General features: G+C 49.5%; 1 protein-coding gene across 1 annotated transcript; it reads right to left on the reverse strand.

Moving 5' to 3' along the window:
* Positions 1–4859: 4859 nt before the first annotated feature.
* On the reverse strand, positions 4860–76382 carry LOC129716130 (protein Wnt-6-like). Its single transcript, XM_055666011.1, is given in 6 exon segments — positions 4860–5174; positions 5176–5291; positions 5294–5312; positions 39993–40001; positions 50620–50921; positions 76149–76382. Coding segments are annotated over 6 exon segments (960 nt in total). The 5' UTR covers positions 76348–76382.
* Between the last annotated feature and the right edge of the window lie 28618 nt (positions 76383–105000).

Consider the following 105000-nt stretch of genomic DNA (forward strand, 5'->3'; position numbering starts at 1 on the left):
CAAGCGCAGGCTTGGCGATCGCATCGCCCAACACCTCCGCTCGGTCCGCATTAACCAACCTGACCTCCCGGTTCCTCAACACTTCAACTCCCCCCCCCATTCCCAATCCGACCTCTCTGTCCTGGGCCTCCTCCATGGCCAGAGTGAGCACCACCGCAAATTGGAGGAGCAGCGCCTCATATTCCGCTTGGGCAGTCTGCACCCTAGTGGCATTAGCATTGAATTCTCCCATTTTCCAGTAGCCCTTGCTGTCTCCACTCTCCCTCAGCCCTCGGGCTCCTCCTCTTCCATTTTCCTTTCTTCTCCCCACCCCCCCCCCCCATCCCCCCTCCCCCTACATCAGTCTGAAGAAGGGTTTCGGCCTGAAACGTTGCCTATTTCCTTCGCTCCATAGATGCTGCCGCACCCGCTGAGTTTCTCCAGCACTTTTGTCTACCTTCAATAATCTTACAGATGTGTATGCAAAATATAATTCCACTGTAATAATGAACCACTGGGTGTTCGATTTCGGGAATGCATGGGGCTAGGAGGTCTGATGGGTCGAATGGCCTTCTTCTGCACTGAAGATAGACACAAGATGCTGGAGTAACTCAGCAGGACAGGTAGCATCTCTGGAGAGAAGGAACGGAGTGATGTTTTGGGGTGGGACCCTTCTTCAGTCTGAAGCCCCCGCTGAGTTACTCCAGCATCTTGTGCCTATCTCTGGGCTGTCTCTGTCGGGGCTGAAGGATGGGAACAGCTCCATCCAAGGCTGCAAGAAGTTGCCACAGGGAATTGTGGACGCAGCCCAGGCCATCACACAATCCAACCTCCCCTTTCCGTTGACTCCATCTACACCTCACGCTGCCTCAGGCAAGGCCAGCAGCATCATCGAGGACCAGTCTCACCCCGGCCACTCCCTCTCCTCCCCTCTCCCATCGGGCAAGAGGCACAGAAGTGTGAAAACGAACGCACACCACCTCCAGATTCAGGGACAGTTTCTTCCCGGCTGTTATCAGGCAACTGAACCGTCCTACCAGCATCTAGAGAGCAGTGCTGAACTACTTCAAAGAGCTGAACTACTATCTACCTCATTGGTGACCTTCGGACTATCTGTGTATAAATTATGCCCCTGTCCCACTTAGGAAACCTGAACGGAAACCTCTGGAGACTTTGCGTCCCACCCAAGGTTTCCGTGTGGTTCCCGGAGGTTGCAGGTAGTTGCCGGAGGTTGCAGGCAGTGGAAGCAGGTAGGGAGACTGACAAAAAACCTCCGGGAACTGCATGGAAACCTTGGGTGGGGCACAAACATAAAACCATAGATACATAGAAAATAGGTGCAAATTCGAGCCTGCACCGCCATTCAATATGATCACATGGCTGATCATCCAACTCAGTATCCCGTACCTGCCGTCTCTCCATACCCCTCTGATCCCTTTAGCCACAAGGGTCACATCTATCTCCCTCTTAAATATAGCCAATGAACTGTGGCTTCAACTACCTTCTGTGGCAGAGAATTCCACAGATTCACCACTCTCTGTGTGAAAAATGTTTTTCTCATCTCGTACCTAAAGGATTTCCCCCTTATCCTTAAACTGTGTGACCCCTTGTCCTGGACTTCCCCAACATCGGGAACAATCTTCCTGCATCTAGCCTGTCCAACCCCTTAAGAATTTTGTAAGATTCTACAAGATCCCCCCCCCCCCCCCCTCAATCTTCTAAATTCTAGCGTTCATTCATGTTGCATTCAATTCCCTCATCCAGATCATTAATAACCATATAACAATTACAGCACGGAAACAGGCCATCTCGACCCTTCTAGTCCTTGCCGAACACATAATCTCCCCTAGTCCCATATACCTGCGCTCAGACCATAACCCTCCATTCCCTTCCCATCCATATAACTATCCAATTTATTTTTAAATGATAAAAACGAACCTGCCTCCACCACCTTCACTGGAAGCTCATTCCACACAGCTACCACTCTCTGAGTAAAGAAGTTCCCCCTCATGTTACCCCTAAACTTCAGTCCCTTAATTCTCATGTCATGTCCCCTTGTTTGAATCTTCCGTACTCTCAGTGGGAAAAGCTTTTCCACGTCAACTCTGTCTATCCCTCTCATCATTTTAAAAACCTCTATCAAGTCCCCCCTTAACCTTCTGCGCTCCAAAGAATAAAGCCCTAACTTGTTCAACCTTTCTCTGTAACTTAGTTGCTGAAACCCAGGCAACATTCTAGTAAATCTTCTAGTATATCATTGTAAATAGCTGGGGTCCCAGCACTGAGCCTTGCTCCAGAGTCTCCAGAGGTTTCCGTTCAGGTTTCCTAAAAGTGGGAGAGGGGCATTATTAGGAATGTTGCTGGCTTTATCTTGCACGAAACGTTACCCCCTTTGAGAGGGACCGCGCGGACTCCAGGGGCGGAGTGCGGGACATCCGGGAAACGTTGAGCAGCGCGGAGCGTTGAATTGATACACAATAAGGATTGTAACATGGTTGTACAGCAGTTTATTAGTATATCGGTGTGTGTTGGAGTATGGCGCTTGTCTCTGTTTTTATTTATTTCGTGCTGTGAATATCCTTGTAAATAATTGATTAAATAATTTTTGGTAAGAAAAAAAGGCTAATCCCTTATCTAGTATCTGTACACTTGTGGACGGCCCGATTAACCATATAACCATATAACCATATAACAATTACAGCACGGAAACAGGCCATCTCGGCCCTACAAGTCCATGCCGAACAACTTTTTTTTTTTTTCCCCTTAGCCCCACCTGCCTGCACTCATACCATAACCCTCCATTCCCTTCTCATCCATATGCCTATCCAATTTATTTTTAAATGATACCAATGAACCTGCCTCCACCACTTCCACTGGGAGCTCATTCCACACCGCTACCACTCTCTGCGTAAAGAAGTTCCCCCTCATATTACCCCTAAACTTCTGTCCCTTAATTCTGAAGTCATGTCCTCTTGTTTGAATCTTCCCTATTCTCAAAGGGAAAAGCTTGTCCACGTCAACTCTGACTATCCCTCTCATCATTTTAAAGACCTCTATCAGGTCCCCTTAACTCGTAATTGTAATCGTGTATCGTCTTTTCTGCGCTCCAGAGAATAAAGACCTAACTTATTCAACCTATCTCTGTAACTCGTAATTGTAATCCTGTCTTTCCGCTGACTGGATAAAGCACGCATCCTTCTGCTTCATAACTCGCTGAAGAATTGTTCTTTTTCCGCTTTTCGCTGTACCTCGGTTACACGGGACACTAGACTAAATGGGGCCATTGCACCATCCGCTGCTTCATGTCAAGAATGCAAGGGGCTAGGAGATCTGATGGGCCGAATGGCCCTTGCTCTGTGCTGTCATAAAGTCAGATGGTCGAAAGGGTTAGGTGTTGAATGAGGCCATTCAGCCCATCACGTCTACTCTCTATCTAACTCTCTCCCTCCTAACCCCATTCCCCTGCCTTCTCCCCCTTAACCTCTGACACCCGTACTAATCAAGGTCAGATTTGGGTGGGGGGGTTACAAGATGGGAGGGGGTTTGTGGGCAGTGTTCAACCCTCCCCCCCTACCCCATCCCCCGCTCCCCTCCCACTTTGATCTCCCCCAAGCTCCCGTTCGATGTGATCTTGGCTGATCATCCACAATCAGTACCCCGTTCCTGCCTTCTCCCCATATCAAGCAACATTGGGACAGGTACATAGATAGGACAGGTTTGGAGGGACATGGGCCAAACGCGGGCAGGTGGGACTAGTGTGGAGGGGACATGTTGGCCCGGTAAGGGCAGGTTGGGCCGAAGGGCCTGTTCCAACGCTGTGTAACTCATTGACTGTATGATAAGCATTTGGATATGGATGGGTAGGGGTGACGTGCAGGTAGAGGGGATGAGTTCAACTTGGCATCATGTACGGCACGGATAATAGACAGCCGACGATAGGTGCAGGAGTAGGCCATTCGGCCCTTCGATGTGATCGTGGCTGATCATCCGAAATCAGTACCCCCGTTCCTGCCTTCTCCTCACACCCCTTGATTCCGTTAGCGGGTACGTCGGAGCGCGGGGACGTCTCTTAGCGACTCGTAACGCTAACGGCAGGTACTCGGGAAGACTCGCTAACGGCAAGAACGGCAAGAACGGCAAGCACGGGAAGACTCGTGAAGATTCTTTCAACATGTTGCCGATTATTTCAAAAAATTCAAAACCGGCCGAGACTAAAAATCGGTGATTTTTTAGGCGAAGCCGGTTGCGATGCGATGCTAGTTGAAGGTGGTTGCAGGTGGTTGCCGGAGGTTGCAGGTGGTTGCAGGTGGTTGCCGGAGGTTGCAGGTGGTTGCCGGAGGTTGCCGGAGGTTGCAGGTGGTTGCCGGAGGTTGCAGGTGGTTGCCGGAGGTTGCAGGTGGTTGCCGGAGGTTGCAGGTGGTTGCCGGTGGTTGCCCGGAGGTGGTTGCAGGTGCAGGGTTGCCGGAGGTTGCAGGTGGTTGCCGGTGGGTTGCCGGAGGTTGCAGGTGGTTGCTGGAGGTTGCAGGTAGTGGAAGGCAAGACTAGCATCGCAACCGGCTTCGACTAAAAAACGACCGATTTTTTAAACGGCAACCTATTTCTAGTCGCGGCCGGTTTTGAATTTTTTGAAATAATCGCCGGAACATAGAAGAAGCGGAAACCACTTTCGACCGTTGGGGAGACTGACGAAAACCTCCGGGAACCGCACGGAAACTTTGGGTGGGGCACAAAGTCTCCAGAGGTTTCCTAAGTGGGACAGGGGCATGAAAAGTCTCTCTTTGAAACCATCCAGTGAATTGGCCTCCGCTGCCTTCTGCGGCAGAGAACGATTGCACCCTCCCACCTCCACCCCCCCACCTCTCCGCCCCCGCAGTCCCCGGTCACAAGCAGAGGCTGAGGTGATTGCGGACGGTGCATTTCTTGCACTGCACCACGCAGCACCAGTGGAAGCGGACCAGGCAGTTCCCCTGGAGGACCACCGTCTGGTCCCGGGGCCCGCGGCCACAGCACAGCAGGTCGCAGCCGCTCAGGTCCAGCGCCGTGCTGTTGCACGCCCGGCCCCTCGTGCCCGGCGAGCCCGTCTTGCGGTTGGCCAGGCAGAAGTCGGGCGAGTTGGCGCTGTAGACCAGGTCCAGCCGGTCGGGGGTCTTGATGTTCTGCCCCATGGGGATCAGGGTCTTGCCGTCGTTGCCCCCCCATCACCTTGAAGGCCCCGTTGAAGCGGTCCAGCAGCCTGTTGCCCACCTCCCGCAGGCTGGGCATCTTCTTCCAGCACGTACGCAGGTTGCACGATCCCGACAGGCCGTGGCATTACACTCTGTCCTCAGGTAATTCTTCAGAGGAGAGGGGAGGAGAGGGGAGGGAGAGGGGAGAGGAGGGGACGGGAGAGGATAGGGGAGAGAGGAGGGGAGGAGGAGGGAGGGGAGGAGAGGGGAGGGGGGAGGGGAGGGGAGAGGAGGGGAGGGGAGGGAGAGGGGAGTGAGGTGAGGGGAGGGGAGTGGAGGAGGGCAGGAGAGGGGAGAGGAGAGGGGAGGGGAGAGGGGAGGGGAGATGGGAGGGAGGTGGAGGGGAGGAGAGAGGAGAGGAGGGGGTGGAGGGGAGGGGAGGAGGGGGAGGGAGAGGGGAGGGGAGGGGGAGTGGGGGGAGAGGGGAGTGGAGGGGAGAGGGGAGGGGAGGGGAGGGCAGAGGGAGGAGAGGAGAGGGCAGGAGAGGAGGAGGAGAGGGGGGTGGGGAGTGAGGGGAAGGGAAGAGGAGAGGGGAGTGAGGGGAGGGGGAGGGGTGGAGGGAGAGAGGGGAGGGGAGGGGAGAGGGGAGGAGAGGGGAGGGGAGGGGAGAGGGGAGGAGAGGGGAGGGAGATGGAGAGGGGAGGGGAGTGGGGGGGGAGGGGAGGCGAGGGTAGGGAGTGGTGGGGAGGGGAAGGGAGGAGAAGGGAGGGTAGGTAGTGGAGGGGTGGGGAGGGGAGCGGAGGGGAGGGGAGTGAGGGGAGGAGAGTAGAGGGGAGGGGAGAGGGGGGGGAGAAGAGGGGACGTGGAGAGGAGGAGAGGGGGAGGAGAGGAGGGGGTGAGGAGGAGGGGAGAGGGAGGGGAGAGGGGGAGAGGGGGAGAGGAGAGGACGAGGGGGAGGAGAGGGCAGGAGGGGAGGGGACCGGGGAGGGGCAGGAGAGGAGGGAGGAGAGGGAAGGAGAGGGGAGGGTGACGGGTGGAGAGGAAGGGGTGAGGGAGAAGGGAGCAGGGGGAGGAGAGGACGGAGGGAGGGGGGGGGGGGGGGGTGGAGAAAGAAAGAAGAATGAGGGGAAAAAGAGAGGACTGAATGGATTGTCAAGATAGAACCAGACTGAGTGAAGCATTCTTTCTAAACGCTACAGGCAAATGTCAAGAAACCTCACCTAGGTTACATACTGTACTGTAACAAACCCATGATTTATGCAGTTAGCTCGCTGGCAGAAAGGTTCTAACACAAAATTTGTTAAATTGGCCTCGTTTGATTAAAGTTCATGGGTCTCCTGGGTTCCCCAAGCACCAGCTAGCTCCCGGTGCGAGAGGGAGACAGAGGGGTTTGCTCTTGAAGATAGACACAAGAGTCTGGAGTAACTCAGCGGGACAGGCAGCATCTCCGGAGAAAGGCTATAGACGATAGACAATAGGTGCAGGAGTAGGCCATTCAGCCCTTCGAGCCTGCACCCCCATTCAATATGATCATGGCTGATCATCCAACTCAGTATCCTGTACCTGCCTTCTCTCCATACACCCTGATCCCTTTAGCCACAAGGGCCACATCTAACTCCCTCTTAAATACAGCCAATGAACTGTGGCCTCAACTACCTTCTGTGGCAGAGAATTCCACAGATTCACCTGCCTGCATTCCTGCCTTCTCCCCATATCCCCTGACTCCGCTATCTTTAAGAGCCCGATCTAGCTCTCTCTTGAAAGCATCCAGAGAACCGGCCTCCACCGCCCTCTGAGGCAGAGAATTCCACAGACTCACAACTCTCTGTGTGAAAAAGATTTTCCTCGTCTCCGTTCCGAATGGCCTACCCCCTTATTCTTAAACTGTGTGTGTGGCCCTGGTTCTGGACTCCCCCCAACATCGGGAACATGTTTCCTGTCCCTCTAGCGTGTCCAAACCTTTAATAATCTCATATCTCAATAAAATATCCTCTCATCCTACTAAATTCCAGAGTGGACAAGCCCACAGCCGCTCCATTCTCTCAGCGTATGACAGTCCCGCCGTCCCGGGAATTAACCTGGTGACGTTTCGGGTCGAGACCCCCCTCTCAGGCTTTGAGAGTCGGGGGTGGGGGGGAAAGGAATGAGAGAGATAGGATGGTGATGTGGACCAAATGAATGAAAGATATGCCCCAAAATAGTCTACTTCCGATGGCTTGGGGCGATGGCTGCCCTGAGACAGTCTGTTTGTCCCATTCACATTCATTTTGGTATTTATTTAGTTTATTAAAAGTTTTTTGTTTAATGTACTGGTTTGTTATTTGTGGGGTTTGTTCCTGTTAGCCACAACTGGGGGGGGGGGAGGGGATCGGGGGGGGGGAAACGTTTTTTCACGTCCTTACCTTCTCGGAGATAGAAGAAACATAGAAACATAGAAATTAGGTGCAGGAGTAGAGGGCATTCGGCCCTTCGAGCCGTGCACCGCCATTCAATATGATCATGGCTGATCATCCAACTCAGTATCCCGTACCTGCCTTCTCTCCATACCCCCTGATCCCTTAGCCACAAGGGCCACATCTAACTCCCTCTTAAATATAGCCAATGAACGGTGACCTCAACTACCCTCTGTGGCAGAGAGTTCCACAGATTCACCACTCTCTGTGTGAAAAAAGTTCTCCTCATCTCGGTTTTAAAGGATTTCCCCCTTATCCTTAAGCTGTGACCCCTTGTCCTGGACTTCCCAACATCGGGAACAATCTTCCTGCATCTAGCCTGTCCAACCCCTTAAGAATTTTGGTAAGTTTCTATAAGATCCCCTCTCAATCTCCTAAATTATAGAGAGATAAACCAATCTATCCAGTTTTTCTTATCGAACGGATCAATTTTTCGGATCACAATTCTCTGCGGCTCTCTGCGGCCTACGTCGGACGATGGAGCTGGGAGGCCTCCTCGGACTGTCTGGGAAGGCCCCACCGGGGCCTGCGGACTTAACACCGGAGCGGATCCTTTGCCTGAGGATCGCTCCCACCGCGGCCAGCACGGATTTACCATCAAGGACTCGCTCCGTCTCGGGGTGAAGGCCGTAGTCGGGGAAACTCCAACGTCGCGGAGCTAATGGAAGGTTCGAGCGGCAACCGGCGCGGGGGTGGAGGCGACTGAACATCCACCCCCCCCCCCCCCATGTTGGCTTTTCATAGCAAAAGGATTTGAGTATAGGAGCAGGGAGGTTCTACTGCAGTTGTACAGGGTCTTGGTGAGACCACACCTGGCGTATTGCGTACAGTTTTTGTCTCCAAATCTGAGGAAGGACATTATTGCCATAGAGGGACCATGCAGAGAAGGTTCACCAGACTGATTCCTCGGATGTCAGGACTGTCTTATGAAGAAAGACTGGATAGACTTGGTTTATACTCTCTAGAATTTAGGAGATTGAGAGGGGATCTTATAGAAACTTACAAAATTCTTAAGGGGTTGGACAGGCTAGATGCAGGAAGATTGTTCCCGATGTTGGGGAAGTCCAGGACAAGGGGGTCACAGCTTAAGGATAAGGGGGAAATCATTTTAAAACCGAGATGAGGAGAACTTTTTTCACACAGAGAGTGGTGAATCTCTGGAACTCTCTGCCACAGAGGGTAGTTGAGGGCACAGTTCATTGGCTATATTTAAGAGGGAGTTAGATGTGGCCCTTGTGGCTAAAGGGGATAAGGGGGTATGGAGAGAAGGCAGGTACGGGGATACTGAGTTGGATGATCAGCCATGATCATATTGAATGGCGGTGCAGGCTCGAAGGGCCGAATGGCCTACTCCTGCACCTAATTTCTATGTTTCTATGTCTATGTAATGCGGGAGCTGATCAGCCGCGACGTGGTAGAGCCCAGGACTCAACGTCAGGAGAGATCGTCCCTGTCCAGGCTGGAGGCCCACCGCCGGCATCGAAACATAGAAAACACAAGAAATTAGGTGCAGGACGTAGGCCATTCGGCCCTTCGAACCTGCACCGGAGTCAATATGATCGTGATGGATATCAAACTCAGGGAGGCTGGTCCATACCCTCTGATCCCCACGACACAGGAAGCAGACGAAACTAAGGGAAGGGACTGAATTTTAAATTTCGCCTTCCATTGCACACAGTGAGGAATGTGGAGGGGTAACTGTGGTGGATGTTGATGCATTGTTAAAATGTGTCTTTGAAGTGATCTTTGCTTTTAATTGTATGGACTGACCTGGCCAGTTTGAAATTCCTCGTATATATGTTGCGAAACATACTTGGCGAATAAAGATTTGATCCTGATTATGAAGTCTCTCGGTGGTAAGGAAGGCAGGCCGGCCATTGTTAGCTGTGGGCTTGGTGAAAACCAGGTACATACAACGAAAACTGAACAAGATGGCTTTGAAGCCGGCATGAGGGCTTGGGTATTAGGGTAGGGATGGAGAGGGAGGGGATGCTAGGGTTCCTTGTAGTTTGAGAAATCAATATTCCATATTAATGAGCATTCCTCCTCATTAAGTTCTTAGATTAAAAATCAAAGGGAGATGCAACTTCTTTAGTGAGCAGTTCCACACCCTCCCACACCCCCTACCCCCCTCCCCCACCCCCTCCCCCACTGTTCATCGTTCAGGCAGCAGCTTCAACCCAGCTGAATTAATATAGATTTCTCCAACTTCGAGTAACCCTTTGCAACCCCCTATCCCTCTCTCCATCCCTCCACCACCCATGTGGCACCAGCTTCTCGTTCCCACCTAGCAAACAGCCAACAATGGCCCGTTTCCTTTATCATTGTTATTTCTTGCACGTCTTTCATTCAATTGCACCATATGTCCCGACATCACCGTCTACATCTATCATTTCCCTCTCCCCCTAACTCTCAGTTTGAAGAAGGGTCTCGACCCGAACCGTCACCCGTTCCTTCTCTCCGGAGATGCCGCCTGTCTCCCGCTAAGTTACTCCAGCATTTTGTGTCCCTCCCCACGTATGAATATTGACATCTCCAGCTTCAAGTCACCCTTGCTTTCCCCCCTTCTCTCCGTCCCTCCCCCACCCTAGTTCTCCGACCAGTCTGACTGTCCTCTTGATTAAATTTTATCTCTGTATGCTTCGTTGTTCACCTTCCCCTTGCTAAAGGGCTGTCCACTTGCAAGCGATTGCAGGCATTTGGCGCGACCCAAAACGGAAGCGGACAAGTTCGTGCTAAGTACGCGCAAAGTTTGCGCTAAATTCTCGCGTGACCTACTTTGCGTAATACTCTCCAATCAGCTGGGCAGGAGGCAGGTGACGTCATCGGCGTCGGGCGGTGACGTCATCGCGCAACGCCACGCGCTAGGCGTACGCTGTCAAGACGCTGCGTACGCTGTCGAGACGCCGCGGAATTTTCGGACAGTGCGGGATTTTCGGAGCCAATGTCGGGACCAGCCCCGCACAACTACATACGCCTCCGCGCTTGGAAGTGGGACCGGCCCCGCGCGGCCCGTATGCCACAAGCGACCACGTTTGGTCGCGGCAGACGCGTGCAATCGCATGCGAGTGGGACAGGCCCTTTACAATGATCTATTCTACATTTTCCTTGATCCTTGTCCTCTTTGATCTCTTGTTTTCACACCTTGCAAACTCCGTACAGACAGCGCCCGTAGTCAGGATCAAATCTGGATCTCCGGCGCCGAAAGGCAGCAACTCTACCGCTGCGCGCACACAATGTGTGTCTTCCTTGCGATTCATCTTTCTTCCCGAATCTTGGGAAGAGGACTCTCTGACTGACAGCCACCTCTTTTAAGTTGAGGCCTGTGGTCACCCCCTCTTCTCCCCTTCTCCCCTCTCCAATCGGGAAAACGAAGCACACACACCGCCAGATCAGAGACAAGTTTCTTCCCAGCTGTTATCAGGCAACCGAACCATCCTACCAAACCAGAGAGCGGTCCTGACGCGACTGTCTTGGTTGACCCCGGACTATCTCTGATCGGACTTTGCTGGCGTTACCTTGCGGCGCTAAAACGTTATCCCCCTTATCATGTATCTATACACTGTAAAAGGATCGACCGTACGATACGATACGATCGACTATACGACAGAATTTATTGGTCCCAGGAGAGAAATTGACACAAAAATACAACACACATTAAACACGTAATATGTATTGTCATTACCTGACTGGATTAGCACGCAACAAAAGCTTTTCACAGTACCTCGGTACACGTCTATAGGACTGTGGTCTGCGGAGCTTCTAGCCGTGGGCGGGGCGTGGACTTATGCCCCTGTCCCAACTTAGGGAACCTGAACGGAAACCTCTGGAGACTTTGCGCCCCACCCAAGGTTTCTGTGCGGTTCCTGGAGGTTGCAGGTGGTTGCTGGAGGTTGCAGGTAGTGGAAGCAGGTAGCGAGACTGACAAAAACCACCGGGAACCGCACGGAAACCTTGGCTGAACTTTGTTGCCTTCAGGGCCTGTCCCACGAGCATGCGACTCCATGCGGCAAGCGCGACCAATCCAGAAGTGGGGACCACGCGGAGGTTGAGTGAGTGACATGAAGTGCGAGCGAAGTTCCGCGGAAGTTTGTGCGTGACGTACGGTGGTGACAGAGGCTATATATGAGGGCCCGGCAGGCCGTTTGCCAAGCGGAATTTGTTATACACGGTCAGTTTTCGGAAGCCTCCGCGCGATGTCGGGACCAGCTACGCACAACTCCATACGGGCTTTGGCGATCCAAGTGGGAGCACGCCCGCGAGGCGTACGGCTCAAGCGACCACGTTAGGTCATTTTTGCGTGCCGTATCCACACAGTGAAGAATGCTGTGGTCTGAATGTCTGTGTTAAATTCTATTGGGTATGTTGGTATCTTTTAGTGTGTTACTAATGCTGGCAACCCTTCATTTCACTGCACCTTCGGGTACATTGTGACGAATAAAGTGCCAACACAGACTTTGAAACAATAAACTAAATTCAAACAAAACTATACAGAACGTTGTGGGCTAAAGATCCTGGCTTCCCTGTGCATGTACTGTGAATATGTTGCTATCTTCCATGTATACCAACAGTTGAACCGTCTAACCAACCTTCCACGAGAGGAAACCTTGTCAAAGGCTTATATGAAGAAACTTAAAGACTGGACAGACTCGGCTTTACCTCGCTAGAATTTTAGATTGAGGGGGATCTTATAGAAACTTCAAGAAAATTCTTAAGGGGTTGGACAGGCTAGAGCAGGAAGAGTGTTCCCGATAATTGGGGAAAGTCCAGGACAAGGGTGCACAGTTTTAAGGATAAGGGGGGAAATCTTTTAGGGGGCCCACACTGAAGTCGGCGCCAAACATTCTACACACAGAGACGTGGTGAATCTGTGGAACTCTCTGCCAACGAAGGTAGTTGAGGCCACAGTTCAGTTGGCTATATTTAAGACGGGAGTTAGATTTTGGTTTCCTTAATGACACCACAAATACTACGGGTTAAAACATAGAAAATTTATACACTAACATAGAAAAAAGGTGAGGGTAGGCCATTCAGCCCTTGGAGCCTACAGTTGTGGCACTTGTGGCTCAAAAGGATTCAGTACTTCTTTTACTAGGGGGAGAAGGTAGGTACGGGATACAGAGTGGATGATCAGCACATGATCAATATTGAATGGCGAATACCGCAGGCTCGAAGGGTGGTGGAATGGCCTACTCCTGCACCTATTTTCTATGTTTCAATGTTTCTATCCTGTCAATGCTGGCCTTTTTCTGCCTTCAACGCTCATTTCCAATTCATCATCATCATCATCATCGGTGGCCACTCGAAACGAGTGGACTGTCCTCTCCCCTCCATAGGGCCGTCTTCTTGTGGGTCTGCAGATGCCTGTAGAGGCCGATCCGCAATCCACACACGCCTTGGTGCAACGTGGGCAGTGGAGACTGACGGTGGTCGGTAGTTGTCGAGCCCCCTTCACTCTCTCTCCCCACGGTGCTGTCTAGGGAGGCGTGTGTTGGACATGCGGGTGACATGCCCGTTGGTGCTGGTGTTATTGTGGTGGTGAATGACGCTGCTGGTCATGTTTGGTTTCCTCCAAAAACGATGATGGTGGCGCGCTTGTCCTCCCAGCTGACCCTCAGACTCTTTAGTAAAGGGCCTGTCCCACCAGCCGCGTGCGATTGCATGCGTCTGGCGCGGCCAAACGTGGTCGCTTGAGGCGTGAGGTCCCACTTCGATCGGCGGCGGGCGTATGGAGTTGTGCGGGGCACGGTCCCGACATCGCGCGGGGCTCCGAAAATCCCGCACTGTCCGAAAATTTCGCGCGCCAACGGTCTGTCGGCCCGCAGGCGCATTGAGGGCGTACGCAGCATCTTGACGGCGTTCGCCTAGCGCGTGGCGTTGCGTGATGACGTCACCGTGTGACGCCCAAATTCAGTCGGCCCGCCTCCTGCCCCAGCTGATGGTGAGTATTATGTCGGGGACCATAGAAACATAGACAATAGGTGCAGGCGTAGAGGCCATTCGGCCCTTCGAGCCTGCACCGCCAATTCAATATGATCATGGCTGATCATCCAACTCAGTATCCCATACTGCCTTCTCTCCATACCCTCTGATCCCTTTAGCCACAAGGGCCACATCTAACTCCCTCTTAAATATAGCCAATGAACTGTGGCCTCGACTACCCTCTGTGGCAGAGAGTTCCAGAGATTCACCACTCTCTGTGTGAAAAAAGTTCTTCTCATCTCGGTTTTAAAGGATTTCTCCCTTATCCTTAAGCTGTGACCCTTTGTCCTGGACTTCCCCAACATCGGGAACAATCTTCCTGCATCTAGCCTGTCCAACCCCTTAAGAATTTTGTAAGTTTCTATAAGATCTCCCCTCTCAATCTCCTAAATTCTAGAGAGTATAAACCAAGTCTATCCAGGCTTTCTTCATAAGACAGTACTGACATCCCCAGGAATCAGTCTGGTGAACCTTCTCTGCACTCCCTCTATGGCAATAATGTCCTTCCTCAGATTTGGAGACCAAAACTGTACGCAATAATCCAGGTGTGGTCTCACCAAGAACCCTGTACACAACTGCAGTAGAACCTCCTGCTCCTATACTCAAATCTTTTGCTATGACCAGCCCTGCGACAACGCCCCATCCTCCGCGTGTTGGAAGTGGGACCAGGCCCCGCGAGGCCGTACGCCTCAAGCCACCACGTTTGGTCGCGCTAGACGCATGCAGTCGCATGCTGTGGGACAGGCCTTAAGGATCTTTGATGGTATTGTCCCAGGGCTCTCAGGGAGGTGCCTGCTGTAGGTGGGTCCATGGACTTGTGCCCCATTATAACAGGGTGGAGAGGACACCGGGCTCTGTAGACACAGCAGTTTTGTTTGACCTGCATTAGGGCTGTATCCTGCTCTGCCACACCCGTTAAGTATCATTCTAAAAAATGCACCGTAAAAAAACAGTAATTGTATCTTATTCCACCACTGCCTCCAGCAACACATTCCAAGTTCACACCACCTCTAAGCTGGGTGTCCTAACTGGTTTATTATTGTAAACGTGTACGAGAGAGAGTTAAAAAAGAACTTAGCGTTGCGTGCTATCCAGGCTGATCGTACCGTACTGGAGTGAGTACATCAGCGGTGCTAAAGAGGAAATAAACAGAGTGAAAAAGAACAAGAGCAGCGCGCAGCGCGGCCCGGGAAACAGGCCCTTCGGCCCAACCTGCCCAGACAAGACAAACATGTCCCATCAGTTACTAGACCCACTGCCTGCGCCTTGGCCCACATCCCTCCACCAACAACTGTCCTAAAAGAAATTCCATGTACCTGCCTAAAATATTTCTTCAACAATTACGATGATATTATTGTGTGGAAAATCTTTTTTTCACCCCCCCCCACAGAGAGTTGTGAGTCTGTGGATATTCCCCTCTCTGTCCGAGGGCGGTGGAGGCCGGATACACTGGGGGAAGGGAAGGGGGGGGGGGGGGGGGGGGGGACAATTTTAAATTTTAGGAAGCCAATTAGCCTCCAACCCTGTACGTCTTTGGAGTGTGGGAGGAAACCGGAGCACCCGGAGAAAAACCCACGCAGGTTCACGGGGTTTTGAACGTACAAACTCGCGCAAACCGCACCCAGTGGTCAGGATCGAACCCGGTCTAGGCAGTGACCTGCCGCTGCTGTCCCAAACGCGATGGGCCGAATGGCCTAATTCTTAAATTAGTAAATTGCAAAATTTCCAACTTTGACCACGCTTGGGCATGGTCGACGAGTAGTTTGCTCGCATGCCCAAAGGCACAGCACGCGGCGCAGCCTGGGTTCGATCCTGACTTGGGTACGGTCTGTGTGGAGTTTGCATGCTCTTTCCCGTGACTGTGTGAAATTTTCTAGGGGGCACTGGTTTCCTCACACATCCCATGGATGTGTGGGCTTGTAGACTAATCGGCCCCCTGTAAATTGCCGCTGGTCTGTCGGGAGTGGGTGAGATCGTGGGACAACATAGAACCAGCGTGAGCGGGTGATCGATGGTCGGCATGGACTCAATGGGCCGAAGGGCCTGTTTCCATGCTGTATTTCTAAACTAGTGATGGGTGCATGGAACAAGCTGCCTGAGGAGGTAGTTGAGGCAGGGACTATCAGTAGTCAGTAGACAACAGGTGCAGGAGTAGGCCATTCGGCCCTTCGAGCCTGCACCGCCATTCAATATGATCATGGCTGATCCTCCAACTCAGTATCCTGTACCTGCCTTCTCTCCATACCCCCTGATCCCTTTAGCCACAAGGGCACATCTAACTCCCTCTTAAATATAGCCAAATGAACTGTGGCCTCAACTACCTTCTGTGGCAGAGAGTTCCACAGATTCACCACTCTCTGTGTGAAAAATGTTTTCCTCATCTCGGTCCTAAAAGATTTCCCCCTTATCCTTAAACCGTGACCCCTTGTTCTGGACTTCCCAACATCGGGAACAATCTTCCTGCATCTAGCCTGTCCAACCCCTTAAGAATTTTGTACGTTTCTATAAGAAATCCCCTTTCAATTCAGCGAGTACAAGCCGAGTCTATCCAGTCTTTCTCATATGAAAGTCCTGACATCCCAGGAATCAGTATAGGGGCAACGCTTAAGCAATGGGACTTAAGCCAGAAGTTTTTTGGCCTTGAGTCAAGAATGTTTGCATTCTTTACACTTTGACGAATTACCCAGACCCTGCCTATGTTTTAAGTTGCAGATTCCAGGTATATTCTACAGAAAACATTGTCTTTAATAGAAGCTCGGGAAAAGGAAATGGGTTTTTTCCAGTGCAGGCTAACACAGAGAGCATCGAACCGAGCCAATTGACATCCCGCTACGGGGGCGCAGCGATAGAGTTGCTGCCTTACAGCGACAGAGACCGGGGTTCGATTCCTGACTACGGGCGCTTGTCTGTACGGGAGTTTGTACGTTTCCCCCCGTGACCTAAGTGGGGGGGGGTTTTCTCCGAGATCTTCCGTTTTCCTCCTGCTGCGGAGATATGATTCATATGATCAATGGGCTGATCATCCAACTCAGTATGCCAGTACCTGCCTTCTCTCCATGACCCTTGATCCCCCTTAGCCACAAGGGCCGCATTGAATGGCGGTGTGACTCGAAGGGACGATACGGCCTACTCCTGCACCTATTTTTCTATGTTTCTATGTTTCTAATAGACAAAGACCAATAGAAAATAGGTGCAGGGAGGAGGCCATTCGGCACTTCGAGCAAGCCCGCCATTCAATCGACATAGACATTGGAGCAATTAGGGACAGGATGAGGCCATTCGGACATTCGAGCCAGCCACCGCCATTCACTAGACAATTAGACAATAGACAATAGGGCAGGAGGGGGCCATTCTATGTTTCTATGTTTCTATCTCCCCCCTCCCCTAGGAAACACAAGCATGTTAAGGGGAGAGCAGAACACGTACAACACCGGTTAGGGACAAGCGCCGTAGTAAGGACTCGAACGGGGGGTCTCTTGCCGCTGTGAGGCGGCAAACGCTAAGCGGAGCCACCGTGGACCGCCGTTCAAGATTTGGTTTGACCAATCAAACTTATTGTCATCTTGCAAAGCAACAGCTTGTGCAGCACAGGGAAATACCGGAGCATCGCAGGTGAAAACTGAACAAATCTTCAAAACATGATTAAACAGGGAACTTTGTATGGATCATGTATGGCGGCAATGGGCCCTTGCAGGCGAAGGGCCTGTTCCTGCGCTGCGCGGTTCCGTGGAAGGAATGAGAAAAACGCAGGCGGCGGCAGCAGGCAAACCATTCTGCTATGCTCATCAAGATTTTTCGCCGAATATAAATGATGTTCCACCTGAGTCGGCGTGTAGCAGTCACACATCCACACAGCCTCAGGATGTGGCAGGCTGCACCTCATTCCGTCAGACGGTTCAAAAGCATGCAACTAATCACGCGTGTCTGCGTTTGGTGCTGCCTTGCGCGTAGATGGATGTAATTTTATCTTGTAATAACACTATAATCTGCCGCGCTCAATCGCGGCCAATTAACCTGTGTTGTCCCCCGGGTGTATAGCCCGGCACACCGTGGACTTGCCGCAATGTCCGCACAAAACGCCTGCGACCGTCCCGGTGGCTCAGCCTGCGTGTAGGATCGCGGCATCGCAGCGGCCGATGCGGTGGTCGGGTTCCTCCTGTTCCCAACCCGACGCACAGAATTCCGCGTTCTCGAGGGGGTTTACTCCGGGCGCTCCGGGCGTGTCCTCCCCGCATTCCGAAGACGTTATACACCCCCCGCTGGCAGGTTAATTTTGGTTTTTACGAAAGGGACCTCTGCAGATGGCTTGTCGTTGCAAGGCATTTCGTTTTGTCTCTGTCTGTACACTGACCCGGACAAATTAAAATTGAAATGCTGAATTTGGGCGGGGAAAGCGAAGGTATACAAAAACATGCTGGAGTAGAGAAACTCAGGGGGTGCAGCAGGCATATATGAGAGCGAAGGAATTAGGCCACGTTTCGGTCCCGAAACGTTGGCGATTTCTCTTCGTCTCCAGAGAGGATGCTCTTGCACACAGCTGAGTTGTCACAGCACTTATTGTGTACATTGCAATTGGTGTTAATTGGTTTTGGTGAACAATTTTAAAAATTGGCGCTTGGGGTGTGGAGGTAGGAGTGTCACCCCCCCCCCCCACCCCCCCAGGGTGATCGATTGGGAACGGCACACTGGATGGGTGTTGTTTCGTGATGTATTCAAGAGAGAGGTCGAATGTACTGTTGCTCCCCATTGACCTGCATGGGCGGTCATAGGGATATTGTTAACTCAGAAGCAACGGGGTCTGAACTTACAGAAAGGTAACTTTGAGTGTATGAGACGTGAATGGCCAAGATTGACTGGTTTAGTTTTTAGTTTTATGATTGGTTGGCACAGTTTTCTGGGACTGGGATGACTGGGACTTCGCGTGCCGCGACTAAATCCACCGTCGGGAGATTGGCCCCGAGTCAGGAGGGTGTGGGGGGGCGATTTGGGTTCGGCGGCCGTGGAGACGGTGGTTAGAGCGCTGCGCTGCGGCTGCTGCGCTCCGACCTCCGGAGCTTCGGAGGGGCGCAACTGCGGGTCTGGGCGGACTCGCGGCACCAGGAGTCCGCGGGGCCCTGAGGGAAGACTGCCTTTCAGGGATTCTAGCAACAGGCGACGTTCTCCCGCCCGAGTTCGCACCCCCGGCCGGGCGAAGAGCTCCGGTAGCGCGCTGCGACATAACCCGCCCGTGCGGCTTGGAAGGCCCGCAGGGACTTGCCGAGCGCATAGCGGGGCCCCCCCTAAAATCAAGACATGGGGTCGCGACCTCGCACCACATCGGGGTTGGCTTAAACCGACGGCCGCGGGACAATCGCCAATGCCAGCGGGAGAGACCACTTTGACATTGGGACTCTGCACATCGAGGGGGGGGGGGGGGGGAGTGAAGTGGCAGAGATAATAGTGTTTGGCCTTCCATCGCAGTGAGGGATGTTTATGTAACGTAGGTTGTGTTGGGGTCTATTTGTTTGTAATGTATGGCTGCAGAAGAAACGGGCATTTCGTTTGGACCGCAAAGGGGGTCCAACTGACAATAAATTGATGCTTGATGCTTTGATCGTGATTCGTAAAGGGGTTGACGGGGGATATGCACTGGAACGGCATTGTAAACAAAACCTGCATGATGAACTACAACAAGTGTCCTCCCAGTTTGGCAAAAGAGAGTAAGACTCCGGGAAGGTAGTCGCATCCGTGTGGTAACAAGGGGAAATCAGGGCTCGTATCAAAAAAAAAAGAGGAAGACTGACACAATAGCCAGAACAAGCAGCCTACCAGAGGACTGGGGAAAATGGCAGAGTCCAGCAGGGAGGAGGAGGACCAAAAGGTTTAAATTAGAAAAGGAACAAATACGGCCGTTATGAAAGAAAAACTGGAAAGGGGAACATAAAAACTGACTGCAAAAGTTTTTATAGATATGTGAAAAGAAAGAGCTTAGTTACAACAAATGTAGGTCCCTTGCAGTCAGAAACAAGTGAATTGATCAAGGGAAACAAGAACATCGCAGATCAATTGAATAACTACTTTGGTTCTGTCCTTCACTAAGGAAGACATAATAATCTGCCGGAAATAGCAAGGGGACCAGGGGTGTTAAATGAGATGGAGGGATGAGTGAAATCACAAGTTAGCACGGGAAGGGTTGGTGTGGGTAAATTGAATGGAGTTAAAGGCCGATAAAGCCCCAGGGCCAGATAGGCTGCATACCAGAGTACTTAAGGAAGTAGCCCCAGAAATAGTGGATGCATTAGTGATCATTTTTCAAAACTCTTAGATTCTGGGAGTAGTTCTGAGGATTGGAGGGGGTAGCTAATGTAAACCCCCACTTTTTTTTAAAAAGGGAGGGAGAGAGAAAACGGGGAATTACAGACCAGTTAGTCTAACATCGGTAGTGGGCAAACTGCTAGAGTCAGGTATTAAAGATGGGATAGCAGCACATTTGGAAAGTGGTGAAATCATTGGACAAAGTCAGCATGGATTTACGAAAGGTAAATCATGTCTGACGAATCTTATAGATTTTTTCGAGGATGTAACTAGTAGAGTGGATAAGGGAGAACCAGTGGATGTGTTATATCTGGACTTTCAGAAGGCTTTCGACAAGGTCCCACATAAGAGATTAGTATACAAACTTAAAGCAAACGGTATTGGGGGTTCAGTATTGATGTGGATAGAGAACTGGCTGGCAAACAGGAAGCAAAGAGTAGGAGTAAACGGGTCCTTTTCACAATGGCAGGCAGTGACTAGTGGGGTACCGTAAGGCTCAGTACTGCGACCCCAGCTATTTACAATATATATTAATGATCTGGACGAGGGAATTCAATGCAATATCTCCGAGTTTGCGGATGACACAAAGCTGGGGGGGCAGTCTTAGCTGTGCGGAGAATGCTAGGAGGCTGCAAGGTGACTTGGATAGGCTGGGTGAGTGGGCAAATGCATGGCAGATTCAGTATAATGTGGATAAAATGTGAGGTTATCCATTTTGGTGGCAAAAACGGGAAGGTAGACCATAATCTATATGGTGGCCGTTTGGGAAAAGGGGAGAAGCAACGAGACCTGGGTGTCATGGTACACCAGTCATTGAAGGTAGGCATGCAGGTACAGCAGGCAGTGAAGAAAGCGAATGGTATGTTAGCTTTCATTGCAAAAGGATTTGAGTGTAGCAGCAGGGATGTTTTACTGCAGTTGTACAGGGTCTTGGTGAGACCACACCTGGAGTATTGCGTACAGTTTTGGTCTCCTAATCTGAGGAAAGACATTCTTGCCATAGAGGGGAGTACAGAGAAGGTTCACCAGACTGATTCCTGGGATGTCAGGACTTTCATATGAAGAAAGACTAGATAGACTTTGGCTTGTACTCACTAGAATTTAGAAGATCTGAGGGGGGATCTTATAGAAACTTACAAAATTCTTAAGGGGTTGGACAGGTTAGATGCAGGAAGATTATCCCCGAAGTTGGGGAAGTCCAGGACTAGGGGTCACAGCTTAAGGATAAGAGGGAAGTCCTTTAAAACCGAGATGAGAAAATCTTTTTTCACACAGAGCGTGGTGAATCTGTGGGATTCTCTGCCACAGAAGGTAGTTGAGGCCACAGTTCATTTGGCTATATTTAAGAGGGAGTTAGATGTGGCCCTTGTGGCTAAAGGGATAAGGGGGTATGGAGAGAACGCAGGGGTGGGATACTGAGTTGGATGATCAAGCCATGATCATATTGAATGGCGGATGCAGGCTCGAAGGCCGAATGGCCTACTCCTGCACCTATTTTTTTCTATGTTTCTAGGTTTCCTATAGGAGCAGAATTGGGCACATTTGGCCCATCAAGTCTACTTCACCATTCAATTGTGGCCAATCTATCTTTCTCTCTCAACCCCATTCCTCCTGCCTTAGACATAGGACAACAGGACAAATTCAAGTGAGTTTACATTGTCCATGTGTCCCTGTCTAGGACAATGAAATTCTTGCTTTGCTTCAGCACAACAGAACACAGTAGGCATTGACTACAGAGCAGATCAGTGTGTCCATATACCATGATATAATATATACACACATGGTATAAATAACTGTGATAAAGGGCAAATAACAGACAATAAGTGCAGGAGTAGGCCATTCAGCCCTTCGAGCCAGCACAGCCATCAATCTGATCATGGCTGTCATCCCCAATCAGTACCCTGTTCTGACTACGCCCTATATCCCCTGACTTCCTAAATGGCTTACCCTTATACTTAAACTGTGGCCTGGTTCTGGGACCCACCCCAACCTCTCACAAGTCGGAGTATATTTTTAAGGCAGAGATAGATAGATTCTTGATTAGTACGGGTGTCAGAGGGGTATGGGGGAGAAGGCAGGAGAATGGGGTTAGGAGGGAAAGATAGATCAGCCATGATTGAATGGCGGAGTGGACGTGATGGGCTGAATGGCCTTTATCTACACCTATCATTATGACCTTATGATCCTATCCATGTTCTCCAGAGATGCTGCCTAAACCATGAGTTACTCCAGCACCTTATGTCCTTTGCATTATAAGGATTCCACAGATTCACCACCTAAAGGAATTTACCTCCGCATCTCCGTCCTAAAAGAATGTCCTTTAATTCTGCAGGCTGTGACCCTCTAATTTTAGACCCTCCCACACTAGTGAACATCCTCTCCACAAGCCACTGCATCCAGCCTTTCAATATTCTGTACGTTTCAATGAGGTCCCCCCCCCCCTACCCCCTCATTCTTCTAAAACTCCAGGCGAGTACAACAGGCCCAGTGCCCGACAAACGGCTCTCTTATGTTAAACCACTTCATTCCTGGGATCGTTCTTGTAAACCTCCTCTGGACCCTCTCAGAGGCAGCAACATCCTTCCTCAGATATGGTGCCCAAATTGATCACCATATTCCAAATGGGGCGATGACCCGAGCCTTATACCAGCTCAGCGTTACATCCCTGCTGTTTGTAATGCAAGCCTCTTGAAATAACTGCTACCTTGGAGTTTGCTTTCGTTACTACCGATTCCTTGCAGATTGAGGTTTTGGGGAATCCTGCACCAGCGCGTCCCAAGTCCCTTTGCTCTCTGATCTCTGGATTTGCTCCCCATTTGGAAAATAGTCTACCGACTTGAACCCTACTACCCAAATGCATGACTCCACACTTTGCTACAACTATATTGCGTACAATTTTGGTCTCCTAATCTGAGGAAAGACATTCTTGCCATAGAGGGAGTGCAGAGAAGTTTCACCAGACTGATTGCCTGGGATGTCAGGACTGTCTCATGAAGAAAGACTGGATAGACTTGGTTTTAATCTCTAGAATTTAGAGATTGAGAGGGGGGTCTTATAGAAACTTACAAAATTCTTAAGGGGGTTGGACAGGCTAGATGCAGGAAGATTGCTCCCGATGTTGGGGAAGTCCAGGACAAGGGGTCACAGCTTAAGGATAAGGGGATGTTTCTATATTCCATCTGCCACTTTCTCTGCCCTCTCACCCAACCTGTCCAAGTCCTTCTGCAGAGTCCCTGCATTCTCTACACTACCTGCCCCTCCACCTATTTTCGTAACATCCGCAAACTTAAGGCCTTCAATCCCTTGGTCCAATATACAATGTAGCGTTTCTGGTCGGGACTTATGGTCTCAGCCCTTATGGTGTAGTTAACTTAACTGCGAACTCACCTGTATCCACCTATCGCTCGCCAGGATTTGTCCTGCCCCCCACCTCTCCTCCAGGTTTCTCCACCTCCCCTCCACCCTCGCCCCTCCACCCCTCCCCTGCCCCCCCACCACAATCAGTCTGAAGAGGGATCCCAACACAAAACGTCACCTAGTCATGTTCTCCAGAGATGCTGCCTGACCCGCAGGTTGGGCGATCGTTTCGCCGAACACCTCCGCTCAGTCCGCGATAACCAACCTGACCTCCCGGTGGCTCAGCACTTCAGCTCCCCCTCCCATTCTCAATCCGACCTCTCTGTCCTGGGTCTCTTCCATTGCCAGAGTGAGCAACACCGGAAATTGGAAGAACAGCACCTCATATTCCGCCTGGGCAGCTTGCATCCTGATGGCATGAACGTTGAATTCTCCCAATTTTGCTAGCCCTTGCTGTCTCCTCCCCTTCCTTAACCCTCGAGCTGTCTCCTCCCATCCTCCCAGCCCTTGGTCTCCTCCCCCTCCCTTTTTCCTTCCTTCTCCCCCCCCCACCCCTGCACCCGCTGAGTTACTCCAGCAATTTTGTGTACCTTCGATCTTCCAGCATCTGCAGTTCCTTCTTGAACACTGCTGCCGTTGAGCTACTCCAACACTTTGTGGCTATATTTAGTTTAGTTTAGTTTAGTTTAGAAATACAACAATGAAACAGGCCCTTCGGCCCAACTCGCCACCACTGGCCACCAAAGTCCCAGCTACACGAGTCCCACCTGCCTGCACTTGGTCCATCTCCCCCCAAATCTCTAAACTAAACCAGTCCTGGAGCGATGTTTAAGGCTAACATGATACAAGCCACATAGAAACATAGACAATAGGTGCAGGAGTAGGCCATTCGGCCCTTCGAGCCTGCACCGCCATTCAATATGATCGTGGCTGATCATCCAACTCAGTATCCTGTACCTGCCTTCTCTCCATACCCCCTGATCTCTTTAGCCACAAGGGCCACATCTAACTCCTTCTTAAATATAGCCAATGAACTGTGGCCTCAACTACCTTCTGTGGCAGAGAGTTCCACAGATTCACCACTCTCTGTATGAAAAATGTTTTTCTCATCTCGGTCCTAAAAGATTTCTCCCTTATCCTTAAACTGTGACCCCTTGTTCTGGACTTCCCCCAACATCGGGAACAATCTTCCTGTCCAATCCCTTAAGAATTTTGTAAGCTTCTATAAGATCCCCCCTCAATCGTCTAAATTCTAGCGAGTACAAGCCGAGTCTATCCAGTCTTTCTTCATATGAAAGTCCTGCCATCCCAGGAATCAGTCTGGTGAACCTTCTCTGTACTCCCTCTATGGCAGGAATGTCTTTCCTCAGGTTAGGAGACCAAAACTGTACACAATACTCCAGGTGTGGTCTCACCAAGACCCTGTACAACTGCAGTAGAACCTCCCTGCTCCTACACTCAAATCCTTTTGCTACTTTGTGGCTATGCTTAGTTTAGCTTAGTTTAGTTTAGAAATACAACATTGAAACAGGCCGTTCGGCCCATCGAGTCCACTCCGACCATCATAGAGTCATAGAGTGATACAGTGTGGAAACAGACCCTTCGGCCCACCTCGCCCACACCGGCCAACAAAGTCCCAGCTACACGAGTCCCACTTGCATGCGCTTGGTCCATCTCACTTCCAAATCTCTAAACTAAACCAGTCCTGGAGGGATGTTTAAGGCTAACGTGATACGAGACACATGATCGATCGATTGATCACCCGTTAACACTAGTTCCGTGTTATCCCACTGCCTCGTCCACTCCTTACACAGTAGGGGGCGATGTACAGAGGGGCCAATCAACCCGCACGCCTTTGGGATGTGTGAGGAAAGCGGAGCACCCGGAGGAAACCCACCAGGTCCCAGGGAGAACGTGTTAAATAGCACCCGAGGTCAGGATCGAATCCGGGCCCTTTGCGCTGTGAGTCAGCGGCTGTCCCAGCGTACCGACCTTTCAGTTTGTTCCGTTGTCGATACTCTGGACTCGTAAATAAATCTGTTATGGTTTATGTCAGTCGGGGGCACACAATGTAATCCAGAGACATCACAGTGTGTCAGGAGAGAGTGGGGAGTCACCATCACACGGTGGCAAATAACATTTAATTAAGACTGGACGACGTGGGTCCTCCCCCCCCCCAACGCAATATGCCACCACTCACCCGCGCACAATGCCATGTTCAGTAAAAATGGCGATCCCGGCCACAACTGCGCAGGTGCGACTGACGTGCCCGCACTGCGCAGGCGCGTCTGCCACATTCAAAGTTGTGCCGTTAACGGTTAAACCCTTCCCCCCAAACTGCGCAGGCGCGGCTGACGGGCCTGGCAAGTGGGAACTCGCTGTTCACGGTACAAAGTAAATAAACGTTTATTAACGGAATAACTTGTGAATTGCTTTGTCAAATGGAACAAAACTTGCTACTGCACATCCCAGGCGAATGGTAAGGCACCCCTAAAATTGAAGCGTTATCGTGTACCATTTTGGCGGTATACCGGGCATATGCAGGCATGCATAAAAAATGACACTTATCAGCTAACTTTCTACAGTTTATAAAGGGAAATACTTTGTCAAATCGAACGATACTAATGCACACCGCAGGCTAATGGTGAGTAAGGAGGGCCTAAAATTGTAGCGCTATAATGTGCCATTTTGGCTGAATTTGGGGCACATACATACAAACATACATACATACATACATACATACATACATACATACATACATACATACATACATACATACATACATATATATATTTATATATATACATACAAATATACAAGATGAGAGTTTTAGTTATATATAGATCCACAAGATAAGAGCAACATGGAATGTAGCGATCTTTGTGCAATGGTGCATGGATCCATGAAGAAAAATAGCCGACAGAATGTTAGATCGCACACATCAGTAATACGGAGGGCCACACTTTTAAATCTAACCTTTTAGTTTAGTTTAGTTTAGTTTAGTTTAGTTTAGTTTAGTTTAGTTTAGAAACAGGCCCTTCGGCCCACCGAGTTGGTGCCGACCAGCGAACCGCGCACATTAGCGCCAGAGACAATTATAATCAAGTGAATTAACAATAGACAATAGAAAATAGACAACAGATGCAGGAGGAGGCCATTCGGCCCTTCGAGCCAGCACCGCCATTCAATGTGATCATGGCTGATCATCCCCAATCAGTACCCCGTTCCTGCCTTCCCCCCCATATCCCCTGACTCCGCTATCTTTAAGAGCCCTATCTTAGCTAAACTACAAACCTGTACGTCTTTAAGGGGCTGGACAGGCTAGATGCAGGAAGATTGTTCCCGATGTCGGGGAAGTCCAGAACAAGGTGTCACACAGTTTAAGGATACAGGGGGAAATCCTTTAGGACCGAGATGAGAAAAACATTTTTCACACAGAGAGTGGTGAATCTGTGGAATTCTCTGCCACAGAAGGTAGTTGAGGCCACAGTTCATTGGGTATATTTAAGAGGGAGTTAGATGTGGCCCTTGTGGCTAAAGGGATCAGGGGGTATGGAGAGAAGGCAGGTACGGGATACTGAGTTGGATGATCAGCCATGATCATATTGAATGGCGGTGCAGGCTCGAAGGGCCGAATGGCCTCTACTCCTGCACCTATTTTCTATGTTTCTATGAGCTCCCATCTACCTCATTGGAGACCCTCGGACTATCTTTACTTGGACTTTACTGGACTTTATCTTGCGCTGAACGTTATTCCCTTTATCATGTATCTGTACACTGTGGACGGCTCGATTGTAATCATGTATTGTCTTTCCGCTGACTGGATAGCACGCAACAAAAGCCTTTCACTGTACCTCGGTACACGTGACAATAAACTCAACTGAACAGTCTGATCAAGATCCTTTTCTCCAGCGATGCTGAGTTACTCCAGCATTTTGTGTCTATCTTCGGTGTAAGTCAGCATCTGCAGTTCCATTCTAAACATGAACAAAACATTGTCCAATTGCTGGTACACATGCTAAATGCTGGAGAAACTCAGCGGGTGCAGCAGCATCTATGGAGCGAAGGAAATAGGCGACGTTTCGGGCCGAAACCCTTCTTCAGACTCCATTGTTCAATTGCTGGTGGCATTAGACTGCAATAGTATTGTGTTTACATTTGGTTCATCTTCCTAGTGGACGTTGGAATTTCTGGGAAGTGGGTCCAGAGAAGAGCTGCGAGAATAATTCTTAGACAATAGACAATAGGTGCAGGAGTAGGCCATTTGGCCCTTCGAGCCAGCATCACCATTCGATGTGTTCATGGCTGATCAACCACAATTAGTTACCCCGTTCCTGCCTTCTCCCCGTATCCCCTGACTCCGCTATCTTTAAGTAAGTAAGTAAGTAATTTTATTGGCCAAGGATTCACATACAAGGAATTTGCCTTGGTGCTCGGCCCAGAAGTAACAACATGACATACAGTGACAGTTACGAATGACTCAGAAAACACTTAACATGAATAATAATTAAACATTAATGACAACACACCATTGATCAACCATTGATGTGAACCAACAAAAAGAACCCTATCTAGCTCTCTCTTGAAAGTATCCAGAGAACCGGCCTCCACCGCCCTCTGAGGCAGAGAATTCCACAGACTCACAACTCTCTGTGAGAAAAATTGTGTTTCCTCATCTCCATTCTAAATGGCTTACTCCTTATTCTTAAACTGTGTGTGGCCCCCGGTTCTGGACTCCCCCAACATCAGGAACATGTTTCCAGCCTCTAGCGTGTCCAAACCCTTAGTAATGTCTCAATAAGATTCCCCCTCATTTTTCTATATCCATGTACCCGTCCAAATGCATTTTAAATGTTGTTTTAACATGGTTTAAAATTGTTTTAAAAATATCTACCTCATTGAAGACCCTCAGACTATCCTAAATTGGACTTTACTGGACTTTATGGGGCATGGGGTGAGGAAGGGGAGAGAGATCAGCCATGGTTGAATAGCGGAGTAGACTTGATGGGCCGAATGGCCTAATTCTGTTCCTATCGCTTATGATCTTATGATCTTATCTTGCACTAAACGTTAGTTCCTTTATCCTGTATCTGTACACTGTGGACGGCTCGATTGTAATCATGTACAGTCTTACTGTTGACTGGATAGCACACAAGAAAAGTTTTTTCACAATACACAATAAACTAAACTAAACTAAATTAAAGTAATCTAAAATACACAAAACTTCAGAACCGGGGGCCACACAGTTTATGAATAAGGGGTAAGCCATTTAGAACGGAGACGAGGAAACACTTTTTCTCACAGAGAACTGTGAGTCTGTGGAATTCTCTGCCTCAGAGGGCGGTGGTGGCAGGTTCTCTGGATAATTTCAAGAGAGAGATAGAAACATAGAAAATAGGTGCAGGAGTAGGCCATTCGGCCTCTCGAGCCTGCACCGCCATTCAATATGATCATGGCTGATCATCCAAATCAATATCCCATACCTGCTTTCTCTCCATACCCCCCGATACCTTTAGCCACAAGGGCCACATCTAGATAGGGCTCTTAAAAATAGCGGAGTCAGGGGATGTGGGGAGAAGGCAGGAACGGGGTACTGATTGTGGATGATCAGCCATGATCACATTGAATGGCGGTGCTGGTTCAAAGGGCCGAATGGCCTACTCCTGCACCTATTGTCTATTGTCTATAAACTAATCTAAACTATACTGAACAAAATTAAACTAGACTAATCGAAACTAGACAAAACTAAACTAATCTAGCTTAAACTAAACTGAGTAAATTCTTTGTTTTTAAGAAGGAACTGCAGATGCTGGAAAATCGAAGGCAGACAAAAATGCTGGAGAAACTCAGCGGGTGCAGCAGCATCTATGGAGCGAAGGAAATAGGCGACGTTTCGGGCAGAAGCCCTTCGTCGGGAGTAAATTCTTTGATTGCCTGGTTAATTTGTTTAATAGACACTTGGACAGATTCATGGATGGGAAAGGTTTGGAATGGGATTTGGGGCAAACACGGGGAAAAACAGGATTGAGGGAAACAGGCCCTTCGGCCCAACTCTCTCCTGCCAACCAAGACGGGGCATCTCAGATGGCATGATGCAGTTGGGCCGAAGGGCCTCTTTCCATGCTGTACGGGCTGCACAAATGCTTCATAGAAACATAAAAACATAGAAATTAGGTGCAGGAGTAGGCCATTCGGCCCTTCGAGCCTGCACCACCATTCAATATGATCATGGCTGATCATCCAACTCAGTATCCCGTACCTGCCTTCTCTCCATACCCCCTGATCCCTTTAGCCACAAGGGCCACATCTAACTCCCTCTTAAATATAGCCAATGAACTGTGGCCTCAACTACCTTCTGTGGCAGAGAGTTCCAGAGATTCACCACTCTCTGCGTGAAAAAAGTTCTTCTCATCTCGGTTTTAAAGGATTTCCCCTTTATCCTTAAGCTGTGACCCCTTGTCCTGGACTTCCCCAACATCGGGAACAATCTTCCTGCATCTAGCCTGTCCAACCCCTTAAGAATTTTGTAAGTTTCTATAAGATCCCCTCTCAATCTTCTAAATTCTAGAGAGTATAAACCAAGTCTATCCAGTCTTTCTTCATAAGACAGTCCTGACATCGCAGGAATCAGTCTGGTGAACCGTCTCTGCACTCCCTCTATGGCAATAATGTCCTTCCTCAGGGGCAAACACGGGAAAAAACAGGATTGAGGGAAACAGGCCCTCCGGCCCAACTCTCTCATTGCCAACCAAGATGGGGCATCTCAGATGGCATGATGCAGTTGGGCCGAAGGGCCTCTTTCCATGCTGTACGGGCTGCACGAATGCTTCATGAAGAATTCCAAGTGACTTTCCAGATAACACACAGCCTGCCTGTTCGCCACCTTAAAATCGCCCGAGGTGTTCAGAGAGGAATTTTCCAAAAATATGTTTTCCCTTTCAAGTCCCGCAGGGTCCCGTCTTGTGTTATTCCAGGTGGTCTTTAATCTCCCCCATCAATTTTCCCTTATGCATGTTAAGCATGTATTTATTTTAATTAACATTACAGCTAAATCCAGGAGTGAAAGCAAGTCAAATTGCAAACCAGCCGAATCGAACAACATACATAAGTTAAATCAGCCGTGTGCATGATTCGATAAGAAATGTCAATTATTCTCAGCTCTGGGTGAATCACAAGTAGTGATTGCATTTTTCGGTCAACCACTACACATTTGCAGTAATCGATTTATATTTTATTCAGTTTAGTTCAGTTTAGAGATACAGACACCTTTGACCCACTGAGTACGCACCCCCACGACCCCCCCCCCCCCCCCCCCCCCCCCGTACACCAGAACTATCCCTCCTGCACACTAGAGATGCAATTTACAGAAGGCAAGGCAACAGCGGGACAGGCAGCATCTCTGGAGAAAATGAATGGGTGGCGTATCGGGTCGAGACCCTTCTTCAGAATAAAACAAGCTGGCAGCCAAAGGAAGGTGGACAAAAATGCTGGAGAAACTCAGCGGGTGCAGCAGCATCTATGGAGCGAAGGAAATAGGCAACGTTTCGGGCCGAAACCCTTCCGGGTTTCAGCCCGAAACGTTGCCTATTTCCTTCGCTCCATAGATGCTGCTGCGGGTTTCTGCCCGAAACGTTGCCTATTTCCTTCGCTCCATAGATGCCGCTGCACCCTCTGAGTTTCTCCAGCATTTTTGTCTACCTTCGATTTTCCAGCATCTGCAGTTTCGTCTTAAGCCAAAGGAAAGTAATCAGTGGGGTCTGGCTCTTGAATTTTGCTGTTAACGTATGAAAGTTACTTAGGGTGTGGGATGCAGAATAAACATATGGGTTACGATCCTTCTGAACCGGTATGGAGAGAAGGCAGGTACAGGATACTGAGTTGGATGATCAGCCATGATCACATTGAATGGCGGTGCAGGCTCGAAGGGCCGATTGGCCTACTCTTGCACCTATTTTCTATGTTTCTATGTTTCTATGCAAGCAACCTACAAACCTGTACGTCTTTGGGATGTGGGAGGAAGCCGGAGCAGCTGCAGTCAACGCACGCGGTCACGGGGAGAACGTACAAACTCCGTACAGACAGCAACTGTAGTCAGCAGTGAACCCGGGTCTCTGAAGGGCGTTAAGGGCCTGTCCTACCAGCGTGCGATTGCATGCGTCTGGCGCGACCAAACGTGGTCGCTTGAGGCGTACGGGCCGCGCGGGGCCGGTCCCATTTCGAAAGCGCGGAGGCGTATATGGAGTTGTGCGCGCGGCTGGTCCCAACATCGCGCGGGGCTCTCCGAAAATCCCGCACTGTCCGAAAATTCCGCGCGCCAACGGCCTGGCGGTCCGCAGGCGCATTGAGGGCGTACGCAGCGTCTTGACGGCGTACGCCTACCGCGCGGCGTTGTGCGACACCTGTTTCCGCGTTGTATCTCTGAACGGAACTAAACTAAGATTGCCAAAAAGAAAATGCAGGCTAGGATGGAGGCTGAAGAGTTAGTAATCACCTGCACCTCCTCCAACCTCATCTACTGCATCCGCTGTTCCAGGTGTCAGCTTCTCTACATCGGTGAGACCAAGCGCAGGCTTGGCGATCGCTTCGCCCAACACCTCCGCTCGGTTCGGACCAACCGACCTGATCTCCCGGTGGCTCAGCACTTCAACTCCCCCTCCCGTTCCGAATCCGACCTTTCTGTCCTGGGCCTCCTCCACGGCCAGAGTGAGTCCCAGCGCAAATTGGAGGAGCAGCGCCTCATATATCGCTTGGGCAGTTTACACCTCAGCGGTATGAACATTGACTTCTCCAATTTCAGGTAGTCCCTGCCTTCTCCCTCCTTCCCCTCCCCTTCCCAGCTCTCCCACAGCCCACTGTCTCCGCCTCTTCCTTTCTTTTCCCCGGCATCAGTCTGAAGAAGGGCCTCGAACCAAAACGTCGCCTATTCCTTCGCTCCATAGATGCTGCCTCACCCGCTGAGTTTCTCCAGCATTTTTGTCTACCTTCGATTTTCAAGATTCAAGTGAGTTTATTGTCATGTGTCCCTGAAAGGACAATGAAATTCTTGCTTTGCTTCAGCACAACAGAACATAGTAGGCATTGACTACAGAACAGACCAGTGTGTCCATATACCATTATATACGTATATACACACATGAATAAATAAACTGATCAAGTGCAAATAACAGATAAGGGGCTATTAATGTTCAGAGTTTTGTCCGAGCCAGGTTTAATAGCCTGATGGCTGTGGGGAAGTAGCTATTCCTGAACCTGGATGTTGCAGTCTTCAGGCTCCTGTACCTTCTACCTGAAGGTAGCAGGGAGATGAGTGTGTGGCCAGGATGGTGTGGGTCCTTGATGATGCTGCCAGCCTTTTTGAGGCAGCGACTGCAATAAATCCCCTCGATGGAAGGGAGGTCAGAGCCGATGATGGACTGGGCAGTGTTTACTACTTTTTGTAGTCTTTTCCTCTCCAGGGGGCTCAAGTTGCCGAACCAAGCCACGATGCAACCGGTCAGCATGCTCTCTACTGTGCACCTGTAGACGTTAGAGAGAGTCCTCCTTGACCATTCGGCCGATCAAGTCCACTCCGCCATTCAATCAAGGCAGAACTATGTCTCCCTCCTAACCCCATTCCCCTGCCTTCTCCCCATTCTTCTTCTTTGGCCCCCTTCGGTCGTGGCTGACCATGGGTGTCTCCAGGGTGCTATTCCCTATATGGAGGACGCCTGTGCGTGACTTTGTTTAACGTGTGGAGACTGGTGCACAGACAGCCACCCCACGTGGGGTCGTTGACAGATCTGGGTCAGGATCCAGTGGCATGGAGTCCAAGACGACCGGAGACCCTTTTCTGCCGCAGCCTTCATCCGCCTTCCCAGCCGTTGTGACGTTAGCTCCACTAAGGTCAGCCACCGTCCTCCGCCTGTTCCACCGTTGAGGTCTTGGTTGGATTGCTCTTTGTCAGAGACCTCCCCCTCGACCTTACCGCCATGGGTGGCCCTACCAGGAGCACAGCTCCAGACGGCATCGCTCTCAGGATCTCAGGTCCACACAAGCTGATACTGCCAGCCTTTTTGAGGCAGCGACTGCGATAATCAAAAGGCATTTGAGTATAGGAGCAGGGAGGTTCTACTGCAGTTGTACAGGGTCTTGGTGAGACCACACCTGGAGTATTGTGTACAGTTTTGGTCTCCTAATCTGAGGAAAGACATTCTTGCCATAGAGGGAGTATAGAGAAGGTTCACCAGACTGATTCCTGCGATGTCAGGACTTTCATATGAAGAAAGACTGGATAGACTCGGCTTGTACTCGCTGGAATTTAGAAGATTGAGGGGGGGATCTTATAGAAACGTACAAAATTCTTAAGCGGTTGGACAGGCTAGATGCAGGAAGATTGTTCCCGATGTTGGGGAAGTCCAGAACAAGGGGTCACAGTTTAAGGATAAAGGGGAAATCTTTTAGGACCGAGATGAGGAAAACTTTTCTCACAGAGAGTGGTGAATCTGTGGAATTCTCTGCCGCAGAAGGTAGTTGAGGCCACAGTTCATTGGCTATATTTAAGAGGGAGTTAGATATGGCCCTTGTGGCTAAAGGGATCAGGGGGTATGGAGAGAAGGCAGGTACAGGATACTGAGTTGGATGATCAGCCATGATCATATTGAATGGCGGTGCAGGCTCGAAGGGCCAAATGGCCTACTCCTGCACCTATTGTCTATGTTTCTATGATAGATCCCCTTGATGGAAGGGAGGTCAGAGCCGATGATGGACTGGGCAGTGTTTACTACTTTTTGTAGTCTTTTCCTCTCCAGGGTGCTCAAGTTGCCGAACCAAGCCTTTTTTTCCAGCATTCTTTCTTAAAACATATCCTTCAAATCTCTGTTCATATAATAGAGCATGGACAATTTCTAAATCAAATTACATATGGAATCTACAGCGTGCGGGAGTGAACCATTAAGTATCTACTACAAAATGAACGATGCCTAGAGGCACAAAGAACCAGGCTGCATGCACCTCAGATGGAAATGGTAGATCAGTTTAATGAACCTCTGGTTAATAATTTTAAAGCTCGATGGCTCGGAGAACATAACAAAAATCGAATTGATAATAATTAATAATTAATTGGACCACTGATCACCCCCTTCCCTCTCTCAGCATAAGATCATAAATGATTAGGCCATTCGGCCCATCAAGTCTCCTCCGCCATTCAGTCATAGAAACATAGAAACATAGACAATAGGTGCAGCAGTAGGCCATTCGGCCCTTCGAGCCTGCACCGCCATTCAATATGATCATGGCTGATCATCCAACTCAGTATCCTGTACCTGCCTTCTCTCCATACCCCCTGATCCCTTTAGCCACAAGGGCCACATCTAACTCCCTCTTGAATATAGCCAATGAACTGTGGCCTCAACTACCCTCTGTGGCAGAGAGTTCCACAGATTCACCACTCTCTGTGTGAAATAAAATGTTTTTCTCATCTCGGTCCTAAAAGATTTCCCCCTTATCCTTAAACTGTGTGGCCCCTAGTTCTGGACTTCCCCAACATTGGGAACAATCTTCCTGCATCTAGCCTGTCCAACCCCATAAGAATTTTGTAAGTTTAATCATGGCTGATCTATCTCTCCCTCCTAACCCCATTCTCCTGCCTTCTCCCCATAACGTCTGACACCCGTACTAATCAAGAATCTTTCCATCTCTGCCTTAAAGATATCCACTGACCTGGCCTCCACAGCCTTAGGTGGCAAAGAATTCCACAGATTCTTATCGAGGGATATGGGGAGAAGGCAGGCACGGGTTATGGATAGGGGACGATCAGCCATGATCACAATGAATGGCGGTGCTGGCTTGAAGGGCCGAATGGCCTCCTCCTGCACCTATTGTCTATTGTCCATTGTCCCCAATGAGGTAGATAGTAGCTCAGGACTGCTTTCTCGTTGTGGTAGGATGCACGACCTCGAATATTGTGTTAGTTTAATTAATTGAACGTGTTTATATATTATATTATCTATGAGTACTGTGCAGACAGACCTGCTGTGTGACTGCAAATAACCATTTCATTCACAACCTATGTATCACCCTCTCCCCTTGACATCTGTCTGAAGAAGGGTCTCGACCCGAAACGTCGCCCATTCCTTCTCTCCAGAGAGGCTGCCTGTCCCTGCTGAGTTACTCCAGCATTTTGTGTCCATCTTTTTCACCCAGAGAGTTGTGAGTCTGTGGAATTCTCTGCCACAGAAGGCGGTGGAGGCCAATTCGCTGGATGTTTTCAAGGGAGAGTTAAGGGCCTGTCCCACTTGCGTGCGATTGCGTGCGTTTGGCGCGACCAAACGGGAAGCGAAGTTCACGCAAAGTTCACGCTAAGTTCGGACTAAGTTCGTGCGTGACGTCATTTGCGTCGTGCTCACCAATCAGCTGGGCAGGAGGCTGGGCCGACTGAATTTGGGCGTCGCACATCGTCAGGCGGTGACATCATCGCGCAACGACACGCCGGGGGGTGACGTCATCACGCAATGTCACGCCGGGCGGTCACGTCATCGCTCAACGCCACGCGCTAGGCGTACGCCATCAAGACGCTGCGTGCAACCGCAATGCCATTGGCGCACAAAGATTTCGGCCACTGTCAGAATTTTGGAGCCCCGCGCGATGTCAGGACCAGCCCCGCACAACTCCGTGCTTCTAAGTGGGACCATGCCCGTATGCCTCAAGCGTAATTTGCGAGCCAAGGTCGCGCAAGTGGGACAGGCCCTTTAGATTTAGCTCTTAGGGCTAATGGAATCAAGGGATATGCGGAGAAAGCGGGAACAGGGTACTGATTGTGGATGATCAGCCATGATCATATTGAATGGCGGTGCTGGCTCGAAGAGCCGAATGGCCTCTACTCCAGCACCCACTATCTATGTTTCTATGCGTAAAGGAGGAATTGCAGATGCTGGTTTAAACCAAAGATAGACACAAAAAGCTGGAGTAACTCAGCGGGACAGGCAGCATCTCTGGAGAGAAGGAATGTGTGAAGTTTCGGGTCGAGTCCGAAGAAGGGTCTCGACCCATTCCTTCTCTCCAGAGATGCTGCCTGTCCCGCTGAGTTACTCCAGCTTTTTGTGTCTATATTCTTAGGTTTCTATGTTTTCTATCTTCGGTTTAAATCTACACCTGCAGTTCCTTCGTACACAATTGAGTACATAGATACATAGATAGATACATAGAAAATAGGTGCAGGAGTAGGCCATTCGGCCCTTCGAGCCTGCACCGCCATTCAATATGATCATGGTTGATCATCCAACTCAGTATCCCGTACCTGCCTTCTCTCCATACCCCCCTGATCCCTTTAGCCACAAGGGCCACATCTAACTCCCTCTTAAATATAGCCAATGAACTGGCCTCAACTACCTTCTGTGGCAGAGAGTTCCTCAGATTCACCACTCCCTGTGTGAAAAATGTTCTTCCCATCTCGGTCTTAAAGGATTTCCCCCTTATCCTTAAACTGTGTGACCCCTTGTCCTGGACTTCCCCAACATCGGGAACAATCTTCCTGCATCTAGCCTGTCCAACCCCTTAAGAATTTTGTAAGTTTCTATAAGATCCCCCCTCAATCTTCTAAATTCTAGCGAATACAAGCCGAGTCTATCCAGTCTTTCCTCATATGAAAGTCCTGACATCCCAGGAATCAGTCTGGTGAACCTTGGTTTGGTGTGAGTGTAAATTGCCCCTGGTGTGTGTGGGATAGTGTTAGTGTGCGGGGATCGCTGGTCGAAATGCATTTCGTTGTCTCTGTACTGTACACTGACAATGACAATTAAAATTGAATCTGAATCTGAATCTGAATCTGAATCGGAGTGGACTCGGTGGGCTGAAGGGCCTGTTCTGCCCTGTATCTCTAAAGTCCTGCCATCCCAGGAATTAGTCTGTTACATTTGTCTCTTCATGGGCCTGTCCCACTTAGGCGGGTTTTTTTTAGGCAACTACAGATTCAGATTCAGATTCAATTTTAATTGTCATTGTCAGTGTACAGTACAGAGACAACGAAATGCATTTAGCATCTCCCTTGAAGAGCGACATAGCAAACGATTTGAATTTAAAAAAAAAAAAAAAAAAAAAAAAAAAAACTAGTTTGCCGCCACATGTTCGCCGTGAGTCGTCTCCTCAGTCGCGCAAAAATCCGTAGCGTCTTTCTGGTCGGCGGGGAATTTTCAACACGTTGAAAATATTTTCGCCGACAGTGGGTTTGACGCCAACGAGACTTCTCCTGACGTGGGAGCTGTCGCAGGAAGTCGCCAGGATCACGTAGGTTGTCGCCGATTTTCGCCGACCTGCTACGACCATGACATTCACCGGCAGTTGCCTGAAAAATTGCCAAGTGGGACAGGCCCGTTACTCTTGAAGTGGCCCACAGCAGTGCTGAGAACTCTGTACTCTGCACTCTTAAATATCTGGGAGTCCACATCTCTGAAGATATGACATGGGCATCACACGCCTCAGCACTCGTGAGTAAGGCAAGGCAGCGCCTTTACCACCTCAGGCAATTGAGGAAATTCAGAGTGTCTCCGGAGGATCCTCCAGTGCTTCTACGCAGCGGCTGTGGAAAGCATCTTGTCCGGGAACATTACCATCTGGTTTGGGAATTGCTCTGCCAAGGACAAGAATGCTCTGCAGAGAGTAGTGCGTTCAGCCGAACGCACTATGGGAACTTCACTCACCCCACTGCAGGAACTATACAACAGGAGGTGCAACTCCAGAGCAAACAAAATCATGAGAGACCTCTTCCACCCCTGCAACAGACTGTTCCAGCCGCTACGGTCAGGCAAACGCCTCCGTTGCCATGCAGTGAGAACGGAGAGGTTGAGAAGGAGTTTCTTCCCAGAGGCCATTCGGACCGTAAACGCCCATCTCACCAGGGACTAACTCTACAGAACGTTTTTTCCTTCTATTATTTACTATGTAAAAGAATATGTGTGTGTTATGATTGTGTTTATAATTTGTTTGGTTGTTTTGTTGTTTGTCTTTTGCACAAAAGTCCGCGAGCATTGCCACTTTCATTTCACTGCACATCTCGTATGTGTATGTGACAAATAAACTTGACGACTTGACTTGACTTGCCTTGACTTGACTTGGACTTTGCAAGGGGTAGGATAGGGACCCACAATCCCGTTTATATCAACGGGATGATGGTGGAAAGGGTCAAGAGCTTCAAATTCCTGGGCGTGCATATTTCCGAAGATCTTTCCAGGTCCCAGAACACTGATGCAATCATAAAGAAGGCACATCAGCGCCTCTACTTCCTGAGAAGATTACGGAGAGTCGGTTTTGTCAAGGAGGACTCTCTCTAACTTCTACAGGTGCACAGTAGAGAGCATGCTGACCGGTTGCATCGTGGCTTGGTTCGGCAACTTGAGTGCCCTGGAGCGGACGAGACTGCAGAAAGTTGTAAACACTGCCCAGTCCATCATCGGTTCTGACCTCCCCACCATCGAGGAAGGGATCTATCGCAGTCGCTGCCTCAAAACCTCAAAATCACACCTGGAGTATTGCGTACAGTTTTGGTCTCCAAATCTGGGGAAAGACATTCTTGCCATAGAGGGAGTACAGAGAAGGTTCACCAGACTGATTCCTGGGATGGCAGGACTTTCATATGAAGAAAGACTGGATAGACTCGGCTTGTACTCGCTAGAATTTAGAAGATTGAGGAGGGACCTTATAGAAAGTTACAAAATTCTTAAGGGGTTGGACAGGCTGGATGTAGGAAAATTGTTCCCGATGTTGGGGAAGTCCAGGACAAGGGGTCATAGTTTAAGGATAAAGGGGAAATCCTTTAGGACCGAGATGAGAAAAACATTTTTTTTCACACAGAGAGTGGTGAATCTGTGGAATTCTCTGTCACAGAAGGTAGTTGAGGCCACAGTTCATTGGCTATATTTAAGAGGAAGTTAGATGTGGCCCTTGTGGCTAAGGGGGATCAGGGGGTATGGAGAGAAGGCAGGTACAGGATACTGAGTTGGATGATCAGCCATGATCATATTGAATGGCGGTGCAGGCTCGAAGGGCCGAATGGCCTACTCCTGCACCTATTTTCTATGTTTCTATGTTTCTAAAAGGGCTGCCAACATCATCAAGGACCCACACCATCCTGGCCACACACTCATCTCTCCGTTGCCATCGGGTAGAAGGTACAGGAGCCTGAAATCTGGAACATCCAGGTTCAGGAATAGCTACTTCCCCAGAGCCATCAGGCTGCTAAACACAACATCAAATTGTTACAGAGATAGGTTGAACAAGTTAGGTCTTTATTCTCTGGAGCGCAGAAGGTTAAGGGGGGACTTGATAGAGGTCTTTAAAATGATGAGAGGGATAGACAGAGTTGATGTGGACAAGCTTTTCCCTTTGAGAATAGGGAAGATTCAAACAAGAGACATGACTTCAGAATTAAGGGACAGAAGTTTAGGGGTAATATGAGGGGGAACTTCTTTACTCAGAGAGTGGTAGCGGTGTGGAATGAGCTTCCAGTGGAAGTGGTGGAGGCAGGTTCATTGGTATCATTTAAAAATAAATTGGATAGGCATATGGATGAGAAGGGAATGGAGGGTTATGGTATGAGTGCAGGCAGGTGGGACTAAGGGGAAAAAAAAAATTTGTTCGGCACGGACTTGTAGGGCCGAGATGGCCTGTTTCCGTGCTGTAATTGTTATATGGTTATATGGTTAAACAAACTCTGAACAATAACAGTCTATTGTACTTTACCTGTTTATTTATTGTGTATATATACGGTCTATGGTATATAGACACACTGAACTTTTATTTCCTGTTCTGTATTATGTTTACCTATTCTGTTGTGCTGCAGCAAGCAAGAATTTCATTGCCCTATCTGGGACACATGACAATAAAACTCCCTTGACTTGACTTGGCTGTATCGCCCCCTTTGCTCCATCTATTGTGCTGGAGTTTGACTTGACTGTATTTATGTATGGGAGTATCTGATCCGTTTGGCTAGCATGTAAATCCAAAGCTGTCACCATACGTCAGTGCATGTGACAATACCAAACCTAAACCTAAAACAAGAAAAATAAACTTAATGTCAAGGGTTTCGGCCCGAAACGTCACCTATTTCCTTCGCTCCATAGATGCTGCTGCACCCGCTGAGTTTCTCCAGCAATTTTGGGTACCTTCGATCTTCCAGCATCTGCAGTTCCTTCTTAAACACAAGAGTTTATTGTCATGTGGCCCTGGATAGGACAATGAAATTCTTGCTTTGCTTCAGCACAACAGAACATAGAAGGCATGAATACAGAATAGATCAGTGTGTCCATATACCATTGTATAAATATATACACACATGAATAAATAAACTGATCAAGTGCAAATAACAGATAATGGGCTATTAATGTTCAGAGTTTTGTCCGAGCCAGGTTTAATAGCCTGATGGCTGTGGGGAAGTAGCTATTCCTGAACCTGGTCGTTGCAGTCTTCAGGCTCCTGTACCTTCTACCTGAAGGTAGCAGGGAGATGAGTGTGTGGCCAGGATGGTGTGGGTCCTTGATGATGCTGCCAGCCTTTTTGAGGCAGCGACTGCGATAAATCCCCTCGATGGAAGGGAGGTCAGAGCCGATGATGGACTGGGCAGTGTTTACTACTTTTTGTAGTCTTTTCCTCTCCAGGGCGCTCAAATTGCCGAACCAAGCCACGATGCAACTGGTCAGCATGGTCTCTACTGTGCACCTGTAGAAGTTAGAGAGAGTCCTCCTTGACAAACCGACTCTCTGTAATCTTCTCAGGAAGTAGAGGCGCTGATGAGCTTTCTTGATGGTTGCGTTAGTGTTCTCGGACCAGGAAAGATCTTCAGAGATGTGCACGCCCAGGAATTTGAAGCTCTTGACCCTTTCAACCAATGTTTAGCGTTGTGGGCGGAGCACCAAGGCAAATTTCTTGTATGTGAATACTTGGCCAACAAACTTAATGCCCCTGTCCCACTTAGGAAACCTGAACGGAAACCTCTGGAGACTTTGTGCCCCACCCAACGTTTCCGTGCGGTTCCCGGAGGTTTTTGTCAGTCTCCCTACCTGCTTCCACTACCTGCAACCTCCGGCAACCACCTGCAACCTCCGGGAACCGCACGGAAATCTTGGGTGGGGCTCAAAGTCTCCAGAGGTTTCCGTTCAGGTTTCCTAAGTGGGACAGGGGCATTAATTACTTACTATAAAACCATATCCATGTACCTGTCTAATTGCTTCTTAAGCGTTGCGATGTCTTATCATCTTGTGATCTATGAACTTATTCCATTCCCTGAAGGGGAGGTGACGTTGGTGCAGGGAAACGCTCTAAGAACAGTGAAGCTACAAGTATATATTATCCCCTGAAGGGAAGGAGAGAAGATGTTAATCTAACAAGAACTGGCTGCATTCCTTGGATGTCATTAGCATAGCCTCATCATGTTCCCTACCCCATATGATCATTTCTGTTGGACCTTACACCCATTAATCCTGTTCTTCATCATTCATTCAGTCACCCTTCCCTGTCTTTAGTCATGTGCAAGGATTACAGCGTTAAGGGCCCGTCCCACTTGCATGCAATTGCATGCGTCTAGCGCGACCAAACGGAAGCGGTGTTCACGCTAAGTTCACGCTAAGTACGCGGTAAGTACCCGCTAAGGACATGCTAAGTTCACGCTAAGTACGCGGTAAGTACACGCTAAGGACATGTTAAGTTCACGCTAAGTACGCGGTAAGTACACGCTAAGGACGTACTAAGTTCACGCTAAGTACGTGGTAAGTACACGCTAAGGACATGCTAAGTTCACGTTAAGTACGCGGTAAGTACACGCTAAGGACATACTAAGTTCATGCTAAGTACACGGTAAGTACACGCTAAGGACATACTAAGTTTACGCGGTAAGTACACGCTAAGGACATACTAAGTTCACGCTAAGTACGCGGTAAGCACACGCTAAGTACATGCTAAGTTCGCGCGTGACGTAATTTGCGTCATACTCACCAATCAGCTGGACAGGAGGCGGGCCGACTGAATTTGGGCGTCGCACAGCGTCGGGCAGTGACGTCATCGCGCAACGCCACGCGCTAGACTACGCCGTCGAGACGCTGCGTACGCCCTCAATGCGTCTGCGGGCGACAGGCCGTTGGCGCGCAAAATCTTCGGACAGGGCGGGATTTTCGGAGCCAATGTCGGGACCAGCCCCGCACGACTCCATACGCCTCCGTGCGCTTCGAGCGACCAGGTTTGGTCGAGGCCAAGGACCCCACGTGGGGTGGCCATCTGTGCACCAGTCTCCCCACGTGAAACAAAGTCACGCACAGCCGTCCTCCATGAGAGGACAGTCGTACTCGTTCCGAGTGACCACCGATGATCTCTCCCTCCCAACCCCTTCCCCCCGTAACTCCTGACACCCGCACTAATCAAGAAGGTACACACAGTGCCCTTGCGTTTAAGAGGAAAGCAAGCAACAGATTCATTGATATCATGTTTTTAATATAACATCGCATCGCAAGCCACTTCATACGAGTATTATCAAAGGCAGATTAGCGGCCAGGCATGTCCGCGGGCTTTGGGAAGGTGGCCAATGTTTTCATCAAAGGAGATGGTTTTGATGAACATCTGAATCCCAACGATTTACCCTTATAGATCATTAAAGAAATACAGGCACGGAGACATCTGCAAGTACAACAGGGCAGCTCCTTCGTCAGAGAGGGAAGGAAGGTACTATTCAGTTAAGGGCCTGTTCCACTTGCTTGCGGTTGCATGCGTCTGGCGCGACCAAACGTGGTCGCTTGAGGCGTACGGGCACCGTATATGTCCACGCGGGGCCGGTCCCACTACGAAGCGTGGAGGCGTATGGAGTTGTGCGTGGCTGGTACCGACATCGCGCGGAGCTTCGAAAATCCAGCACCGTCGAAAAACTTCGCGCGCCAACGGCCTGTCGGCCCACAGGCGTCATGAAGGCGTACGCCTAGCGCATGGCGTTGCGTGATGACATCACTGCCCGGCGTGGCGTTTCGCAATGACGTCGGGACGTTAGCCCGAAGAGCTATATCTAACCCACTTTTGAAAACACCCCGTGAATTGGCCTCCACTGCCTGCTGTGGCAGAGAATTCAGTGGCAGTGATCAGTGGTAGACAAAAATGCTGGAGAAACTCAGCGGGTGAGGCAGCATCTATGGAGCGAAGCATTAAGGCAAACGTTTCGGGTCGAGACCCTTGGTCATGTTTATCTCCTATCTTCCACAGCGTCAGGGAGAGACCATGCGGGCAACTCCAGTCTGCACCATTAGACGTTAGCTACCTAACCCAGTTAGGACTAGGACACAGAGAGTTGTGAATGTTTGGGAAAAACTCCTCAGCTGACCCAACTCATCATTCACCCAGCCACGGCCCAGTCGGTCAACGAATTGCCGTCAGGAATTTGTCCCATATTTTAACCTTTTGTCCCTTATTTGGGAGTGAGGAAGTTGGCAACACTAATGATCAGCCACGATCATATTGAATGGCGATGCTGGCTCGAAGGGCCGATTGGCCTACTCCTGCACCTATTGTCTATATTTCCATGTTTATACGAATATGATACAAGGAACAAGTATCAGATGGAGAGTAAAAACAAGGAACTACAGATGCTGGTTTACACTAAAGGACACAAAGTGTTTAGTTTAATTTAGTTTAGTTTAGTTTAGTTTAGTTTAGTTTAGTTTAGTTTAGAGATGCAGGGCAGAAACAGGCCCTTCAGCCCACCGAGTCCACTCCGACCAGCGATCCCCACACACTAACACTATCCCACACACACCAGGGGCAATTTACACTCACACCAAGCCAAGGTTCACCAGACTGATTCCTGGGATGTCAGGACTTTCATACCAAGAAAGACTGGATAGACTCGGCTTGTACTCGCTAGAATTTAGAAGATTGAGGGGGGGGATCTTATAGAAACTTACACAATTCTTAAGGGGTTGGACAGGCTAGATGCAGGAAGATTGTTCCCGATGTTGGGGAAGTCCAGAACAAGGGGTCACACAGTTTAAGGATAAGGGAGAAATCTTTTAGGACCGAGATGAGAAAAACATTTTTCACACAGAGAGTGGTGAATCTGTGGAATTCTCTGCCACAGAAGGTAGTTTGAGGCCACAGTTCATTGGCTATATTTAAGAGGGAGTTAGATGTGGCCCTTGTGGCTAAAGGGATCAGGGGGTATGGAGAGAAGGCAGGTACAGGATACTGAGTTTAGAAACATAGAAACATAGAAATTAGGTGCAGGAGTAGAGGCCATTCGGCCCTTCGAGCCTGCACCGCCATTCAATATGATCATGGCTAATCATCCAACTCAGTATCCTGTCCCTGCCTTCTCTCCATACCCCCTGATCCCCTTAGCCACAAGGGCCACATCTAACTCCCTCTTAAATATAGCCAATGAACTGGCCTCAACTACCCTCTGTGGCAGAGAGTTCCAGAGATTCACCACTCTCTGTGTTGGAGGATCAGCCATGAATGGCAGTGCTGGCTCGAAGGGCCGAATGGCCTACTCCTGCACCTATTTTCTATGTTTCTCTGTTTCTATGTGATGGTCTGGGCAATGTCCACCATTGTTTGTAATCTCCTTGGTTCCTGGGCCTTTAATTTCTTATATTAGTGGGTCAAAGTTGGTGGCAGAGGAGGTATTCGATGGGGAGGGGTATGCCTCATCGCATTTATTTCAAGAGGGCTTGTATACAAAAACAGGGATGTAATGCTCAGGCTCCATATAAGGCTCTGGTCAGGCCGCATTAGGAATATTGTGAGCAATCTTCGGCCCCAGATGTGAGGAAGGATGTGCTGGCTCTGGAGAGAAGGGCCGAATGGCCTCTACTCCTGCACCTATTGTCTATGTTTCTATGTTTCTATGTTTCTATACCAAGCCAATTAACCTTACAAACCCTGTAATTCTTTGGGGTGCGGGAGAAAACCGGAGGTCTCGGAGAAAACCCACGCATGTCTCGGCGATAACGTGCAAACTCCGCACAGACAGCGCCCATAGTTGGGATCGATCTACTGCTGTGCCGCCATGCCATCCACTAAACCTAAATCTACCTATTAATTTATTTATTTTTAAATTTATTTTAATCAAACAATTTATTCAACTATTAAAAAATAATATTTACACTACAATAAAACAAGCCAGAACCCACCGCCATAAATACAATACAAACATATATCCATAATAACCTACGATACAACTATGATGGAAATGTGTCAGCCTCAGTAACATCAGCACGGGAGCACCTCAAGGCTGCGTGCTCAGCCCCCTGCTGTACTCACTCTATACTCATGACTGCGTAGCCAGTCACAGTGCGAACTCCATCATCGAGTTCGCTGACGACACCACTGTTGCGGGACGTATCACTGATGGGGATGAGTCCACAGAGTATAGAAGAGAGATCGAGCAACTGTCCATATGGTGCCAGCACAATAACCTGGCCCTAGGGAACACCAGCAAAACCAGGAACTGATTTCCTGGGGGCCTTGAAGAGGGTACAAACTTTAATATATTAGTGGGCTCAAAGTCCACAGAAGGGGGGTGGCAGAGGAGGACTCTCGATCTAGTAGGGCAAGTATCTGGAGCATGTCGCATTTCGGAAAGAAAGGGAAAGGGAAAGGAGGAGAGAAGAAAAGAGGGGGAACAGCGTGTATTCAAAACCATGGGATGGAAGGCTCTGGCTCCTTTTCCATCGACCGGCTCTGGTCGGGGCCATAGAAGGAATAGTTGTGACAGCAGGCTTCTTGGGCCACCCACACCATCCTGGCCCATTCTGAAGGAAGCCTGTCCTGGCTGACTGCAAGTAAAGTCCAGGTTCAGGAGACAGAGAGACATACAATGGTGCTCGGCCTCTGACTGGAACTGTTATTGGCCCTCCATCCCAGTTTATTTATTCTGTGTATATGATTTTGGTATAGGACACACTGAAGTGTTCGCCTTGGTTATTTCTATGTGTCGCAAAATCATTGAGCCTAAGGACAGAGGACACTCTTGACAATGACTATGTCAGACTTACAAACCGAGGGAACCTGAGAATTGGGAGGAAAGGAGTGGGGAGCTTGGTGCAAACTCCAGAAGGAGGAACTCACTCCAGGGATGGAGGGGAGGGGAAAGGAGAAGGGGAACGGAAAGGGGAGAAGGACGGGGGGAAGAAACTCAGAAAAAAGAGTTCTTGGGGATCACGTAGAGAGAGGAAAGGAGGGGAGGAAACCATCGAAACAGTTGAGGGGTGGCAGGGAAATGTCTTCTGGGAAAAGGGGGGCGGGAGAAATGGACACCGCCAGAACGGACATAGTTCACGCCAGAGAAAATACCCCAAGCGACTCGGCGGACTTGCTAACTCCGCACAGACAGCGCCCATAGTTGGGATCGATCTACTGCTGTGCCGCCATGCCATCCACTAAACCTAAATCTACCTATTAATTTATTTATTTTTAAATTTATTTTAATCAAACAATTTATTCAACTATTAAAAAATAATATTTACACTACAATAAAACAAGCCAGAACCCACCGCCATAAATACAATACAAACATATATCCATAATAACCTACGATACAACTATGATGGAAATGTGTCAGCCTCAGTAACAATCAGCACGGGAGCACCTCAAGGCTGCGTGCTCAGCCCCCTGCTGTACTCACTCTATACTCATGACTGCGTAGCCAGTCACAGTGCGAACTCCATCATCGAGTTCGCTGACGACACCACTGTTGCGGGACGTATCACTGATGGGGATGAGTCAGAGTATAGAAGAGAGATCGAGCAACTGTCCATATGGTGCCAGCACAATAACCTGGCCCTCAACACCAGCAAAACCAAGGAACTGATTGAGTAGGAGGGGGACCCACAGCCCCGTTTATATCAACGGGTCGATGGTTGAAAGGGTCAAGAACTTCAAATTCCTGGGCGTGCACATCTCTGAAGATCTTTCCTGGTCCGAGAACACTAACGCAATTATCAAAAAAGCTCATCAGCGCCTCTACTTCCTGAGAAGATTACGGAGAGTCGGTTTGTCAAGGAGGACTCTCTCTAACTTCTACAGGTGCACAGTAGAGAGCATGCTGACCGGTTGCATCGTGGCTTGGTTCGGCAATTTGAGCGCCCTGGAGAGGAAAAGACTACAAAAAGTAGTAAACACTGCCCAGTCCATCATCGGCTCTGACCTCCCTTCCATCGAGGGGATCTATCGCAGTCGCTGCCTCAAAAAGGCTGGCAGTATCACCAAAGACCCACACCATCCTGGCCACACACTCATCTCCCTGCTACCTTCAGGTAGAAGGTACAGGAGCCTGAAGACTGCAACGTCCAGGTTCAGGAATAGCTACTTCCCCACAGCCATCAGGCTATTAAACCTGACTCGGACAAAACTCTGAACATTAATAACCCATTATCTGTTATTTGCACTTTACCAGTTTATTTATTCATGTGTGTATATATTTATATCATGGTATATGGACACACTGATCTGTTTTGTAGTAAATGCCTACTATGTTCTGTTGTGCTGAAGCAAAGCAAGAATTTCATTGTCCTATACAGGGACACATGACAATAAACTCACTTGAACTTGACTTGATATAAACCTTATTGAGGATACATGCAACACCCTGCGGAGCCCAGCGATCCCGAAACTCCCGCAGGATGCCCGTGGACAGGGCGTATTCCCTTTCTAACCCCACGGACGTATCCTCGGGTAGAGCCCTCCACCGCCTGGCGCCTTGACATGCGGATGGCCAGCTTGGCTAGTCCCACGAGCAACCCAACCAGGCAAGAACGGAACTCACTATCAAAACATGGAGGGGACGGGGGACACAATATTTTGGCGGCCGCGCGCGCACGCGCATGCGCACACTCACACACACGCGTGTGCGAGGCTTCGGAGGCTCAATCCAGCGCTAAATGCAGCTCAACTCTGCCTGTCTCGCCAGGTTAACCTACAGCCCTGCCTGGACTGACGGGACACCAGCGCTGCTTCTCCGCGCTGGACATATTTCCCGCCAGCCCAGGCAGGTTAACCTGGCGGGGATGTCGCCCACCTCTCAAAACATGGGGGGGGGAACCAGAATACAATACAAGCATATATCCATAATAACCTACAATACAACTATGACACCCTCGAGTCCTGGCAAAAGAGGAAAAGGGGAAGTACAACGGGATCTGGAGGGCCCTTGTACATCAGTCCATGAAAGCAAGCATGCAGGTACAGCAGGCAGTGAAGAAAGCGAATGGCATGTTGGCCTTCATAACAAGAGGAGTTGAGTATAGGAGCAAAGAGGTCCTTCTGCAGTTGTACAGAGCCCTAGTGAGACCACACCTGGAGTATTGTGTGCAGTTTGAGCCCCCTAATTTGAGGAAGGACATTCTTGCTAATGAGGGAGTGCAGCGTAGGTTCACAAGGTTAACAGGAAGTTGTGAGTCTGTGGAATTCTCTGCCTCAGAGGGCGGTGGAGGCCGGTTCTCTGGATACTTTCAAGAGAGAGCTTGATAGGGCTCTTAAAGATAGCGGTCAGGGGATATGGGGAGGAGGCAGGAACGGGGTACTGATTGTGGATGATCAGCCATGATCACATTGAATGGCGGTGCTGGCTCGAAGGGGCCGAATGGCCAACTCCTGCACCTATTGTCTATAGCCCTCAATGGGCTGAATGGGCTAATTCTTCCCCTATCACGAGTGTGAGTGAGTGAGTGAGTGGGTGAGTGAGTGAGTGAGTGAGTGGGTGAGTGAGTGAGTGAGTGAGTGAGTGAGTGAGTGTGAGTGAGTGAGTGAGTGGGTGAGTGAGTGAGTGTGAGTGAGTGAGTGTGAGCGAGTGTGTGAGTGAGTGAGTGTGAGTGTGCGTGAGTGTGAGTGAGTGAGTGTGTGTGTGAGTGAGTGAGTGTGTGAGTGAGTGAGTGAGTGTGAGTGAGAGTGAGTGAGTGAGTGAGTGAGTGAGTGAGTGAGTGAGTGAGTGTGAGTGAGTGAGTGAGTGAGTGAGTGAGTGAGTGGGTGAGTGAGTGAGTGAGTGAGTGAGTGAGTGAGTGAGTGAGTGAGTGAGTGAGTGAGTGGGTGAGTGAGTGAGTGAGTGAGTGAGTGAGTGAGTGAGTGAGTGAGTGAGTGAGTGAGTGAGTGTGAGTGAGTGAGTGTGAGTGAGTGAGTGAGTGAGTGAGTGAGTGTGAGTGAGTGAGTGAGTGAGTGAGTGTGGTGTGGTGAGTGAGTGAGTGTGGTGAGTGAGTGAGTGAGTGAGTGAGTGAGTGAGTGAGTGAGTGAGTGAGTGAGTGAGTGAGTGAGTGAGTGAGTGAGTGAGTGAGTGAGTGAGTGTGAGTGAGGGTGAGTGAGTGAGTGAGTGAGTGAGTGATGTGAGTGAGTGAGTGAGTGAGTGAGTGAGTGAATGTGAGTGAGTGAGTGAGTGAGTGAGTGAGTGAGTGAGTGAGTGAGTGAGTGAGTGAGTGAGTGAGTGAGTGAGTGAGTGAGGTGAGTGGGTGAGTGAGTGAGTGAGTGAGTGGTGAGTGAGTGAGTGAGTGAGTGAGTGAGTGAGTGAGTGAGTGAGTGAGTGAGTGAGTGAGTGAGTGAGTGAGTGAGTGGGTGAGTGAGTGAGTGAGTGGGTGAGTGTGTGAGTGAGTGAGTGAGCGAGTGTGTGAGTGAGTGAGTGAGTGAGTGAGTGAGTGAGTGAGTGAGTGAGTGGGTGAGTGAGTGAGTGAGCGAGTGTGTGAAGTGAGTGAGTGAGTGAGTGAGTGAGTGAGTGAGTGAGTGAGTGAGTGAGTGAGGGAGTGAGAGGAGTGAGTGAGTGAGTGAGTGAGTGAGTGAGAGGTGAGTGAGTGAGTGAGTGAGTGAGTGAGTGAGTGGGTGAGTGAGTGAGTGGGTGAGTGAGTGAGTGAGTGAGTGGGTGAGTGAGTGAGTGAGTGAGTGAGTGAGTGAGTGAGTGAGTGAGTGAGTGAGTGAGTGAGTGAGTGAGTGAGTGAGTGAGTGAGTGAGTGTGTGAGTGAGTGAGTGAGTGAGTGAGTGAGTGAGTGTGTGAGTGAGTGAGTGAGTGAGTGAGTGAGTGAGTGAGTGAGTGAGTGAGTGAGTGAGTGAGTGAGTGAGTGAGTGAGTGAGTGGGTGAGTGAGTGAGTGAGTGAGTGTGTGAGTGAGTGAGTGAGTGAGTGAGTGAGTGGGTGGGTGGGTGTGTGTGAGGGTGAGTGTGAGGGTGTGTGTGCGTGAGTGGGTGTGTGAGCGAGTGAGTGAGGGTGTGTGTGTGAGTGAGTGAGTGGGTGGGTGAGTGGGTGAGTGAGTGGGTGAGTGAGTGAGTGAGTGAGTGAGTGAGTGAGTGAGTGAGTGAGTGAGTGAGTGGGTGGGTGGGAGTGGGTGAGTGAGTGAGTGAGTGAGTGAGTGAGTGAGTGAGTGAGTGTGTGTGAGTGAGTGGGCGAGCGTGCGAGTGTGAGCGGGCGTGAACTCACCATCCGCCCGGCCTCGTTGTTGTGTAAGTCGACCAGCGTGCGGATGTCACTCTTGCCCTTCTTCCTCCGCGCGTCCATGAACTGCTTGGACTTCTCGTAGCCGAAGTCCACGTCGTCTCCGCAGCCGCCCCACTCCCAGGCCGTCCCCTCGGCCCCGCTGCCCGCGGTGGGCACGGGCGGGCTCCGGCTGCGAGCCCTGTCGCACCCGCACTGCAGCAGCTCGCCCATGCTGCACGCCTGGGTGACCGCGTGGGTCACGCCCGCCGATGTGATGGCGTACACGAACGCCGTCTCGCGGATATCTGTAACGGACACAAAGAGCTGGAGTAACTCAGCGGGTCAGGCAGCATCTGTGGAGAACATGGATAGGTGACGTTTCACAAAGTGCTGGAGTAACTCAGAGGGACAGGCAGCATCTATGGCTCTAAGGAAATAGGCAACGTTTCGGGCAGAAACCCGTAAGGGTTTCTGCCCGAAACGTTACCTATTTCCAGAAGGATTTCGGCCCGAAACGTTACCTATTTCTAGACGGATTTCGGCCCAAAACGTTGCCTATTTCCAGAAGGATTTCGGCCCGAAACGTTGCCTATTTCCAGAAGGATTTCGGCCCGAAACGTTGCCTATTTCCAGAAGGATTTCGGCCCGAAACGTTGCCTATTTCCAGAAGGATTTCGGCCCGAAACGTTGCCTATTTCCAGAAGGATTTCGGCCCGAAACGTTGCCTATTTCCAGAAGGATTTCGGCCCGAAACGTTGCCTATTTCCAGAAGGATTTCGGCCCGAAACGTTGCCTATTTCGGCCCGAAACGTTGCCTATTCCCAGAAGAATTTCGGCCCGAAACTTTGCCTATTTCCTTAGCTCCATAGATGCTGCTGCACCATAACTCAGCGGGTCAGGCAGCATCTGTGGAGAACATGGATAGGTGACGTTTCACAGAGTGCTGGAGTAACTCAGCGGGTCAGGCAGCATCTGTGGAGAACATGGATAGGGGACGTTTCACAGAGTGCTGGAGTAACTCAGCAGGTCAGACAACATCTCTGGAGAACATGGATAGGTGACGTTTCACAGAGTGCTGGAGTAACTCAGCGGGTCAGGCAGCATCTCTGGAGAAACATAGAAACATAGAAAATAGGCGACAAGCTGGGAAAAGCGGAAATACAAAGGGATCTGGGGGCCCTTGTACATAGATACATAGAAACAAGGTGCAGGAATCACCTATTTCACATTTTTCACACAGAGAGTGGTGAATCTGTGGAACTCTCTGCCACAGAAGGTAGTTGAGGCCACAGTTCATTGGCTATATTTAAGAGGGAGTTAGATGTGGCCCTTGTGGCTAAAGGGATCAGGGGGTATGGAGAGAAGGCAGGTACAGGATACTGAGTTGGATGATCATATTGAATGGCCTACTCCTGCACCTATTGTCTATGTTTCTAGGTTTCTATGTAAACTGAGCTGAACTGAACCAGACTACACAGACGGCAATACTACCTCTCACTTCTGTAACTGGAGCTCGGAGATAAGGAGCCACAGTGATGAAGCAACAGGTAGAGACACGTTCCCGAGCGCAAGGGAGAGATTTTTGGAGCTGGGAGAGAGGGATGGGTCAGGGATCAGTGCGCAGGATACGGCAATTGATCCTGAGAGGGGTACTTGTGAAGCTCGCCTCATAGAAACATAGAAACACAGAAATTAGGTGCAGGAGTAGGCCATTCGGCCCTTCGAGCCTGCACCGCCATTCAATATGATCATGGCTGATCATCCAACTCAGTATCCCGTACCTGCCTTCTCTCCATACCCCCTGATCCCCTTAGCCACAAGGGCCACTAACTCCCTCTTAAATATAGCCAATGAACTGGCCTCAACTACCCTCTGTGGCAGAGAGTTCCAGAGATTCACCCACTCTCTGCGTGAAAAAAGTTCTTCTCATCTCGGTTTTTTAAAGGATTTCCCCCTTATCCTTAAGCTGTGACCCCTTGTCCTGGACTTCCCTAACATCGGGAACAATCTTCCTGCATCTAGCCTGTCCAACCCCTTAAGAATTTTGTAAGTTTCTATAAGATCCCCTCTCAATCTTCTAAATTCTAGAGAGTATAAACCAAGTCTATCCAGTCTTTCTTCACAAGACAGTCCTGACATCCCAGGAATCAGTCTGGTGAACCGTCTCTGCACTCCCTCTATGGCAATAATGTCCTTCCTCAGATTTGGAGACCAAAACTGTACGCCTCTGGTGCAGTCTCCTCATTAACTCAGGCAAAGCGATAAGGAGGGGCCCTGATTAGGTCCAGAACTCTTTTAAGTAGCACCTGGGAACGGGGCAACCGTGAGTGATTGCCCCAGTGGAGCCAGACAGTCTGGAGTCAATCAGTGACCGACTCCCGCCTCCCACCTCCCACCTCCGACCTTTACCCTCGCCGATGATCGCCAAGGGAAACAAAGATGGCCGCCAGGTCGGCCCGTGTCCTAGCTCGCCACGTTTAGGGTCACAGACTCATCCAGCGATGGCTCGATCGAGGAAACAGGCCCTTCTGCCCATCTTACCCAAGCTGGCCGGCATGTCCCTTCCTTGAAGGACATTAAAAATAAATTGGATAGGCATATGGATGAGAAGGGAATGGAGGGTTATGGTATGAGTGCAGGCAGGTGGGACTAAGGGGAAAAAAAATTGTTCGGCACGGACTTGTAGGGCCGAGATGGCCTGTTTCCGTGCTGTAATTGTTATATGGTTATATGGTTATATGGTTATTCTATGCATTTCATCTCTGTGTCTCCCCGTCCCACCCGAAACGTCACCCATTCCTTCTCTCCAGAGATGCTGCCTGTCCCACTGAGTTACTCCAGCTTTTTGTGTCTATCTTCGGTTTAGAAGGACTCTAATCTGTTGTACAGGGTCTTGGTGAGACCACACCTGGAGTATTGCGTACAGTTTTGGTCTCCTAATCTGAGGAAAGACATTCTTGCCCTAGATGGAGTGCAGAGAAGGTTCACCAGACTGATTCCTGGGATGGCAGGACTTTCATATGAAGAAAGACTGGATAGACTCGGCTTGTACTCGCTAGAATTTAGAAGATTGAGGGGGGGTCTTATAGAAACTTACAAAATTCTTAAGAGATTGGACAGGCTAGATGCAGGAAGATTGTTCCCGATGTTGGGGAAGTCCAGAACAAGGGGGTCACACAGTTTAAGGATAAGGGGGATATCTTTTAGGACCGAGATGAGAAAAAACATTTTTCATACAGAGAGTGGTGAATCTGTGGAATTCTCTGTCACAGAAGGTAGTTGAGGTCACAGTTCATTGGCTATATTTAAGAGGGTGTTAGATGCGGCCCTTGTGGTTAAAGGGATCAGAGGGTATGGAGAGGAGGCAGGTACGGGATACTGAGTTGGATGATCAGCCATGATCATATTGAATGGCGGTGCAGGCTCGAAGGGCCAAATGGCCTACTGCTGTGCCTATTTTCTATGTTTCTATGTTTATATCTGCAGGTAGGCCCGAAATGCTGGAGTAACTCAGCGGGTGAGGCAGCATCTCTGGAGGGAAGGAATAGGCGACGTTTCGGGTCGAGACCCTTCTTCAGACTGGTGTCAGAGGGAGGGGGGAGGCAGGGGCAAAAGCTAAAAATGTCCTTGATCGAGGTATGTCTACTTAGAAGAAGTTCTCCTCCTCTCTCCGATGAGAGTTCAGTCAAGGTATGTTCCATCGACACTCGTCCCATCCACAAACGCTTGGCCCATATCCCTCTAAACCTGTCCTATCCATGTACCTGTCCAAATGTATTTTAGACACTGCGATAGTCCCTGCCTCAACTGCCTCCTCTGGCTGCTCGTTCCAGCCACCCACCGCCCTTTGTGTGAAAAAAGTTACCCCTCACGTTCCTATCAACGTAGACGCAGGAAAAATGTTCCCAATGTTGGGCGAGTCCAGAACCAGGGGCCACACACAGTCTTAGAATAAAGGGGAGGTCATTTAAATCTGAGGCGAGAAAAAAACTTTCTCACCCAGAGGGTTGTGAATTTGTGGAATTCCCTGCCACAGAGGGCAGTGGAGGCCAAGTCACTGGATGGATTTGAGAGAGAGTTAGATAGAGCTCTAGGTGCTAGTGGGGTCAAGGGATATGGGGAGAAGGCAGGCACGGGGTTATTGATAGGGGACGATCAGCCATGATCACAATGAATGGCGGTGCTGGCTCGAAGGGCCGAATGGCCTCCTCCTGCACCTATTTTCTATGTTTCTAAATCTTTCGCCCCTTCACCTTAAACCGATGTCCTCTGGTCCTCGATTCCCCTTCTCGGTTCATCTATCATGCGTTGCTAATTGGTGAACCTTCAGAGGGTAGTCTATATCTGACCTAGATACGGTCTACCCTCTGAAGGTCTCCTCCATTGTCAGAGTGAGGCTAAACGCCAATTGGAGGAACAGCACCTCATATTCCGCTTGGCCAGCTTTCAGCCCAGTGGTGTGACTCTTGATTTCTCTCACTCCAGGTAGCCCCCGGAATTCCCTCTCTCTCTATCCCCCTCCCCCCCCCCCCCCCCCCACCCAAGTTGCACCAGCGTCTCGTTTTCACCCGACAAACGGCCAACAATTGCCTGTCCCGCTGAGTTACTCCAGCATTTTGTGTCTATCTTCGGTCTAAACCAGCACCTGCAGTTCCTTCCTACATATATCTGTGTGTGCATCTGGATTCATGCGGGAACTATGGAAGCGGTTAGACCATAGACAATAGGAGTAGGCCATTCGGCCCTTCGAGCCAGCACCGCCATTCAATGTGATCACGGCTGATCATCCCCAATCAGTACCCCGTTCCTGCCTTCTCCCCATATCCCCTGACTCCGCTATTTTTAAGAGCCCTATCTAGCTCTCTCTTGAAAGTATCCAGAGAACCGGCCTCCACCGCCCTCTGCGGCAGAGAATTCCACAAACCCACAACTCTCTGTGTGAAAAAGTGTTTCCTCGTCTCCGTTCTAAATGGCTTACCCCTTATTCTTCAACTGTGTGTGGCCCCTGGTTCAAGATTCAAGTGAGTTTATTGTCATGTGTCCCTGTATAGGGCAATGAAATTCTTGCTTTGCTTCAGCACAACAGAACATAGTAGGCATTGACTACAGAACAGATCAGTGTGTCCATATACCATTATATACGTATATACACACATGAATAAATAAACTGATCAAGTGCAGATAACAGATAATGGGTTATTAATGTTCAGAGTTTTGTCCGAGCCAGGTTTAATAGCCTGATGGCTGTGGGGAAGTAGCTATTCCTGAACCTGGACGTTGCAGTCTTCAGGCTCCTGTACCTTCTACCTGAAGGTAGCAGGGAGATGAGTGTGTGGCCAGGATGGTGTGGGTCCTTGATGATACTGCCAGCCTTTTTGAGGCAGCGACTGCGATAGATCCCCTCGATGGAAGGGAGGTCAGAGCCGATGATGGACTGGGCAGTGTTTACTGCTTTTTGTAGTCTTTTCCTCTCCAGGGCGCTCAAGTTGCCGAACCAAGCCACGATGCAACCGGTCAGCATGCTCTCTACTGTGCACCTGTAGAAGTTAGAGAGAGTCTTCCTTGACAAACCGACTCTCCGAAATCTTCTTCGTGATCACCTATTTTCTATGTGTCTATGTCAAACCAGCATCTGCAGTTCCATCCAACACATTCGAGGCAGCAAGGGCAGCTGTTATAATCCAGCCCACCTGTCCTAAATTTATGGCAGGGAAGGGGTTAAAGAGCCTGGATAGACAGGGTAAGAATGCAGTCTTTTTTTTAATCCACTAAGCCAGCATGCTGCGTTGGCACAGAGAGGTAGAGAACTGGCAGGGGGAGTGGGAGGTTGTTTTAAAACCAAACTCCGGTGAGTTCACCTCCTTGAGGACACAAATTCCAAACACATTTTTGCTCCCAGTCTCTGTCTCAACCTGTCAAACACTTACAGGCAAGTGGCAGAGGAGGACACGTTTAAAATATCATATATTTATACTCAACACTCTGGTAACAGGGGGTGAGAGGGGGAGGGGGAGAGAGAGGGAGAGAGAGAGGGGGGGAGAGAGAGAGAGAGAGAGGGAGAGAGAGGGAGAGAGAGAGAGAGAGAGAGATGGGGGAGAGAGAGAGAGAGATGGAGGGAGGGAGAGAGAGAGGAGAGGGAGGAGGGAGAGGGAGAGATAGAGGGAGGGAGAGAGAGACAGAGAGAGGGGGAGAGGGAGAGAGAGGGAGAGAGAGAGGGAGGGAGAGAGAGAGGGGGAGAGAGAGGGAGGGAGGGAGGGAGAGAGGGAGGAGAGAGAGGGGGGGAGGGAGGGAGGGAGGGAGGGAGAGGAGAGGGAGAGAGGAGAGGGAGAGAGGGAGGGAGGGAGAGAGGGAGAGAGAGAGAGAGAGAGAGGGGGTGACAGAGAGAGGGGAGAGAGAGAGAGAGAGTGGGGGAGAGGGAGGGAGGGGAGGGAGAGAGGAGAGGAGGAGAGAGGGAGGGGATGGAGGGAGGGAGAGAGAGAGGGGAGGGGGAGAGGAGAGAGAGGGGGAGAGGAGAGAGAGAGGGAGAGAAGGAGACAGGAGGAGGGAGGGAGAGAAGGAGAGAGGGAGGGGAGGGAGTAAAGAGAGAGGGAAGGAGGGAAGAGGGAGAGGGAGAGGAGAGGGAGGAAGGAGACAGGGGGAAGGAAGGAGAGAGAGAGGGAGGGAGGGAGAGAGAGAGAGAGGTGGTGAGAAATAGGGAGAGAGAGAGAGATAGGGAGGGAGAGGAGAGAGGGAGATATGGAGGGAGAGAGTGACAGAGAGGGGGGAGAGGGTAAGCTTTTAAGGGGGGAGAACACGAGGGAGAAAGAGAGAGAGGGGGAGAGGAGAGAGGGAAGGAAAGAGAGAGAGAGTGGTTCGATACTTTTTTTATCTCACGTTAAGAGAGTAGTAAATCCGATCATTTCACACGGAGTGAAGCCTCTGTGCGTGGGGCAAGAGACCGTGTCCACGTGTATACGGAGCGTGAGAGGCTGCAGCCCGTGGGCGAGTATCTGGATGGGCTGCTCCTCAAGTCCTGGTTGCGTTTCCGTCCCACCATGTTGGTATTTGGGCACAAGGCGGGGTGGGTCGATGGGGGAGGGGAAGGAGGGTCGATCGGGGAGGGATCTCCCTGTCGGTCAGTCCCTGGGCCTGGCCAAGATGGCCACCCTCTGGTCCAGGCAGCGGGGGGGGGAGGGGAGGGGAGGAGCGGATGGTCACACCGGAGTCGGCCCCGCCCGCCCCATCTTCAGGGCCTGGAGAGCGGGGAACAGACACGGGGTATCCACGGGAACGCTGGCGGCCGTCCGTGAATGAGGGTCGCCACGGTGGGTGGAGCGTACAGTAGGCAAATGATGGTGCTATCGTATTACAGCGAGCGCCCAACGCAACGTGACTATTACATTACCCCGTATGTATGCGATTGCGGAGAGTCGGATTGTCAAGGAAGACTCTCTCTAACTTCTACAGGTGCACAGTAGAGACCATGCTGACCGGTTGCATCGTGGCTCGGTTCGGCAACTTGAGCGCCCTGGAGAGGAAAAGACTGCAAAAAGTAGTAAAACACTGCCCAGTCCATCATCGGCTCTGACCTCCCGTCCATCGAGGGGATCTATCGCAGTCGCTGCCTCAAAAAGGCTGGCAGCATCATCAAGGACCCACACCATCCTGGCCACACACTCATCTCCCTGCTACCTTCAGGTAGAAGGCACAGGAGCCTGAAGACTGCAACGTCCAGGTTCAGGAATAGCTACTTCCCCACAGCCATCAGGCTATTAAACCTGCCTCGGACAAAACATTAATAGACCATTATCTGTTATTTGCACTTTATCAGTTTATTTATTCATGTGTGTGTATGTATGTATATAATGGTATATGGACACACTGATCTGTTTTGTAGTCAATGCCTACTATGTTCTGTTGTGCTGAAGCAAAGCAAGAATTTCATTGTCCTATACAGGGACACATGACATTAAACTCTCTTGACGTGACTAGTGAAAGTCTGTGTACCGCTGGGACACTGCAAAGTAAGCTCACTAGACAATCAGTGCAGTTGCCCACAGCTTGCTCATGCCAAGTACAGAACCGGATTCTCCTGCCCTTCGTCAGAGAGTCAGAGAGCCATGCAGAGCGGAAAAATCGCCAGGGTGGTGAATCTGTGGAATTCTTTGCCCCAGAAGTCTGTGGAGGCCACAAGTCAGTGGATATTTTCTAAGGCTGAGATAGACAGATTCCTGATCGGGGAGAAGGCAGGAGAATGGGGTTCGGAGGGTATGAGGGTAGACTTGATGGGCCGAATGGCCTAATTCTACCCCTATCACTCATGACCTTACGACCTTGTAAAACAGGGCCTTCCGCCCAACTTGCCCACACTGGCCAACACGCCCCGTCTACACAAGTCCCACTTGCCCCAAGTGCCTCTAAGCGTGCTTTAGTTTAGTTTTTAGCCCAGAGATACAACGGGGAAACAGGCCATTCGGCCCACCGGGTCCGCGCCGACCAGCGATCCCCGCACCTTAACACTAGTCCACACACACTAGGGACAATTTACACATACACCGAGCCAATTAACCTACAAACCTGCACGTCATTGGGGTGTTGGAGGAAACCGGGGATCCCGGAGAAAACCCACGCGGTTCACGGGGAGAACGTGCAAACTCCGTACAGACAGCACCCGTAGTCAGGATCGAACCCGGGTCTCTGGCGCTGTTAAAAGCAGCAACTCTACCGCTGCACCACCGTGCTGCAAAAATGCCTAATCTTGCCCACACCGGCCAACTACATGTCCCATCTACACCAGTCCCACCTGCCCGCGTTTGGCCCACATCCCTCTTAGTTGTATGGGGCTCTGGTGAGACCACATCTGGAGTATTGTGTACAGTTTCGGTCTCCTAATTTGAGGAAGGGCATCCTTGTGATTGAGCCAGTGCAGCGTAGGTTCACGAGATTGATCCCTGGGATGGCGGGACTGTCACACGAAGAAAGATTGAAAAGACTAGGCTTGTATTCACTGGAGTTCAGAAGGATGAGGGGGTTGATCTTATAGAAACATATAAAATTATAAAAGGACTGGACAAGCTAGATGCAGGAAAAATGTTCTCAATGTTGGGCGAGTCCAGAACCAGGGGCCACACAGTCTTAGAATAAAGGGGAGGTCATTTAAGACTGAGGTGAGAAAAAAACCTTTTCACCCAGAGAGTTGTGAATTTGTGGAATTCCCTGCCACAGAGGGCAGTGGAGGCCAAGTCACTGGATGGATTTAAGAGAGAGTTAGATAGAGCTCTAGGGGCTAGTGGAGTCAAGGGATATGGGGAGAAGGCAGGCACAGGTTATTGATAGGGGACGATCAGCCATGATCACAATGAATGGCGGTGCTGGCTGGAAGGGCCGAATGGCCTCCTCCTGCACCTATTTTCTATGTTTCTATGTTTCTAAATCTTTTGCCCCTTCACCTTAAACCGATGTCCTCTGGTCCTCGATTCCCCTTCTTGGCTCATCTATCAAACACTGAGTTTCTATGTATCTATGTTTCTATGTCAACCTGTCCTATCCACGTACCTGTCTAAATGTTTCTTAATCGTTGCGATAGTCCCAGCCTCAACTACCTCCTCAGGCAGCTCATTCCATACGCTCACCACTCTTTGCGTGAAAAAGTCACCCCTCAGATTCCTATTAAATCTTTCCCCCTTCGGTCTGGTTTAGACTTCCAAAGCTTCAGGCCATCCACCACGTAACAGAAAGGACATTCTGCTGTTGGGTTGTCATGGCAACGGGTTCTCCTCTGTCCAATACACCTCTGGACATCTAGTCTCATGAAAGCATTTCACTCGTAAATGGAAACTGCAGATGCTGGAGTCTTGCACAAAAGACAAAGTGCTGGAGTAACTCAGCATTGAATGACCAAATACAGTAGTTATTCATACTTAAACAAGTAATTTTTAATCTCAAATGGCATTTTCCCTGATAGACAACAGACAATAGGTGCAGGAGTAGAGGCCATTCGGCCCTTTGAGCCAGCACCGCCATTCAATGTGATCATGGCTGATCATCCACAATCAGTACCCCGTTCCTGCCTTCTCCCCATATCCCCTGACTCCGCTATCTTTAAGAGCCCTATCTAGCTCTCTCTTGAAAGTATCCAGAGAACCTGCCTCCACTGCCCTCTGAGGCAGAGAATGCCACAGACTCACAACTCTCTCTGTGAAAAAGTGTTTCCTCGTCTCCGTTCTAAATGGCTTACCCCTTATTCTTAAACTGTGGCTCCTGGTTCTGGACTCCCCCAACATCGGGAACATGTTTCCTGCCTCTAGCATGTCCAAACCCTTAATAATCTCATATGTTTCAATAAGACCCCTCTCATCCTTCTAAACTCCAGAGTGTACAAGCCCAGCCGCTCCATTCTCTCAGCATATGACAGTCCCGCCATCCCAGGAATTAGCCTTGTAAACCTACGCTGCACTCCCTCAATAGCAAGAATGTCCTTCCTCAAATTAGGAGACCAAAACTGCACACAATACTCCAGGTGTGGTCTCACTAGGGCCCTGTACAACTGCAGAAGGACCTCTTTACTCCTATACTCAACTCCTCTTGTTATAAAGGCCAACATGCTATTCACTTTCTCCAATGCCTGCTGTACCTGTATGCTTACTTTCATTGTTTAAGAAGGAACTGCAGATGCTGGAGAATCGAAGGTACACAAAAAAGCTGGAGAAACTCAGCGGGTGCAGCAGCATCTATGGAGCGAAGGAAATAGGCAACGTTTCGGGACGACAGCTGTCTGCTGAAATATCGCCTAAGTGGGAATTTAGAAGGATGAGAGGGTATCTCATTAAAACATTAAGGGTTAGGACACGATAGAGGCAGGAAACATGTTCCCAATGTTGGGGGAGTCCTGAACCAGGGGCCACACACAGTTTAAGAATAAGGAGTAAGCCATTTAGAACGGAGACGAGGAAACGCTTTTTCTCACAGAGAGTTGTGAGTCTGTGGAATTCTCTGCCTCGGAGGGCGGTGGAGGCCGGTTCTCTGGATACATCGCCCGGTGGGGTAACAACATATCGCCAAAACGTCTGAATGACAAATAAAGGATCTCGTCTAATCTACACACAGTTGGGACAATTTTACCGAAGCCAATTAGCATACAAAACCCTCGCGTCTTTGGAGCGTGAGTGGGATCCGGAGCACCCGGAGAAAACCCACGAGGTTCACAGGGAGAGACTTGCAAACCCTGTCCACACAGTACCCAAGGTCAGGATCGAAACAGGTCAGGAAACAGGGCCTTCGGCCCACCAAGTCCGCGCCGACCACTGATCCTTGTAGAAACATAGAAACATAGAAACATAGAAATTAGGTGCAGGAGTAGGCCATTCGGCCCGAGCCTGCACCGCCATTCAATATGATCATGGCTGATCATCCAACTCAGTATCCCGTACCTGCCTTCACTCCATACCCTCTGATCCCCTTAGCCACAAGGGCCACATCTAACTCCCTCTTAAATATAGCCAATGAACTGGCCTCGACTACCCTCTGTGGCAGAGAGTTCCAGAGATTCGCCACTCTCTGTGTGAAAAAAAGTTCTTCTCATCTCGGTTTTAAAGGATTTCCCCCTTATCCTTAAGCTGTGACCCCTTGTCCTGGACTTCCCCAACATCGGGAACAATCTTCCTGCATCTAGCCTGTCCAACCCCCTTAAGAATTTTGTAAGTTTCTATAAGATCCCCTCTCAATCTCCTAAATTCTAGCGAGTACAAGCCGAGTCTATCCAGTCTTTCTTCATAAGACAGTCCTGACATCCCAGGAATCAGTCTGGTGAACCTTCTCTGCACTCCCTCTATGGCAATAATGTCCTTCCTCAGATTTGGAGACCAAAACTGTACGCAATACTCCAGGTGTGGTCTCACCAAGACCCTGTACAACTGCAGTAGAACCTCCCTGCTCCTATACTCAAATCCTTTTGCAATGAAAGCTAACATACCATTCGCTTTCTTCACTGCCTGCTGCACCTGCATGCCTACTTTCAATGACTGGTGTACCATGACACCCAGGTCTCGCTGCATCTCCCCCTTTCCCAATCGGCCACCATTTAGATAATAGTATGCTTTCCTGTCATTGCTTTCCTATCATCCAAATCATTGATTCATATTGATAAAAACCTATGTGTAGGAAGGGACTGGGTGGCATGGCGGCGCAGCGGTAGAGCTGCTGCCTTAGCGCGCACGGGACGAGGGTCGATCCTGACCATGGGTGCTGTCAGGACGGAGTTTGCACGCTCTCCCCACGACCAGCAGTTTTCTCCTATGCTCCAGAGACGTGCAGGTTTTGTAGGTTAATTGGTTTTGTGCCAATGGATAAAATGGCGCTAGTGTGTGTTGGATAGTGTGGGTGTGTGTGCGGGGGGTGGGTGTGTGCGGGGGGGGGGTGGGTGTGTGCGGGGGGGTGGGTGGGTGTGTGCGGGGGGGGGGGGGTCGGCCAGGACTCGGGGGTCGGGGGCCGAAGGGCCTGTTTTCCGTGCTGTATCTCCAAACCGATCTAAAGCAAACACAGCAACCTGCAGCCAAGTGTATCATTTGCCGCTGAGCCCAGTGCAGGCGATATCATTACATCAGGGACTGATTTCAATGTTTCTTCAGCTGTTTTCACTGCATTAGCCGCTTCCTCTAACGTGGTCAACATTGGTGTAAACTTACCGAGTCTCTCCGCTCTCTAATAAAGTACAGATGGCGGTTTTCTAACATCGGACTTCGAGTAAGTGTCCCCGAGCATCGCTCACAAAGGCACAAGCACTCTCACCGGCCATCTCTGGAACTCTCTGCCCACAGAGGGTAGTTGAGGCCAGTTCATTGGCTATATTTAAGAGGGAGTTAGATGTGGCCCTTGTGGCTAAAGGGATCAGGGGGTATGGAGAGAAGGCAGGTACGGGATACTGAGTTGGATGATCAGCCATGATCATATTGAATGGCGGTGCAGGCTCGAAGGGCCAAATGGCCTACTCCTGCACCTATTTTCTATGTTTCTATGTTTCTTTCAGAAGGCCATAGGATCAGAATTAGGCCATTCGGCCCATCAAGTCTACTCCGCCATTCAATCATGGCTGATCTACCTCTCCCTCCTAACCCCATTCTCTTGCCTTCTCCCCCCCTAACCCCTGACACCCGTACTAATCAAGAATCTGTCTATCTCTGCCTTAACAATATCCGCTGACTTGGCCTCCACAGCTATCTGAGGCAAAGTTCCACAGATTCACCACCCTCTGACTTGATTCCGTTTGCCCTAAGAGCTAAGTCTCCTTGATACAAGATTCACCATCCTCTCCTTCCTCAAGGAACGTCCTTTAATTCTGAGGCTGTGACCTGTGGCCCTGGGCTCTCCCACTAGTGGAAACATCCTCTCCACATCCACTCTATCCAGGCCTTTCAAGGCCCCTTTAGCCACAAGGGCCACATCTAGCTCCCTCTTAAATGTAGCCAATGAACTGTGTGGCCTCAACTACCTTCTGTGGCAGAGAATTCCACAGATTCACCGATTTCAATGAGGTCTCCCCCCCCTCTCGTCGGGGCGAGGAGAGGGACAGCAGTTTGCGGGACGATCCGGGCGGAGGCTTCGATGGGCCTTTGCGAGGTGCTACAGGTGTCTGGGTTCATTGGCTTTCTAAAGTGTAAATTTGTCCCTGGGGGGCTAAAAGACCCTAGAGCGGAGCAAGATAGATCACTCGACGAAAATAACGTAGTGCGGTCACGGGCAGATTCGCGGGTGATTTTCGGCCCCATTTCCGTAACCGGCTTCCGTCTCCGCACCGACGATCCCGTCACAGCGGAGCGAAGATACTAGTGCGGAGACGGAAAGCCGGTTACGGAAACATCCTCGTAAAAATCAAAAGTTCTTTGGTAAAAATCTTCTCATTTTCAGAATTATAATTTATTAACACAAACTTGTTCCCCCGCAACGTTGATTACACTGCGGGTCGGGTCGGGACGGGTCGGGTCGGGCCGGGTCGGGTCGGGTCGGGTTACTGAAATGGCTGAAAAAAAGGCCCACGTTCCGCTCCGTTGCGTACTACAAGTCAGCCCGTTGCGTTTAGCAGGAGTGGTCTATCTTTCTCCGCTATAGGATCATTGCTTATAATAATAATAATAATAATCTTATTTATATAGCACATTTTTAGTCAACTTGCATTGACCCCAAAGTGCTTCACATAATTACATTACATTCACACACAGGCAAAGGTGGGTGAAGTGTCTTGCCCCAAGGACACAACGACAGTATGCACTCCAAGCGGGATTCGAACCGGCTACCTTCCGGTCGCCAGCCAAACACTTAGCCCATTGCGCCATCTGTCGTCCCATGTCTTATGTCTGCAGACACAGTGGGCTGTTTCAATGTACCGTGTGTTGACCCGATACTTGATTTGAGTTTATTGTCACGTGTGCCGAGGCAGGGAAAACCTGTTCCAGTGTGCAAACCAGCCAGAGTAAAGACAAGGCAATATCACATTGCAGGGGGAAAGCTGTAGATGCCGCAAGGACATAAAGGTGAAGAGAGGGATATGGGCCGAACGCAGGCAGTGTAGATGGGACACGTTGGTCGGCGTGGGCAAGTTTCCGCGCTGTACGACTCTTTGAGTCCACATTGCCTACATATCTAGGAAGACAAAAAATGCTGGAGTAACTCAGCGGGACAGGCGGCGTCTGTGATTGGCGGCCTGTGGTGGCGCAGCAGTAGAGTCGCTGCCTTACAGCGAATGCAGCGCCGGAGAGCCGGGTTCGATCCCGACTACGGGCGCTGTCTGTGCGGAGTTTGCACGTTCTCTCCCCGTGACCTGCGTGGTATTTCTCCGGGATCTTCCGTTTCCTCCCACACTTGACTTGATATAAACTTGACTTGACTTGACTCCAAAGACGTGCAGGTTTGCAGGTTACTTGGCTTGGTGTAAATGTCCAAAATTGTCCCTAGTGGGTGTAGGATAGTGTTAATGTGCGGGGATCGCCGGTAAATTACCGTTAGTGAGTCGTAGAGTGATACAGCGTGGAGACAGGCCCTTCGGCCCAACTTGCCCACACCGGCCAACATGCCCCATTTACACTAGTCCCACCGGCCCGTATTTGGTCCATATCCCTCCAAACCTGTCCCATCCAAGTGCCTGTCTAATTGTTTCTTAAAGGGCCGGTCCCACTTGCGTGCGACTGCATGCGTTTGGCGCGAACAAAACGGAAGCGTAGTTGGCGCTAGGTTCGCGGTAAGTACGCGCTAAGTTCGCACGTGACGTAATTTGCGTCATATTCACCAATCAGCAGGACGGGAGGCGGGCCGACTCAATTTGGGCGTCGGCGGTGAGGTCATCGCGCAACGCCACGCGCTAGGCGTACGCCATCAAGACGCTGCGTAAGCCGTCGGGACGCTGCGTTACGCCCTCAATGCGCCTGCGGGCCGACAGGCCGTTGGCGCGCGGAATTTTCGGACAATGCGTGATTTTCGGAGCCCCGTGCGATGTTGAGGCCAGCTCCGCACAACTCCATGCGCCTCCACGCTTCGAAGTGGGACCGGTCCCGCGCGGCACGTACGCCTCAAGTGACCACGTTTGGTCGCGCTAGACGCGTGCAATCGCATGCTGGTGGGACAGGCCCTTATGTCCTCTGGTCCTCGATTCCGCCACGCTGGGCAAGAGACTCAGTCCGTCTCCCCGACCTATTCCTCTCATGATTTTATACACCTCTATAAGATCACCCCTCATCCTCCTGCGCTCCAGGGAATCGAGACCCAGCCGACAACCTCGCCTGTTGTAAGTTCTACATCCCCATATTCCGACGAGGTGCTTTTCTGAGAGTTCATTCCATTGAGTACGAGAAGCCAAAAACCTCTACACACACACACACACACACACACACACACACACACACGGATCCAGTTTCCTTAATGCTGGGTTGTGCCTCTGGGGAATACAGTGGGAGAAACAAGATCCTTGTTGGTGGCTTTAGAGTTCTCGTGTATTTGCATGCCAAACCACGCGGGCAAGATCCAGAAAGCATTCATCAACACCTCCATTTTAATAGACAATAGACAATAGGTGCAGGAGTAGGCCATTCGGCCCTTCGAGCCAGCACCGCCATTCAGTGTGATCATGGCTGATCATCCACAATCAGTACCCCGTTCCTGCCTTCTCCCCCATATCCCCTGACTCCGCTATCTTTAAGAGCCCTATCTAGCTCTCTCTTGAAAGCATCCAGAGAACCGGCCTCCACCGCCCCCTGAGGCAGAGAATTCCACAGACTCACAACTCACTTTCTGTGAGAAAAAGCGTTTCCTCGTCTCCGTTCTAAATGGCTTTACCCCTTATTCTTAAACTGTGATGCTGGGACAATAAAGGATAGTCAGAGGGTCACCAATGAGGTAGATAGTAGTTCAGGACTGCTCCCTGGCTGTGTTAGGATGGTGCAATTGCCTGATAACAGCTGGGAAGAAACTGTCCCTGAATCTGGAGGTGGTGTGTGATTTCACACTACTGCACCTTTTGCCCGATGGGAGAGGGGAGAAGAGGGAGTGGCCGGGGGTGAGACTGGTCCTTGATGCTGCTGCTGGCCTTGCCCGAGGCAGCGGGGGGTGCAGATGGAGTCAGTGGAAGGGAGGTTGGGTTTGTGTGATGGTCTGGGCTGCGTCCACAAACAGGGGAATCTAATGCAAGGAGGATACACTGCCCGATTTGACAATAGTAGTATCCACATGTTGTTGCTCACCAAGGTTATCCGGATTAAAGATTCACCAACATATACAGACAGTGTGGACAAGCAAATGAATTACCTCATAGATCAGTAAAGGGCCTGCCCCACCAGCATGCGATTGCATGCGTCTGGCGCGACCAAACGTGGTGGCTTGAGGCGTACGGGCCGCGCGGGGCCGGTCCCACTTCCAAGCGTGGAGGCGTATGGAGTTGTGCGGGGCTGGTCCCGACATCGCGCGGGGCTCCGTAAAACTGACATTGTCCGAATATTCCGCGCGGCAACTGCCTGTCAGCCCGCGGGCGCATTGAGGCCGTACGTAGCGCCTCGACGGCGTACGCCTAGCACGTGGCGTTGCTCGATGACGTCACTGCCCGACGTGCCGTTGCGTGATGATGTCACTGCTCGACGCCGTGCGACGTCCAAATACAGTCGGCCCGCCTCCTGCGCAGCCGATTGGCGAGTTTGACGCAAATTATGTCACGCGCGAACTTTGTGCGTACTTACGGCGAACTTAGCGCGAACTTAGAGCGAACTCCGCTTCCGTTTGGTCGCGCTAGGCGCATGCAATCGTATGCTGGTGGGACAGGCCCTTCAGTCCTTAATGTGTTAAAGTAGTCGTGAAGGAAAGGGTTGCGAATTGCTATGATGACAATTAATGTCTTTGCTAAGTCTCTCCGCAAACAGGTCTGGGCCAGTCGGTTAGTCAAATTGCCTTCCTCCCAGAGTTTGTGGTTTGTGGTTTGGTTTGGTTCTGTCAGGAACCACACATTTAGTTCAGTTTAGTTGAGCTGAGTTTAGTTTGGAGATACAGTGCGGACGATGGTATCCAAGATGGCGCCCAGCCCAAACCGGGCGACTATTTGCGTACTGGCCACAGAAGCACTGGTTGGTACGGTGGCACAGCGGTAGAGTTGCGGCCTTACAGCACTCAGACCTCAGTTCGATCCTGGCTACGGGGATGCCAGCTTGCCTTCTCACCGTGACCTGCGTGGGTTTTCTCCGAGATCCCCGGTTCCCTCCCACACTCCAAAGACGTGTAGGTTTGTAAGGTTGATTGACTTCGTATAGAAACATAAAAACATAGAAAATAGGTGCAGGAGAGGCCATTCGGCCCTTCGAACCTGCACCGCCATTCGATATGATCATGGCTGATCATCCAACTCAGTATCCCATCCCTGCCTTCTCTCCATACCCCCTGATCCCTTTAGCCACAAGGGCCACATCTAACTCCCTCTTAAATATAGCCAATGAACTGTGTGGCCTCGACTACCTTCTGCGGCAGAGAATTCCACAGATTCACCACTCTCTGTGTGAAAAATGATTTTCTCATCTCGGTCCTAAAAGACTTCCCTCTTATCCTTAAACTGTGTGTGTGACCCCTTGTTCTGGACTTCCCCAAACATCGGGAACAATCTTCCTGCATCTAGCCTGTCCAAGCCCTTAAGAATTTTGTAAGTTTCTATAAGATCCCCCCCCTTTATCCTTAAACTGTGACCCCTTGTTCTGTACCTCTATTAACGTGACTGAGTGTTAGTGTGCGGGGATCGCTGGTCGGCGCGGGCCTGGTCGGCCAAAAGGCCTGTTCCCGCGCTGTATCTCTAAACTAAGCTAAAAGCAGATCTACAATCACATCTTCCAATCGCTCCGTACTCTTAAATCTCTACGCGTACCGTAACATTTATTACATTATCTATGATCTTCTTAAACTCATCTCTTTGATCGGACTTTGCTGGCTTTACCTTGCACTAAACGTTATTCCCTTATCGTGTATCTGTGCACTGTAAATGGCTCGATTGTAATCATGTGTTGTCTTTCCTCTGGCTGGTTAGCACGCAACAAAAAGCTTTTCACTGTACCTCGGTACACGTGACAATAAACTAAACTGACTGATAGACTGATGAGCTGAAACAGACCCTTTGGCTCATCGATTCCACGCCGACCAGCGATCCCCCGCACACTCACACTGTCCTACACTCACGAGGGACAATTTACAAATTGACTGAAGCCAATTAGCCTACATAGAAACATGGAAAATAGGTGCAGGAAAGGCCATTCGGCCCTTCGAGCCTGCACCGCCATTCAATATGATCAAACCAAAGCAAGCGCTGTCTGCGGAGGGCGCTCAGCATCGCCAAGGACTGCTCTCACCCCAACCATGGACTGTTTACCCTCCTACCATCCGGGAGACGCTACAGGTCTCTCCGTTGCCAAACCAGCAGGTTGAGGAACAGCTTCTTTCCGGCGGCTGTCACTCTACTAAACAACGTATCTCGGCGACTGCCAATCACCCCACACCCCCCCCCCCCCCCCCCCCCCGGACACTTATTATTATTTATTCAAATCGTTTGCTATGTCGCTCTTCAAGGGAGATGCTAAATGCATTTCCCTGTACTGTACACTGACAATGACAATTAAAATTGAATCTGAATCATCATCATGGCTGATCATCCAACTCAGTATCCCGTACCTGCCTTCTCTCCATACCCCCTGATCCCCTTAGCCAGAAGGGCCACACCTAACTCCCTCTTAAATATAGCCAATGAACTGTGGCCTCAACTACCCTCTGTGGCAGAGAATTCCACAGATTCACCAGATTAAAACATGTTTTTCTTATCTCAGTCCAAAAGGATTTCCCCCTTATCCTTAAACTGTGTGACCCCTTGTTCTGGACTTCCCCAACATCGGGAACAATCTTCCTGCATCTAGCCTGTCAAACCCCTTAAGAATTTTGTAAGTTTCTATAAAATCCCCCCCTCAATCTTCTAAATTCCAGCGAGTACAAACCGAGTCTATCCAGTCTTTCTTCATATGAAAGTCCTGACATCCCAGGAATCAGTCTGGTGAACCTTCTCTGTGCTCCCTCTACGGCAAGAATGTCTTAGGAGACCAAAACTGTACGCAATACTCCAGGTGTGGTCTCACCAAGACCCTGTACAACTGCAGTAGAACCTCCCCGCTCCTATACCCAAAATTGGCCCACCGTTTCCACGCCGACCAGCGACCCCCCCGCACACTCACACTGTCCTACACTCACGAGGGACAATTTACAAATTGACTGAAGCCAATTAGCCTGCAAACCTGTACGCACTTTGGAGTGTGGGAGGAAACCGGAGCACCCGGAGAAAACCCACGCAGGTCACGGGGAGATCATACAAACTCCGTACAGACAGCGCCCGTAGCCAGGATGACTTCCCCGGGCCTCTGGTGCTGTAATGCCCCCTGTCCCACTTAGGAAACCTGAATGGAGACTTTGCGCCCCACCCACGGTTTCCGTGCGGTTCCCGGAGGTTTTTGTCAGTCTCCTACCTGCTTCCACTTCCTGCAACCTCCGGCAACCACCTGCAACCTCCGGGAACTGCACGGGTGGGGCGTACAGTCTCCAGAGGTTTCCGTTCAGGTTTCCTAAGTGGGACAGGGGCATTAGGCAGCAACTCTACCGCTGCGCCACCGTGCCGCCCAGTTTCAGAGCCATAGGGACCTGGAGTGGGGAAACAAACCCTTCAGTGACGGGCTTCAGGAACTGGTGTCCAGTCTCCCCCAACGTTACCTTGAACTTGAACTTCCACCCCCCAGACCTTACCCCCATCGTCTCTCCAAATCTATCCAATCCAGTTGCCACCCCAGAGTCTGGGCCTTGTACATATTAACAAGGTGGTGGAGAAGGCCTTCATTGGTCGGGGTACTGAGTACTCGAACACCAGTCACAAGTTCACAAGTTATCAGAGTAGAATTAGGCCATTCGGCCCATCGAGTCCACTCCGCCATTCAATCATGGCTGATCACTGCCTCCTAACCCCATTCTCCTGCCTTCTCCCCATTAACAGGAAGATTGTTCCCGATGTTAGGGAAGTCCAGGACAAGGTGTCACAGCTTAAGGATAAGGGGGAAATCCTTTAAAACCGAGATGAGAAGGACTTTTTTCACACAGAGAGTGGTGAATCTCTGGAACTCTCTGCCACAGAGGGTAGTTGAGGCCAGTTCATTGGCTATTTTTAAGAGGGAGTTAGATGTGGCCGTTGTGGGCTAAGGGGATTAGGGGGTATGGAGAGAAGGCAGGTACGGGATACTGAGTTGGACGATCAGCCATGATCATATTGAATGGCGGTGCAGGCTCGAAGGGCCGAATGGCCTACTCCTGCACCTAATTTATATGTTTCTATGTTTCTAACCCTTGACAACCGTTCTAATCAAGAATGTGTCTATCTCTGCCTTAAAAATATCCACTGGCTTGGCCTCCACAGCCCTCTATGGCAAAGAATTCCACAGATTCACCACCCTCTGACGAAAGAAGTTCCTCCTCATCTCCTTTCCAAAAGAGCGCCCTTTAATTCTGAAGCTGTGCCCTCTGGTCCTAGACTCTCCCACCAGTGGAAACATTCTCTCCACATCCACTCTATCCACAACTTTCATTATTCTGCAAGATTCAATGAGGTTTCCCCCCTCAACCTTCTAAACTCCAGCAGGCAGACAATAGACAATAGGGTGCAGGAGTAGGCCATTCGGCCCTTCGAGCCAGCACCGCCATTCAATGTGATCATGGCTGATCATCCCCAATCAGTACCCCGTTCCTGCCTTCTACCCAGATCCCCCTGACTCCGCTATCTTTAAGAGCCCTATCCAGCTCTCTCTTGAAAATATCCAGAGAACCGGCCTCCACTGCCCTCGGAGGCAGAGAATTCCACAGACTCACAACTCTCTGTGTGAAAAAGTGTTTCCTTGTCCCCGTTCTAAATGGACTTACCCTTTATTCTTACCCCTTATCAATAAGGCCCAGTGCCGACAAACGCTGATCATATGCTAACCCCACTCATTATTAGACTATTATCTAAATGGTGGCCGATTGGGAAAGGGGGAGATGCAGCGAGACCTGGGTGTCATGGTACACCAGTCATAGAAAGTAGGCATGCAGGTGCAGCAGGCATTGAAGAAAGCGAATGGTATGTTGGCTTTCATAGCAAAATGATTTGAGTATAGGAGCAGGGAGGTTCTACAGCAGTTGTACAGGGTCTTGGTGAGACCACACCTGGAGTATTGCGTACAGTTTTTCTATGTTTCTATGTTTCTATTTCTGGGATCGTTCTTGTAAACCTCCTCTGGACCCTCTCCAGAGCCGGTACATCCTTCCTCAGATACAGGGGTCCAGATTTTGCTCTCGGTACTCCAAATGATGGATGATCAGCCTAATTTCTATGTTTCTATGATTTCTGGGAACATTGAACCAGAGCGATACGGGGTGATTTGCTCTCTCTCTGGAATTCTCTGCCACAGAAGTGGTAGAATTCTCTTGAGGCCACAGTTCATTGGCTATATTTAAGAGGGAGTTAGATGTGGCCCTTGTGGCTAAAGGGATCAGGGGGTATGGAGAGATGGCAGGTAACCATATAACCATATAACAATTACAGCACGGAAACAGGCCATCTCGGTCCTACAAGTCCGTGCCGAACAACTTTTTTTCCCTTAGTCCCACCTGCCTGCACTCATACCATAACCCTCCATTCCCTTCTCATCCATATGCCTATCCAATTTATTTTTAAATGATACCAACGAACCTGCCTCCACCACTTCCACTGGGAGCTCATTCCACACCGCTACCACTCTCTGAGTAAAGAAGTTCCCCCTCATGTTACCCCTAAACTTCTGTCCCTTAATTCTGAAGTCATGTCCTCTTGTTTGAATCTTCCCTACTCTCAAAGGGAAAAGCTTATCCACGTCAACTCTGTCTATCCCTCTCATCATTTTAAAGACATCTATCAAGTCCCCCCTTAACCTTCTGCCCTCCAGAGAATAAAGGTACGGGATACTGAGTTGGATGATCAGCCATGGTCACATTGAATGGCGGTGCAGGCTCGAAGGGCCGAATGGCCTCCTCCTGCACCTACATTCTATGTTTCTATGGTTCTAAATGCGACCCGACCAGCGCCTTATAGAGCCTCAGCAATACATCCCTGTTCTTGTATCTTGATATAAACGTTAGCATTGAACTTGCCTTCCTTCCCGCTGATTCACTGCTCTCCAGGAATACTCAGGACTTAATCCATGACTAATCTAATTAGGTATAAAATAATAATCTACAGCCATGGAATGAAGCAGCGTGGAAACAAGCCCTGCGGCAAAACTTGCCCACACCGACCAACAGGTCCCATCTCCATTAGTTCCACCTGCCTTGTGTTTGGCCCATATCCCTCTGAACCTGTCCTATCTATCCATGTACCTGCCTAAAGTTTTCATAAACATTGGGATAGTCCCTGCCTCAACTACCTCCTCCGGCAGCTCGTTCCATACACCCACCGACCTTTGTGTGAAAAAGTTACCCCTCAGGCTCCTATTAAATCTCCTCCCCTCCCCAACCTCCCCCTTCACCTTAAACCCATGCCCTATGCCCCATGTCCTTAAAGCAATAGGTGCATGAGTAGGCTATTCGGCCCTTCGAACCAGCACCGCAGGAGGAGGCCATTCGGCCCTTCGAACCAGCACCGCCATTCAATGTGATCACGGCTGATCATCCCCAATCAGTACCCCGCTCCTGCCTTCTCCCCATATCCCCCCGACTCCGCTATCCTTAAGAGCACTATCTAGCTCCCTTGAGAGTATCCAGAGAACTGGCCTCCACCGCCCTCTGAGGCAGAGAATTCCACAGACTCACCACTCCCCGTGTGGAAAAAGCAGGCCATTCGGCCCTTCAAGCCAGCACCGCCATTCAATATGATGATGGCTGATTAGTACCCGCGTTCCAGCTTTCTCCCCATATCCCCTGATTCCGTTAGCCCAATAAGCTAAATCTAACTCTCTCTTGAAAACACCAAGTGAATCGGCCTCCACTGCCTTCAGTGGCAGAGAATTCCACAGACTCACAACTCTCTCTGGGTGAAATTGTTTTTCCTCATCTCAGTCCTAAATGGCCGACTCCTTATTCATGGGACCCCCTGGTTCTCGACCCCCCCCCAACATGGGGACCAAAAGCTCATCGTAGGTTAACCCATTCATTCCTGGTATCACTGCTGGGTCCTCATTTTTTTTTTTTTTTTTAATCAAAAACTTAATTCAACAATTAAAAGTAATATTTACAACACAATAAAACCAAAACCAGAACCCACCATCATAATACAAGACAAACAAATACACTTCAAGATCCTCCCTCATGTCTACAAAGCCCTCAATGGGCTCGCCACCCAAAGTCTGCTTTAACCACCACACCACCCCCAGGTCCCTCAGCCTGGCCGACTTGGAGTTACCGAACACCCCACAGTCTAGGCATAAGCTCAGGGGCGGTTGCAACTCCTAGACTGTGGAACAGCATCCCCCCCCTTCCCATCAGAACTGCCCCCTCCATCGACTACTTTAAGTCGAGACTTAAAACTCAACTTTACTCTCAAGCCTTTCTTGACGTCCTCTGAGGGAGGGCTATATGTGTGTATTTATGTATGTACTTAATCTATGATTCAATGTTGTATAACATTAGTACCTCCACCAATGTAAAGCACTTTGGCCAACGAGAGTTGTTTTTTTAAATGTGCTATAGAAATAAAAGTGGCTTGACTTGACTAAATAAACTACGATACAACTATGTTACACTCCTTGTCAGGGATACCCCCCGCGGTGCCCAGCGGTCCCAGAAATCCCCCAGGGCGCCCGTGGACTGCGAGTGATCTCTTTCCAGCACCTCCCGGGTGCGGACTTAACCCCGGGAAAAGGGGCGGGGCAGACTGGCTTGTGATTGTCGGGGTGGGCCCGCAGCATGGGGGGGGGGGGGGGGGGGGGGGGGGGGGGGGGGGGGGTGAAGGGGTTAGATTTCACACCTGTCATCAGCACCAGATTCAAGGTTGATGCTGGTGGTGTCCTGAACATCGCAGAGTCCTGCACCGACACGCAGCGCCGAAGCTGCGGCCCTTCAGGACGATACTTAGTGGGATTAGAACGTACACGGATTGACGCAAAGTGATGGGTGAGCACACTTGTGAGCCGCCACCCCTGGCCCCCTCCACTCCCGCCCCCTCCACCCCCGCCCCTCCACCCCCTCCGGACCCTTTCCACCCCCCGCCCCGAGCCCTCGACTATTTTTTAGTTCAGAGGCGATTCTCATGAGTGGGGGCGTCAGGAGAAGGCAGGAGAATGGGGTTGAGAGGGAAAGATAGATCAGTCGTGATTGAATGGCAGTTTAGACTCAACGGGCCGAATGGCCTCATTCTGCTCCTATGACATATGAACTTTAGTGACAGGTTTAGCTTTGGTGACAGGGGCGGCACGGTGGTGCAGCGGTAGAGTTGCTGCCTCACAGCGACAGGGACTGGGGTTCGATCCCGACAATGGGTGCTGTCTGTACGGAGTTTGTGCGTTCTCCCCGTGGGTTTTCTCAGGATGCTCCTGGTCTTGTCCCACACCGCAAAGTCGAGCAGGCTCGTAGCGTGATAGGCTTTTGACAATAGACAATAGGTGTAGGAGTAGGCCAATCTGCTGGGCAGGAGGCGGGCCGACTAAATGTGGGCATCACACGGCGCTGTGCGGTGACGTCATCGCGCAACGCCACACGCTGGGCGTACGCCGTCAAGACGCTGCGTACGGCCTCAATGCGCCTGCGGGCCGACAGGCCGTTGGCGCGCGGAATTTTCGGACAGGGCGGGATTTTCGGAGCCCCGCGCGATGTCGGGACCAGCCCCGTACAACTCCATATACGCCTCCGCGCTTCGAAGTGGGACCGGCCCCCCGCGGCCCGTACGCCTCAAGCGACCACGTTAGGTCGCGCCAGACGCATGCAAGTAGGACAGGCCCTTTCGGCAGCAACTCTACCACTGTGCCACCGTGCTGCCTCACCTCACCTCGCCTCGCCGGCTATCATCCAGTCCGTACCTTGCTGTAGGATTTTGCCGAAGTATTTATTGTGGATGGTGCAGTTCCACCGGCGGCTGCGGAACTGGTGCTGGCATTCCCTCACCCCCAGCCGGGCGCCCTTCGCCACCTCGTTCACGATCTCCGGCTCCGTCTGGCACAGCTCGGCCTGCTTGCCGGCCAACCTCTTGGTCTTGCGGCAGATGCTGTTCGGGTCCATCACGAGGGGACTGCCCACTGCCCTGCACAGAGTCAACCACAAGGCAATCAATGAATCAATGAATTGATACGGTTATTGGCCGAGTACATTCACACGCAAGGGGTTTGTTCAACGGGGCGGCCTTTAGTTTAGCTTACGAGATGCTAATTCGGAACGAACTGTAAGCGCAGGTTTAGACTGAAGATGGACACAAAATGCTGGAGTAACTCAGCGGGACAGGCGGCGTCTCTGGAGAGAAGGAACGGGTGATGTTTCGGGTCGAGACCCTGCTCGACTAGAAATGTCACCCATTCCTTCTCTCCAGAGACACCGCCTGTCCCGCTGAGTTACTCCAGCTTTTTGTCTCTATCTTTACACTGTTTCTATGTTGCGTCACTTTCACTCCCGACACGCTAAGGGAAATCGACACAGCCCTTCGACCCACCAGGTCCAGCAGTCACCCAAACACTCGTTCCATCCGACACGCCGGTGACAATTTACAGCAGCAAGTAACCTGCAAACCCACACGTCTCCGGGATGTCGGAGGAAACCGGTGCACCCGGAGAAAACCCACGCAGGTCGCGGGGAGAACGTGCAAACTCCGTACAGGCAGCGCCCGTAGTCTCTGGCGCTGTGAGGCAGCAAACTCTACCGCTGCGCCACCGTGCCGCCCATGTTTCTGTTAGATTGAGGGAGATCAAGAGATATAGAAATAAAGCTGGAACAGCCTCTGAATGTGGATGCTACATCAATGATGATATTGAACATAGAAAACAGGTGCAGGAGTAGGCCATTCGGCCCTTCGAGCCTGCACCACCATTCAATATGATCATGGCTGATCATCCAACTCAGTATCCCATACCTGCCTTCTCTCCATACCCCCTGATCCCTTTGGCCAGATATAACTCCCTCTTAAATATAGCCAATGAACTGTGGCCTCAACTACCTTTTGTGGCAGAGAATTCCACAGATTCACCACTCTCTGTGTGAAAAAAGTTCTTCTCGTCTCGGTCCTAAAAGACTTCCCCCTTATCCTTAAACTGTGTGGCCCCTTGTCCTGGACTTCCCCAACATCGGGAACAATCTTCCTGCATCTAGCCTGTCCAACCCCTTAAGAATTTTGTACATTTCTATAAGATCCCCCCTCAATCTTCAATCTTCTAAATTCTAGCGAGTACAAGCCGAGTCTATCCAGTCTTTCATGATGTGAAAGTCCTGCCATCCCAGGAATCAGTCTGGTGAACCTTCTCTGTTCTCCCTCTATGGCAAGAATGTCTTTCCTCAGATCAGGAGACCAAAACTGTACGCAATACTCCAGGTGTGGTCTCACCAAGACCCTGTACAACTGCAGTAGAACCTCCCTGCTCCTATACTCAAATCCTTTTGCTATGAATGCTAACATACCATTCGCTTTCTTCGCTGCCTGCTGCACCTGCATGCCTACTTTCAATGACTGGTGTACCATGACACCCAGGTCTCGTTGCATCTCCCCTTTTCCTAATCGGCCACCATTCAGGTAATAGAGAGAAAGCTGGAACAGCCTCTGAATGTGGATGCTATATCAATGATGGTGCAGCAGGCAATGAAGAAAACGAATGGTATGTTAGCATTCATAGCAAAAGGATTTGAGTATAGGAACAGCGAGGTTCTACTGCAGTTGTACAGGGTCTTGGTGAGACCACACCTGGAGTATTGCGTACAGTTTTGGTCTCCAAATCTGAGGAAGGACATTATTGCCATAGAGGGAGTGCAGAGAAGGTTCACCAGACTGATTCCTGGGATGTCAGGACTGTCTTATGAAGAAAGACTGGATAGACTTGGTTTATACTCTCTAGAATTTAGGAGATTGAGGGGGGATCTTATAGAAACTTACAAAATTCTTAAGGGGTTGGACAGGCTAGATGCAGGAAGATTGCTCCCGATGTTGGGGAAGTCCAGGACAAGGGGTCACAGCTTAAGGATAAGGGGGAATTCTTTTAAAACCGAGATGAGAAGAACTTTTTTCACACAGAGAGTGGTGAATCTCTGGAACTCTCTGCCACAGAGGGTAGTCGAGGCCACAGTTCATTGGCTATATTTAAGAGGGAGTTAGATGTGGCCCTTGTGGCTAAGGGGATCAGGGGGTATGGAGAGAAGGCAGGTACGGGATACTGAGTTGGATGATCAGCCATGATCATATTGAATGGCGGTGCAGGCTCGAAGGGCCGAATGGCCTCTACTCCTGCACCTAATTTCTATGTTTCTATAATATTGAATGGTAGAGGAGCTCAAAGGGCCAAAAGGCCGTATATTACTGTTGCGTTCAGGAGTCGTAGTGAGACACAGCACAAAAACAGGTCCCTCGACCCACCAGACAAAATCCTCATCAACCATCAACAACATATTTTATTACTAATCTTACATTAATCTCATATGTTAACCTCCCCATATTCCCATCAACTCCCCAACCACAGCTAGACTACAGTCAACCACAAGGCCATGAATGAATGAATTCAGACGTCTATTGTACAAGTACATTCACACACAAGGGATTTGATCAACCGAGCAGCCTTTAGTTTAGTTAATGAAACAACAAGCTGGAGTAACACAGCGGGAATAAAGGGCTTGTCCTAATACACGACCTCTGCCGAGTTTGCCCTTGAATCACACTCGCAGCATGGTCGTCACGAGGTCGTAGGTAGGTCGTAGCAGGCGGTGATGCTGGTCGTAGGTACTCGTGGCATCAAGTAGGTCGGGGCGTTTTTTCAACACGATAAAAAATGTCCACGCACAAAACAGGTCGTGAATTAGGTCGTGAATGAGGCAGTCCCTTAATGTAATCCAGAACCAGGGGCCACACAGTTTACGAATAAGGGGTAAGGCCATTTGGAACGGAGATGAGGAAAAACATTTTCACCTAGAGGGTTGTGTGAATCTGTGGAATTCTCCGCCTCACTGAGGGCGGTGGAGGCCAATTCTCTGGATGTTTTCAACAGAGAGTTTGAAGATAGCGGAGTCAGGGGATATGGGGAGAAGGCAGGAACGGGGTACTGATTGTGGATGATCAGCCGTGATCACATTGAATGGCGGTGCTGGCTCATTATTCCATCATTCAATGTGATTGATCATGGCTGATCATCCCCAATCAGTACCCCGTTCCCCCTGCCTTCTCCCCGTATCCCCTGACTCCACTATTTTTAAGAGCCCCATCTAGCTCTCTCTTGAAAGTGTCCAGAGAACCGGCCTCCACCGCCCTCCGTGAGGCAGAGAATTCCGCAGGCAAAGTCCAATCGAGGACAGTGGATGGAGGAGTGCGTTTTGACACTTCACATTTCACAGTGAAAAGCTTTTTCGTTGCGTGCTATCCACTCAGCGAAAAGATTACAATCGAGCCGTCCACAGTGTACAGATACAGGATGAAGGAAATAACGTTTAATGCAAGATAATGTCCGGTAATGTCTGATTAACTAACATCCGAGGATCTTCAGTGAGGTCAGGACCGATATCTAATTCAGTTTAGTTTAGTTTACTGTTACTTTTGCTTATTGTCCTGTGAACAGCGACAAGCTTTTTTTGCTGTGTGTTATCCAGTCAGCGGAAAGACAATACATGATTACAGGTGTTCAAGAAGGAACTGCAGATGCTGGAAAATCGAAGGTACACAAAATTGTACCCCTCCCATTCCCAATCCGATCCTCTCTGTCCTGGGTCTCCTCCATTGCCAGAGTGAGCAACAGCGGAAATTGGAGGAACAGCACCTCATATTCCGCCTGGGCAGCTTGCGTCCGGATGGCATGAACATTGAATTCTCCCAATTTTGCTAGCCCTTGCTGTCTCCTCCCCTTCCTTAACCCTCTAGCTGTCTCCTCCCACCCTTTCATCCGCCCGCCTCGGGCTCCTCCTCCTCCCCCTTTTTCCTTCCTCCCCCCCCCCCCCCCCCCCCCCCCCCCCCCCCACCCCCATCAGTCTGAAGAAGGGTTTCGGCCCGAAACGTCGCCTATTTCCTTCGCTCCATAGATGCTGCTGCACCCGCTGAGTTTCTCCAGCAATTTTGTATACCTTACATGATTACAAACAGACAGCCCACAGTGTACAGATACGGGATAAAGGGAATAATGAATAGTGCAAGATATAGTCCTATAAAGTCCGATTAAAGATAGTCCCAAGGGTCACCAAACTGAAGTATGCCCCCACTCCAACCTACCTCGGAGTGACTCTTGACAGGACCCTATCCTTCAAGGAACATCTCAAAAGAACAGCAGCTAAGGATTTGAGTATAGGAGCAGGGAGGTTCTACTGCAGTTCTACAGGTTCTTGGTGAGACCACACCTGGAGTATTGCGTACAGTTTTGGTCTCCAAATCTGAGGAAGGACATTATTGCCATGGAGGGAGTGCAGAGAAGGTTCACCAGACTGATTCCTGGGATGTCAGGACTGTCTTATGAAGAAAGACTGGATAGACTTGGTTTATACTCTCTAGAATTTAGGAGATTGAGAGGGGATCTTATAGAAACGTACAAAATTCTTAAGGGGTTGGACAGGCTAGATGCAGGAAGATTGCTCCCGATGTTGGGGAAGTCCAGGACAAGGGGTCACAGCTTAAGGATACGGGGGAAATCCTTTAAAACCGAGATGAGAAGAACTTTTTTCACACAGAGAGTGGTGAATCTCTGGAACTCTCTGCCGCAGAGGGTAGTCGAGGCCACAGTTCATTGGCTATATTTAAGAGGGAGTTAGATGTGGCCCTTGTGGCTAAGGGGATCAGAGGGAATGGAGAGAAGGCAGGTACGGGATACTGAGTTGGATGATCAGCCATGATCATATTGAATGGCAGCGCAGGCTCGAAGGGCCGAATGGCCTACTGCTGCACCTAATTTCTATGTTTCAATGTTTCTATGATATTGAATGATAGATGAGCTCAAAGGGCCAAAAGGCCGAATATTACTGTTGTGTTCTGGAGTCGTAGTGAGACACAGCACAAAATCAGGTCCCTCGACCCACCAGACAAAATCCTCACCAACCATCAACAACATATTTTGTTACTAATCTTGCATTAATCTCATATGTTAACCTCCCCATATTCCCATCAACTCCCCAGCCACAGCGAGACTACAGTCAACCACAAGGCAATGAATGAATGAACTCAGACGTCTATTGTCCAAGTACATTCACACACAAGGGATTTGATCAACCAAGCAGCCTTTAGTTTAGTTAATGAAACAAAAAGCTGGAGTAACACAGCGGGAGTAAAGGGCTTGTCTAATACACCCTTGTGGCTAAGGGGATCAGAGGGTATGGAGAGAAGGCAGGTATGGGATACTGAGTTGGATGATCAGCCATGATCATATTGAATGGCGGTGCAGGCTCGAAGGGCCGAATGGCCTCTACTCCTGCACCTAATTTCTATGTTTCTATGTTTCTAAGGTGAAGTGCCAGAAACAATCTCCTCAGTAAGCTTGCTGGCTCAAAGTGGGGGGCACTGCGCATTTCAGCACTAGCCCTTGCATTTTCTTCAGCCGAATATTGTGCCCCTGTTTGGTCCAGGTCATCACACACACACCATGTGGACACCCGACTGAACTCAACAATGAGGATCATCACATGAACAATCCGCTCGACACCACTCCCCTGGCTCCCTGTCCTATCCAACATTGGCCCCTCCACACAACCGGCGAGTGGTCCTCACTCAAAGGATGCTCCAAAAGACCAAACGCTCCCCTCACCTGCCAATTCACATGGACATCTTCAACCCACCCACCGCTCGATTTCCATCTAGACGACCAATTTGGAAGAACCCATGATTTCACCATCCGATCAGCTTGGAAAAAGGAGTGGGAGTCCAAGGACGTCCCAAATAAACACCTGATGTCAGACCCCACCCTACCGGTCCCTGGCACCAATCTCCCAAGGAAGCAGTGGACGACGCTGAATAGATTCAGGACTGGACATGGCCCCTGCTTGGCCAGCCTTCACAAATGGGGCAGCAGTCCAGCTGATAAATCCCCTGGGCCTGATGGATTACATCCAAGGGTCTTGAGGGAGATAGCGGTGGGGATTGTGGATGCATTGGTGATAATTTTCCAAAACTCCCTGGAGGCAGGAACGGTCCCAGTGGATTGGAAAATGGCCAATGTAACACCTATATTTAAAAAAGGAAGTAAACAGAAGGCGGGTAACTATAGACCGGTTAGTCTAACATCGGTGGTGGGTAAAATGTTAGAGACAATTATTAAAGAAACACTAACGGGGCACTTGGATAAACATGACTTCATCGGACAGAACCAGCATGGTTTTGTGAAGGGGAAGTCCTGTTTAACGAATGTGCTCGAATTCTTTGAGGAAGTAACAACCCGGGTGGATAAAGGGGAACCGGTGGATGTGGTATACTTGGACTTCCAAAAGGCTTTTGACAAGGTGCCACATAAGAGACTATTGCTAAAAATAAAAAATTATGGGATTGGGGGTAATATATTAGCATGGGTAGAGGATTGGCTAACAAATAGGAAGCAGAGAGTGGGGATAAATGGTTCATACTCGGGATGGCAACCGGTAACTAGCGGGGTTCCGCAAGGGTCGGTGCTGGGACCCCAGTTGTTCACAATTTATATAAATGATTTGGAGGAGGGAACCAAGTGTAATATATCAAAATTTGCGGACGATACAAAAATGGGAGGAAAAGTAGGGGATGAGGAGGATAGGAAGAGTCTGCAAAAGGATATAGATAAGCTGGGTGAGTGGGCAACAACTTGGCAGATGAAATTTAATACTAATAAATGTGAAGTCATTCACTTTGGGAAAAAAAATGATAGGGCAAGTTATTTTCTAAATGAGGAGGAGCTGCGTTGTAATGCAACGCAAAGGGATCTAGGGGTACTAGTACATGAATCACTGAAAGTTAGTATGCAGGTGCAGCAAGCAATCAGGAAGGCCAATGGAGTTTTGGCCTTTATTGCTAGGGGGATTGAGTATAAAAACACGGAGGTCTTGCTGCAGCTGTACACAGTATTAGTGAGACCACATTTGGAATACTGTGTACAGTTCTGGGGTCCATACTTAAGAAATGATGTACTAGCCCTGGAGGCAGTGCAGCGAAGGTTTACAAGATTAATTCCTGCAATGAGGGGATTGACATATGAGGAAAGGTTAAGTAGGCTGGAACTCTACTCTTTGGAGTTTAGAAGAATGAGAGGCGATCTCATTGAAACATATAAGATCGTGAGGGGCCTTGATCGGGTGGATGCACCGAGGATGTTCCCAATGATCGGGGAAACTAGAACTAGGGGACATAGTTGCAGAATAAGGGGGGGCTCTTTTAAAACTGAGATGAGGAAGAACTTCTTCACCCAGAGGGTGGTTAATTTATGGAATTCACTGCCCCCAGCAGGGAAGCAGAAACTTTAAATATATTTAAGACTAAAATAGATGGTTTTTTAGCTGCCAAGGGGATAAGGGGCTACGGGGAGAGGGCAGGGATATGGACCTAGGTATGGTTAGTATAGTAAGACCTGAGTGATCTCCTGGACAAGTGTCGATCGCCTGGATTGGGGTCGGAGAGGAATTTCCCGGATTTTTTTCCCGAATTGGACCTGGGTTTTTATCCGTTTTTTTGCCTCCCCCAGGAGATCACGAGGTTCTTGGGGTGGAGAGGGGTGATAGCGGTATAAAGGGGAGGGTAGTGTCTTGTGTTCTGTGTCTTGTGTCTACTGTTTGTGGGTAAGTGTGTCTGTTTAGTGTTCAGCCATGAGAGAATGGCGGTGCGGGCTCGATGGACCTGGTGGTCTGCTCTCGCACCTACTTTCTATGTTTCTATGTTTCTATGTAAGCTTGCTGGCTCAAAGTGGGGGGCACTGCGCATTTCAGCACTAGCCCTTGCATTTTCTTCAGCCGAATATTGTGCCCCTGTTTGGTCCAGGTCATCCCACACACACCATGTGGACACCCAATTGAACTCAACAATGAGGATCATCACAGGAACAATCCACTCAACACCACTCCCCTGGCTCCCTGTCCTATCCAACATAGCCCCTCCACACATCCGGCGAGTAGTCCTCACTCAAAGGATGCTCCAAAAGACCAAAAACTCCCCTCACCTGCCAATTCACATGGACATCTTCAACCCACCCACTGCTCGACTTCCATCTAGACGACCAATTTGGAAGAACCCATGATTTCACCATCCGATCAGCTTGGGAAAAGGAATGGGAGTCCAAGGACGTCCCAAATAAACATCTGGTGTCAGACCCCACCCTACCGGTCCCTGGCACCAACCTCCCAAGGAAGCAGTGGACGACGCTGAATAGATTCAGGACTGGACATGGCCCCTGCTTAGCCAGCCGTCACAAATGGGGCAGCAGTCCAACCCCACGGTGTGCTTGTGGAGAGCAGCAAACAATTTATAAAGCGCTTTTAGACAACATCAGTTACCACAAAGTGCTGTACATGGGAAGTCAACAAAAAGTTATTACAAACTACTAAAACCATTAAGACGACAGGACTATAAAAACAGTAAAAATTAAAAGACATTAAAAGCACTAAAACAGGAGCAATGTCTCAGCCAGTGTCGAAAGCCAGTGAATAAAAGTGAGTTTTTAGGGAGGATTTAAAGATGGACAGTGAAGGGGCCTGTCTGATCTGCAGCGGCAAGGTGTTCCAGAGTGCCGGAGCAGCAACAGAAAAGGCTCTATCCCCTCTGAGCTTCCGCTTAGACCTTGGTACCTCAAGGAGCAGCTGATCCGCTGACCTGAGGCACCGGGCAGGAGCATATAGGTGGAGCAGCTCAGAGAGGGGCGAGCCCATTCAATGATTTAAAAACAAATAAAAGAATTTTAAAATGAACTCGAAAGTGCACAGGGAGCCAGTGCAGGGAGGCCAAAATTGGCGTAATGTGCTCCCTCTTTCGAGTTCCGGTTAAAAGGCGAGCGGCAGCATTTTGGACCAACTGGAGACGAGCCAACGGAGCTCGTGAGACTCCAGATCAAGGGGCAACTGCTTGGCTAAAGGACTTTGCATTCGCTAAATAAGGGTCGCCAATGAGGTGGATGGGAGCTCAGCACCGCTCTCTAGTTGGTGAGAGGATGGTTCAGCTGCCTGAGAACTCTCCCTGAATCTGGAGGTGGTGGTGTGTCTACGTTTTCACACTTCTGTACCTCTTGCCCGATGGGAGAGGGGAGGAGAGGAAGTGACCAGGGGGTGCGACTGGTCCACGATGATGCCGCTGGCCCTTGCCGAGGCAGCGTGAGGTGTAGACGGAGTCAGTGGGAGGGAGGTCGGTTTGTGTGTGCGATGGTCTGGGCTGCGTCCACAATTCGCTGCGGTCTCGGACGGAGCTGTTCCCAAACCAGGCGTTGGTGCGTCCCCTGATGAAATGCTCTCTGCGGCGCATCTGTAGAAGTTGGTGAGAGTCGGTGGGGACGTGTGGGGAACGTCCTAAGGAAGTAGAGGCACTGATTGAGGTGCTTTCTTGGGGAGATGCTGGCTTATGCCAAAGAGAGGCACAGAATGCTGGGGGTAACGCAACAGGTAGGTCTGAAGAACGGTCCAGATCCAAAACATCACCTATCGTAAGAAACAGGTGCAAAAGTGGGCCATTCAGCCCATCAAGTCTATTTCACCATTCAAGCATGGCTGATCGACTGTTCCCCTCTCAACTCAATGACCAGGTTCAGGAATAGCTGCTTCCTCACGGCCATCAGGCTATTAAACTTGGCTCGGACAAAACTCTGAACATTAATCAAGTCAAGTCAAGTCAAGTTTATTTGTCACATACACATACGAGATGTGCAGTGAAATGAAAGTGGCAATGCTCGCGGACTTTTGTGCAAAAGACAAACAACAAAACAACCAAACAAACTATAAACACAATCATAACACACATATTCTTTTACATAATAGAAAACATAGAAACATAGAAATTAGGTGCAGGAGTAGGCCATTCGGCCCTTCGAGCCTGCACCGCCATTCAATATGATCATGGCTGATCATCCAACTCAGTATCCCGTACCTGCCTTCTCTCCATACCCCCTGATCCCCTTAGCCACAAGGGCCACATCTAACTCCCTCTTAAATATAGCCAATGAACTGGCCTCAACTACCCTCTGTGGCAGAGGGTTCCAGAGATTCACCACTCTCTGTGTGAAAAAAGTTCTTCTCATCTCGGTTTTAAAGGATTTCCCCCTTATCCTTAAGCTGTGACCCCTTGTCCTGGACTTCCCTAACATCGGGAACAATCTTCCTGCATCTAGCCTGTCCTACCCCTTAAGAATTTTGTAAGTTTCTATAAGATCCCCTCTCAATCTTCTAAATTCTAGAGAGTATAAACCAAGTCTATCCAGTCTTTCTTCATAAGACAGTCCTGACATCCCAGGAATCAGTCTGGTGAACCGTCTCTGCACTCCCTCTATGGCAATAATGTCCTTCCTCAGATTTGGAGACCAAAACTGTACGCAATACTCCAGGTGTGGTCTCACCAAGACCCTGTACAACTGCAGTAGAACCTCCCTGCTCCTATACTCAAATCCTTTTGCAATGAAAGCTAACATACCATTCGCTTTCTTTACTGCCTGCTGCACCTGCATGCCTACCCTCAATGACTGGTGTACCATGACACCCAGGTCTCTTGCATCTCCCCCTTTCCCAATCGGCCACCATTTAGATAATAGTCTGCTTTCCCGCATTTGCCACCAAAATGGATAACCTCACATTTATCCACATTATACTGCATTATAATAGCCCATTATCTGTTATTTGCACGTGATCAGTTTATTTATTCATGTGTGTATTTACGTATATAATGGTATATGTACACACTGATCTGTTCTGTAGTCAATGCCTACTATGTTCTGTTGTGCTGAAGCAAAGCAAGAATTTCATTGTCCTATACAGGGACACATGACAATAAACTCACTTGAATCTTGAACTTGAACTCCCTTCTCCTGCCTTCACTCCATGTCCTATCATTTTTTCTGCAGAGATGCTGGCAGACCCAGGGAGTTGCTCCAGTACTTTGTGTCGATCATTAAACGGGCTTTAGCATTAGGATTATGATAGTCACATGGACAGGGGTCCAGGGAAAAACTTTAATTTGTGTGCTATCCTGAACAGGATGTTTCCACTAGTGGGCGAGCCCAGGACCAGTATAAATGTACGTTCCTTTAGGAAGGAAGTGAGGAGGAATTTTTATTTAGTCAGCGGGACAGGCAGCATCTCTGGCGGGAAGGAATAGGTGACGTTTTGGGTTGAGACATCCGCAGAAGGATCTCGACCCGAAACTATCCAGAGATGCTGCCTGCCCCGCTGAGTTGCACCAGCATTTTGAGTCATACAAAACGTTCTCCACCTTAACCATGTGGGGTTTTTTTCCGGGATCTCCGGTTTCCTCCCACACGGCAAAGGCGAACAGGTTGAGGTAGGACATCCTTGTGATTGAGGCAGTGCAGCGTAGGTTCACGAGATTGATCCCTGGGATGGCTGGACTGTCACATGAGGAAAGATTGAAAAGACTAGGCTTGTATTCATTGGAGTTTAGAAGGATGAGGGTGGGGATCTTATAGGAAACATATCAAATTATAAATGGACTGGACAAGCTAGATGCAGGAAAAATGTTCCCAATCTTGGGCGAGTCCAGAACCAGGGGCCACACACAGTCTTAGAATAAAGGGGAGGCCATTTAAGACTGAGGTGAAACATAGAAACATAGAAACATAGAAACTAGGTGCAGGAGTAGGCCATTCGGCCCTTCGAGCCTGCACCGCTATTCAATATGATCATGGCTGATCATCCACCTCGGTATCCTGTACCTGCCTTCTCTCCATACGCCCTGATTCCTTTAGCCACAAGGGCTAAAAACCTTTTCACCCAGAGAGTTGTGAATTTGTGGAACTCCCTGCCACAGAGATCAGTGGAGGCCAAGTCACTGGATGGATTTAAGAGAGAGTTAGACAGAGCTCTAGGGGCTAGTGGAGTCAAGGGATATGGGGAGAAGGCAGGCACGGGTTATTGATTGGGGACGATCAGCCATGATCATAATGAATGGCGGTGGTGGCTGGAAGGGCCGAATGGCCTCCTCCTGCACCTATTTTCTATGTTTCTATGTTTGTAGGCTACAGGTAGATGCATGGAGAGAAGGCAGGTACGGGATACTGAGTTGGATGATCAGCCATGATCATATTGAATGGCGGTGCAGGCTCGAAGGGCCGATTGGCCTACTCCTGCGCCCATTTCCTAACGAAATGCTGGAATGTTGGGAAGGAAAGCGAAGATCGCGGAGAAAACGCACGCGGGTCACGGGGAGAAGGTACAAACTCCGTCCAGACAGCGCCCGTGGTCAGGTACGATGGAGCCCGTGTCTCCGGCGCTGGGAGACGCCAACTCTACCGCTGCACCGCCATGTTGTTCCCCAAGGGGGAGGGTCAGAGTGGAGACGTCTTGGACAATGGAGGATCAGAAATTCAGGAGGTTGTGGGATTTGTTGGGCTGTGTGGACGTGTTGCTTGCCGTTAAATCAAATAAGGAAGTTTTTTTGAAAATACGTAGACACAATAAAAGAAAAAGGCAACGGGAGTCAGCCGTGGTGCGGGGAAGGTGTCATGGCGTTGAGAGATTGGAAGATTGCCAACACGATACTCATTAGATGCCAAATCAGGGAACTCGAGGCTGGTGAGTCCTCCGTCTGTTATTGGAATAATGTTGGATAATGAGATATGAAAATGTTCATATCACTTCTTCACACACACACACACACACAGAGTTGTGAGTCTGTGGAATTCTCTGCCTCAGAGGGCGGTGGAGGCCGGTTCACTGGATGCTTTCATAGAAACATAGAAACATAGAAATTAGGTGCAGTAGTAGGCCATTCGGCCCTTCGAGCCTGCACCATTCGCCATTCAATATGATCATGGCTGATCATCCAACTCAGTATCCCGTACCTGCCTTCTCTCCATACCCCCTGATCCCCTTAGCCACAAGGGCCACATCTAACTCCCTCTTAAAGATAGCCAATGAACTGGCCTCAACTACCCTCTGTGGCAGAGAGTTCCAGAGATTCACCACTCTCTGTGTGAAAAAAGTTCTTCTCATCTCGGTTTTAAAGGATTCCCCCCTTATCCTTAAGCTGTGACCCCTTGTCCTGGACTTCCCTAACATCGGGAACAATCTTCCTGCATCTTTCAAGAGAGAGCTAGATGGGGCTCTTAAAGATAGCGGAGTCAGGGGATATGGGGAGAAGGCAGGAACGGGGCACTGATTGGGGATGATCAGCCATGATCACACTGAATGGCGGTGCTGGCTCGATGGGCCAAATGGCCTACTCCTGCACCTATTGTCTATTGTCTATATATATATATATATATATAAACTCCTGAATCCATCGATTACATCCCAGTCTCTATCTCATTCCTAGTCATCGATTATTATACACATATATTATCTGTGACACCGTTCTGTGTCTCATTTTCATGTGTCATATGTTCATAGGTTCATAAGTGATAGGAGCAGAATTAGGCCATTCGGCCCATCAAGTCTACTCTGCCATTCAAACACGGCTGATCCTGCTTTCCCTCCTAACCCCATTCTCCTGTCATTCCCCCATAACCCCTAACGCCTGTACTAATCAAGAATCTATCTATCTCTGCCTTAAAAAGGATCCACTGACTTGGCCTCCACAGCCGTCTGTGGCAATTGATTCCACAGATTCACTGCCCTCTGACTAAATAAATTCCTCCTAGAAACATAGAAACATAGAAAATAGGTGCAGGAGTAGGCCATTCGGCCCTTCGAGCCTGCACCGCCATTCAATATGATCATGGCTGATCATCCAACTCAGTATCCTGTACCTGCCTTCTCTCCATACCCTCTGATCCCCTTAGCCACAAGGGCCACATCTAACTCCCTCTTAAATATAGCCAATGAACTGTGGCCTCGACTACCCTCTGTGGCAGAGAGTTCCACAGATTCACCACTCTCTGTGTGAAAAAAGTTCTTCTCATCTCGGTTTTAAAGGATTTCCCCCTTTATCCTTAAGCTGTGACCCCTTGTCCTGGACTTCCCCAACATCGGGAGCAAAAGGACATCCTTTAAATCTAAGGCTGTGACCTCTAGTCCTAGGCTCTCCCACTAGTGGAAACATCCTCTCCACATCCACTCTATCCAGGCCCGTCACTATTCAGTAAGTTTCAACGAAGTCCCCCTTCTATCCAAGATGGCTTCGATTGACTCCATCTGCACCTCCCGCTGCCTCGGCAAGGCCAGCAGCATCATCAAGGACCAGTCTCACCCCCTGCCACACCCTATTATCCACTGCCCCCATCGGGCAAGAGGTACAGAAGTGTGAAAACGCACACCACCTCCATATTCAGGGACAGTTTCTTCCCGACTGTTATCAGGCAACTGAACCATCCTACCACCAGCTAGAGAGCAGCCCTGAGCTACTATCTACCTCATTGGAGACCCTCGCACTATCTTTACTGGACATTATTTTGCACTAAACATCATTCGATTTATTCTACTCCTATCATAGAAACATAGAAAATAGGTGCAGGAGGAGGCCATTCGGCCCTTCGACTCTGCACTGCCATTCACTGTGATCATGGCTGATCGTCCCCAATCAATAACCCGTGCCTGCCTTCTCCCCATATCCCTCGACTCCACTAGCCCCTAGAGCTCTATCTAACTCTCTCTTAAATCCATCCAGTGACTTGGCCTCCACTGCCCTCTGTGGCAGGGAATTCCACAAATTCACAACTCTCTGGGTGGAAAAAGTTTTTTCTCACCTCAGTCTTAAATGGCCTCCCCTTTATTCTAAGATAGAAAATAGATGCAGGAGTAGAGGCCATTCAGCCCTTCGAGCCTGCACCGCCATTCAATATGATCATGGCTGATCATCCAACTCAGTATCCCGTACCTGCCTTCTCTCCATGAGTTCTGGACTCGCCCAACATTGGGAACATTTTTCCTGCATCTAGCTTGTCCAGTCCTTTTATAATATTATATGTTTCTACCACTGATGATCTTATGACTGTCTATACTTTATCCAGTATCTGTACACTGGGGACAACTCGACTGTAATCACGTACAGTCTATCTATTGACTTGTTATCACGCAACGAAAAGCTTTTCACTGTACCTCGGTACACGTGACAATAGTCTAAACTAATAGACAAGAGTAGACAATAGACAACAGGTGCAGGAGTAGGCCATTCGGCCCTTCGAGCCAGCATCGCCATTCAATGCGATCATGGCTGATCATCTGCATCCAGAATCTTAACTGAACCTGATGAGTTGCTTCAGCACTTTGCTCAAGATTCCAGCACCTGCAGTTCCTTGTACTCGCTACAATTTAGAAGATTGAGGGGGGGATCTTATAGATACGTACAAAATTCTCAAGGGGTTGGACAGGCTAGATGCAGGAAGATTGATCCCGATGTTGGGGGAAGTCCAGAACAAGGGGTCACACAGTTTAAGGATAAGGGGGAAATCTTTTAGGACTGAGATGAGGAAAACATTTTTTTTCACACACAGAGAGTGGTGAATCTGTGGAATTCTCTGCCACAGAAGATAGTTGAGGCCATAGTTCATTGGCTATATTTAAGAGGGAGTTAGATGTGGCCCTTGTGGCTAAAGGGATCAGGGGGTATGGAGAGAAGGCAGGTACGGGATACTGAGTTGGATGATCAGCCATGGGAGAGCTAGATAGGGCTCTTAAAGATAGCGGAGTCAGGGGATATGGGGACAAGGCAGGAACGGGGTACTGATTGTGGATGATCAGCCATGATCATATTGAATGGCGGTGCAGGCTCGAAGGGCCGAATGGCCTCTACTCCAGCACCTATTTTCTATGTTTCTATGTTTCCATTCTCTCAGCCTGTGACATTCCCGCCATCCCGGGAATTAACCTTGTAAAACCTACGCTGCACTCCCTCAATAGCAAGAATTACTCATTCGAGGAAGGACCCTCTCGAAACTAAAGACCAAACTATACAGACGCGGGGACGAGTCGGATCGGACAGCTTGCCGCGGGGGTGGCAGTCGCACCAAGGTTGGGGGGTCAAGGCCAAGGTTGGGACCATCCCTGTTCACCCTCCAGCCCTCTAGCGATCGCAGCCCGCAGGCAGCTCTCTCTGCGATGTCCCTTAAAGGCCGGTCCCACCAGCATGCGACTTGCATGCGGCAAGCGCGACCTAAAGGGCCGGTCCCACCAGCATGCGACTTGCATGCGGCAAGCGCGAGCAAACCAGAAGCGGGGGCCGCGCGGAGGTGGAGTGAGTGACATGAAGTCCGAGCGAAGTCCGCGGGAAGTTCGCCCGTGACGTAAGGCGTCAAGGCGGCTGCGGGCCGTTGCCGCGCGGAATTTTTGAACACGGTCAGTTTTCCGCGATGTCGGGACCAGCTCCGCACAACTCCCTACTGCTCCGGCGATCGAAGTGGGACCGGCCCCGCGAGGCCGTACGGCTCAAGCGACCACGTTAGGTCGCGCTCGCCGCGTGGGGTCGCATGCTGGTGGGACAGGACCTTTATTCTGCGTTGGAAATCGTTGGTCGGGTTCCATCCTGTAACTCGTTCCCTGATTTGCCCGGACATTGCCAACCGTGGGATGTGCGCCTTTGTGCGACTGTCACTCCATATAACCATATAACCATATAACAATTACAGCACGGAAACAGGCCATCTCGGCCCTACAAGTACGTGCCGAACAAATTTGTTTTCCCCTTAGTCCCACCCTGCCTGCACTCATACCATAACCCTCCATTCCCTTCTCATCCATATGCCTATCCAATTTATTTTTAAATGATACCAATGAACCTGCCTCCACCACTTCCACTGGAAGCTCATTCCACACCGCTACCACTCTCTGAGTAAAGAAGTTCCCCCTCATGTTACCCCTAAACTTCTGTCCCTTAATTCTGAAGTCATGTCCTCTTGTTTGAATCTTCCCTATTCTCAAAGGGAAAAGCTTGTCCACATCAACTCTGTCTATCCCTCTCATCATTTTAAAGACCTCTATCAAGTCCCCCCTCAACCTTCTGCGCTCCAGAGAATAAAGACCTAACATTCAACCTATCTCTGTAACTTAGTTGTTGAAACCCAGGCAACATTCTAGTAAATCTCCTCTGTACTCTCTCTATTTTGTTGACTCCCATCATCCTCTCACCGCTTGCCCCAGTTTTGTCTCTGTCACAATTTTGGTTCGCCCTCTGCCAAACAGTTAGGAATGAAAAAAATGAAGGCAAACTGTTTTTTTGTAATGAACTCTGTGTGGGCACAAGTGTATTACGCACCAATATCAAATAGCCAAGCACGCAGCAGCGAGCTGAAATCTGATCTCTTTGCTCACGTACATGAACCATCTAGGCATTGCATTAGAACTACATGTTTGGATTACAAGCTCGTAACCAGCTACCGATCACCTCCTGCCCTGGGTAAGACTCACTATTGTAACCCCCAAGTGCCGAGACTCTCAGCAGCACAGCACAAGAACAGGTCCTTCATAGAAACGTAGAAACAAAGAAAATAGGTGCAGGAGTAGAGGCCATTCGGCCCTTCGAGCCTGCACCGCCATTCAATTCAATTCAATTCAATTCAATTCAATATATTTGTCATTTGGACCCCTTGAGGTCCAAATGAAATGACGTTTCTGCAGCCATACATTACAAACACATAGACCCGAGACACAACATAATTTACATAAACATCCATCACATTGCTGTGATGGAAGGCCAAAAAAACTTATCTCGATCATCCAACTCAGTATCCCATCCCTGCCTTCTCTCCATACCCCCTGATCCCTTTAGCCACAAGGGCCACATCTAACTCCCTCTTAAATATAGCCAATGAACTGTGTGGCCTCAAATACCTTCTGTGGCAGAGAGTTCCACAGATTCACCACTCTCTGTGTGAAAAATGTTTTTCTCATCTCGGTCCTAAAGGATTTCCCCCTTAACCTTAAACTGTGTGACCCCTTGTTCTGGACTTCCCCAACATCGGGAACAATCTTCCTGCATCTGGGATGTAATGTTAAAATTGTACAAGGCATTGGTGAGACCAAATCTGGAGTATGGGGTACAATTTTGGTCACCAAATTATAGGAAGGATGTCAACAAAATAGAGAGAGTACAGAGGAGATTTACTAGAATGTTGCCTGGGTTTCAACAACTAAGTTACAGCGATAGGTTGAATAAGATAGGTCTTTATTCTCTGGAGCGCAGAAGGTTAAGGGGGGACCTGATAGAGGTCTTTAAAATGATGAGAGGGATAGACAGAGTTGATGTGGACAAGCTTTTCCCTTTGAGAATAGGGAAGATTCAAACAAGAGGACATGACTTCAGAATTAAGGGACAGAAGTTTAGGGGTAATATGAGGGGGAACTTCTTTACGCAGAGAGTGGTGGCGGTGTGGAATGAGCTTCCAGTGGAAGTGGTGGAGGCAGGTTCATTGGTATCATTTAAAAATAAATTGGATAGGCATATGGATGAGAAGGGAATGGAGGGTTATGGTACGAGTGCAGGCAGGTGGGACTAAGGGGAAAAAAATTTGTTCGGCACGGACTTGTAGGGCCGAGATGGCCTGTTTCCGTGCTGTAATTGTTATATGGTTGTTATATGGTTATCTAGCCTGTCCAACACCTTAAGAATTTTGTAAGTTTCTATAAGATCCCCCCTCAATCTTCTAAATTCTAGCGAGTACTTCAGCCTGCAGTGCCCGTGTCGACTGTGATGCCAGGTTCAGAATTAAAGACCGTGCTCTTTAAGAAAGGAGGCAAGGAGGTGTCAGATCAATAGATAAATAGACAATAGACAATAGGTGCAGGAGTAGGCCATTCGGCCCTTCGAGCCAACACCGCCATTCAATGTGATCGTGGCTGATCATCCATAATCAGTACCCCATTCCTGCCTTCTCCCCACATCCCCTGACTCCGCTATCTTTAAGAGCCCTATCTAGCTCTCTCTTGAAAGTATCCAGAGAACCGGCCTCCACCGCCCTCTGAGGCAGAGAATTCCACAGACTCACCACTCTCTGTGAGAAAAAGTGTTTCCTCGTCTCCGTTCTAAATGGCTTCCCCATAATTCTTAAACTGTGGCCCCTGGTTCTGGGCTCCCCCAACATCGGGAACATGTTTCCTGCCTCTAGCGTGTCCAAACCCTTAATAATCTTATATGTTTCAATAGGATCAAGAAGGCTCTGATCAAGAAGGCTCATCAGCGTCTCTTCTTCCTGAGAAGACTGAAGAAGGTCCATCTGTCTCCTCAGATCCTGGTGAACTTCTACCGCTGCACCATCGAGAGCATCCTTACCAACTGCATCACAGTATGGTATGGCAACTGCTCTGTCTCCGACCGGAAGGCACTGCAGAGAGTGGTGAAAATTGCCCAACGCATCACCGGTTCCTCGCTCCCCTCCATTGAGTCTGTCCAAAGCAAGCGCTGTCTGCGGAGGGCGCTCAGCATCGCCAAGGACTGCTCTCACCCCAACCATGGACTGTTTACCCTCCTACCATCCGGGAGGCGCTACAGGTCTCTCCGTTGCCGAACCAGCAGGTCCAGGAACAGCTTCTTCCCGGCGGCTGTCACTCTACTCGACAACGTACCTCAGTGACTGCCAATCACCACCCCCCCCCCCCCCAGACACTTATTATTATTTATTCAAATTGTTTGCTATGTCGCTCTTCCAGGGAGATGCTAAATGCATTTCGTTGTCTCTGTACTGTACACTGACAATGACAATTAAAATTGAATCTGAATCTGAATCTGAATCTGAATCTGAATCTGAATCTGAAACACATCCCACTGTTTTCATCCACTCTCTACACATTAGGGGACAATTTGCTGAAGTCAATGAACTTACAAACCTTGCCGGGTATCGATTTACAGCGAGAGGGACAAAAGGAGATGTGTGGGGCGCACTTTGTACACAAAGGGTTAGCGAGTATCCGCAACAGTGCCTGCGAATGGTATGTTAGCATTCATAGCAGAAGGATTTGAGTATAGCAGCAGGGAGGTTCTACTGCAGTTGTACAGGGTCTTGGTGAGACCACACCTGGAGTATTGCATACAGTTTTGGTCTCCTAATCTGAGGAAAGACATTCTTGCCATAGAGGGAGTACAGAGAAGATTCACCAGACTGATTCCTGGGATGGCAGGACTTTCATATGAAGAAAGACTGGATAGACTCGGCTTGTACTCGCTAGAAATTAGAAGATTGAGGGGGGGGATCTTATAGAAACTTACAAAATTCTTAAGGGGTTGGACAGGCTAGATGCAGGAAGATTGTTCCCGATGTTGGGGAAGTCCAGGACAAGGGGTCACACAGTTTAAGGATAAGGGGGAAATCTTTTAGGACCAGGATGAGGAAAACATTTTTTACACAGAGAGTGGTGAATCTGGGGAATTCTCTGCCACAGAAGGTAGTTGAGGCCACAGTTCATTGGCTATATTTAAGAGGGAGTTAGATGTGGCCCATGTGGCTAAAGGGATCAGGGGGTATGGAGAGAAGGCAGGTACAGGATACTGAGTTGGATGATCAGCCATGATTATATCGAATGGCGGTGCAGGCTCGAAGGGCCGAATGGCCTACTGCTGCATCTATATTCTATGTTTCTATGTTTCTAACACACGGCTGGGGGTGGGGGTGGAGGCAGATACGATAGTGGTGTTTATGGGGCTTCAGGCTGGGCACATGGATATGCAGTGAATGGAGGGATACGGATTTTTGTGCAGGCAGGTTTAGACTTGCTCTTGGCATCCGGACCAGCACAGACGTCGTGGGCTGAAGGGCCTGTTGCCGTTCTGTGTTCTGTGCTTACAAACCCCTACGTCTTTGGGATGTGGGAGGAAACCGGGGCACCCGTGCAAACTCCACACAGACAGCACCTGTAGTCGCAGCGGCAGAGACCCGGGTTCGATCCCGACTACGGGCGCTGTCTGTACGGAGTCTGTACGTTCTCCCCGTGACCTGCGCGGGTTTTCTCCGGGTGCTCCGGTTTCCGGTTGGACACATGGAAGCTGGAGTAACTCAGCGGGCCAGACAGCATCTCCGGAGACAAGGAATTAGGTGACGTTTCCTCTGAAGAAGGGTCTCGACTCGAAACGTCAACTAATCTTTTTCTCCAGAGATGTCGCCTGGTCCGCTGTTACTCCAGCTTTTTTGAGTCTATGGTTTCAAAAGTCAAGAGAGTTTTAATGTCATGTGTCCCAGATAGAACAATGACATTCTTGCTAGCTGCAGCACAACAGAATGTGGAAACATTGTACACTGTAAACAAGATATAACCATATAACAATTACAGCACGGAAACAGGCCATCTCGGCCCTTCTAGTCCGTGCCGAACACTTACTCTCACCTAGTCCCATCTACCTGCACTCAGACCATAACCCTCCATTCCTTTCCCGTCCATATACCTATCCAATTTATTTTTAAATGATAAATATCGAAACCTGCCTCCACCACTTCTATTGGAAGCTCATTCCACACCGCTACCACTCTCTGAGTAAAGAAGTTCCCCCTCATGTTACCCCTAAACTTCTGTCCCTTAATTCTCAAATCATGTCCTCTTGTTTGAATCTTCCCTACTCTCAATGGGAAAAGCTTATCCACGTCAACTCTGTCTATCCCTCTCATCATTTTTAAGTCCTCTATCAAGTCCCCCCTTAACCTTCTGCACTCCAGAGAATAAAGACCTATCTTGTGTTATGATAACGAGTAAAAGAAAAAAAAGTTCAGAGTGTAAATATACACATACTCACGTATATTTATATATATACTAGACCAAGTGTCACACGGGAGGCCTGGTCCCACAACGCAACCCGTTCTCCTTTCTCCAACACAACCTGTTCCCCCAACGCAATATTCCAACACTCATCCATAGCCAACAACTGCGCAGGGGCTGCTCATTTTGCCTTATTCACCATCCCTCAATTTTAAACTTCTGCATTTGCACTTGCTAGCCAACAGGTGTACTGTGACCTAAAACAAATGCATTTGCACTTGCTGGCTAGCAGGACTCAGTGTACTGTGACCTAAAACAAATGCATTTGCACTTGCTGGCTAGCAGGACTCAGTGTACTGTGACCTAAAACAAATGCATTTGCACTTGCTGGCTAGCAGGACTCAGTGTACTGTGACCTAAAAGAAAATTCATTTGCACTTGCTGGCTAGCAGGACTCGGTGTACTGTGACCTAAAAATAAAATAATTTGCACTTGCTGGCTAGAAGGACTCAGTGTACTTGGATTGCAACAATGTTGCGAGCATGGCTAAGCACAGGGAATAAAGGGCCAGTCCCACTTGGGCGGCATTTGCGGGTCACGCAGATGGCACGCGGAGATTTTGTACACCCCAATATCTTGGGGAGCCGCGAGCGACTGCGCGTCACTGCCTCCGTCACCACGCACCATGCGCACGTAATGCGCACCATGCACGCATCACGGGCACGTCATGACGCGTAAATGATGTCGCATAAAAGACGCGCAAATGGCGCCCAAGTGGGACAGGCCCTTAAGAGAAAGACAGTTGTTTTTTTCCCAAGTTTTTAGGGCGTTTTGAACAAATAATGATTCCGAGAAATAATGCATGAATTTTATCAGATAAGGCGACTTTTCATTTCACGGGATAAATCTCTACCGGAATATGTAAAAATGTTACCGTTAGCGAGTCGTTTCTTCGAGTAAATGTGATCGCACACAAACACATAAATACACACCAACAAACACACACACACACACACACGCACGCACACATCCAAGATCAGAGTTTTATAATTATAAGGATACATACACACATACTCAAAAAACAGTGTCTGCTGTTCCTTCCACTTATTTATTGGTATTGGTGTTAGTTACTTTTTGTCAGTCATGTGTACCGAGATACAGAGAGAGACTTTAGTCCGCGCTATGCAATCAAATCAGAGAATACCAGCTAACACTATACATGGGTATAATCACGGACAACAGGTGGAACAAAGACTATAGTTTCCCCGTCTTGTAGCGTGCCGGACCCAGAGAAAAAACCCAAAAGGTGCAATGAGTCAGGTGAGTTTATCGGGACTGTACCGTTTAGTTTATTGTCACGTGTACCGAGGTACAGCGAAAAGCTTTTGTTGCATGCTAACCAGCCAGCGGAAAGACAATACATGATTACAATCGAACCGTTTACAGTGTGTCGATACATGATAAGGGAATAACGTTTAGTGCAAGGTAAAGCCAGTAAAGTCCGATCAAAGCAATGCGTTTAAGATGATGAAAGTTAAAGTAAAAAAATGTTGCAGTGGAAGTAGAGGTTTAAGACTACGGAGCGATTGTTAGATGTGACTGTTTTTAGTTTAGTTTCGAGATACAGCGCGGAAACAGGCCCTTCAGCCCACCGGGTCCGCGCCGACCAGCGATCCCCGCACACCAACACCACCCTAACCACATTAGGGACAATTTACACTTATATTAGAAACATAGAAACAATAGGTGCAGGAGTAGGCTATTCGGCCCTTCGAGCCTGCACCGCCATTCAATATGATCATGGCTGATCATCCAACTCAGTATCCCCGATGTTGGGGAAGTCCAGAACAAGGTGTCACAGTTTAAGGATAAACATAGAAACATAGAAAATAGGTGCAGGAGTAGGCCATTCGGCCCTTCGAGCCTGCACCGCCATTCAATATGATCATGGCTGATCATCCAACTCAGTATCCTGTACCTGCCTTCTCTCCATACCCCCTGATCCCCTTAGCCACAAGGGCGACATCTAACTCCCTCTTAAATATAGCCAATGAACTGGCCTCAACTACCCTCTGTGGCAGAGAGTTCCAGAGATTCACCACTCTCTGTGTGATAAGGGGGAAGTCTTTTAGGACCGAGATGAGGAAAACATTTTTCACACAGAGAGTGGTGAATCTGTGGAATTCTCTGCCACAGAAGGTAGTTGAGGCCACAGTTCATTGGCTATATTGAAGATGGAGTTAGATGTGGCCCTTGTGGCTAAAGGGATCAGGGGGTATGGAGAGAGGGCAGGTACGGGATACTGAGTTGGATGATCAGCCATGATCATATTGAATGGCGGTGCAGGCTCGAAGGGCCGAATGGCCTCTACTCCTGCACCGACTTTCTATGTTTCTATGTTTCTACACCAAGCCAATTAACCCACAAACCTGGACGCCTTTAGAGTGTGGGAGGAAACCTGAACATCCCGGAGAAAACCCACGCAGGTCACGGGGAGAACGTGCAAACTCCGTAGAGCAAGCACCCGTAGTCGGGATCGAACCTGGGTCTAAGCGCTGTGAGGCAGCAACTAACACTTCGCCACAGATACATGATAAGGGAATAACATTTAATGCAAGGCAAAGCAAGTAAAGTCCGATCAAAGATACGCAGAGGGTCACCAATGAGGTGGACAATAGTTCAGAACTTTTATCCCCTATCTGTACACTTTGACTGGCTCGATTGTAATCATGTATTGTCTTTCCGCTGACTGGCCGATGCAAGGTTAAAGATAGTCTGAAGGTCTCAAAGGAGCAGTTCAAGACTGTGCTGCTCTCTGGTTGTGGTAGGATGGTTCAGTTGCCTGATAACAGCTGGGAAGAAACTGTCCCTGAATCTGGAGGTGGTGTGTGTGCGTTTTCACACTTCCGTACCTCTCGCCATATGGGAGAGGGGAGAAGAGGGAGTGGCCGGGGTGAGACTGGTCCGTGATGATGCTGCTGGCCTTGCCGAGGCAGCGTTGGGTGTAGATAGATTCAATGGAAGGGAGGTCGGTTTGTGTGATACTTAACTAGCTTCCTAGCACTGGCTAATGGAAGGATCCACCATTGACTGATAAATTGGATTAGTAAGTGTGCAGATGATACTAAGATAGGTGGGGTTGTGGATAATGAAGTCGATTTTCAAAGTCTACAGAGAGATTTAGGCCATTTGGAAGAGTGGGCTGAAAGATGGCAGATGGAGTTTAATGCTGATAAGTGTGAGGTGCTACATCTTGGCAGGACAAATCAAAATAGGACGTACATGGTAAATGGTAGGGAATTGAGGAATACAGTTGAACAGAGAGATCTAGGAATAACTGTGCATAGTTCCCTGAAGGTGGGATCTCATGTAGATCGGGTGGTAAAGAAAGCTTTTGGTGTGCTGGCCTTTATAAATCAGAGCATTGAGTACAGAAGTTGGGATGTAATGTTAAAATTGTACAAGGCATTGGTGAGGCCAATTCTGGAGTATGGTGTACAATTTTGGTCGCCTAATTATAGGAAAGATCTCAACAAAATGGAGAAAGTACAGAGGAGATTTACTAGAATGTTGCCTGGGTTTCAGCACCTAAGTTGCAGAGAAAGGTTGAATAAGTTAGGGCTTTATTCTTTGGAGCGCAGAAGGTTAAGGGGGGACTTTGATAGAGGTCTTTAAAATGATGAGAGGGATAGACAGAGTTGATGTGGACAAGCTTTTTTCATTGAGAGTAGGGAAGATTCAAACAAGAGGACATGACTTCAGAATTAAGGGACAAAAGCTTAGGGGTAACATGAAGGGGAACTTCTTTACTCAGAGAGTGGTAGCGGTGTGGAATGAGCTTCCAGTGGAAGTGGTGGAGGCAGGTTCGATTTTATCATTTAAAAATAAATTGGATAGGTATATGGACGGGAAAGGAATGGAGGGTTATGGTATGAGTGCAGGTAGATGGGACTAGGTGAGAGTAAGTGTTCGGCACGGACTAGAAGGGCCGAGATGGCCTGTTTCCGTGCTGTCATTGTAATATGTTATATGGTTAAATTGGAGAAGTCAATGTTCATACCGCTGGGGTGTAAACTACCCAAGCGGAATATGAGGTGCTGCTTGCACCTCATTGAAACTTACAAAATTCTTAAGGGGTTGGACAGGCTAGATGCAGGAAGATTGTTCCCGATGTTGGGGAAGTCCAGAACAAGGGGTCACACAGTTTAATGGTAAGGGGGAAATCTTTTAGGACCGAGATGAGAAAATAATTTTTTTACACAGAGAGTGGTGAATCTGTGGAATTCTCTGCCACAGAAGGTAGTTGAGGCCACACAGTTCATTGGCTATATTTAAAAGGGAGTTAGATGTGGCCCTTGTGGCTAAAGGGATCAGGGGGTATGGAGAGAAGGCAGGTACAGGATACTGAGTTGGACGATCAGCCATGATTATATTGAATGGCGGTGCAGGCTCGAAGGGCCGAATGGCCTCTACTCCTGCACCTAGTTTCTATGTTTCTATGCTCCTCCAATTTCCAGTGGTCCTCACTCTGGCCATGGGGGAGGCCCAGGACAGGAAGATGGGATTGGGAATGGGAGAGGGGAGTTGAAGTGCTGAGCCACTGGGGGAGGTGAGGTTGGTTATTGCGGACCGAGCGGAGGCGTTGGGCGAGTGAGCAGGAAACCGGAGCGCCCGGAGAAAACCCTCCGCCTTGCGTCCCGCTCCCAGAAGCTGCGAATGCTCCGGCCTTTGAAAGGAAAAACGTGACATTTCAAACTGGCGATAGCCTCTCTCAATGAGCAGCGTTGTACACGAGAGCCGTCTCTCACCACCTGATGGTAACGTTTCAATATTCACCCAGTCAGGAATGTCCACCAACATTAATCGGGTCAACCGCTGTGTGAATCAATTGATGCAGTCAGTGAAAGGTCTGCCTCTCTCCTCACGTCCTCATTTTACGCCGGGGCCGCTGGATAAAAATCTGGAGCCATCACTGCCAGAACTGTACACCTGCTGCCTCCGACACCGGCTCACAGGCGAACCTTCCCCACACAACACTGCTTCATCACACCTCTTTCATCGAGGGTGTTTCAACCTCCCACACACACAATGTTGGGGCGTCTTAGAGTCAGGGAGTCATAGAGGCGTAGAAACATAGACAATAGGTGCAGGAGGAGGCCATTCGGCCCTTCCAGCCAGCACCGCCATTCATTGTGATCATGGCTGATCGTCCCCTATCAAGAACTAAGTTACAGAGACAGGTTGAACAAGTTAGGTCTTTATTCTCTGGAGCGCAGAAGGTTAAGGGGGGACCTGATAGAGGTTTTTAAAATGATGAGAGGGATAGACAGAGTTAGAAACATAGAAACATAGAAACATAGAAATTAGGTGCAGGAGTCGGCCATTCAGCCCTTCGAGCCTGCACCGCCATTCAATATGATCATGGCTGATCATCCAACTCAGTATCCTGTACCTGCCTTCTCTCCATACCCCCTGATCCCCTTAGCCACAAGGGCCACATCTAACTCCCTCTTAAATATAGCCAATGAACTGTGGCCTCAACTACCTTCTGTGGCAGAGAGTTCCAGAGATTCACCACTCTCTGTGTGAAAAAAAGTTCTTCTCATCTCGGTTTTAAAGGGATTTCCCCCTTATCCTTAAGCTGTGACCCCTTGTCCTGGACTTCCCTAACATCGGGAACAACCTTCCTACATCTAGCCTGTCCAACCCCTTAAGAATTTTGTAAGTTTCTATAAGATCCCCCCTCAATCTTCTAAATTCTAGAGAGTATAAACCAAGTCTGATAGGGGATGATCATGGCTGATCATCCCCTATCAAGAACTAAGTTACAGAGAAAGGTTGAATAAGTTAGGTCTTTATTCTCTGGAGCGCAGAAGGTTAAGGGGGGACCTGATAGAGGTTTTTAAAATGATGAGAGGGATAGACAGAGTTGATGTGGACAACCTTTTCCCTTTGAGAGTAGGGAAGATTCAAACAAGAGGACATGACTTCAGAATTAAGGGACAGAAGTTTAGGGGTAACATGAGGGGGAACTTCTTTACTCAGAGAGTGGTAGCGGTGTGGAATGAGCTTCCAGTGGAAGTGGTGGTGGCAGGTTCGTTGGTATCATTTAAAAATAAATTGGATAGGTATATGGATGAGAAGGGAATGGAGGGTTATGGTATGAGTGCAGGCAGGTGGGACTAAGGGAAAAAAAGTTGTTCGGCACGGACTTGTAGGGCCGAGATGGCCTGTTTCCGTGCTGTAATTGTTATATGGTTATATGGTTATAAGATTCAAGATTCAAGATTCAAGATAGATTTAATTGTCACATGTGCCTGATGGCACAGTGAGATGAATTCCCATACAGCCGTACAATAAAAACTAACAGGACACACAACACACTAAAGGGTTTGACATAAAACATCCCCACACAGCAGAATCAAAGTTCCCCACTGTGTGGGAAGGCACCAGTCTCTTCCTCCACTGTTCCCCATGGTCAGGGTCTCCCCAAGCCCACCGCAGTCAATAACCTGTGCCCACCTTCTCCCCATATCCCTTGACTCCACTAGCCCCTAGAGCTCTATCTAACTCTCTCTCAAATCCATCCAGTGACTTGGCCTCCACTGCCCTCTGTGGCAGGGAATTCCATAAATTCACAACTCTCTGGGTGAAAAAGTTTTTTCTCACCTCAGTCTTAAATGACCTCCCCTTTATTCTAAGACTGTGGCCCCTGGTTCTGGACTCGCCCAACATTGGGAACATTTTTCCTGCATCTAGCTTGTCCAGACCTTTTATAATTTTATATGTTTCTATAAGATCCCCCCCTCATCCTTCTAAACTCCAGTGAATACAAGCCTAGTCTTTTCAATCTTTCCTCATATGACAGTCCCGCCATCCCAGGGATCAATCTCGTGAACCTACGCTGCACTGCCTCAATCACAAGGACGTCCTTCCTCAAATTAGGGGACCAAAACTGTACACAATACGCAACTGATGTGGTCTAACCAGAGCCCTGTACAA

This window comes from Leucoraja erinacea, unplaced genomic scaffold (genome assembly GCF_028641065.1).
Source record: "Leucoraja erinacea ecotype New England unplaced genomic scaffold, Leri_hhj_1 Leri_171S, whole genome shotgun sequence".
NCBI classification, from domain to species: domain Eukaryota; kingdom Metazoa; phylum Chordata; class Chondrichthyes; order Rajiformes; family Rajidae; genus Leucoraja; species Leucoraja erinaceus.